This window comes from Pecten maximus, chromosome 19 (genome assembly GCF_902652985.1).
Source record: "Pecten maximus chromosome 19, xPecMax1.1, whole genome shotgun sequence".
In the NCBI taxonomy this organism is placed as follows: domain Eukaryota; kingdom Metazoa; phylum Mollusca; class Bivalvia; order Pectinida; family Pectinidae; genus Pecten; species Pecten maximus.
This window is the reverse complement of record NC_047033.1, coordinates 4,338,538-4,482,716: the sequence shown is the minus strand read 5'-3', so window position 1 is coordinate 4,482,716 and position 144,179 is coordinate 4,338,538. Positions and strand designations below refer to the sequence as shown.

Genomic DNA, 144,179 nt, shown 5'->3' with positions numbered 1-144,179 from the left:
CAACTAACAGAGTTGAGAGTGATCTTTAAATGTGAACTTTGTTTTGGGGTCATCTCAAAATTTTCTTTGCTTTTCACAAGTAATTTCCGCAAAAATACTCAAATCTATTTGTGTTTGTGTGTGTGTGTGTGTGGGGGGGGGGGGGGGGGGGGGGGGGGGGGGGGGGGTATAATTTCTTGTAATCACTACAATGCATTCCAAGTTTGAAACAATGTCGGTCGAAAAATGTAAAAGAGTGTTCCGGACAAAATATCAAACACTGAAATAACCACGGGCAATAACTTTTGCAAAGATAGTTGAATAAAAAATCTGTTTAAGGGAAAGAAGACAGCTTCATATCGTGAGTAAACTATATACCAAGTTTCAAAGAAAATGTAGGATAATATATCTCCGGACGAAAGCACAACGCCATACCATAATATTCCTGTCAAATTTGACGAGCGTAAACAAATATCGTAAAGTTTTCTCAGTGGGATGGAATGCATTACCGCTTTTATTCTTTTAAAACTGGCTTATTTTCAATGAGATTTTTGTTGACAACATATCACTGAATCACTCTTTGACATCAATCTAAGTCTTGAATGAATTTTGTGTATGGTGGTGTATTCCCATAATGGAAATTTATCATACGCGACTTCCTTCCGGCTGCTCACGCACTTCAAGTATCATAAAAATGTATTTACACTTTCAGAGTTCCAAAACTCATGAATATATACACGATGCTGATGTTTGATGCCGTGACTATTCCTTAATCAAGGTTTATGTCATTAACGATACAATGATATATATTTTCAATGTTCTGAGTTGCAGATCACCATCCTAATCAGTATATTACATGTATTCTATTTCACCAAATTTTTAATATCGATTTCGTGAATATAGACTTATACCTATAACAATATAGTGTATTTAATCGTACCAATTAGTCCTATGATGGAATGCAACGGCTTATCTTAAAGATATTTTCTCGGATAGAAATTCCATAATTCTTTTTATAGCAGACATGTGTGGTCATAGTTATCCGTACAACACAGGTTTTGAGATGACCCCCCAAATATAGCGAACACATACACAGCTCATTCTCGTTTCCTGTACTTAATGGAAAAGTCTAAAGTTATCGTTTAAAAATCACTGGGCTAGCTCACAATAACTACTTCCTGTTACATTTGTACTTAGGAATTATGAAAGGAAAACTTAAAACGTCTTCCATTTCAAAAAAGGAAGAAAAGCGAATAAAAACAATAGCTAATGCTTATTGTCAACACTTTATTTTCGTATGAAAGGGGTTTGCAAAAAATATTTTTTAATTTCCGTGTTGTTTGAGATAAAATACCGCCGACGAATTCCCCTCCCTACGAAAAAAATAATTGTTTGCCATTTCTTTGGCTGTTCCATTGTCCATCTGCCCCCTGTAGTTATAACCTATTAATCCTGATATTAGGTCAGTGACATACCTTTGGTCGGATTGTGCCTTTATGTGTATGTGTTAATTATCCTATATTTTGTAATTGGTTGATAAAATCTGGGTTCATTTGAGTAAGCGGTCGGATTCTGATTAATTAATTGAAATTTCCCTCTCTTTGTAACTACGGACTTACAGTTCATATGTATACAGATATAACTCCGTTCTTATTTACAGTTTCAGTCATTTTTGCTATAATCAAGGGGCCGTGACAAAAGAAACTTTGTGCACTGAAGTCAAAATTTATGTGTGAGGTGATACATGGGGAAAATTTTGATAAGTTTGGTACTGTAATGTGATGACCTTGTGATGACCTTGTCGAAGATTATTATTTTATTAGTCGCTTCTATCAAAGACATCGGCTAGTCCTCATCATTTTCGTTGATGAAAGACCAGTAATGCCTGTTTTTTGTATTATCATTGTTTATTATTATTCTATTATTTGACATAACTTAATATTTGACTTTTTTAAATTAGTCATATGATATGGTTACTTCAATCAATGATGTATTCATTCCTTATTTCAGCTTAGTCATATATTATTCAGTAGATAAATATTATCACGTTATGGCTCTGTACTATCTTACGAGAGCTGATAGATATGTTGTGAGCCTCATAATCCCCTTCAGTATTTCTACACTTATGCCAGCGGTGTTTAAGGGCCCCAATGCCACATTTCTAGAACTACTTTTCTTGGCTGTTCAGAAAGTCATCCACTGCATGTATGACGTCATCATCGGACTGAAAGTGGGTGCCCGAAACAGCTGTTTTCAGTTTTGGAAATACATGTAGATGAAAGTCTGATGGAGCGAGATCAGATGAATGAGGCAGATGCTTAATCAATTTAAAGCCACAATCGTGAATGGCAGCCGTAACAATGACAGACTTGTGAACACGAGCAATGTCCTAATGGTATAATGCACATTTAGTTAGCTTTCCGCGGTGCTTAAGCTTTAATTTCCCCCCGTAACTGCCTCAGAAGTGGAAGTATGGTATTTGCCGTTGATAAGAATGTTGGCAGGATCTTCCTCAAAAAGGTTCAGATTAGCACGCGATAATGTGCGCCTGGTATGCTTCTGATCAACTCTCAGAAGTCTTGGTACCCATCATTGCAGGATCCTCGGTCTGAATGGAATGAACTCTTTTCTGTAAAATGTCAACTCTACGGGCTATATATCTTTCTGTGACTCGCCTATCTGTCATAACAATATCATGAACTTTATTAACCATTTCTGGGGTTGCAGGTATTGACAGGCTTTCTAGGACGGGGATCATCCTCTAGGCTCTATCGGCCGCGCTTAAATTCAACAACTCAACTTCTCACTGTAGCATATGAAGGAGCATCTATGCCTAGTGTTGCTAGCATATCATTATGGATATCCTAAGGTGTTAAACCTTTTTATGCAAATATTGGATCACTACTATTTCGCCGATTTTGTCCATTTTGCAAACGCCTCTTGTCTTGTTCACTTTGTGCTATCTCGTCGATATAAACAAACCAAATGAGACCAGTCCATGGGTACACGGCCCTATATAGTCAGAGAATAGTAGGACTTAAAAAGAACATCCTTGAGTACCTCTTTCAATACGAGGCTCACAACATATCAATCATTCCTCATATCACTATTATTTCATCAATTTAAATGTCTGCATGAATCGCAAAATCAGACTAATTTATAATATCAATCTCTTATTAACCTTCGATTATTCCTCAATGCATGCATGGATATAAGTACTTTGAGTACTTTGATTACACTAATAAAGAAGTGTGAGCAAAAAGCCATATCGGTTACCATGGCAACGACATAGCAACACTGAGGGCGAAAATATCTCTCAAAATGCAGATCAGGCTATCCTACGATCGTTAGTGAAATAATCAAATATGCTAAATAGCCGACAGCGTATAAAATGCTTGTCACCAATGACGTTATAGAAATACAACAATGTACAAGTGTATATCTAATTAACACCAACAAATCAGACAGTAGTTCTATATATCATACCGACATATTCGATATGTAATGATACATTTGTATATATCCACTTTAAGTTTAATAGATAAAAAAAAGACGCTTAAACTTCTGGATGTTGATACAAACGAGTGCGACAATAGATTTAAATGACGTGTTTGGCCCTATCAACTGGCGGTAAAAATATATACATGTCTATCAGACAGGAAACCATACAACTCAAGATATTTACATACACTTTATATTCACAGATACAAGCAGGGTAACCTCAAACACGGTGTCTACTACCGTAAAGTACATAATGTTTCCATGACATAATTAGCATCACAAGACGTGTCTGTGACCTTTTTGAATGCTTTAGTGTCTGTCGGTTATCTGTCAGGCGTTCTCCTCGTGAAGCAATTTGCTGCTTAAAATTGATCAATGTACAGACTTGAAATTGTGTATACTCCTAGGTATATTTAACGTTGGAACCAAAAATAAATGATTACACAAATATCTTCTTTTTCGATCATTAAAAGACGGCTTCAATATTTAGCTCCCGGATAACATGTTATAGTGAGGAAATGTGTTCTGGGAACAGTTGTTCAAAATATGATATGGCTAATTGCAGTTCAACATCGATCTTAAATTCTTGATCAATTATTACTGGTAAAAATAGCCTGAATTTTTTTTTTACAAAACTCTAAAAAACTCTTGATCCTCTTTTTACCTGCGTATATAAAGGAATATATACATGGCGTTTTGAAATAAAGGAAAAAGTAGATTCTCATGTGTCTTACATTGTACCCTTCACCTTTTGAATTATTATATTTGTATTGTACTTTTTATTTATCTATTCTTTTATCAAAGAATTATTCGAAATACTCAATGACATTTTGATATGAATAAAGTAATTGATGCTTTTAAAAAAATGCCAAGACAAATGAACTTTATAATCAAATATGATAATAATTAAGTAATTGCATAATTATTCGTATGCACAATTATGTAATAAAAAGGAGATATCTTATAATATCACTCGTTCTCATCTTACGCATTAGCCTACGTCATAGTTCATCTCGAGTTTTTATATGTATTAAATATAGATAGTCGTTTGTAGTCAGATAATAAGACTGGCATGTTTGTTATTTGTAACTGTTTGCTAACATGTATACATGTCAGTCAACAATGCTTCTACATAAACCGCGATGTTTACACGTACTTTGCATTTAGGGATCGGGATAATAATTTTAAGCAAGATTACCTCATGTTTTCTCTAGAGGTTTTAATATAAAGATAATGCCTTTGATTTGGAGAGACATGTAAATTTGTTCATTCGAGTCATGCCATTTCTCCCAGGGCGTAGTCGGATAATATATCATGTCACATTTGCTCATGGCAAGGACAGAAAATTATTTATTATGCCGTTAAAAATGATACAATATCTTAATCAATACTCCTCCGGTTCAAATAGTTTGAATACAGCATGTCTTAGTTGACATCGTTGCTCCCTTTGTATTGAAAGCATCTTTATATGAAAGACTGTTAGTTATCTATTTCTTCACACTGTTGGCCGCTTATTGCATGTGGTTGGTCAGGTTGCACTCGGAACTTGTACAAATGACTTATCACTCCTACCATAACAGCGAAACGATGTTTTGTCATCCCGGCATGTTATCAATTTAATTAAATACAATACAATGCTGTATAAATGAGATACAAGATAATAACTTGTGTGCTAATGTATATTTTTTCATTCATCAAACGGCGATAAATCGTATGTTTACGAAATACAGTCGAAATACCTTTCCCGAAAACGAATGGTGTATTAGAAAATAAAACACTTAAATATATCTTCTGTAATCTGAAGTGATTGTTGGTTACCTGTACCAGTATTTTGATATCCTAACTAAAGAAGTTAGACTATCCATGAAATATTTATGATTAAATGATACTCTTAAATTGTCTTACTTCCGTAAGGATCCTTGGTTTCATGTAGATAAATGTAAATTGGGATTGCTTTATCAATATTCATTAATTCCATATTAAGACATTAAGACAGGACATTAGGACATTAAGTCCATATAAACATAAATTACCACTGATGGTTTAAGTATGTTTGGAGAACCTCTTGCTTTTGATTTTTGCTCCATTGATTGAAGGCGATTGTCTGATTCTCCTCTACTTTTGTAATGTCTCCATGGCAATCTGTACTTTCTCTTCGTACTTTGCTGATGTTTTATCGATTTTAAGTTGGAACTACGATTTCATATTTTGTCGATAATCTCTGTTTGATTTCTTTGTTTCTTGTTTTGTAGGCGGAGGTTATTTTTGAAAGGCCCGATACTTCTGATAACTTTTCCATGCAATAGATAATCTTGAAAAGCGTGTATATATTTCTCTTGTCTTGCATTTTCATATATATAGAGAGATAGATTTCTCGCAAAGAGTATGTATTATGTCTTAGCGATAGTCATCTGTTTCATGCATTTAAAATACCGATTCACTTCATTCAGATCCTATGGTAATTTTTGAAGAAGCATTTTTCCAGAAGGCGTTGACAAATTATAAAACCGTGTGCTTAATCTTCAGATTAACATTTCGTCAATAAATACGTTTAAACAGGAGAACGTATGTCATAGCATTACTAAATATCCATATGGTTAATAGGAGGAGTTGGGTGGTCAATGGTTTCTGATATTTACAACTGAAATTTTGACAGCATTCTTATGAAATCATTAGACCTATCACGTATTATTGATCAAATTTATTTAGATATTAAAAATAGTTTTATCATTTAGGCACGGGTTACTCCTTGCACAGGGTCTAACTAGTCCAATATATTACACCTCTACCTGAAGCTTTTTCTAAAGGTGACCGTTGTCTAGGTAGCGGTGTCTACAAGCTTCAGCTTATAGCACATAGAATTTGTAACATTTCAACTTAATAAAACGGTAAATAAATAACATATAAAAGTTTTACAAAATGTTTACCAACAATTCAGATAAGTTATGGTATATACCTGTTTATTAACTAATGCACTGTATATATTACCCGTTATAATTATTCCATAGTCAAAGTAAATCGTTGATTAATTTATGTAAGGAATTATTTATTATCATAATAAGCTAACAGTTCTGATACAGACTTTCATGATGTGTCAAATGTATCCCTGCATTCCTCTATCACGTCCCAACCTGCCGTAGTCAAAGAATATGTGGAATTTGAAAATGTCCCACCCACTCTTTACAAAAAAAATGTCGATGTGTATGTATTTAAGTGTTTGTCGTGTCCCAGAGCAGTCAACTCGATCTTACCAGCAGCTGTCATAACTTCTCCGTACAGATCGCAGCAAGGTATGTAGAATTTCGTATCATGTTAGTTTTTTCAATCACTTAAGTTACATATCCATGTATTATCAAATATTCTTGGTTTTTGGAACTTTTTCTCAATTTCTCAATCATGACTTTAGATCAGTTAATGGATGCATAGTTTAATTGATAGGGTAATACTTACTAAATACATATGATTTATGATGTTTCTTCACAAAATCATCATCTGTTTTCATTAATATAACGATATAATGTATCATGAGAAAAAAGTATGACACTTTCTTCAACCTTTAATTATACGTGAGATGTGCGCTTCTTGTATGGTAATAGTACGATAATAATAAGTTTGCGAAAACAATAATTAATGTTCCCTTAATAACGAAAGTGCAAATAAATGTGAGGTATTTTATTAATTATTAACCGTGAAAGTGGTTTTCCTAAAAACTGGACATGCATGTATATCTGAATATCGTAGATCATATGACTTTACTTTTCGTTAGAAACAATAATTATCTTAGTAGCGATTATCCATTAAATTGTGCTATGTTCTGCAGTGAATTTTTTTAATAAGTACCAAGCAAGAGGTCATAGGTATCGTAACTCTCTAGACAGCTTTTTCCCCAAATCACCTTTCAGGTGTTCATACTCTATTGTGACCTCGTAGCTGCTGTAGTTTAACACGACATTTTGACGCGTCATGCATAATTTCGTGTTAAAATATCACGATTGATGAGTTAATCTGGTATTTTCTTTATTTTGTCATAGCATATCAATAATGTGAATGACTGCAAAATCCTTGATTGATGATATGACAAGGTCTTTCCGCTTATGATTTTTGTTTACATTCTACGCCAACCCTTGTAAAAACGGTATAAAGGAAAAAAATAAAACGAACAAATATAGTTGAAAGTCTATTTATATAAAATATCAATGTATGACGGCACGCACGCGCCCATTTATAGAATATTAACAGCCGTTTCTTTATTAAATAATCAATAGTAAATTATAATATAACACATATGTGACCTCGTAGTATTGCAGACGATAGTTTGCTGTGGCGAAGGGAAACATAGCTGTATATATAAATTACTGAGGGCATTTAAAGGACTTAGGTCCTTCAAAGTCGACAAGTCCCTATGAGTCTGCATTTACTCGAAAACAGAAAAAAAACTAAAACTATCCGTAATGTTCTGGTTTGTATCAACATGAATCCTACTTCTTGAGTTCTTTCCTGGAAATGGTACCGTTTTTGAGAATCTGACTCCACAAAATTTTAATAATTCCTCTTCCGGCAAAAAACAGTCATAGACTGCTGTGGCTGCCCTGGAAGGATGCGAAGCACATTTTAGTGATAAATATCTTGCTGATCTGATGTTCTAGTTTGTCTCCGTTCAAAATAGCTACACAATGATATAACATGTGATTAATCTGTTATCAATTTTGAGAAATGATTTCAATGAAACACTGTTTTTGTCTATGTAATCACCCTATTCCACGATACAAACTGATCGAGATCAACAAAATGTGTTTGTATGTGCCCTCGGTGATGCAAAAGTCACTTCCTCTTAAAAAATAGAAGCCCCCCCCCCCCCCCCCCCCCCCCCCCCCCCCCCCCCCCCCCCCATACTATTCAAGACCGAGGTCTCTCTATGCAAATCAACATTATTTGTCCAATTTTCGCCCTCGTTTTGTGAAATAAGAAAAACGGTTTCGTTTTATACCCATCTACTTGACGTTTGACGTTTTGTTGAATTCCGATTCTACTTGACGTTTGACGTTCTGTTGAATTCCGATTCTACTTGACGTTTGACGTTCTGTTGAATTCCGATTCTACTTGACGTTTGACGTTCTGTTGAATTCCGATTCTACTTGACGTTTGACGTTCTGTTGAATTCCGATTCTACTTGACGTTTGACGTTTTGTTGAATTCCGATATTGAAATATAGTGGCATTGCTCCCTTTCTATATCTAAACTTTTTTTTACTTCATTTATGTTTCCTCTATCTCGTACATAGGTATTAAGGACAAGCTGTATGCTGCAGTTTAGTTCCCTTTTTCAATGTAAAACTCAGTTTTATTGAAAGATGCTGCTATTATCTATTATCATATGTGTCTTTTGTAATAATCTAAAATAACTTTTCCAGTTTTATATTTACAGAACACAAGTCAAGATCAAAATGAGTCCCTTCATCAATGTCCTGAGTGTGGTATTGGCTGCCTGTCTCGTGAATGGCGCACCTACAGGTAATCCGCCATTTCCTGTTTCTATTATTCCAAATGTACTTACTAAAATGTCTATTAGTTCGCATATTACGGTACAGTTTTTCTTCAGACAGGCAAGTATGTAATAGAACAATGTGAATTGAATTTCTATATGACAACCAGTATTGTCAGCGGCTAGGTTGATTTCGCTCTACCAACTTTGTTCTGTCTGACAGAGCGTAGTTACCTAACCCTAACGCCACTCTGCCTTCAATTTACGGCCGTCACCAAGATTCCATTTATTATGGTGACATATTTTGTGTTATATTCTAAATATTAAAGCTTAATATGAATATGAATAATTCGATAACATCTGATGGTTTAACGATAACGAATCACAAGACCAGTAGCTTAATAGTTATGCGTAGATTGACGTTCGTATTGTTTGTTAAAATACCTCAGCTACAATGCTTTCCTATTAATTATGTATAAATATTTTATAATTTTGCATCTAAAGTTATGTTTACGTATTCCATGAAATCCAAATTAATTAACGCCGCAGTATAATGAGAATAAATAGTTTAATGTATTGCTTTCGTCTTTCACGCACAACAACAATCTTGTTTATTGGCCATTCATATGCAATACAAAAGTGTTGTCATGATGAAATGACACAGTCTACCAATTACATTCGATACTCGAAAAGTTAAAAAGAAATAATTATGGTTTCATTTTCTTTGTGATCTACTTTAAAGCTGTCTATGTGTATGGAAAGGTGCTAATGCTTTTGTTCGTCTTGTACATTTCCCTTCAAAACAGTTCATGATGATGTAACTTTTATTTTCTGAAGTCTCAGATTTGTTCTGCTTTGTAAGGACTATTCTACCACAATACGGTGTGTTATTCAACTCTCAGACCATCAGTTAATCATTACAGCTGTTGATTAACAATCTGTTTATACCACACGTGGTATAAACTCTGTACGCATTTTATTATCCTGAATGCCCTTCGTTAAAGTACATTTCATTTATGACCCGCTGACAAGAGAGTCACATTCTCTCTATATACGACCAAAAATGTCACCTCGGTTTAAACGTTCATTTCGTAAGTCATTAAAGGCTTATGTATCTTTTACGTAAAATGTGTCTGATACTGATAAGCGAAATCGATACGTTAAAGTACATAGATTTTAATGCAACGCGTGATGTTAGCGACCAACATAACTGATAAACAAGTTTATCTAAGCATTCACAATACTAACAAAAGATGTATCTAAAGATTACTGCAAGTTGTGGAAACCCCGATAATGAAATCCCAGTTAAGCTTTCTGCCCAACGACAGTGACAAAGGATGTTGATTTCATACAATTATATCAGCCATCAACAAGCATCACATATCAGACATGCAAAGCGAAATAAATGTGTTCTGAAGTGACATTATCGACACCATGTTCGCGTTGGTCTGCGATGTACTCTTGTGCATTGTGTAGATATTTATTAAACTATTGTATATACAGGATGCGTGGTCATAGTTTAACACGTGACATTGTAATACCCAAGGTTACGTGATAAACAATCCCCACTTACTAATACCCTGCATGTAGGGTGTAAGTTTATCTACAACATTGTACGATTCGTAAGAGGCGACTTTATAGTGCAATGTGAATTGTATTGATTATATAACAGGGAAAGTATACTTACCGAGTACCAAGCTTGACTTCAACAAAATCATAAAATGACAATTGAAATGTTCACGTTAATTACTCGAAGCTTGAATGCTGCTTTTTTAGCTTATTGAAGCCTATTAATTTGCAACACAAGGCGCGCTATTATGAATAATACTTTATTATTTTATTATTCTATCTTTTTTTTTATATAACCTATAACCATCAATATGCTTTGTTTGTTTTATCGCTTTTTATACGCTTAGCCTGTTTGATTTCCCGCTTCCGAAATACTTTTCAACATGCAAAACCTACTTGTTGTTTTGGCTGCCAATGCTTATGAGCGAAAACGTACACACGTCATCAGAGCTTCATTATCACAGGGTACGTATTTGCTTGCAAAATAACATCTAAGGAGACTAGGTTAATAAAATATATTTTTGATTTAAATGTCATATTTGCTTGAACTGAAATAAAGCATTTGACATGCTTTTTAACTTTAGAAATATCCTGCTCATCTCTACATGAATAACCTTTTTAGAATAAACATAAGAAATATCACTTATTAAAAAACACAAACACAAAGCTTCTTTTCTGTGACATTTTTTGTTAATTTTAATCGGGGAATATTTACATACACTTATTGCCTTTGTTTTCCAGACGGTAGTGAAATATCACTCATTTTGAAGATTAAACAATATTCAGATACATGGTTTTTTATCACATAAATTTAAAGTGATATCTTATTGGGACAATAGTTGTTAGTTAACCTGATTTCCCTCCGTCTGTTCTTATTATTTATTTATTTTTCTTCCGCAATGGTCATTTAATTTTTTAAAGTTTGTTTGACGACATATGATTAATTACTTAAACTTCGCTTATCGACTATTTTGATGTCAAGTGTACAAAATTCGGATATTTTATAAGGACATGTATATCACCTCATCATTGTTGTATTCAGAGATAAGTGTATATAAACCTTCAGATGAATAGGATCTTACAAACAGGATATTTTGAAGGACTGCTTATACTTTCTTTGGACAATTTTACTTAGATATCCGATACTATCATGAACAAACTTAAAATGCGATACCCTGTACTAAGTATATGATATTATGTAACATTTTAAAGTGTATGTATGTATTGGTAAATGTTATCAACACAGCGGGTTTATTTTCGCTATATTCATGAAAGGATAGAAAAGAAAGTGGATACGTTATTTATTAATGATACAAATTATTACATTTTCATAATTTAGATAAAAAGTCATTTTTAGTTGCAAAGTTTTGGTTAAATTGCGGCAAAAGTTAGCCCCTATTAAAATATATAACCATTTAATTCAATGTCAATATGGTGTATAATCGTGTATGATTCTGCCACATAAACATTACTTCGAATTCGACTTTTTAAATCAATTAATACAAGTAAGACAAGTTAAAAACATTATATTTCCAGGTAACGACATCGTTGCATTCTCTGCGGGCCTGACCCACACCATGTCCGTTTCGTCCGGCGAAACAATTGCATTTGACAAGGTGTTTACGAACATCGGCGGTGGTTACGATATCTCTACGGGGAACTTCAAAGCTCCTAAAAGCGGAATCTATGCCTTCACCATCCACGGATATGATGCTAACGTTGATAAAGCAATGTGGATCGAACTGAAGAAGAACAGCCAGCTCCTAGTTTCTATCTCAGGATACGATAGTCACTCTTCTGCCGGCAACTCTGTCATCACCTACCTGAGCGCTGGAGAGAACGTGTACGTGCAGGCGAGACCTAATCAGTCCTTTTCCTTATTTGGCAAGCCTGATCAGGTCTACGCAACCTTCTCTGGGTACATGATCGGAGAAATGGATCGTTCTCAGAGTGATTCTTACAACATCTTCCAACAGTTCCCTAACTTCCCTGCGTCTGGATAATAAGGGTACACTTTTAACACCAACACGTTTGGTTTTGGACATTTATATGGTCCTAATCCATAGCTATTTACTAAATTGATACTATGTAATATTCTGGACATAGAAAAAAGATTTACAGATTGTGGATAATATCACAAGATGAATAAAGAATATTTAATCTAAAGTATTATTTTTGATTGTTTATTTGTTTGTTTTTTTGTTCGTTTGTTGTTGTTTTTTTTTTTTTTTTTTTTTACATATTACGAAATATGAAAGTTCATTTATCGTTTTAAATTGTTAACTAAATATTGGATCAGATGCGGGTTTTTTTAGACTGGTATTCCCCAACGGCAGGGAAACTGTAGAAGGGACCGATGGATGTAGAATTAAGTAGTATGAAATTAATCTTATTTCGTTTAATTTAATTTCAATTTTCGGGTTAATCTTACAGGCCTGGTTTTATCAATGTTACTGAACTTAAGGAACGTCCTAAACTTTATTTACTTCATAGCAAAGATTTATTGAATATAAGGAGGGGGGATTGGTTAAACAACTTCCGTTAGAATCATGTAATGATTTCCTATGGCGATTTGAAAATGTTTAAGGAATGAATTCAAACTAAGGGATGTCCTTATTTTGGGGAAAAAATGATGAAGCTAGACCAGTTTATATCATAAACGCCATTCAGGAGATATATTAACAAGAACTGGCATACTACCATGCATTAGGTATTTTAGCTTTTAAATATTATATCATATTTTGTGATAAATGAATTATTTCTCGGTCAAATGAATTTCAAATGAAATACCTAACGAAATATTTAGCCTTCATAATATCCTCATTTAGCGATAAGAGAGGAGGGATGATATCAATTTGTATAAAGACATTGCATGCGTGTCAAGGTATTTCATCACATCTGAAGGTTGATGGTGTAATCAAGGGAGATAACGTGCGTTCTAAGTATATATGTTGTAGCAACAGAAGGAGCCTTGAAACCCAGACATTCCCTTACCTAATCCTTCTAGAACAGTTTATATGTGTGGTAGGCAAAGATAAAATGATACAGCTATCTACGTTGTTCAATTTCGATATTGTAATCTGAATTATATTTTCATTTATTAAAAAGTATACTACTGCTTAAGATAAATACTTAATCATAAAAATATAATTCACTATAGTTTCCTTCTTTAAATAAATCATTTTCTTCAAAAATATATGTTCCGCTTAGTTTAGTTTTGTTTTTGTATTTCCGCTGAAATATCTACCGGTTTGATGACATATATATACAACAGTAAACAGAAGATATTGATAGAATCTTCAATTGGTTCTAGTGTGGCAATTCAGCAATTGGGTGAATATATTCCTGTCCATGGAACAGGCCCATGTGAGATTCTGTTAAACCAAAGCATCTACAGACAGTAGAAAAATATACGACAATACATATATACCAGCATACAAAAAATACAATGCTGAAAAATACAAAATATGACACAACATCAACACAAAAGTATCGAGGTTTATAATAGTGTGTACCCAATACTATCAGTATTTTCTAAGGCTGGAGAGTGTTCGTTAGGAACGGCGAAGGTATCAACTAAATTCAAGGATACCAGTGATAAGCCATTTCGAGATAGTAACTTTCCTCTTTCCGAAATACACGGTGTTCACATTTCCCAATTGATGTGGTATTCAAGTGAATGTCCCAGAATTTTATTGATGTCGAATGTTGAAAGAAAAAAAAAACACTTTAATCACCAGGTTGGTGAAGGAATGGAGCTCATCTTCCGGAACATCACATGTTATTTTTTCGTGTAGGTATTCCCATGTTTCTTTTAATACACATTTTTGTCGTGTATGTTATGATGTTACACTAACTTTATCTTGCAGGAAAAACATGTTACTCATTTCCCCTTGTATTTGAATTTTATCATCTGGTTTCAAGTTAATTCTTCCTTATTTCATGTTCCGTGTTAGACTATTTATGTGTTTTACTTAACGTTAGCCACATGACGCATTAAAAATGATCCTAGTTTCTTCTATCTATAATTATAACTGATTTATGTAGACTGTGATATGAGTAAATAGATGATGTTACTATTCGTTGAAAATAACATAGTTATGTTTAATGACCACATAAGTCATACATATATGTTATTACTATGTTAATACTTTATCAGTTTGAAATCCTGTTGGACAATTATTGGAAAAATAACCGGTTTATATATAAAGAACAAAAATCTCCAAATGCTACATGTACATTGCACCGGACTGATATTATTTGATTATTATTTCTTTGTAATTTACTGGATATGGATATAGAGGCTTTCAGCCTGCGTTCATAATGTTTCCTAATAGATAGTTAGCATTAACAATAATCGTAAATTACCGTTGACAATAGTGACAATTACTGTAAAAAGGTGTTCCGTAATATAACTAGGCATTTACGACTTCAGTTTTACAGTTTATTTACTATCAACAATAAATACATTTAGTGTATAAAAACATTATAGTTACATAGTTTAATTACTGTAAACAGTAGTTATAATTGTCGTTACAATATTTATAATTATTGTAAACAAAAAATAGAATTATTGCAAACAAAATAATTTTAAGTACTGTAAACAATAATATAATTACAGTTTACAATATTTTAACAATTGTAAACAATAATTATAATTACTGTTTAGAATTGTAATTCTGATTGTAGATACTAGTTATGATTGCTGAGTAATTACTAACTTTTCAAGATCACTTCATACAATGTTTATAACCACTGTAAACAATATTGATGATTAATATAAACAATAGTTATAATTACAGTAAAAATAGCTATAATTACTTAAACAATAATTAAATTACTGTTAACAACAGTTATAATAACAGTAAAAGATAGTTATTATTACTTAAACAATAGTTATACTTATTGTCAACAATAGTTATACGTATTGTCAACAATAGTTATAATTATATAATAAATAGTTATAATTATGTAAGTCATAGCTATAATGACTGTAACAAAAGTTATGATTACCTAAACAATATCTATAATTATGATAACAATTGCTATAATTACTGTAAATAATATATTGTACTTGTTATTGCTTCAATAATATTTATAATTATATAAATAATAGTTATAATTATTGTAACAAAATGTTATTATTTATGTAAACAATAACTTAATTATTGCTCACAATATTTAGGATAGATGTTCACAATATTCTAATTACGATTAACAATAGGTCAGTTTTTACTCCATTTGTAATTTGACAGACACAGAGAAATTAGTATTGATTTATACAACACTTAGAGTATATATGATATATTGTGTTTTATATTCAGATAATAAACACTTACACACAAATGACACGAAAACAAATTTTGAAATTTTCATGCCCGAACTAACAGTTAAAGGCACCAAATCACACCGATAGAAAAAGATATCTCATTTCTGTTTCACAGGTTCGCCACGGCAATATCCTCAAATAGGGAAGGTTTCTTTGTCGTAGTTTAAAATATTCCCGATAATCAGACGTGTTAACAGACTTTTTTTTAACATTATCATATATCAACACCTATAGATAGATAAGCAAATGCCTGCTTACAACTAGTAGACTACAATGGCAAGGTCATATCATGCATACGATACACTATGTTTTATAATGATATATTTATATATATATAACTAGAAAACACATGACAAAGGGAGATAATTTCAACAAAAACATATTTAATTTATACAGTTCTATTAACGTGGCTTGACCTTGATATGACCTTGATTTTCATCGTGGCTGTCTTCGATGAAGCAGATGATTCTCCGTTACAACTTGCTTATTTCCAAGATGTTAACATATCGTGTTTATATTTTCGCCTAGTTTTGAAGTTAAATAACAATTTCGTTAACAAGTATGTTCTGTTTATGCTTGTAACTGCAGACAACATTTTCACCGAAATAACTATATATTGTTCATATACATTTATGATTTAATTGGCTTTCTGATATCCTTTAATCACTGTTCATTCATAAATAATTCGGCATCCGTTTTCTACAAAAGCAAATGTTATGGCACTGTACTACTTATATTTTCTAGGCCCTTCACCTACTGTATCACAGATATACAACGATCACCATGGCGACAAACATGTAGTTGCCTTCGCTGTGGGGCTTACCCACACCACGACAGGGAACTCTGGGGAAACCGTCAGATATGACAAAATTTTCACTAATCTTGGTGGTGGATACGACCAGAACACAGGAGTATTTACCGCTCCCAAGTCAGGGATCTACAAATTCGAATTCCATGCTTATGATGCGAACACCGATAATGCAATGTGGCTGGAACTGGTGAAAAATACCGAACTATTGGTGTCTCTGGCAGGCTTCAATAGTCATTCCTCGGCAGGGAACTCCGTCATTGTCTTCGCCGGGAAAGGGGAAAGAGTTTTCGTCCAGGTCAGACAAGCGCAGAGTTTCACCCTATTTGGTCAGAAGAATCAGGTTTACGGTACGTTCGTTGGCCATTTGATCGGTGAAATGGACATGGCGCAAAGTGATTCGTCACCATCTAGTGGTAATAACCACTTCTTTTTTGGTCCGCATTAATTATAATCATATCAATTAAACATAATTTAAACAGAAACGATCCAATTTAATTTGTGTGATATATCATCCAGAAGACAATACAATACATTCTTTGAGTTATTACAAATAATCATTAATTAGACTAAATAGTATAGTTTACGCTATTTTCATATTTTGCAAAAAAAAAAAAAAATTGTTTAAATATATTGTAGCTAACTGTCAATCGCATATAACAATTTAGGATCAATAGCACGTGTTATATTATCTTATTCCTCCTCGTAATATTAACTCTGTTATCATATTGATGTTAATTACTGAACTAATAAAAGACTGTACGTATCTGCAAATATTTGTTTTTTTGTTGCTTCGATGGAATAATGGTTGAGTCAATTTGATATACAACAAATCAGAAAGTCTGACAGATTTTAGGATGTTTTTATTGAGTAAATTTCATCAAAACATTAAAGGTAAAGAGTGCAAACGTAGGAAAGCCGGAAAGAGAAAGTAATGAAATGATATTAATGTCGCACGCACAGATTCTTAGATTTTATTTTCTCAATTCTCCGACAACCCATCACCAACCCCAACCCCTGAAACCCTGCGAACACCATCACAAACATGTTTCAACATAAAACATGGAGATCGAAAGCTCAACTCCATAATCGTTCAACGATAGAATAATTACTTTTCTGTTACCCTTGACAGAGACATCTACAATATTAAGGGTGTGAGCTTTTCTTATCTCTCCCTAGTGTTGAGACAATCTGCACGTGCTCTTTGCACGTTATCGACCATTACATGCCGTCGCAGCAACAATACATTGACGTCAACGTTGGCTTGCCCGCCAATAGACTGCCGCCTTCCAAATCACGCACTCACTCAACACACGCATGCAATCCGTACATAGGAGATGCCATCTAAAATTACCATAGCTGTTGATATGTCGTTCAACAACACATACCAAACATCTCAGCACACAAGATAAACAAAATACATACTAGATAACTTTATACTAAAATCATCGTTTTAATTATTATAATTAAGCACAATATTTCAAGGTATGAATGAAGCAGTGGATAGCCTGCCAACCTTTTAACAGCTGAGGTTGCGCATGGGGTCAGCTGACTTCTTGAATAATCAATGTTTTTGATGAAATGTAATATGGTGTACTATACATGTATTTTGCAAAAGCACAATTACAAGCTTTGTTTACACATTCAAGCGGTTTTTTTGGGGGTTTTTTTGCAAATGAGAATTCTAAAGATTTTGAAGTTAATAAAATCGTCCGTTACTTTTTAATGTAAATAAGTCACGTCATATGCATTCGTCAACACTATAGCCTACAGGTTCAATGTTTTCTTTCCTTCTTGACGCATTTCAACCACAAAAATAAAGTAAAACAAACAATATTAATTCACTCTCAACAAGATAATGCAACAGGAGATCAGGAGAGTCGTATTTAACTACAGTTCTGGAGGAAACTACAAGCTGACTTTTTCATTAACTGTAGATGATCGAACTTTACTGCAGATTATTAATCAGGAGAGATGTATTTAACTACCGATCCAGAGGTTACTACTAGCTGACCTCTCTGAGTAACAGTAGATGCTCGAACTTTACAGTAAATGTCTGGGTCCAAACGTCGTGAAGTCTCCTGTGTTACGCAACCCCGGTGTTCCTGCAGTCGTGTGATGATTAACCTACCACGCCCGCCGTGTACAACGTAAAAGGTTTCACCATGACCATGTGTAATGCTGTGCACTTGGCATAGCTGTCGTTCTCCTAATATGGTCAACTTCTTTAGCATGAGCCCTCCTTGGTTCAAAACAAACATACACCTCAAACCGAAATCCGAGACTAAGATATATCCATTTATGTTAATGGCAAGCCTCATGGGATAACCAAGAAAATCGCCTTTGTTCAAAACTTTTCCTTCTTCGTTCTTTCTTTTTCCTGCAAATTTCATCAGAGAGTTATTTGAAGAGCCAGTCATCAAGTGTCCAAGCTCTTCTGACGTCAAACAGGCAACCACAGATCCATCTATCGGGGAAATTGCAAGTCCTCGTGGATGCAGCTTGTTGAAATGACACATTGTCCCCAACTACAGTAAACAAGTATAATTATATTATTGTTTATCCCTAGTTTTGCATTTACTGTATACACTGAAATAAAGAAATAAGGCGTATACTTGGATTAGCATAACCATTAATATTAACTTAGTGTGATGAACATCATGTAGGCATACATATTTTAGTGGTTATTTCATTTTAACGCTTTTCGCCGTAACCATAACTCATCATTTCGCTAATATCTTACAGTTATGTTACACGCTAAAATTTTGAGTACACTACAATGAAAGAGTTTACAAAAGAGCTTTCTATACAAATTGATCCTTCGAGGCAGGTTTAAACGCTGCAAGGGAAACAATGTAATCACAAAAATGCTTAAAAATTGCAGCTTCTCTTAATCTTAATTTATAGTACGAATTTGATATCATAAAAGTGTAGAATTTTAACCGATATTAACATACAATTAAGCAAATGTGTATCCTGTATTATTGCAGTTTGTTTTATTATAATGTTTCTTTTAATAAGCCACGAACACACTTCATATAAATTTCCTATCAAATAGTTGAATTAGTAAAGTAATATTTACTTTAGATGATATAGATAATATTATTTTAAAATATTTCATAATTTAGTCTATTTATGGATGAGTAACTAAAGCTTTGTTTAAGACTTGTTCTAGTCTGACTATCATTGAGTTATGATTTAGTAGAGTCATTCCTCACGTTAATTATAATATCAATATTTAATTTTGGTAATTAGATATTTGCAAAAAAAATATTCAAATTCTGCCCTACATTAAACTATAATATATAAGAGGAACAGTTTAGCTTTAATTATAATTGTAATGTTATTTGAGTATGGTTCTTAATTAAACGTTTTGAGTTAACATAGCGTGAAGATGACAGGGCTGACAAACTGAACCGAGAACTGTGGATTTTTACAATACGTCCTCGTGTATGGCTGAAATGAATTCACGGAAATAGAATTACTCATAAGATTTACATTGAATGATTGTTTTAAGAGCCATGGTATAGATGTGTATCACATCACAAGGTTTAATGTATAAATAGAAAACATAATGGTAACATATTCATTTGGGCGCACTCAACATTAAGCTCCAGTGCAGTGCAGTGCAGTGCAGTGCAGTTGTATTTGCTTCACCTCGGAAAATAGTTCATGCCTCGGGGGACAATAAAAGTGGTATTTCCCTCAGACCCATACAATAAATGTATACTATTAAACGGCTAAAATGACTATTTCGAAATTGTAATACCATTTCAAGCGTCTTAGTCACTAAGATGTCAATACTGCCAGGCTACTTCTAGGCCTATAGGGATGTTGAAATTTCAGTGATTCTAAGTGTGTTTTAGTGATTATGTAATAAAACAAGTATATCATGGGCGTCTATGCAAAAGTCCAGAATATTTGACCCTCGGTACTGGTAATCGACCGATGTTCTATTGCACTCAGGCTTCTGCCTCGAGCAATAGAACAGCGGTCGATTACAAGTACCCCGTGTCAAATATTCTGGACTTTTGCCCAGAAACCCATGATATATTTGTATGATATATAATATACCTATCTATGGCAAAGTTACTTCTTTTATAACGAAAAAATAATTCAATGAATGTTTTTAAACAAGAGGATATAGTTTTTCTTATTTGCCTGAAAAATCATGCCGTGATATTTTATATTCTGCTCATAGCTTTTCACTAACCAAACGCTCAACCACGGATGTGACTTAACCTAACCCAGATTTGATAAAAAATTGTATGGCGTGTGTCGTCGTGACCTAGATTTGTATGACGTGTGTCGTCGTGACCTAGATTTGTATGGCTTGTGTCGTCGTGACCTGGATTTGTATGGCTTGTGTCGTCGTGACCTAGATTTGTATGGCGTTTGTCGTCGTGATCTAGATTTGTATGGCGTGTGTCGTCGTGACCTAGATTTGTATGGCGGGTGTCGTCGTGACCTAGAGTTGTATGGCGTCTGTCGTCGTGACCTAGATTTGTATGTCGGGTGTCGTCGTGACCTAGAGTTGTATGGCTTGTGTCGTCGTGACCTAAATTTGTATGGCGTTTGTCGCCGTGACCTAGATTTGTATGGCGTGTGTCGTCGTGACCTAGATTTGTATAGCGGGTGTCGCCGTGACCTAGATTTGTATGGCGTGTGTCGTCGAAGAAGCAGAAGTCGCTTACTATACCGGTACACCTGGTCTAATTCTACTTCAGTTTCAGTGCAAATCTATATTTTTTTTATTTTTTTTTGCCCTTGGTTAAGCAATTGCTATTAAGCAATTGCTATTCTTTTGCCATCATCTTATCGTTTATCGTTTGAATTAGTAATAAAGTATATATGTGATTAATCAGCAATGCAAAGATTATTTCGAGAATTTTCAAAGCCGGTTCATTTTTTCGAGCATTTTTCCTTTCTTGCTTCAGTAGGTATTTCTCATAATATGATTCCAATGCGATATTTTACTCAAGAAACACTGAAATTGTATTTGCAGCATTATTATATTAAAATGAGTAGAAATTGAGAAAGAATTGTTGATTACCAATTGTTTTTGGGAAATCGTTAATATATTAGTGCTAGAAAAATAGCCCTATCTGAGAAAGACAGCAATTTAGCTGCAAAATTTATATCATGATAGAATTTGTGAAAGAAAATTTTGAATTGAATCTTTAAATAAACATTAGATTATTTTGTTTACCACGTTGATATAATCGTACACACTCTGGAATATATATCTTGAGCTGTAAAGCCAACACATACCTCTAGGTTAGTGGTGAGCATGAGAATTTTCCTATGTCGAGGACAGGAGATATATAGGACACCGGCTGGCGACACAGCGAGATCATCCACAATACCACCGGCGTCAAACTTATGCAGGAATCGTAGTCGGTGGTCGTATAGTGACACCCAAGTACAGTGGAGAAAGGAAACCCACATCTGCCCTTCTGATGACGTCACCAAATTCCCTATTCGGTCACAGGAACCCCCGCACGGACAAAACAGATTTAAATAACCGCCCGGCTTTGCTGTAGATAGCTGTGAGTTTTTTCGGTTGCGCTTGAAGAACTTGGTTAAAAAATTCCCTTCGTTGAATTTACCGTTATCTTTGCTTTTATGTTTTTTCATTTGCCTTCCATCGTTGCAATCGTACGCTACCCCTGCATCTAGCTTGCTGTCTCCAAAAACGTTTGGACCGCAGATATCACTGTCACTTAGAGAGCGCTGGGAGGTAAGAAATGGGTGTGCTTTTTTTGTTCGGTCAGGGTCTCTCTTTGCGTCACTTCCTGATTCATATTTCCATGAACTTTGTTGGACTGCCTTGTTTTTGTTAATATGAGTACGGCATTTGCTTACAATAGGTGACATAGTAATGTATTCGCCTTCATCATCTGAGGACGTATACCTGTGACGTATTTCTCCTGATTGACAATTTGCTGGGTAGTCATATACCACACAGTCCTGCTTTTCTTGTGATCCATGTTGAGTCGTATTTAGATAAAGTCCAGTTGATTTATCTACAGAACACGGACTTGGCAGTGCTGGTAGCTGCCCTGTTTCAGATGTGCATTGAATAAAATGATCCTTGTTCATATCATGCACCTTTGGCCATGAATTGCTGTTGAATACAACCGTGTCATGATATATCTGGTTATCACAATCATAGGTATGTATCTCATCGTGACATTCCACAGAGTTGGGGTCAGTCGAAGACATAGTCTCATCCACCACAGAATTCTGTAGACAGCTTTCATGATCGTTTTGTTTAGTAACGATGTCAAATGTCCCTTTTCTTAGAAAAGGATTATTCTGTTGCTTGTCGCGACCAGCCTGACCAACAATGTCAGGTGTATCAGGATTGTCTTCTCCGGAGAAGATGTTCAACTCACATAATGATTTGGATATGGAGACTTCCTCATTAAGTCGGGGCCTTTTCTGATAATTTTCCCCGGAGCCGTTGTCGACCGATGATTCAAATCCAAATGCAATCTTCTCCTGTTGAAAAGGACTATATTTTTCTATCGTCCGCGTTTTAAGAGTTGAATGTATTTGTTCTTCTGGTTCAGATATGGAAATAAACGGATTTGTTGCTGTAGCGTCACTCAGATGTGCCTTTCCCGCGGAGTGAATTTTCCGCGGTTGAACAGTTGAATAAAATTGTTTTTCTTGTTGAGGTATCGGAATAAATGGATTTGTGGCCGTAGCATCACTCAGATGTTGGCTGCCCGCAGAGTGAACTGACAGCGGTTTCGGAGTTGAAAATATTTGTTTTGCTGGTTCAGTTATTGAAATAAATGGATTTGTGGCCGTATAGTGACTCGTATGTTGCCTGTCAACATCTTCGTTTGAAAATATGTCCAAATCCGGAGTTTGGGACGTTCTTCTACATTCGACAAAATCAAACGAATATTTCAATAAGTCATCTTTAAACAAATTGTCAAGACTTTGCTCATTTTCGGACTCGACATTCACATGTTCTATATCCCTATTCATAGGTACACCATCCGTATAGTTTCTAGAATCTTCCGGAGCGATTTCTGTCAATTCTTCAGTTTCTTCCTCATCCTCAAATGTGATTAGATCGATCAAATCTGTGTCTTGGGCTTCCAAACTATATAATGTGAAAGAAAATAATTAATTATCTAAAATCAAAGTACATGTAGCACATGCCATCTCTCATAAAGTGAAATGTATACTTTTAAATACATAAACCACTATACTGAGATTAACATCCTATATAGAGAGAATATGTGTTTAGTGTCTTGAAATATAAGCTGTATTTTGGCGAGGGTAAAGAAAGACAAAGTTACATGTCTTTGTTTTTCTGTCCCGAGTCAAAAATACCGCTTATATAGTTAAAGGCATTGACCATGTATTCTATCTTTTGTGTAACAGTCATCAAAAATAAGCATTTTCTTGTGAAATGGTATCAAAAATGTTCCATATATGTTCGCCTTTTAAACGTTGTTTCATTTGTAAGTAGGACACTCGAATTGACGCACTTGCAAGGATTCTAAATTACAGCTGTTTTCCGTCACTGCTGAGGTGCTGTGTGTAATCCGATACTGTGGATGCCAGATTTTTGACAATGGCATTTTTAAATTATGTGCTGCAAACCACTTCGTGTGGAATTTATTTTTGCGTTAACAAGCGAGGAGAGTCAATCGCGAATTCAAATCCTTAAAGATTATTTGTACGAAACTAACAAATCTGGATGACATCCATTTCCGTTAATTATGTCATTACATGTATATACCATATATATAATTACCAAAAAAATGCTAGAAACATATTACCTTTAAAATCATGAATATTTAGAAGTGCACTTTTTTGATAACAACTCCGTATTGCTGAATGTAGATGTAGATGAAAGTCGGAAGTGGAGCACGTGTATCAAAAAAACTGGAGTTGGAAAAATTCAACTCACTCACTCTCCAAACATAAAAAGCAGGTGAAATGTTCCCATTTGTAGGTTTTATTTGTCTACTTACTACATATATGAGCTAGCATGTACCATGGTATATATCACTTTACTGAATCGCGTGACTGTTCTGGTATAATCACAAAAAGAATTGATGACAGTAAAAACCAAAACAGTTACCAATATGAAGCTATCGGTGCCTGTATAGAAGTCTTGATTCCATGTCTCCAATAGCTCATCACTCGTGAATTTAAAGTCATTTCTAGATCAGAGTTCGCGAAATCATGTATTCGTGAATACGTCTAATAAGAGATAATTTCGCGAAATAAAGAATTCGCAAAATTTAATTGAATTACATTTTTATACTACACCGTCATCCTATATATGTATATTTCCCGTCACAACAATACATGCACGCTCATCGTATAAATCTGTCACTAATGTATAAATATAGAAGCGGTGTAATTTCTTGGGAATGCAATTGATTTATAGTTAACTTTTAAATTAAAAGATGAAAAGATGAGTTAAAGCCTTTTTTAATGATCATTATTACACGAAGACGTAGCATCTTTAAATGTATGCATTATATTTTCAGTACGCAGGCAACAGACCAATGTTTACACTTGTTAATATAATAAATGAAACAATGTGCAATTCCCCTAACTTACGAATGTATTACGGCAATAGTATATGTATGTTTTAATTATTGGATGAGTACTAACGTATGTGTTATAAATCTATATGATATCATTTAATCTGGGCGATATCACGTCAATAAAAAGTTGATTAACAATGTTTTTGAAATTCCTAACTGAGTAGTTCATCAATAATATGTTTTAACATCAGGTGATGAACAGTAATCTTTATGGAACATTCGTAGAAATATATCATTTTTTTTATTTTTTTATTCCTATCTAATAATAAGCATGTACGCTTATGAAATATTCATTAAATGAGGTAAAAGTAGAAGATGGTCCTAACATATTTACATATTCTTAGGGGCTAAGTATAGCCCCGAGAACTATAGCCATCGGTCGAAAATATTTCAACCTAACTGTGCATTCATGGCTGTATGTTGTGATGCCAGATAATAGGTATTGTAAAGTTGTTGTGTTGATAACAATAAGAATATTCGATATCAACTGGAATTCTTTTATTTAAAAATTTTAAGTTTTAATGTCTATTTTTAGTAACCACGGTGAAGCACATGTGTACAAGTGTATGTTGGGTTCAACGTTGCACACATGTATACATGGCCTTACTATATCTCCCTTATCAACCACAATAGGAGTGTACGCAGTGAGCCAGCTTAAGTAGGGGTCGTTTTGACTGTTGTTCCTCGCTATCTGATACGGTCTGTGACTAAAATATTTCTTTTCTATAAAAGTAGTAAATATGAACGTTTTTTGAATAATTTTAATTCCCTCAAATGTAAACATGCAGATACTCAAAATGTCCATTATAACGATAGTTTATAACGTACAAACATTGACAACATTAACATCATTCGGACGACGACAGCTATAGAAATAAAAATAATCAGAAATGGTACGATGTTAAAGGACTCTTGTATGTCATCGGAAAGTTCAAGGTAAGAATATAGCGTGCACATAATTCACAAGCAAATAATTATAGATTATAATACTATAATACTGTGATACATCATAATAACCGTTTTATTGCTCATTCTTCAGTTATAGATTTTTTATTGATGATAACATTTTATCGGTTATTCGGTTACAGATTGATTGATGATCGGTTGATTGTTGATTTTCGGTTGCTGACTGAGCGGAAAATTTGAGATTTTAACTGAAAAAGTCGTAAGAGCTACATTATTAAAAATCGTTTATAGTTGAGATGTTGATTCTGACAAACAAATTATAATTACCAAATGCAAGAAATCGACAACAATAAATAGAATCATAATACCATGCCCAGAGAACTACGTGGCCCTTGGCCTCTTGTTATCCTAAGGGTTATTAAGCTGTAATAGAGTTACCTGGCCCCGCTTGTATAAAGAAATCTCAACACTTAAGTATTTTCATACAAGCGGGGCCTGGGCGTATAACAGCTTCCTTCATGCTCTATATTACAATAGCCATTACTTACCCACACTTGTGTTGATCATTTAGATTGACTGGTCTCTTCATAGGAATTCTGATGTTTTTCCTTGGTAGAGGTGGCGGCGGAATGTGTGGGAATATCAAACAATGCATAGCATCATTGTCTTCCTGGATCGCTCGGCAAAACATATCATCATTATCTTCCTGGATCGCTCGGCAAAACATATCATCATTGTCTTCCTGGATCGCTCGGCAAAACATATCCACGCTGGTAGTGTTTTCTGTATTGACTTGCCTCGCCATAGCATTTATCAATTTCTTCCTTGGAGGAGGTGGTTGCGGAATATGTTAGAAGATAAGAATGCCCTCTATATCTTCCTTGAATGTTTGGTAAAACCTTTCTTAACTGACAATCTTTCAGTGCACAATCCTGAGGAAAAACGGTGTCGCTGTACTGTCCTCAGAAATAAGTGATATACGCTGGCGTAGTGTATCACGGAAAAAAGTCCGTTATGCACTAAAAATTAGTCATTATGTCGATATTAAATATAAATCCCACCAAAGTCAGTAATGTTAGATGTTAAGTTCATACAGATTTCTTTTCTCTGAATGCAGTCATGAAAGAATTTAAGAGCATAAAAGTATATCTCACTCAGTTTGTGATCTTGTGTTGTATGATGATTTTTTTTAAAAAGGAAATGAATTTAATAGTTTGTGCTTGATGTCATCAGGATTAAAGCTTGAAAATAATACCACTAACTACGCAACGTTACTTTCATTTTCCTCACCAAGTGATTCATTTCATAATTGTGCGTTTTTCCACTGGGTGATGAGCAAGAATCGTGATGTAAATTCTTAGAACGTTTTTTCCTATCCCTCATGCGAATATTAGGAGAGGCTAAAAACTTGTTACTTCTTCGCGTCCGTCAAACAGAAAGTAATTATATCTACATAAATGACATCATCAGTGACGACGTGATGAAGTGACGGGTTTTTAGTACCTCTCAATTCAAATTTGGTTTCAATTAATGATAACGATATGGTATTAAATGAAATGATGCGCGAAAACTATTTACACCGCCTGAAATATTAGAACTTAACTATGTACATCAAGACATCAAAGACCCTTACTTTACCCAGGTTCTCACTTTGAGGACATTACGGATGTTGCGAAACATGTGCTCTTATTCTCATATTCCATTCAAGCTTATTTTTGTTCATTTTTTTGCCCTTGTCTTATTGATTTTGAAAAAGAGTTATGGTTTTGTTGATATGGTTTTATTTTCTGTTGTTTTTGTTCATATTTAGTTTACATGCTAGTATTCTAAGTTTAAATCACCCAACTTGGATTATCAAAAATTGTTTCCTACCTCGTCGCCGTCTGGTTTATTTTAAGGGCCTTAACTTCCTATTTTTGCCTTGGTTTTCATGTGTGTACGCATTATTTGAGTGCGATAAATGCTGGCTGCTTCCTACTGATTCGATAAGCGAAAATGTTTCCTTTAGTTCCTCCGGTGGATGGTGAATTTAGTTAGTCGACTGAATATATGTTATACATAACTGAAACATAATACATGTCAAAAATTCGTAAACACTCCTCAAAAATATTTATAAAAATTTTGAGGTTATCTGCTATGTGTTTATAACCCTTAAGAAACTAGATATATGTTGATGATGCACTTTTTTATACGGATCAAACATACTGGTAAGTTTCAGTAGATATTTCCGTATCAAAAATACGTAGTTTTCGTAAAAGCAAGGATAGCCTTGTGATGATTCAAGTGGTGCGATTATTCGATTATTTTTTATTACCAAATGAAGTAGTCTTAGATTAAAAACAGGAAAACATATTTTGATTTAAAACTAGTTTCAAGATTCAACCATAATGGTAAATAATGAAGGCATGGTCGTCTATAGTGTAAAACTAGATATATCGGATGTCAAATATAAACCTTTTACTATAAAAACACATTACAAAATTGTTTCTTTGAGTGTCAAATATCATATTAACATTTCTGTAAAAGACATAATATCAGATACATAACCGGGAATAATCTATAGAAAACACGATAAGCCAGAGAGCAAGTGATTAGGAAAGTCCCTACCTAGCAAGCTATAAGGCTGTAGAACATATACATGAATCAAGATCAACTAATATTATAAAGTTATGACATGAAAACAATTATATGACTTAAAAGTTAATAGAGTTCATTCCAAGTAGGTCTATAGAGACCAACTAACCAATTATTTTACCATAGACTTTGGTGTACATTTTTTGGAGTATATCATTTTTGAATTCTATGTGGCAATTATGATTTATAATAAAAGTTTAGGGTCTCATAGAACACTTTATTAAAAAAGAAATGGGTTATTCAGCTCCAACTTTTCCCTGGGTAGCCATTTTGAAAATGGTAAGAACTTTATAATATACTTGCCAATCAGTGGCTGCCAAACATTTTATCCCTGAATCAAATTTCTTTACACAGGGGAATTTCAAAAGTCTCTTTCAATTCATTGGTTGGTCCCTATGGTGAGGCACAGTTGAGTTATCTAGTGGTTCGGGAGTCCTTACCAACCAGGTTTTTTTTACAGCATACCTGACATTTTCTAACACATGAACCTTTGTTAACAACAAAATGTCAAAAATCGTTATCTTGAATTTTGATAATAGGAAGACCTCGCTTAATTAGAAGAAAAATCATTTACAACAGCAGAACTTCTATATGAAAGATATTTAGCTACCTTGGACACTCGGAACATCTCCAGGTTTTTAATGACTCCACTTACTACGAGATAACAATGGTCGACTTCATTATGGTTTGACTGATAATCAATTAGTGACTGTCCTATGTTAGTGTGTTGTAACATTGGAATGCATACACATTGCTTGAAGACCAACATTTATGATTTAACGAACTACTGTCTCATTAGACCCGAGAAAAAAAATTGTTCATACACAATGAAAAATGTTATCATTCAGGACAAATAATTTAGGGAAAAGGACAATTTATACAGAAAAAGGACAAATAACTCAGGAAAGAGGAAATTTACTCAGGAAATAGGTCAAGGGTGTATACTATCTAAATGTTGTACATTGTTTCATTGTTTACATGAAAAGTAAGCAGATTATATTTGCTGAATGAGATATACTTCTTCGGATAAACTTCGTAGACCTCAATATCTACATTTTTTCTAAGATAATTCATATCTATGAATGAATAAATAATGTTGCTGGCGATATATACGGAGTGTTATTTATACAAATATGCGGAAGTATTTATCAGTCACACCAGAAATTTACAACATGACCATGTGTGATCTTCCTTGTTTCACTGTTAAGATATACTTACAAGGTAGAATGTATATATGTGATGGAAGGGTATGTGATGCAGAGTGTTGAAATTAATATTTACATTATTTAAAAATGATCATATGGTTATAACATAAAAAACCAACATACGATAAGCATGCCTGTGTTATCTGTTTCAGCTATGCTTAATTCATATTGATATTGATATTCAAAATCAAATTTAAAAATTTCAATAAAATAAATAAGATTTAAGCTGCGGTATTTCTGGCTAGGCGAAAGGGTGCCGTAGATAGCGAGTTCGAGGCCTGGTCATGGCATGAGTCAAAAATTGTCTTCCTTCGTCATTTGTGTTATTATGTTATATATCAAATGATTAGCGCGATGTATCATATACACTATGTGTTTATGATCTGAAGGTAAATATTTGAATTTCCTGTCGTCGTTGTACTGTGATGAATATTTATACTATGTGTACAATTCGCATCCATGTATGTACATATACATTGCGATCCTGGTATTCATATCATCTAATAGACGACTTGTCACCATGATCATGGCACGGTATCGAGCCTATCGAAACGTTACCGACAGCTACAATATTGGGTTTAACAACTAGAACAGCCTGTTGTCGAGTACCGTTTGGTAAACAAATAGTACATGAAAATGTTAAAAATATGATAAACATGTTAGTAATTTTATTCATTATTAATAACATCATGTTATTTAGTTTGTATTTAATTGAACAACGTTGATAGATTAAGAGGTCGGTATTTTTCGAATAGTCTCCCGGAACAAACTTTGATCATGGATGAAATCTTAATACACAGTCGAGCCGATATGACGACAGTTGGTGGTTACTAAAATGGCTCAATTTTTTGACAATAAAACGGGAACAAGGACCGACTGATCAGGGATACAGAGGTAGGCTTAATCGTTATTAACTGGTGCGGAACACTGGGGCAGAACGGTCAGTAATGCACTCCCAAGGGACGGTAAAATATTACTGAGATAAACATGCATGCTTCAGTGGCAACATGTTTGAGATATTTAGGTTATGAAAAGTGTACATTATGCATTTGGTTTCAAGTGTTTAGCGACCAAAATCTCTTTTAGACGCAAATTGGCCTACTAATGCGATCTGAACCACCCCCGAAATCACCATTGCCATTGATTTATGAAATACAATTTTTCTGTCAACAGCTTAGATATTTTACAATGATAATGACTTTAAGCTACCAAGATTTATCAATCCAGTCCTGTATCTCATGTCAATATTTACACGAGGGAAACGTATATGATAGCATTTCCAGATGCTAAAGCTATCTTACGGGCGTTTACCATTGACGATGTCACAACGTTTCGTTTTATCAATTTTACATCCTTCTTTGATGTCGACTTCTCCTCAAATATCCCTAGGTCGCCATCAACTAGTTCTGTGATCGAAAGCGTTCCACTTCCTCCTTGGACGACGAAGAATGAGTTACCAGGGTTACACGCAAGAGCATGAACCTGAGACAGACCTGCTCCCCCTAACAAGGAAAATGTCCGCAACATATGTCCGCCTTTATCCAAAACAAACAAACATTTCAAACCAAAATCTGACACTAATAAAACCCCATTCACATTAATGACTACTTTCATCGGATATCCGAAATAGCTATCCATGTTGACAATTGTCCGGGATTCGTTTGGCTCCTGCCCCGCGAAGCGCATCAGACAGCTGTCCTTTGAAGGAGCACCCATCTCGCGACCCTCAAGATGTGGCGCCATGCAGACAAAGACAGTGTCGTCATCTGGTGATACCGCGAGTCCTCTTGGATACAGTGAGTCAAAGACGCCGAGTACCGTCAACTGAAGAATAGGAAAAAGATGCAAAATAAGTTTTAATTCAAGATGAAATTATTTCAGTAAGTAAATTTTGGAACTTCTTTATGTTGGATTCCTTATATCTCCATTTTAGTTTGAGCATGTCAGACTAGACTAAACACACATCATTATTTATTCACTATCAAATGTAACACATGCTTAATCTAAATAAAATAAAATAAAAAGATATTGAAGGGTTAATCCGGCGACAACTATATTCAGGTTGTGATTTAGCATGTGTTGCGTTAAATACTGAATAAATAACAATATATATTTAAACATACTTAAACTAAATTTATAAATTTGGTTTTTCCTGTTCTTTGCTTGACGTAGATCATTAAAAAGGATGTAAGGTCATGTTACCCGTTGTCAGTATAATTTGATGAATTTGCGTGTCATACTATAAATAACTGGCAATATTTTCATCAACATTCCTTAAAATTAAGCGAATAAACCTTCATTAAATTCTGCAAGGAATACTGATAAAACTGGCCCCAGCTGTGACATTTCCTGGCGATGGTACTATAAAAGAGTTCGTCAGTTAGGCGATAAGGTCCTGTTGATAGTATAATATGACAGGATCGGATGTTACACGACTGTTTCCAGGTTTGGCTAGTATGATGACACCATTCTTCATTTACATCGTCTATAAATGACATTATTGTGTCAATATAACGTAAAACAACGTCAAGCCAGACGATATATTTGATTGTCCAGATATTATTGTCATGGTTGAAATATTGCTGTAATCTTTGCCCTTTCTATCATATATATGAAGAAACAGATACTCTAACAGGAAGAAGGTGTGTTCTTGTATATATATAGATACAAACATCCGACCTACTTTTGATTGTTGTACATTGTAGATACTATCATATGGTATAAACTGACAATAAAACATTGTTTAATATATAATGAATCCAAACATAATGTCTATCAATAGTTGTACCATGTAAACTAAAGTGTAGCTTCGATAAGTTGTAGGGTCTACAATACATCTGAAAAATGCATGTCCAAAGTTCAAAGAAAAACTGACAGAATTAATAAATGAATTAAACAAATACCTTGCATACTATATCTTAGATACTCAATTTCAACGTTTATTAGTTTTTCGACGAAATTGCAGATAATAATTACCTAGGATATCATTTTAGACGAATGTTTCTATTTCAAAGCAGAGATTATTATCCTAGTATTTTATTATTACATCGTAATGAAAATATTTTTGTAATTTATGATCAAATTGAAAGATAATAAGAGAAAATTAATGTTTTTCATTATTATGTAAATTCTGACGGTCGGAAGGATGGAAAAAACGACAGCATATTATGTTTTGCTTTTTTAATTACTTTCTTAAACTAACATTGCATGAAATCATGACTAGAACTAAAGATAATTAAGTTAATTAAGTAATGTTTTTGTTTTAATCTTAATTATCATAATATATGCATCATACCTGCAGCTTAGCTGTAAGAATTATACCGGTTACCAGTTTTCCTTGATTTGTAAAAGGCAACTAAAGGGATATTATTTTTTCTTTTCTTTCTATACAACTTTTTTTTTCATTGGTGTTTAGCACGTTCATTAGTCAAACGTCGATTATGACAAAATAGAGAGAGAGGTGAAACTTTCATAGGCAGTCTCGTAACTTCATTAATAGACAATTTTTCTTAAGTCGTGCACGATCGAGAATATTTTAAAAGGCCTATTCGATAAGCCGAACATTAGATGCCTTATTCCATAAGAAATGTTAAAGTCGAATATTAGACCAAAACAAACTTATTTATATTGCTACACTTCGCCCCTTTTACCTGTTTGGTTTTCCTTGCCTATAAATATCTGGGGTACTTCGATCGCCATCTCGCAAATAATTTTATGTTATTCACGATCTGATTGGTCGGTTGTTATTGACCTCCATGCGTGGAGCAATTGTGATCGCAAAAAACATAAAATTAATTTCTTTCTTACCTATCTCCATATTTCATTTCATAATCGACCTTTGACTAATGAGCGCTCTAAAAACCTATGTTACGAAATATTAGAGCATACGTCCTCACGTTTCCCTTCCCGATACATGCCAGTCTCCCTATCTCACTTGCTAATCCCCCATAATGCTTATTACACCGTATTTTGAGAATGGAAAGATTGGTTCGCCTATTTTTAGTATACTGTGACCGGATGTATTGTCCTGCTGGCAGTATTCGGCAGTATCCTAGAGTGAGCGAGCATCGCTAAATTCAGCATCACTTTCGCTTTCACAAGAAGCATGCAGTTAGCATAAACGGGATGTAGTCTTCAAACGTCTGTTGATATCTCCCGAATTCATTGACAGAGTTTGTTATAAAAAGAGTGTATATATCTTAGAAATAGCAACACAAACAAATAGGGATAAGTATCGATAAGTAACCGCTAGAATCTATAATATATTTAATGACATCGTAATTTGCAATCGATAATATCAGGACCAATTCCTACATGGTGGAAGATCTGCCATAATCTAAACAAATTACCACAATTGTCATAATTTCTTCTTTACAACAATAATGAACAAATTTTAGGACTGGCTCGCCTGAAGTCCGTTGTGGTACTGTATTTCGGTGTGATAACACTATAATTACGTGCGTCACTCGTTAACAAGCAAGTGAAACAAAACCAAATTATACATGTTCTTTTTCTCTTCCAGGGGGTCAAAATGGGTCGGGAACAAAAATACCGTCATGATTTTACGCATCACAATATACGGTCTGATGATCGAGTTGTGGTCGTTGACAAAGCACAAATATACTTTCCGTTGCGTCACTTGGATAATTTATTTAAGTTTATGTTAATAAAACAAATCAACTTGTTCTAAAGAAAGAAGCAAATGATTATTGTAAAAGTGTATCAAAGCATACCTTCTTGTTTTTTGACAGTTTAAGAATCCTTCTCTGTAGAGGACAGGCTATGAAGAGACATCCGGTCTTTGATACTGCAAGACTATCCACATAACCACTATGAGTATTGACCGTAAATTCGCTCACATGTCGCAGGTTATACAAGGTCACCCAAGAACATTTAGTGAAGGATACCCATATCTGACCATCATGTGTAGCAACTATCCTTCCAACACGCCTACACGACAAATGGCATGGGCATGACAGTTCCGCACGTGCATTTACATTGATTTCATGCTTTGTCGATGGTTCACTATTTTTCATATTAGTCCAAGGTGCTTTAGCCCTGAGTGTGATATGTTCAAGGCTAGGAAATTTTGTCATGCCAACCGCACCGTGCTTGACTTTATTACATCGGGTCTTGATTTGGATGTCGTCTGTGCTTAATAATTGTGCCATTTCAAATTTGTCATTTTGGTTTGAACGGTCTTCATCAGGAGACTGATTTAATTGGATATCTTCACAATTTACCGACTCAAAAACGTTGCTTTCACTGACAGATCGCTGAGAGGACAACTTCCTGTGACTAGTAGTTGCAAGATTCTGTGCGTTGTTTTTATTCCACAAAAGCTGTTCTAGTTTGTTCCTTTCTAGTTCAAATTCCCTGAGTTTCTCTAGATATATATCATATGCGCTTGGAGTATCCTGGTATCCTCCATAGCTTTCAAAAGATGCAGCGTTTCCAATTTCACAATTATTACTATTGTTGTCTTCAGATTCATTTACGTTATTCTGAAAGTTGCATGCTTTGTTCCCATGTGACGCTTCATTGTCTGTTTTGTTCCTGTGAGGCGCCTCATGGTTAACATGGAAAATACTGTCTTGTCGGAAGTAGTGATTTAGCCCTCTGGGGCCTTCCGGCTTTTCCATTTCAGGTAAATTAGACATTGACAACTGTAGAGAGTCTGTTGTAGGATGAGGTTGAAATTTGAAATTTGTCTCTTCCGTCATAATGGGTACCTTGTTACTCTGTGTTGTAATTTCCTCACGAAATTCTGGTGTAAAATTCTTTGGATCCGATCGAAACATATCATTTTCAAAATAATCGTCAAGAGTATTTGGTAAATCCGTGTCTATTTCGATATCAGAATCGTTTTCCGAACTGTCACTAATATTCATAAGTGAGCATTCTGCAATGTCGAAATCATATATAAGGCTGGTAAATGAGTCTGTCGTTGATGAATCAGTGACATCATCGTTGGAAGAGCTCATCAACAATTCTGCAATTCTGTATGAAATAAAACCGCAGAAAGAATGAGAAGAGCGCATTGCAAACGAATATCACATGTTTATATCAGAACAATGGGTTTGGTCGATTTATTTTGTTTAACGTCCTATTAACAGCCAGTGTCATTTAAGGACGTGCCAGGTTTGGAGGTGGATGAAAGCAGGTGTTTCAGGAGAAAAACCCACCGGCCTACGGTCAGTACCTGGCAACTGCCCAACGTAGGTTTCGAACTCGGAACCCAGAGGTGGAGGGCTAGTGATAAAGTGTCGGGACACCTTAACCACTCGGCCACCACGGTCCCTAGACACAATGGGACCTAAGCAATTGTTTTTCTGTTATAAAACATGTTTAGATCAAATTTCAGGTGACATTACTCATTACTTTCCTGATATCAGACTCGTTGAAATAAACCTAAGGAAGGCATATGTCATTACTTTCCTGATGGCAAACCTGTTTATAACAACAATTCGGGGGACCTAAGTAATCAAGTAATAAAGCAGGTTTACAACTACTCATTGGTATTCTAAGTTGTTTTATTGATAATTAACCATTGTAGACTTTAGCAGGTTAAGTTCAAAGTATGATATAAGTGACCACGGTCTACCAAAGTATTTAGGTCTCTACAGGGGAGTATGTTTATAACTTTACATACTGTAGGTACGCAATATGGTAACAAGATGCAGAGATTAAAAATAAGGAAAATACTTATCTAGTTAATCCATATTAATACATGTACATGTATTAGTAATAATTACTTAATCTCTGTTACCTTAAGGATACGCAGCTATTGTGATAACATTTTAAATTATTAAACATCTCAGTAACATCAGTATTATGTTTGATCCAGTAATTCAATAACCATCATCTGAAGATAATATACCACCGACAAAGAACACAGTTTGTCACAAGAAGAACACTCACAGTATGAAAATGCATCTCTGCGACACCGACTTTCTCTGAAGAAGTAATCGCTTACATATCAAATATAGTGACAGGATGCGGTAAAGCTCCATTGGGAGGCAATCAATTATTTATTAACCTTTATTTATTTATTGACCATCTTTTTATAAAAACAAAAACAAAAAAACGTACATACCTGCATTTGAATTGATCGGGTTCATATTGTTTTACCAAATGCTGTACTCGACTGGCTAAAGGTTTTCGCGGAGGGAGCGGCGGTGGAATATCTGAAAATTCAACAGGTAATTCATGTCCAGGATATTGCTTTCCCGCTTGTCTAGAGAAAGACATAGCTGGTGTAATGATTCCAGGTATCAAACACAGGATTCTACTGACATGGAAATTGACAGGAAGGTTATGATGTCAATTCCTCACTTTAAACGACAAATACAGTTTGTCACGATATGAAAATGATCATAACGTAGGATGTATACAGAAGTGGAGTGTTCTAGTTCCAATGTCCACAACATAAACTGTGTATCTATATCCCTACGAAGTAATTTAAACCTCTACAAGTATTCACAGCAGTAAATATACAGACACATCGTAAACTGAATTATCGGGAGTCTGCCGAATATCTCAAACATCCGGTCATGTGATATGCTATCTCACTTAAACAATTGCGTTGTATGATTTCCAAAAGAGGATTTATAATACACAGTGTGTATACTTTATATGCCTTAAATGCAACAGGACGTTTTTTACTGTCGCCGTATTTTTTCTGATACGAATACTACTGTAAATCTATGGGGGGTATTTTACTGAAGCGATATGAAGTCGATAGCATCCTGATCTCATTTAGATATATTTTATTTCCTTATTCGCTATGACGTCAGAGAACATCATTTGAAAATATTACAATTCTTTGTGCTATTTGAAGTCAGCCGTGTCTGATGTTTATTGATATAATAAGTGGTTATGTTGTCACTGCCTGTTCTTATTCCCCGGGTACTTTTTCAAAGATATCCATGCAAATATATATTAATGTTCATATTTGTCGGTTTACCGGATTTGAGTTGGAGTTTTAATTTCTTTATTTTGTCGATTTATCGGATTTGAGTTGGAGTTTTAATTTCTTTATTTTGTAGGTTTATCGGATTTGAGCTTGAGTTTTAATTTCTTTATTTTTCGGTTTTCTATCTTTCTGTTTTTCTAGTAATGGGATTATATATAATCATATAACTGAACCTATTGTTACCATACACTCTTACTAATTGTTAGGATTGCATTATGTGTTGTTCAGAAAGGCGGTATTTTGTTGGTATGTCGAAAGAAGAACAGATAAATGTATTTTCCTTTCTTCTTTTCGATGTCAATACATTCAACTACTTAACCCAGATTTGACCTAGATTTGTATGGCGTTTGATTGTTTTCAATAAAACTGAAGACGCTTACTATACTGGAGTACCTGGTCTTATTCCAATTGTCTCTTTTCATTGGTCTCCATCATAATCTATATTTTCGTTCATGTTTGGACCTCGCTTTATCGATAATTGTTCCTACGTTAATATGATGGCTTTCTTTGATGATTTCGTTCATATTTGAATTCGTAAATCCTTGATGTTCTTTTAGAATTGCGATTTTTGTTATATGGTGATATTCTTAGCTTTTATCAGGCAAAATCAAGAAACGCTATAAATGGTCTTAACTTCCTACTATAGTTTTAAGAATGATTATTGAATTTTAATATATAGTTTGACTGTGGAACAATTTTAATTGTGGCAGTTATTTTGTGAGTGTGTGTACTGTGTACGTTACATGTCTAATTGACACGGAAACAATATAAAACACAAAAGTGTAATTTCAATTCTATAAAATGAGGGGAAATACAGACTTAACAAGCGAGATTTTATCTTGAGCTCCTTCGAAAAAGTGTACGTTCTAGTAGAAAAGAGTAACCTTTGTTCTATGATAAATTCAAAAAGTCAGTTTTTCGTAAAATCCTTCAGCCACATTTATAGAAATGTAAACTACTTTTTGCTAAGTGTTTAAAACCTTAAAATCCCTGAGCATAATTTGAGTATGTACTTTATTTATAAGGATTAATCAGAATAGTAATTTTCAGTTAGTATTTCCGTAGTTTAAACCACATAATTTCCGTTAGGGCCAGCATAACCAAGTAATTACTCAAGAGCGTTGTACTTATATTACTGACTAAAGATTGTCACCGCAGAGGCGAATAACTATTTTTGTAATAAAATTGAACAGTACAATTCATGTCGTTTTGATACGTCTTTTAATGTGTAACGTCATTGATATATAACAATCGTATCCCTCTGTAATCAACAGTGTTACGTCTTTTATATGTCACAAACGTATCCCTCAGCTGTTCAACAGACTTACGTCTATTTTAAATTGCAATTTTATCAATCCGCTTCAATCAGTTCAAAATAAATCCAACAAAAAAATGTAAGGTTATATTTTCATTTTATATACAACACCATAACTCATGTTAATCCATCAAGTAATATCCACGCACTCCACACCAGTTTTTAATATATATCTCTATAACGTGTTGCTTCATATTCTCAGTTGTTCTCCGACACTATTTAAAATTATACACACTATATTAACCAGGTAATACTTATATACTATACTATTCTATCCTAGTTATACGATCTATCATCACTGCTCTCAATTCTTAACCCACCTTAAAGTCTCCTCACTCCTAACCACTACTCTAACGGTCCCAATTTCAGAACTCAGCTTTACTGTCTGATTGCCCGACTTCCGCAAGACAGTTCTCTCCAAACTCCCTTAACTATAAGTGTCCACTTTGGCACACTGAAACGAGGCTGTACGAGGATAACCTCAGACTGAATGTTATGCATAAGGCCTGCTAAAATTAACCCAAAGGTCAGCACATCCGGGCCTTGCCGATAACTTATGTCACAGACGAGACTTCCCCCACAAGAATTCACACGGTCATTTTAATATATAGCCCCCAGCCAAAACAATTGTCTATGACAACTTAGCCACTTAAATACAACTTCAATTATGCCCACGAGCCAAGGCTAATAATATGCAGACCAATTATATACACAATGAATAATTATGTAATCAATAACTGCGTGACAAGATGAATAGATAGATAGTTTTGCTAGATAGAATATATAATCAGTGCTGTCGCTAGATAGATACTCTTATTCATACAAATATACGGAAGTTTTTATCAGTCAGGCCAGTGGTTTACAATAACATGGTCATGTGCTATCTTCCTTGTTTCGCTGTTAACAAATATAATACCCATAAGGTATCATGTTGACAGATTATGTGATACAATGTACCGAGTTCTGAAATTAACATATCAATGTGTTGTTTTAATATTTTAATTCCATCAATAACCAGGACAAAATAGTACACGGTAAGCATGCCTATGTTCACATGATATTGATATCGGTTTAAGCTACTATTGTTTTGCATTGATATAAGTATTCAAACTCGGTCTTTAACAAAACTGAAATATGTAAGGGAAACAGGGGTGTGTGTTTGTAGTTACAGGACGACAAGGGTTTGTATTTGAAAAATCAACATCGGGGAACTATTGCAGGGAAATATATATGTATATTCAGTTTGTTTACATGGAAACAAAGAAATATCGAACGCAATCCACACTCCTTACGATTCATACACTTTATATACACATAATATCTACAGCAACTTCATACAATAGGGATGTAACAATTCACAAGTTAATGATGAAGCTCGTCAAACTCAACCTATCGCCGTATCTACTTGTATCATTCATTATCTTTTAATGTTTATATCGATTTCCACTCAAATAAGACTCAATGCCACACCTTTATCAAATCTAATTTTCCCCTGATTTGACATGATAAACTTAACATGTTGGTATGAAAATGTACAGTTGGTGTCATTTTTAACAAGGTAGCCAATGCGGCTTGTATTTTATTTCTTATCAGTAGCCATCCAGGCGTGAGGTGTCGGGTGTCAAATAATATACGTTTCTAGTGCTAACATTATAATCAACGTAATTACACATGACAAAAATATAACATCCATGTTATGAGGTCTTGATAAATTTATGATAATAATTAAACATTCAATTCATTGACTTCGGAATCATTCCCTTAACCGCGGTTTGCTGTAAACGTACGGAGAGCGATGCTGGATTACTAGTATGTTCTATTTCTAATGAAAGTAACTATTTGTTTACATGATTTTACCTATGGTAAGTAAGAAACTGACTATAATTGGTTTGTTTTTGTCTTACAAATGTATTTATGTTCTCCAAAACGTGGGGAAGCACGCCCTCGCTGCTATAAGTGTGAATATGTACGTTATTCATTGAAATTTATATATCATATACTTTTATAGGTATATGCAGATATTTACAGCTTTATTATTTTTTTATGGGTTAAAGTTCATCGCACAAATTTGAATTGCGATTGTAGTTTATAACGTAAACGTTATTCATTGAAATTTATATATCATATACTTTTATAGGTCTATGCAGATATTTACAGCTTTATTATTTTTTTATGGGTTAAAGTTCATCGCACAAATTTGAATTGCGATTGTAGTTTATAACGTCCTTGATACGACTCATTCCGTATGTTTGCCATTTCGCAATATCGATCGTCCGGTTTTACGAGTCCGCTTAGTTATGCGATTCAATCGCACATCGCACATTTGTGCAGTAAACATGCTATTGTGTGACATGTTTATATCTATTACGCTATTAGAAAATGACTAATCGGTAACGGACTATATTTTGCATAGGGTGGAAACAGAGCAGGTCAAACTCAACTTAAAGAATTTGTTTCAAGGCCGACACATTTCATTACCCCAATGGATATCGACAAAAGCAATATCCAATTCAAAGAATATTTGGACTCGGAAAAAGTGTTACAGGCACCGTAATGTCTACTTATGAAGTTAGTCATTTGTATAGGACAACAAACCTAATTTGCCTGCGTGATCACTAAACGGTCCTTCTAGTAGAAGACCGCGACATTGGTGAGCAGATGGGATAGAAGATTGATAACACACTCGCCTGTTACCTAGGCGATCAGGGTTCGATTTCCCAGTCGAACATGAAAAGCTATTGAGTTACTTGCCCGACCAAGTGGATTTTCTACGAGTAGCCCTTTTCCTCCCAAAGTAAGACCCTTGCGCGCGTCCATCCTAGCCAATAGGAGTTATTGATATAAGTTCATGACATTTGTTGCTAAAATTTTGAATTTAAAACTGAATATTTACACAAGTGTTCTTACGTATACCGGTAGTCAATGCAAGCCGGCGGCCATCAATTGTTGATACCACTACTAGCTAGAATATTCCATTGATATCAAACAGGGGGAATATATCCAACACAGGTAAAACCTGATATGCCCTATTGAAGTAGATAAATTTTATATATGATTTAAGGCACTGGTCAGCCCCGATAATGCAATCGTACATGCCTGTAGTCAACCCTTTGCTGGTACCATTCATGTGAGATCAGCCTGATGTCATTTCTAAGACCATCAAAGACAGCACAAGTTTGTCCCTGAACGGTCAGTCATACAATTTCACATGAAGTAAATTTCAAAGGTACTGAGATATACATAACGATGCCGGGAACAATATATTTCAGATAGTCAGGTTATTAAAAGTGTACCTTATGCATTTACGTTTCGCATGTTTTTGCTATTGACCACAATTCCTTTTAGACAAAAATTGGCATGCTTAAACTTATTCTATAGAATACAAATTGTATATGTGGAGTCTGCCAACAGATTTGTTTTACAATGATAACCACTTTGAGCTACCAAGATATATCAATCCAATCCTGTATCTCATGTCAATATCTACACAAGGGAAACGTATATGATGGCATTTCCAGAAGCTAAAGCTATCTTACGGGCTTTTACCATTGACGATGTCACAACGTTTCGTTTTATAGATTTTACATCCTTCTTTGATGTCGACTTCTCCTCAAATATCCCTAGGTTGCCATTCACTAGTTCTGTGATCGAAAGCGTTCCACTTCCTCCTTGGACGACGAAGAAAGAGTTACCAGGGTTACACGCAAGAGCATGCACATTAGACAGACCTGCTCCCCCTAACACGGAAAATGTCCGCAACATATGTCCGCCTTTATCCAAAACAAACAAACATTTCAAACCAAAATCTGACACTAATAAAACCCCATTCACATTAATGACTACTTTCATCGGATATCCGAAATAGCTATCCATGTTGACAATTGTCCCGAGCTCGTTTGACTTTTGTCCCGTGAAGCGCATCAGACAGCTGTCCTTTGAGGGAGCACACATATCGCGACCCTCCAAATGTGGAACCATACAGACAACGATAGTATAGTCCTCTGGTGATACAGCGAGACCTCTTGGATACAGTGTATTGAAGACGCCAAGTTCCGTCAACTGAAAAATTGAGAGAGAAAAAACATAGAATAAGTTTTAATTCAAGATTAAATTATTTCAGTAGGGTACTTTTGGAATTTCTGTACGTAAAATTCCTAATATCATTTAAGTTTAGGGATTTTAAACTAAACATAAATCGTTATACATGTAGTATTAAAAAATGTAAGGAAACCTCTCTCGAATTCCTTAATAATTAATAGGAATCGAACAACGTAGTTGCAGCACGAGTCGTACAACTGTAAAAGATAATCAGCAGTAAGTAAATGTAAATATCTAAATACTTAATTGGATATGCCATACAGGTAGGTTTTCCAAATTGCATGATTCGTTAGGGACGACTTATCTTTCATTTATAATTCCCTTGGCTGAAACTATAAAATCGATACTTTTTGTGCTTTGCTTGACAAAGAGCAATAGAATGGCTTTAATGCCTGGTTAACCTTCTGACAAGTAAAATGTTATGCATTTGGGTACCACTTTTTCAATATCAGGCCCAGATTTCAACAAATTTTCTAACTTAAGGTAGTTCCTTAACTTAAAATTGTCCATGGAAACGAATTGTAGAATTTAAGGAAAAGGGGCTTTCTTTAAATTCTTTAACGCTTTCAATTGGGCATTGTACGTTAGGATTATTACTCATAGGCATGGCATTTTAGTATGGTGGCACTATAGATGAGTTCGTCAGTGGTCCCATCCTTCGCTGACACCGTTTAGAAATGACACCATTGTATTTATAGAACATAAAGAAAACAAACCAAACAATGCATTGGATCGTCTAGAATGTTGTAAATATGGATACCATGTTGCTGCGACCCTTTGTCCTTTCTATCATATATACAGTGAAGCAGAAGACGTATTCTTGTGTATAAAAATACAAACATCCGAACTTTTAATTGTTGTAGATAATAACAGATGTTATAAAGTAATATAAAATGAAATCAAACGTAATGTCTGAGTTTTTTGTTTGTTTGTTTGTTTGTTTGCTTTTTTGTTGTTGTTTTTTGGGGGGGGTTTTTTTGTTTGTTTTTGTTTTTGTTTTTTGTTTTTTTGACAGCTGTACATTGTAAACTATGATTTAGCTAATGCAATTTTCACTAGTGAGGAAGTAGTTTTTCTATGCAATCTAGGACATAAGGAGACATTTCAACCAGGTGGTAGATATAAAGCAGCTAATCTATACAGTAAATATGTGTCGAAGCATACCTCCAAGTTGGTTGAGAGCATGAGAATCCTCCTCTGTGGGGGACAGGTTATGTAGAGACCTCCGGCCTTTGAGACTGCAAGACTATCTACATAGCCACCACGAGTATCCAACATAAACACTTTCACATGTCGATGGTTGTACAAGGCCACCCAAGAACATTTAGTGAAGGATACCCATATATAACCACCATGTGTAGCAACTATCCTCCCCACACGCCTACACGACCCATCGCATGGGCATGACAGTTTCACATGTGCATCTACTTTGATTTCAAGGTTTGTCGGTGGTTCATAAGAATTTCTACTTGCAGTTTTGATATTACTCCAAAGTTCTTTGGCCCCTAGTGTGATATCTTCAAGGCTAGGGAACTTTGTTTTGCTAATGGCGTTCTTGATTGTGTTACATCGTGTTTTTATTTCGATGTCTTCTGTGCTTGATGATTTTGCCATTTGATATTTGTCATTTGGGATTGAATGGCCCTTATCAGCATCTACCAGCTCAGAAATGTCGCTGTCACTGAGAGATCGTTGAGCGGACAACTTTCTCTTGCTAGTATTTGTAATTTTCCCTGCTGTATATTCGTCACACAAACTCCGTTCTAGTTGGTTTACTTCTTGTTCCAGTCTCCTGAGTTTCCTTACATAGACATCATTTGCGCTTGGTGTATCATAATGACCCAACGAGTATTTACAAGTGGTATCATCTGTAATTTTACAATGATCACTATTGTTGTCTTCACATTCATTTGCGTCAGTCTGAAAGTTAAATGATTTGTTCCTATGGAACATCTCATTGGCTTTTTCGTTCTGGTTGGGCACCACGTGGTTAGGATTGAAAATGCTGTCTTGTCGGAAGTAGTCCTTAAACCCTCTAGGTCCTTCCTGCATTTCCATCCTAGTTGGATTAGACATTGAGAATAGAGAGTCGGTTGTGAGATGTGGGCATTCTGTAGTGGTGTTATCGAAATCATATATAGAGCTGGTGATGATATGAAATAAAAATGAAATAAAACAGAGAATGAGAACAATGTACTGCAAACGAATAATACAACTTTAACAAAATATCAACAGAAAAAAAATACAGTAGAATATATAGTATATATAGTATTTTTCTTAATTGTCATACCTAGTTATTCCCCAATAATTATACAGGTGATGTGTACTGTTCCATTCCATAAACGTATACAGTGTATACATATTAAGGAATACATTGGAACTCAATGGGACCTAAATTATTTGGTTTCCTGATAACAAACAAAACAAATCCCAGGGGACTTTAGTAGTTATGTTTGGGTGTCAAACCCCTTTATAACAAACCCTGGGTGACCTAAATCATTATTTTTCTGATGTCAAACTTGTTGACAAGAAACCATAATGGACCTAATTAATTATTTTTCTTATGTGAAACCTGTAAATAAGAAACCCCAGGGGACTTAGGTCCTTATTTTTCTTAATTCAAACCGGGTATATGTTAAAAAAAATATTTTTCTGGTGCCAAACCTGTTGATAACAAACCCAAGGGGGCCTGAATAACCCTAAGGAAGGGGACCTAGGTGATTGTTTGACTATATCTACCACATTTATAACAAACCCAAGGGGGTCTAGATAAATCAAGGGGACCTAGGTATGTTTTCCTTGTGCCTTAGTAACCCTTTTTGGTGTCAAACCTATTTATAGCAAACCACTGGGGCATCGGTGAATTGATTATGTAATAAAACACTTTTACAACTAACTACGGTCGGCCAAAGTAGTTGTCCCTGGTAACCTACCAATGTGAAACTTAACAGGTAAAGAAAACAAAATTTTATAAATAACCATGATCTAGCGTATCATTCAGTTCTCTTCAGAAGAGCATGTTTATAAGTCTCATACTCAATCGAATAATCCAGTAACCATTATCTGCAGATGCTACACCGCCAACAGTGAAAACACTGCATGTCAAAATGCATAAATTACCGGCAGTATAAAAGTATATCTTATTGACGAATAAAAACTTGGATTATACAAAGTACAGTAGAATTTCATCGGGATGTAGTTAATTATACATTAACTTCGAAATAAAAGGATTAACTTTTTAGTTCAAACTTTGAAGGGTGGTAAAAGAGTATTGCATTCATTTCTGGTATTGTTTTAACTTATACAACATCAAATGCTTGTGTTAGGTTGTCGAAGATGTACATATAACGTCTTTAATTGTCATTTATCGATTTACTTCTCATCAGAAAAGTGATACACTTTTATATTCCCTTTCATCACACTAATTCTGACATCTTTTAATCTGTTAACTAATTATCTTTCTGGGAAAAAAAACAAGAAATATATATACCTGCAATTGAAATGGTCACTTTTATGTTGTTCTGCCAAATGAGGCACTCTGCCTTGGGAGTTCCGTGGAGGAAGCGGCTGTGAAATATCTGAAATGGTAACGTCAGGCGCCTCATTGCCTGTTTCTTTCACGTTGGGCGCCTCACAGTTGAGATGGAAAATACTTTCTTGTCGGAAGTAGTGATTTAGCCCTCTGGGTCCTTCCTGTTTTTCCATCAAAGTCGGATAAGGTATAGGTAATGAATCAGTTTTGAGATGAGGTTGAGAATTGTGAGTTGCCTCATCCGTCAACATAGTTAAATTGATACCTTCAGTTGTTGCTACTTCTTCAATGTCCTTTCTAAATTCCAGTGTATTATTCTTAAGTTCCGACCGAAACAGATCATCTTCGAAAAATTCGTAAAGAGTATTTGGTATATCCCTTTCATTTCCAATTTTAGAATCGTTTTCAGAACTGTCACTTATGTTGAAAAGCGATAATTTTGCAGTGTTGTCTAAATCATATATCGGGCTGGTAATCCAGTCTGACGTTAAAGCATCAGTGACATCATCTGCCATACTGTATTAAATAAACGTCCACAGAAAATAAGATAAACAGAAAAACAGATTTCTAAAATTGTCTTTACTTTGTAAAAAAGATTTTTTTTTTTTTTTTTTTTTTCCCCAAATAACGGTGCAGTTGATATATACAGTTTGGGGTTATAATTAATTCTCAAACATGTATGTATATATGAGGAAACTATATTGGAACCCCATGGGATGTTATTGAGTTTCCTATTTACATACATGTTTCTAACAAACGCCAGGAGACTGAAGTTATTATTTTCCTGATGTCAAACCCGTTTGTAACAAACCAAAAGAGGTAAAGAAAATATTTCCTGAAATCAAATCTATTTAAAACAAACCCAAAGGAACCTTAGTAATCATTATCCTGATACCAAACCCATTGATATTAAACCCCAGGTGCCTAGGTTAAGTAATTATTTCCTTGAAGTCAAACAGGTTGATAACAAACCACAGGGACGGGGATCTAGGAATTTTTTCCTGATGCCAAACCTGTTTTAAACAAAAATCTCAGGGGGCTTGGGTAAAGTAACTATTTTTCTGATGTCAAACACGTTTATAACAAACTCCAGGGGACCTAGTAAATTATTTTCCTGTCGTCAAACCCTGTTAATAATATAACCCCGGGGGCCTAGGTAAAGTTATTGTTATTTCCTTTGTGTCAAACTCGTTTATAACAGACTCCAGTGGACCTAGGACAAGTCCGTTTATAACAATCCCATTGGGCTTCAGTAAAGTGATTATTATTTTCCTGATGTCAAACCCATTGATAACAAACCCCATATAGGACCTATGTAAAAATAATTCATTTTCTGAACTTAAATATGTCTGTAACAACCCCAGGGGACCTAATTTATCAAGTTATAAAACACTTTACAACTAACCATGGGTGGCTTAAGTATTTTGGTCCGGTAACTAACTATTGTTAACATTAGCAGGTTAAGAAAAAATAACGTTACAGTCTGCCTTACTATTAAATTATTTACAGAAGAACAGGTCGATAACTTAACACACTAAAGCACTAATGGTAACAAGGTGCAGAGAAAAACACAGAAACCATGAAATAAGTAGTTACTTATCTACTTCAGCTACATCTGTACTGATAAATATATGTATATTTTATCTTCGTTGACATAAGGAAGTTGAAGCTATTGTGATAATATTTACATTGTCAAGTAACGCACTATTATTAGTATCATATTCAATTGAGTAATCCAACAACCTTTATCTTGAGATGCTACACCGCCGACAACATAAACACTCCTTTTCGAACATGCATAAATCATCAACAGTATGGAAATATGTATTATCGACACCGACGAATGGAAACATGCTTGCTGGAAATTTATATAGGAAATGTACAGACAGAGTGCAAAAGAATTTCATCTGGATGTAGTTAATTATATAATCACCTAAAAGTTTTAGCTCAAACTTTGGAGGTAGGAAATGGCGCATTCTATCAAGTTTCGGTTTAGTTCAAAAAATGTACAACAGCAACTTCTTATTTTTCAGTCGATCATGGTTACTCATTATCAGAGATTTACATGTTGCATCTTTGTCATTTTAATTTACTTCTTGTCAAAAAAATTTCCACTAATTGGTTTTCCCTTTCATCATACATACAGTTTCAGATAGTATTTAATCTGTTAAGTGTTGATCTTTAAAAAACAAGAAGTCTATATACCTGCAATTGAAGTGATCACTTTCATGTTGTTCTACCAAATGGGGTACTCGGCCTCGGGAGTTCCGTGGAACAAGCGGTGGTTTAGTATCTAAAATGTTAACAGGGGGTGATTCCTTGCCTGTTTCGTTCACGTTAGACGTCTCACAGTTGAGATGGAAAATGCTGTTTTGTCGGAAGTACGGATTTAGCCCTCTGGGTCCTTCCGGCTGTTCCATCCCAGTCAGATTAGAAATCGTTTATTGTTTATTGTAATGAGTCAGTTGCGAGGTCAGGTTGAGATTTTAATTCTGGATTCTGAGTTGTCTCTTCTGTAGGCTCCCACGAAGAAAGCGGCGATATATTATCTGAAAAATCAACATAATTAAATTATCTCCGGGATCTCGATGTAATGATAAGAGGTATCTGCTGAATGGAATAGTGACAGAAATCCATTATGGCTATTCCTCACTTGGAACACCACATACAATACGGCAAACCTACATGACACGATATCAGTGTAATTAAAACCTTGGATGGAGGCATACGAAAGTAGAGAATTCTAGTTCCGATATTCACAATGTAAACTGTGTATTTATATCCCTTTGAATTTAACACTCTACAAATGTTCACCTCAGTGCGTTGTAAACTGACATCCCGGGAGTATAACGCTGCCCAACTTCCGGTCATGTGATATACTGTGATATTGTTTCACTTGAAAAATTGACTTTGTACACGTATCGCTAGCGATGTAAATCTCTCCTAATATATACTTATGCTATATCCATAACTATAGACATCCCAGGAAATATCACGGAAGTAAATGATAAGTTGTCTAAGGTGATTTATATATATATATAGGGCATACCATATCTCTCTCTCTCTCTCTCTCTCTCTCTCTCTCTCTCTCTCTCTCTCTCCCTATGTATGTTTCCTTATGCGATATGAAGTCAGAAAACAGCATGATTTAATTTTGAACACATTTATCTCATTTGGAAATAGTCTATTTATTGAAGAGATATGAAGTCATACGTGTTCTATGCTTGTTGATATGCCAAGTGGTTCCGTTACCATCACTTAAGTTGTCATTTTGAGAATGTGGCTTAACACAGATTCGACCTAGAATTGTAAGGCGGGTGTCGTCAATGAAGCAGAAGACGCCTGCAGTCCTGGAGCACCTGGTCTTTATTCTTTTTTCAATGGTCTCCATGCAAATCTATTTTTGTGTTCGTATTCGTATTCATGTTCATGTTCGCTTCGGTTTACCGATTTTCAGTTTAAATTATGTTTTTTGTTATTATGTTGGCATTTTTGTTATTGGTACATGTATATACATATATTTATATTTTACTCATTAAATCGTTACAACACACTCTTTCTACTTGTTATTCTAAGAGATTGAACGATTACCAGATGATATTTATTGCTAATATGAATGCCATCTGGGTGACAGATCTATAGAATTACATCTCATAGGTTGTTTTACATATTTATCTGTCTTCCACAATGCATTAATATTAGTAGCAAATACATTCCTGTCTGACAACCATTTTAAGTGAATATTTACATTTCAGACATTGATTTAAAAAATATTCACATTCTTTGTCATCAAATGATGTAGGTTTTTCCTTATAAATGTGTGTATCTATATTTACTTCCTAAAAATCAAAACAATCTAAATGACTAGAACAGATTACAAATTTATCATATTAGGTTGCGAGCAAAGTGTTTACGTAATCTAGATAAGGAGGGCGTCACTGCACGTGATATGGTTACTTTCCGAGAACAATAAATGGGTGGTAATGGTATAGCCCGAGTTTCCTCTGATCCTGACACCATGTCAGGTGTAGCCCGAGCTTCCTCTGGCCCTGACACGATGTCTGGTGTAGCCCGAGTTTCCTCTGGCCCTGACACCATGTCTGGTGTAGCCCGAGTTTCCTCTGGCCCTGACACCATGTCTGGTGTAGCCCGAGTTTCCTCTTGCCCTGACACCATGTCTGGTGTAGCCCGAGTTTCCTCTGGCCCTGACACCATGTCAGGTGTAGCCCGAGTTTCCTCTGGCCCTGACACCATGTCTGGTGTAGCCCGAGTTTCCTCTGGCCCTGACACCATGTCTGGTGTAGCCCGAGTTTCCTCTTGCCCTGACACCATGTCTGGTGTAGCCCGAGTTTCCTCTGGCCCTGACACCATGTCGGTGTAGCCCGAGTTTCCTCTGGCCCTGACACCATGTCTGGTGTAGCCCGAGTTTCCTCTGGCCCTGACACCATGTCTGGTGTAGCCCGAGTTTCCTCTGACCCTGACACCATGTCTGGTGTAGCCCGAGTTTCCTCTGGCCCTGACACCATGTCTGGTGTAGCCCGAGTTTCCTCTGGCCCTGACACCATGTCTGGTGTAGCCCGAGTTTCCTCTGACCCTGACACCATGTCGGTGTAGCCCGAGTTTCCTCTGGCCCTGACACCATGTCTGGTGTAGCCCGAGTTCCTCTGGCCCTGACACAATATCTGGTGTAGCCCGAGTTTCCTCTGGCCCTGACACAATGTCTGGTGTAGCCCGGGTTTCCTCTGACCCTGACACCATGTCGGTGTAGCCCGAGTTTCCTCTGGCCCTGACACCATGCCTGGTGTAGCCCGAGTTTCCTCTGGCCCTGACACCATGCCTGGTGTAGCCCGAGTTTCCTCTGGCCCTGACACAATGTCTGGTGTAGCCCGGGTTTCCTCTGCCATCCTCTGGCCCTGGCACCATGCCTGGTGTAGCCCGAGTTTCCTCTGGCTCTGTCACCATGTCTGGTGTAGGGCCATAGCGCAGTACAAATGAAGACGTGGAATTCTCCGACACCGTTTGGTGTCGCTAAGAATCTGGTGCAAATACAATAAAATCGGGCGTGACATAACACCTACCTTACAAACATAGATAAATGAGATATTTACCTGAAAACACCCAAGTATTCCCAAATCGGTGTTCTATCCGTATAGACTCTCGTCAAAATTTCACACTTGACTCGACGTCGGTGTTTAATGTTTTAACCTTGTTTAGAAATGTGAAACTGTTGAAATGCTGCATAATTGTGACATGTTTCCTGTCTGACGTTTGAGACCAGGAAGGTAATTTTAACCCTGCAATGACAGAATGATATTAATTGTTATACTATAGCAACTGAAACATATGGTATTGAATCATAATACTAAAGTAATTCTTTGTCTTATACGTCCCTCTGAAAAAATAGGAGTAGAGGTGTATGTGTGTGTTTAAGGAGGCTGTGGTATTTTTGTGATTTGCCTACGTATAAATTTGGTGAAAGTGGTAGATGGTGTAATATACCACGTGAAAATAGAATTTGCACTTTATGTAATTTAAGAGAAATAGGCGACCAATTTCATTATTTATTTAACTGTGATCAACAACTTACACCCAATTGCAGACGGAAACATATGTCTAGATAATATTATGATAGACCAAATACATGTAAATTTCATACATTATTCAATTACGTAACTCAAAATGAACTTATTTCATTGATATTTATTATTGATATAAATGAAATAATTATTTCACAATAATGACAATACTGATGTCCATCCTGTTTTACCATGCATTACTGTTATCCATTTGTTAATATTCATAATCTCTGCACTGTACTGTTTACGAGAATAAACAATTGCCATTGTGGTATCGCGGAAGGGACTTGGACTTTATAGTGCTACCTCACTGAAGTCCATTGTACACAGCAGACACCACAAACAGGACGCCCCCACCCGGTTACAAAATGCTGTGCGTCAGAGAGGAACAGCAACTACTGTTGTAGAGGTTCTAGTATTCTCGGTCAGGGGACAGAGCCCAAAGGGGACTTACATAGGCGAACTCTCAGCTAAAGGCCATAAGTGAGGCAGTGTCAAGGGACACATTGGGAAGGGGAAAAAACAAAACAAAAAAGAGAACAGATAAGATAGAAAATTAAGTTGCCTCTTACAAATCATGCAATGGGGGCAGCAGATGCCATTCCTATGCCTTCTTATAAATCATGACATTGGATGAACCAGTGCCATATTTTCTAAATCCGCAGATTACATTCTTCACATACAATGGATGGAATTTTAATGGTGAGGTCCATGATAACAGTGTGGAAGCGAATGACAGTGAGAGTGTCTCTGGAAACTGCGATTTCTTTACTGACTTGTGGGTGTACAAATAAGACAAGAGGACCCGTAAGATCGGGTTTTATGTAAAAGATGCGTATTATATTGTTGCTGAGTCTGAACGACGATGACCAGGTGCCTCAAACGGTTAGAGCGTCTGTCCGGCTGTTACATTTGCCCTCTCATATTACTGTTTAGAGATCGCCTGATATCTTCAGACGGAGCTGCATGTGTTATTAATCAAGTAAAAGAAAGTGAAAGAAGAAATAAATAAAGAAAGAAGGACACAAAAGAATTATCCATCAGTATTGTGTTGTTATACCGAAAGAAGAACACCAAGAATTTGTTGTTGTTGTTGTTGTTGTTGTTGTTGTTGTTATTGTTGTTGTTGTTGTAATTATCATAGCTTTTTATAGTCAGTAGGCAATTAGAAATGTCTTTTAACTCAGCTTTGACCTAGATTTGCATGGCGTGTCGCCGTGACCTATATTTGTATGGCGTGTGAAGTCGATGAAGTAGATGACGCTCACTATACCGGACACCTGGTCCTATTCCCTCTGTACGTTATCATGAAAGTCTATATTTTGTTCCTATTTGGACCTCGTCTTATCTATTCTGAGTTTTGATTTTTGATTTTTTCTTAGAGTAGTAGTTATTTCAATGTAGTAGAACTTCTTTTTATTGTACATCTGTCCTTCTACTGGTTAATGTTTAGCTATATCCCAGATCCCGATCACAACCAAATGAGTCCGGATCTACTTTGTGTATGGCCCTTAACGTGAACTCAGATCCACGTGATGTTTGGGGAATAACCTACATAAATTAAACCTACTGGTTGATTGAAGGGGCGCAACGTCCTTGTTCCGGTTATAGCCGAGCTTGTGACACTTTACGACTACATTGTAAGTAAAGCCATTTAATACCAGGCAGTGAAATAAACAAAACATGTTTATATTGGATCTTAAATGAGGATTTATTTCATTGGAAATTTGATGAAACGAGTCTTGTTTTTATTTTATTTTTATTTTTCTGGAGTCTTTAATATAAAATGAAACAAGATTTAAGATAATTATTTATCGCATCACTCTGAAAACCTACATTTCTTCTGACAGGTTTGAAAATGGAATTTGTTTAAAATCAAACAGAGGCAGCCCTTTTGATGTCATGTCAATGCCTAAATTTTACCGTCAGTTTCGAATGGCTCAGCCAATGAAAATTTGCCAGTGATATTTTACACATATGAACAAAAATCATCCACGGCGAACTCACAGGAAAACAGGCAGAATATTTGATAAATGTAGGTTAGTGTAATGGTGGAATGTCTATTTTCTTGAGAACTTTGATCAATGTCCGATCCATCACGACCAGCAACATTCCTTTAGAATCCATCGCCGCGGCCGTCACGCTCTGTGATTCCATTTCTGGCACGGTTGATTTCGTCACGCTAGTAGAACAATCTACATACCGTCGTATTCGGAGGATATTTCTCTGTCCCGATTGCACGATAAGTAGATCGTTATTGACGTCAAATGCAAGGGCGTGGTTTATAAACAATCTCACATTCGATTGGTTAAACGAGCCTAGCAAAGTTCCGCTATTGGATAAAAGCAGCACCGTCCGGTTGCCATGGTCAGACACAGCCACATCGCCGTTTGAATTCACAGCGACTCGGAAAGGATATTTAAATAAGTTTTCGTGTGTGACCTTCGACCACTTGATACAATACACATCTTGGGAACAAATGCACTTTGAACACCTGCTTCCCGCATTAACGTGCATATGGTAACGTGTGAAGTGGTAGCACCCGGAATATGTATTTCTCGGGCATGCCCGGCAATGCCGTTGAATAGAATACCGCATTACGCATGCGCCATGACTACAGCAATCCTGTCCTATCTGGTTGGTGAGATCAGGAACCAAACAGGCAATCAGGCAGTTGTCGATAGGGCTAAACACTATCCCTCGGACAAAGGTCGGGGTCACCAATAGAGTGTGTAACTGTAAATATAGATATATATGTTAATAAGTTTAACAATTAGCTTTAGTGTACCTTAAAAAAATAACATAAAACTTTCAAATCAAGTGTGAGGCATCGTGTTTTTTATCTTAGAAAATCGTACTCTAACCGGGCCTCGTTCTACGGCACCGAATCGCCTCGCCAAAAATACCCGCATCCATTACCACTATGCCAAGTCCACATCCCTAAAAAGAGATGCGTCCATGTCGTAGTAGCAAACAGATGTATGCATATTTTCACTTCGATTTCAAAGTGACGAACTGATATATGTACAATTATATTTACACTGCTTTGCGTTGTCTTAAGCTCGTGATACAAAATAGTTCTGTTAAAAGCTTTTGACAAATGTTCAATTTTTGAAACAGTTTAAACCTTTTAAACGTTAATCAAAGATGCTGTGAGTAATTAAATTTCTGTATAAGTTTTTAATTCTAATTTGATTTTACATTTCGAATATATCCGCCTACCTGCATTGTCCTGGTGAGTACTTTGATACACCTTGCTCTAGGACACGAGATATATAGAGTCCCGTCTTTGGAGCTCGTGATGTCATCAATCTCCATCCTAACGTCAATCGAATCGATCGCGTTACCATGGTAATCATAAAGTTTGACGATGTTGCTGTTTTGAAATGTAATCCAAATACTGCCGTCTTCGTTTGGTAAAATATTCGATATCGGTTTTCGCGATGGAGAGAAACTCGTCGCAAGTGTATATGGAGGAGACTGTTTCTTTTTTCTTCCCTCGTTTTTCATGTTTTGTTCTCTCCCCGACCATCTTCGACTACGGACACAATCCTCACATGACGTAGCTCCCCGGGATTGTTGGTGAGCACGCGAATTTGAAAAGTGAACATATTTTAAGACATTTCTTGGAACTTTAACGAATTCCTCTTCGTCATCGTCGCTGCTATCATCTTTGTGATACATAAGTCTGCCGTTCATAATAAGGGATTCGTTTGTCGTTAATATTGAAGTCACTCTCTCCGACAAGCTGTGAACTTCAAAATCAAGATCTTTTAAAGGCGTAGCGTTTACGGTCGTTTTTTTACTTCCGGTTAGTGGTACTTCCGATGATATTAACACTTCCTGTAAATCACTGTCCGTATATTGTGGACAATCACTTTCGTCGGAGAGGGAGTCATAGTTCAGGTTGACAAGTACATCTTCGCCCTCTTTGGAAAAGTCAAAACTCTCCATTTCGTCATCTGTGGCCAATGTCGACATACCAGAATGATTCGATTCACTTTGTTGTTCGTCGTTCTCCTTCACATTGACAAAAAGGGGGTCAAACTCCTCCAAGTATTCGGATAATACAACTTCATTGGAAGAAAAGTCTGTTTGAACAGACTTAGAACATGTATTGGAGATACGTACAGGCTCTAGTAAATCATCACCGCCGTTCTCATCTTGATAAGAATTTTCCAAGAATGCATTTATGTTGTGTTCCGATACCTTATCTTGGCTGTCATATAAATCTGGCAAACGGAACATACTGTTTTGTCGAAAATAGCTGTCAAGACATTTGGTATGTTGTGTTTTACCCTGAGATTGTCCATTTGACTGGCAGTAGGTACGAAGGTTTCTCGTATATGAATCCATTACTTAATTTCCGTTTAGTGTGTGCGTGTTACATTATATATATATATTCATGTTGGGTTTTCAACGATTACTCATAAACACGAGACGAATTTATAGACTCAGCGTTATATCAGGAAGATTGAAATACAGTTGTTTCTCATTTGTTATCTCCAAGTATGGGGACTATCAATCTAATATTTCTATTAGTTCTTTTGCGGAAGGAAAACAAATAGCTATCACGTGCAAACACCCTTTTCGTGAACTCATTCTCGCGTGCTTCATTTACATATGATCGTGTCGATCTCGTTACAAGTGTATATACATGTAGTACGTGTTATATGATACATGGAAAATTACTACAATTATGACGCCTCGTACACGGACTTGTCACGAATTCCCAACCCACGGTCCATGTATGTGTGTGTGTGTATTATAGATGGCAGGATACTTATACATATGTGTGTGAGGGTGTGTATGTGTGTGTGTGTATTATAGATGGCAGGATACTTATACATATGTGTGTGTGTGTGTGTGTGTGTGTGTGTGTGTGTGTGTGTGTGTGTGTGTGTGTGTGTGTGTGTGTGTGTGTGTGTGTGTGTGTGCGTGTGTGTGTGTGTGTGTGTGTGTGTGTATTATAGATGGCAGGATACTTATACATATGTGTGTGAGGGTGTGTATGTGTGTGTGGGGGGGGGGGGGGGTGAGGGTGTGTGTGTGTGTGTGTGTGTGTGTGGGTGTGTGTGTGTGTGTGTGTGGACCATGTATCTATAATACATGTACATGTATATGGACCGTGAGTTGGGAATTTGTGCCAACTCCCTGAGGCCTCTTATATTTAAACAAGAAATATCTTTTAAAAAGATAAACGGCATAGTTTTAATGACGGTGGTTATAATTATGTTAACTGCTGGTGAAATAATTTAATGAATCAATGCGTTTCATGACAGATAACAAAATTATACAGTTTGAATCAGTTTTGGTAATAATAAGATTGCATTTGATTCAGGAATATAATTGTATTAATGTGTCATTTGAAAAGATACATCCACTTATTAGGCTTACTAAGATATTAAGCTTAACTTTGTTTCGTTTTTAACTGCATGTCTGCATTTTGCATTTACCGCTACATTGACCAATCACATACTTCATCTTGACCAGTTACGGCACCTGTCGCGTCATATCCGGGGCCAAAAGAATATTATACGGCTATGCCGAAAAAATACAACGTATACTGTAACGTTATTTATGCAACGGAGCTTGAAACTTTCTGGGTCATATCGGGTCGCGATAACTCTCTCAGTTAGAGTGCCGGTCATTTAACTTCAGGTGAATATCTTAGGTGAGTGGTTCGACGTTTCTTATACTCGGTTTGGGTTTCTCGGGAAGCAGAGAAACGGGCAGGTCTGTGCTGCCTTGGAAATGACATTGGGAAAGACAGCTTTACCCCAATTGCTATAGATGGCATGCGAAGGGCATCCCGTATGTTTTTCAGTGATGTAGTCACCAACTACTACAATAAGATACCAGTCTCAAATAACCCTGGCTGTATACGGGGCGATAAACCAAGCAAACAATTTCATGTAAGTGTATTAGGGCACTGCTGGTCAGAACTTTAATCGTTATTATCATCAATAAAGAGTAATGATGATCGATTTGATATAAGACTTGCTGTTGAATATATTGACACAATAAACATATTCATACTAACCTTCCTCCAAAAGTTTCTGCTTCCCTTTTCCTCTTAAGAATTTAAAGTGAATAAACAAAAGATTACACCCCGAAGATTTTCTAACTTCCGGTTTTGTGAGCGATATTTTAGGACGCTGTAATGCTCTCTTCGTTTATTTAATATTTATTTCATATTCATTTGTATATTGATTGGGAACATGTGCTAATTTTCTGTGAGCCGATTATAAATCTGAGAGGTCACCCATGTCTAATGAAAAGGAACTACACATACATAACAATAGGCCCATGAGCCTTAACGTTTACCTGGATTTTGATATATTTTGGTAGTTTTGATTCCTGTGACCATGAATATGAGGTCAATGTGTTCACTCCAGTATGCTACGTACAGGTAAAATATATCGTTTCTATGTGTGTTGATCCTCCAGAAGACGTTTAAAAGATTTTAGCATATTTGAGCCTTGTGGCCGTAAATGAAGGTCAAGGTCATGCTCATTAATCTGAACAAACATTGAAGCCCTTTACCCAAGCATGCGTTAGGCCTAATATCACATCTCTAGGCCTCTTGGTTAATGAGAAGAAGTTGTTCAAAGATTAAAGCATATTTGACCCCTGTGGTCTTGAAAAAAAATCAAGGTCATTCGTTTGAATAGATTTGAAAACCCTTCATCCCAGCATGCTGCATACCTAATATCAGGTATCTGGGCCTCTTGATTATTGAAAAAAAATTAACACATTTGACCCTTGTGACCTTGAATGAAGGTAAAGGTCATTCATTTAACAATCTTGATAACCTTTCACCTCAGCATGCAACAGGCCTAATATCAGGTCTCTGGGCCTCTTGGTTATTGAGAAGAAGTAATTTAAAGTTTTTAGCATGTTTAACCCATGTGACGCTGCATGAAGGTCAAGGTCATTTATTTGAACGATCTTGATAGCCCTTTATCCCAGCATGCTATATGCCCAATATCAGGTCTCGAGGCCTCTTGGTTAATGAGGAGAAATCATTTAAGATTTTAAGCATATTTGACCCGTGACCTTGAATGGAAATCAAGGTCATTCATCTGAACTATCTTGAAAGCCCTTCATCCAAGCATTCTGCAGACCTAATATCAGGTCTCTGGGCCTCTTGATTTATGATGGAAAGCCATTTAAAGATTTGAGCATGTTTGAACCCTGTGATGTTGCATGAAGGTCAAGGTCATTCATATGAAAAATCTTGATAGCCCTTCACCCAGCATGCTATATGCCTAATATCAGGTCTCTTGGCCTCTTGGTGAATGAGAAGTCATTTAAAAATTTAAGCATATTTGATGCCTGTGCGCTTGAATGAAGGTCAAAGTCATTCATTTGAACAATCTTGATATTCCTTCAACCCAGTATGATACATACCAAATATCAGGTCTCTAGCCCTTTATTGGTTATTGAGAAGAAGTCGAAAATGTAATTTGTTTACAAAAGGATGACGGACTTCGTCTCTGGTGACCTAAAAAGCCATGCATGAATAATCCAGTTACCGACAACTGAATGGTAAAATGTGTGGCATTCATATATCCGGTAATTAGAAAGTGAATCAGGGAGTAGAGGTACACTGCAACTGGATGGTAAAATGGGTGGCATTCATATATCCGGTAATTGGAAAGCGAATCAGGGAGTAGAGGTACACTGCAACTGGATGGTAAAATGGGTGGCATTAATATATAATTGGAAGGCGAATCAGGGAGTAGACATACACTGCGACTGGATGGTATAATATGTGGCTTTAATATAACTGGGAGGCATATCGGGGGTATACCTGTGACTGTGTGGCTTTAATATACCTGGGAGGCAAATCGGGGGTATACCTGTGACTGTGTGGCTTTAATATAACTGGGAGGCATATCGGGGGTATACCTGTGACTGTGTGGCTTTAATATAACTGGGAGGCATATCGGGGGTATACCTGGGACTGTGTGGCTTTAATATAACTGGGAGGCATATCGGGGGTATACCTGTGACTGTGTGGCTTTAATATAACTGGGAGGCATATCGGGGTATACCTGTGACTGTGTGGCTTTAATATAACTGGGAGGCATATCGGGGGTATAACTGTGACTGTGTGGCTTTATTATAACTGGGAGGCATATCGGGGGTATACCTGTGACTGTGTGGCTTTAATATAACTGGGAGGCATATCGGGGTATACCTGTGACTGTGTGGCTTTAATATAACTGGGAGGCATATCGGGGTATACCTGTGACTGTGTGGCTTTATTATAACTGGGAGGCATATCGGGGGTATACCTGTGACTGTGTGGCTTTATTATAACTGGGAGGCATATCGGGGGTATACCTGTGACTGTGTGGCTTTAATATAACTGGGAGGCATATCGGGGGTATACCTGTGACTGTGTGGCTTTAATATAACTGGGAGGCATTTCGGGGGTATACCTGTGACTGTGTGGTGAAATGTGTGGCTTTATTATAACTGGGAGGCATATCGGGGGGTATACCTGTGACTGTGTGGCTTTAATATAACTGGGAGGCATATCGGGGTATACCTGTGACTGTGTGGCTTTAATATAACTGGGAGGCATATCGGGGTATACCTGTGACTGTGTGGCTTTAATATAACTGGGAGGCATATCGGGGTATACCTGTGACTGTGTGGCTTTAATATAACTGGGAGGCATATCGGGGGTATACCTGTGACTGTGTGGCTTTAATATAACTGGGAGGCATATCGGGGGTATACCTGTGACTGTGTGGCTTTAATATAACTGGGAGGCATATCGGGGGTATACCTGTGACTGTGTGGCTTTATTATAACTGGGAGGCATATCGGGGTATACCTGTGACTGTGTGGCTTTAATATAACTGGGAGGCATTTCGGGGGTATACCTGTGACTGTGTGGTGAAATGTGTGGCTTTATTATAACTGGGAGGCATATCGGGGGGTATACCTGTGACTGTGTGGCTTTAATATAACTGGGAGGCATTTCGGGGGTATACCTGTGACTGTGTGGTGAAATGTGTGGCTTTATTATAACTGGGAGGCATATCGGGGGGTATACCTGTGACTGTGTGGCTTTAATATAACTGGGAGGCATATCGGGGTATACCTGTGACTGTGTGGCTTTAATATAACTGGGAGGCATATCGGGGGTATACCTGTGACTGTGTGGCTTTAATATAACTGGGAGGCATTTCGGGGGTATACCTGTGACTGTGTGGTGAAATGTGTGGCTTTATTATAACTGGGAGGCATATCGGGGGGTATACCTGTGACTGTGTGGCTTTAATATAACTGGGAGGCATATTGGGGTATACCTGTGACTGTGTGGCTTTAATATAACTGGGAGGCATATCGGGGGTATACCTGTGACTGTGTGGTGAAATGTGTGGCTTTATTATAACTGGGAGGCTATCAGGGAGTATCCATGTATCTGTAATGGTCTTATTAGACAGTTTGCATTATTAGACAGTTTGCATTATTAGACAGTTTGTTTTAATGCGATGAAAACTACATGACTGTGCCGGTAAATGGTAAAGAACATGTGTGCAATAGGTGACAACCTGTGCAATAAAACAGCTGTTTGCTATTCTCATTCTAATGAAGCAAAACAGAAAAAGATCCAAAATATCATTTGTTTAGAACAATTTCAATTCTCCTTTATTCAACAACAGTAAATGTATATATCTAACCTTTCTGTCAACTCTTCCTATTTCAGGGAGATTCCTGTTTTGGAGCGCAACTATTAAAATTGAAATTTTCTGGAGATGGGAAATATGCATAAATGAAATCTCCAAAAGAAATTCCAAGAAAAAATGGTAACTATGATATAAACAAATATTTCCAAAAATACACAGGGACTTGCCATGAATTCTAATCTTCGAAATCTGTATAGAAATATATAGGTAATATTATAGATATTATATATATTTTAAGTTAATGGTTAAAACTTTGTAGAAAACTTTATAATGTATACATATGTACAGACCATGTGGATGGCAATTTGTGCCAAGTCCCTGTGTTTAAATACATATACAACTTAGCACTACAATAGACTCGCATTCTTAAATCATGTTTTTTTTCACCATATCACAAGAGTTGCTTATCATTAATATAAATTATAGGAAGTTTTACTCATACATGTTTCTCTTTATATTGTCCAAGGACACTGGTGTTGTTCATAAAATTGATTTTAATTGACTTTAATAGACAAACCAAAATGATGAAAACAAATTTCACAGGGACTTGACAAGTTCCCAAACTCAGATTCCTAAATAATATATATACATTATGTTTGATCCAGAATTTAAAACACAAATATACTTTGGAATTTGTACCATCTCCATCCGAGATTTAAATGTTTCTCCTCTTTCTCAATCCATTAATGAGAAATAGACTCATATTAGACATTCAAACAAGGTCAAGGTCAAGGTCATTTTCTTTATGCTAAAACATCAGGTGAGAGACCTTATTACAAGTTCAAGACCTCAGTATAGAACCTATATTGAGGTCCCCATTCTTTGTGGATCTCTGTGGATAGATTTTGTCTTTACTAATACAAGCTTTAACATTGAACAAGTAGTATCTACCTAGTAAACACACTTAATCTTAAACATATAATCTTTATAATATTACATCCCTGCATGATACCATAAAAACACATGTACCGGTAATTTGTACACCTGTGTAATTTGTGCAGGTACTTTTTGGGGCTGAAAATGCTGAAAAAAAAACCTGTAATATTTTGCACTTCAAAAATTTTGACCAATACCGATGTCCAGAAGGTCCAAAATCCTTATATGAAAATTAAACTGTCAGAAAGATTTACCATATCTCAAATCATTGCTTAAAATTATTCTTATATACAATCTCGAAGTATAGAGCCAACGCCGTACTTCTGGTTAATGTTTGGTAGGTTCCGAAATCCCGGCTTGGATACCAATTAGTATGCAGGGCGATTGAGAATGTGGGTAAATATAAATCGTAAGAAATCAATCGCAACAAGCCATAGGAAGCTGCCCTGTGGTTTAAGCTGGCAAAACTTTAAATTAGAGCTGGTAAGTTACAAACATGTATCATCACACACATCTGTATAAATTAGAACTTTATCGTGATAGTCTCCAAACACTTCATGAACACAAAACATACACAAAGATTTCATACATTCTTACAAAAAATATCTGGCACTCATACATACATATTATCAAGCCATTTATAACTTATTGATAAGTTGATACAAAATATACGCAAAAACATCCCATAATGAATTGGAATGAACATTAACATCCCCTTACATTACTACGATTTCATATATAATTATTGGCAATACCAACACATTACAAGCTACTTCCTCATACTCGAGTTAAAATAGAATGACCTTAATGACTTAATCAGCTCCAGATTCATCATCGTTACTTTCTAAAGGAAAACGACTCGCTTTAAATTTTTCCATTGTAAATTGTGTGTTTTGTAGGTCGGCTCGATGAGCATTGTAGAATGAGAATACATTTCAGTAAGAAAATGGGCAATTTCTTAGAAAAGCAAGTTATCATTTCCAAAAGCAAGATTTATTTGCCTTAGGTCTTGGAACTTACCTGTTTGCTCAAAAGATACCCTTATTTTCTATACATCCTATATCGAATAAAAAATTCTATAATTGCACTTAAAATTACCCATTTCCATTTTACCTCAGTAGCTGTTGTTCAAACTCCAGTTTGGAAAAACTGTGAGAAATTTACTGAGACATATGTCTTTGCCAATTTTATACAAAAATACTTAGATCACAGATTCAATTTTGCATATAGGAATACAAACGCCATCTTATGTTGAGACACAAAGGAATGTATTGCGAATGTTTCCTGAAAAATCTGATTATAAAGAATCAGGTCTTGACAACCGACTCTTACTTTTGATTAGATCAATTATTTCTTATATAAATTGTTAATGTTGTCTCATCAAACATTGTTCAAACTTGATCTACTAGCATACATCATTAATCAGCGGATCTTTTTCACCTGAAAATGAAACAAAAGGTAGCTTAATCCCTGACACATATGACCTATATTTTATGTACAGCTTGATTTATATTTTCAATCTTAAAATTCACAAAAGTTACAACGATGTCAATTTAGGGTTTTTATTTCATCTTGAACTAACTGGAATTTTGGATTGATTTGATATAACTAAAGCTTGTGTCACAAACCTGATAGTCAAACAGGCTTGATCTTTGCAAGACAACTTCTTATTTTAGGTTTGTTTTGTTTTTAGGTGTTAATCATCCTCAAAACAGCTAGGGTCATATGAAATCGGGTGTCAAGGTTATGCACACAAACAACCAGGGTCATATGAGGATAGTGTTGAGGAGACACCAACAGCCGCCAGTGTCATATGAGATCAGGTTACAAGGAGACACCAACAGCCAGGGTCGAATGAGTTGGGTGTCAAGGAAACACCAACAGCCAGGGTCATAAGAGATCAGGTTACGAGGAGACACCAACAGACAGGGTCGAATGAGTTGGGTGTCAAGGAAACACCAACAGCCAGGGTCATAAGAGATCAGGTTATGAGGAGACACCAACAGATAGGATCATATGAGATGGGTCAGCGAGGAGACACCAACAGCCAGGGTCATATGAGATGGGGTGGCAAGGAGACACCAACAGTCAAGAGTCATATGAGATGGGGTGGTGAGGAGACACCAACAGCCAGGGTCATATGAGATGGGGTGGCGAGGAGACACCAACAGCCAGGGTCATATGAGATGGGGTGGCAAGGAGACACCAACAGTCAAGAGTCATATGAGATGGGGTGGCGAGGAGACACCAACAGCCAGGGTCATATGAGATTGGGTGGCAAGAGACACCAACAGTCAAGAGTCATATGAGATGGGGTGGCGAGGAGACACCAACAGCCAGGGTCATATGAGATGGGGTGGCAAGGAGACACCAACAGCCAGGGTCATATGAGATGGGGTGGCAAGGAGACACCAACAGCCAGGGTCATATGAGATGGGGTGGCGAGGAGACACCAACAGCCAGGGTCATATGAGATGGGGTGGCAAGGAGACACCAACAGTCAGAGTCATATGAGATGGGGTGGCAAGGAGACACCAACAGCCAGGGTCATATGAGATGGGGTGGCAAGGAGACACCAACAGTCAAGAGTCATATGAGATGGGGTGGTGAGGAGACACCAACAGCCAGGGTCATATGAGATGGGGTGGCGAGGAGACACCAACAGCCAGGGTCATATGAGATGGGGTGACAAGGAGACACCAACAGTCAGGGTCAGGCTTTATATAAGGTTACTCCAACCCCAACCCTACAGGAAGCAAACATATTCTTAATTTCCCAGCTTCTTTTACAATGGAGTGCACATTTTATCTTATACCAAAAGTTGTTTGATATTACAAAATTGTGTGTGATTATGAATCAAATATACTAAAATCCAGGAGTTGTCTCACAAAATTGAGAGTGTCTCAAGAGGAACTTCCATTGAATATAAATGTACTAACATATGTAGATACAAATGTCATTTTACCTTTGTTAAGAAAGCATCGCATGCCTCTGTTGTAAATTGGTCTAAAGTCTGAGCCCCTTGGTTCAAGTGTCCTCTCTTCATCGCCTTGGATTAAAAACAGAAATATTTTTCAAATTTTAAATGATATACTTTTTCTCCCAGCGGACGTGGTGAGGATTGGGTAGTCCTAGACTAAGTCTGCTGAACACCCTAACACAGGAAGAGCTACCATGAAACCATCTTGTTCTTTTAATCTATTATTTTATTATTTTTCTCAATTTTTTCTTATTATGTAATTAACAATACCAGTATGTAAATATTACTGATGTATTTTAAGCAAAATTTTAACCCATCTGACCATTGTGACTGTGATGTAGTTCAGTCTACAGTCATAAATATTTTCAAAACTATATTGATATCTACCTTGTCTTGAGCATAAACATTTAATATTTAAACAGTAAGAATATATCAAATTTAAAATAAGTTCATTTTACATTTGTTTTGAGCATAGATCTCAATGTTTATTATTAAAGATATTTTTAAACTTACAAACATTTTAATTTTTACCTTAAAAAAAAATCAATATTTACTATTTGAAATATTTTCAAATTTCAAAAATATGTAAATTGTTTACCTTGTCTAGGGCATAGTATAATCCATCAGGTCCGAGGTTATAGCCTGACTCCACTACCCTATAATTTATAAAAAAAAAGATTTTTTTTTAAATATAGCAAATATACCGAACCTCATAGAATTGATATTATATATTATAAATGAATAAGTTGATCAATTACCAACAAACATTTAAATTTAACTGAAATAAAACCTGTGTTGAAGAAATCAAGGCTTTGGTACTGTGTATTAAAAACTTTATTAACTTAGTGTATATATATATAGAGTGATTCTGATTTTCTTATTTCTCTAAACAAAAACATACATATAAGCTAACTATATAAGCTATACTAAAACAAGAAAGAGGTGCACTGTGTTCCAGTTATAGGACAATAAATAACACTGCTTATCTGTTAGTTGTAGTTGTAGAGAAAGAAATGATTCACTTTGAAAGTGGCTGTATGTACCATCAACAAAATAAAAGATCAGACTGCTGGTAATGAATTTATCAAAATTATTTATTAAACTGTGGGACAACAAGTAGTATACTGTAAACTGTGATTAGAGTTCAATCATGAATACAGTCTTGTGATAACATCAAATTGATTTAAAAAAACACTAATATTGTGTACTTCCAAACAGAGTATGCAGTTGTATAGTCCGACATACAAGTAATGCATTGCATATACAATGTACAGGATCTTGCACTAATAATTTTGTAATATATATAAACATGCATATAGAATTTATCAAAAGAGTTCAATAATTTGATATGTCAGGAGCATTCATGGAGTGGCAATTCAAATTATTTCAGAAGTTTGATAAATTCCATGACATAGTCAAAAGTGTAAAAATGTATTTATCACATAATTCTTAATTTTGAGGACTAAAGTGAGAACTAATAAAATCTAATTTCTTTATAAAACAGGTGAATTGCCTCTTGGACATTATGGTTTTTCTACAAAGACAATCGTCTTAGTACTGTTTGGTTTGTTTTTGTTTAACGTCCTATTAACAGCCAGGGTCATTTAAAGACGTGACAGGTTTTGGAGGTGGAGGAAAGCCGGAGTACCCGTAGAAAAACCACCGGCCTACGGTCAGTACCTGGCAACTGCCGCACGTAGGTTTCGAACTCGCAACCCAGTGGTGGAGGGTTAGTGTTCAAGTGTCGGGACACCTTAACCACTCGGCCACCGCGGCTCCCTTAGTACATTTAATGTACATTAATTATGATGTCACAATAGTGTTATTACACATGTGTCATATGATAATTATAGTATACAGTTCAGCTGTATTACATGGCAGTAAAGACTAGTTATGTGATAAAGAATGTATTCAATGTATATTTTGTTTCGATGAATCTGCTTCTAAGCAATGAGGAAATCAAAGGGAGATAAACTATGATAAAGTGAAAAAAAATCATTTATTCAGAGTCCTGGTCATTATTGGAAACAATTTGAGTTTGAGTATGAGTACAGTTTCATGAATACGGGCCCTGGTCATTATTGAATATAATTTCAGTGGGGCCCTGGTCATTATTGAATATAATTTCAGTGTTCAGTCTACACATCCAAAAAGTTAAATTTTATTTGAACTCAAAAAAATATTGTTTACATTAATTCATACAGCACTGACAAATTTGTCAATGGTCAGAGATGGTTTATGTAAGATAAATGTGGATTTAAGAAATAAATCATATAAAGTATTTTTAACTGGAATCATTTGTAAAATGAGATCACTAAAGCACATTTCTAATATCTGGTCTGTCAGATGATGCACAGAATAATTAAAGCAGTTAATCAATTTTAATCATGAGAATTAGGGACTTTTTTCACCGGTTCAGGACGGGGCCTTTTTATCTCATTTTGGTGAAGAAAATTGGTTAATTGGGAAGCACAATTCCAGGAATAAACCATAGATTTGCAGATCTCAGCTTAAATATGAATAAAAAAGCCTGGAGGATAAATATGAATTTATACTGAATTTTTTTTTCAGTTTCAAGTCAAAGACAAAAGCTACCCTCGGAGACCTTATCAGTATAGGGCACCGGTATCACATCTGCTTCTGGTCAATATTTATAGAAAAATATATCAACCCTCACTTTTACTCTAGTAACACTCGAACAGTCATAAGTGGGGGGTGAGATACGATTCATCTTGAATTTAATTCAATCCTACTAAAATATCAAATGCACACAAACTTTAGTAATGCACCTTGGTTTAAAATCCTTAAATATCATTGCATGATATTCTTTTGCCATGTGACATTGATTTACAGATGAGAAGTGACCAAAAGTGGTTGTGAAATTCAACGATGCATCGCCAATGAAACGGAGTAGGGGGCTTATATTTTTTTTTTCGTCAATATTAACCAGAAGCAGACACCTGTGCCTGTACAAGTATTTACCTCCTGGCATCAGCCTTATTGCTAGCCAAAGCTGTTCGTAATTGATCTAGAACGGTCTCACACAACACCTTGTCAGCTTTTCCACTCTTTTGGAGGTCAATAGACTTGAACAGCATTTCTGACAGCTTCACATAATCTGGAAAAACATTTCTCAATAAAGAACAATGACTAACAATATTAATAAATAAAAACATACAATATCTACATCTGTACAAAAAGCATTGTTTCCCTCATTTTGAAGCAGTCAATATGAAAATGAATACTGATTGGTTGATTATAAAAACAAAATTGACCTCATCTGTTTTTTATCAATAAAATGGTAAAAAATTGACTCCCTCTTCTTTTTAGGAAAAATTGGCCCCAGAACAAAGTACATAATTTTATTTAGCCTTAATTAAAAGATAATGGGATAACGAGATGACCTCAATATAATGTATTGTACATGTAGGTTAGACTTACCAAGTAAAACACAGCAAGTGAAGACACCAGAGCTAAATACATCAAACTTGATACATTCATGTTCTGCACACTCTAGTTTCTTTAATAGTTTGTTCTGAACAGTCTGAGGAATATCTCTGTAATACATTATAAAGCTTGTAAATACACATAAATATGTAACGACATGGCTGCTGTCGTGGTAATGTAGGTCAGAAGCCATCCCCATAGAATTTTGAAACATTGAAAATGAAAAAAAGGAGTCTGTTTCACTGGTAAGTTCTTTTAAATTATACAGGAGGGGGGGGGGGGGGGGGGGGGGGGGACAGAACAGAACTTTATACCGATTACTCTGCAGCCCCATAGAAAGAAAGTATTTGAGTTTGAAAAAGATTTTCAAGATGGCTGCCATTTCTATACTTCTTAAAAAAATGTACTAAGGCATATTAAACATGATTTCAAACAACAAAAATAAACAATTTACTGGGGTCAGAGGTCAATGCTCTGGACAATTATCTCCTGTTTATTTCTTGCTGTTTAAAATCATATTTTCTCTATTTCCCCTACATTTTTAGAAGTTATCTCCCCTTATACTGTGCATTACCTTATGTATTCTCCACTGTTTGCTTAGAAAAACTCAAAAGTTATGTGTATGATAAAGCCATGCAAAGGAAATAATTTCATGTCGAATGTGATTGGGATTTTTTTTTTCTTTTTTTTCCCCATTTAAATTTGTCTTTATGTAGTGAAAACAATCCAGAGTCTTTGGTTAAAATACTGGAGATTACATTGACAGATCAGTGAGGTATACGTAACTTTGTAAGATCGAACATTTTATGTTTCAATTTGCAAACCCATCATTTTTTCCTGAAAAAAAGGTGGAGGCCCACTTATAGGAACAGGTGCACTTATAAGGTCAAATACAGTATTTCATTTAGTTGTCAACGCCAAAAAATATTTTAAAGTGTGGAGTTGAAAAGAACTGTAGGTTCAAGCTCAGGGGTCTGGGCCTGGGGTTAGGAAAAAATCTTAGATAAGAAACATTCTTTAAATTCATACCTATGAAAATGTTTGAGTCAAGTTATTTCCTTTAAGGAGTACATGTATTGATGAAAATGGAGTTTTTCAAAAGGGGATTTTATTAGGCTTATCTTAGTTTCACAACAATTTTAAAATTCTGATACAATAATTTTTTGTAATTTCAAATTAGCTTTACAATCTTTTCACCAAACTCTATAACACTTTTCGGTCTTTTCCTACCTGCCTATTTTAAAGAATATACAATGTACATGTGCATGTACATACACAGAGAAAGAGAAATGAGATTTTCACTAATCAAGTGTTTAGTATAATTTAACTGAGCTCTGGACAACATATTGTAGCTGCCTAATTATGAATGGGAAAAAAGTAGTCAAAATTATGAATTACTGAAATAGCTGTTTTTGCCAAAACGTAATATAAGAATATAACTTAATGAGACAAATATTTCCAAAACACTTAAATCAGGATTCATACTAAAATATTGGTCAATCATTCATATTTTTAAACAAACAAATAGACTGATACTTATTTCATGTATGTATATGCATTTGTATTAGTTCAATGGAAGAAATCCAATCTAAGAGTTTCAAATTTGATTTTAAAACTGATGACAGATTGTTAAGTACATTTCCTTTGAATTCTGACTTACTTGCAAAGTGCTTTAATTAAGTCTGTGAAAACTGTCCCATTGACACCGTACACTTTCTTTGAGATTTTGTGTTTCTGTAAGAGGTTGTAGGCCATCCTAACATTGGTTTCAAACACCGGACGACTATGGTGGGTCATTGTTAAAATCTGTTTGGCCTTCACCACTAAATTTGTCTCATCTTCTAGAGAATCAAAACTGAAATTGAATAAAAAAATGTTTTAGACAAAGAAATATTATAATGAAATGAAATGCTATCGTTTGACAAACCAAAATGGTAAATTTAAATGCTTTTGTTTCAACATATATACATTTTATATTAATCAATTACCAAAGTAAAATTAGGATAAGTACACTTCATTATAGCATACATTTGCTTAGCTACGTATACTATATGCAAATTAATTACATGCAGGACCTGTTCTGTGGACAAAGATACCTCAACCCAAGTGTAAGAGTTTGACTGGCTTGTCAAGCTCTTACATAGGGGAAGAGATAAAGTGTATCCCGTCCACGGTACAGACCCATGTTTGTTTATTTTGATCACATACTTGAAATAGTTACATAATGTAAGTTGTGGTGAAACCTATTCATCACCAATGTCTGATGAAATGTCAGGGTTTTCCTCACTGGTTAGGGATGGGGCCTTTTTGTCTCATTTTGGGAAGAAAATTGTTGAAATGGGAAAGACTTTTGCAGGAATAAATTACAAATTCCCATTTGGGAATTTGGCTTAAATATAAAATAATGATAAGTGGGAAAGGCGCCTATTAATGGCACTGCAAAGCTCTCAGAAGGAGCCATGAATGTGCATAAAAATTGATGATGCTATCAATTTGAGACATATTTTTAGTTACACTACATAGCTACCCGATTGTGAGTAGCATCATAAATATAAAAAAAAATAATATATCTCATGTCAGCTGTTCCAGATTAATATATCCTACAGTATCTCTAGCAACCGCATGATCACCCTGTGAATTATGCGAGAACAGCAGTTCCTTATTTCAAACTGGTACAACTAACTAATCAGCTAAGAACGCAATAGGATCCTCAGGTCTGTTGCTTATGATTTTCTCCAATACATCTTTGATTAGTGTCCCTGTACTTGTTCTCTCTGAAATCACAAAACAACAGGATCCTTTTCATACAAAACCGATATTTACCAAACTTAGTATACAAACATTAATAACCTTTTGTTTTGTTAGTCAGTCAGTTGTATGTCACTCAGCGGATCACTCTTCAAAATTTAAATATTAATCAAAATAGTAAGGCCTAATGTGTCCATTTTGTTAAATTGTGCTGTTAAAATGGTTTCACAGTAAAAACATAGATACTCCATCAATGTTAGAGGTTCAATAAAGTGGGGAATGTTTGAAAGGTGTCGTGTATTACCTGTGTATGTTACTTTGGGTATATAATGTGAGATAATATATAGCCAACCATGCAGCAGCCTCGATGGGGGTCATTTCTTGTATCCCGAGCCCGAGCTTTGGATATTTTCGCTTTTCTCCTTAACGGATGAACTGATTTAACCCATTTTTTCTACATTAGTTTGTGGTGTTGTTTGTCACATAACCGTGCCAGCAAAATTTCACGAAAATAAATATTACTCTTGAAATCGCTGATTTTCATTTTTCAGGGGTCCATTTCTTGTATCCTGTACTTAAGCGCGACTATTCACATTTTCGAAAATTATTTAAAATACATGCTTTATTTTTGTGATATTCATACATGCATGTAACCAGTAAACATAACTTCTTTTAAAAATATCAACTTCAACATCAATCTCGGTTTATTTCATTGGCAATTTGGAATTTTTAGTAACCGAGCCTCAGATCACCAGACTAGCCAGCCCCTGCTAAGGGCAGACAACTCAACCGAGCCTGAGCTTTGTGTAAAGTTACCGACCTACAGAATGTATGTGTATTGTCAGTGAATAATACCTGACAGTGGATTAAATTAGAGTTTCTGGCACGGTTATGTGACAAACAATAACACAAACAAATGTAGGAAAAATGGATTTAATCAGTCTATTCGTTAAGGAGCAAAACGAAAATATCCAAAGCTCGGGCTCGGCATACAAGAAATGACCCCCACCATGCAGCAGCCTCTAGACTTAAGTTACAGGAGTAAAGTCAGGGCTTATTCTCACTGATTTGGGAAGGGCCTTTTTGTCTCATTTTGGGAAGAAAATTGGTAAATTGGGAAAGAGTAAACTGAACATTTTGGGAATGTGGCTTAAATATGAAATAATTTCAATTTGGCATTAACGGCCACAAAAAGCCCTGAAAGCATAGCATGAATTTAAACTTTTGACTTATTCCTTAAATTAAAAAAGTAAGAAACAAAATTCGTAAAAATATCAAAATTATAAAGACACGTATTGTCACCGACTTTACTGTATGTAACGGTTAATTTAATAAGAGTGCAGCTCATTGCGCCCAAAGTGCGCGAGAGCGAAGCTCTCTTTAAGACAACACGTGTATAAGCTATATATATATTTCCAATCAATAGTCTATACCCCTTCAACTGTGAAATCGTGTCCCGCGGGAAAAGTCGCGCGCCTCCAATAGAGGCAGCCATGTTTGAAATCTTGTTTCCTACAGGACCAGATCTGAATGATTTCTCTCTCGTTGAAACAAATAACTGAAAGTTAGTTCAAATTACTTAATTCTTGAAATATCCGCATAACCCATGTCAAAGGCCTGATTCATTTAAAAGTTACCATTTCTATTTTTCTTTTGACTGACGAGGTAGGCTTCGTCGGCAAATGCATTTTGCGAATTTGATTGGCTTGAGATATTTCGTTGGTTACCTACATGTAAATCTGAACCTTCCTAGTTTCTGTGCTGATCAAATTGGATGCAAGAGTAGAATAGAGGTTAGTTTGCTGCGTTATATAGAACAGTTTTTAATTGTATTATCATTAGACAACAGCATTGTAAGCACAACTAAAAACCCCATTCAGAATGGGAATTCAACGTCAAAGATTTCGCCACTGATTCCCGCGCTTTCTCAGCGCATATATTTTAAGAGTTTTTTGTCTGTGAAGTATGGGATAATTCAAGGGAAACGATTCAATATCTTCTGTATTTTCTAAGTTGGTATAAACTGTATTAACTGCAGTAGTTGTTGCATTTTTTATCATAAAATTTTATCAAAACTTGTATTTTATTAAAAGTTCATAATTAAAAAAATCTAACTGTGTCGACCTCTTTACACCCTGACCTTAGATTACTAGATATGGTGATTAATAAGGTATCGTGAAAAATATAGCACAAGTTATCATTGTACAGTGTGTATCAAAACATGTGAATGAGGAGATTTCATTATATGTGTATTAGTCTATCCAGAGACGTGTATATCATCATATACGTGACGTCTCTGGTCTATCTTTCCAAAATCGTGTATGTGATGTTCTATTACAAACTTCCACATTATAGTTCTCATTGTCTTAGCATATATTGAGGACGTTAAGTATACCAAAATTCCCAGGAGAAAACAAACTTTGTAATTTGTTTCTTTGTGTGGAAAATGAAGCCTGTTTTTCATAACTTGTCCAATACACACTCACTTCAAATTAAAAACCTCGATGTTTATAATATATCTCAAATTAACGATGAGTGATTACTGTCATAGCTGTGCTCTTCTAAGGCTTTGCCTTCATTCATATTATACTCGAGATCTATGCATTTTGTTTCCGTTCAGTTTCAGTCACACAAATTATTTTAATGTAATAATTTCTTTGAATCAGTTTGAAATTTACACATATCTATTTGGTTTGTTTTTATTCTGTTTTCATTCCTTTTGATCACATGCATTACATTTACGAACTTTACAACGCAGGCTGTGTCGGGCAAGCTATGCGAGTGAAGGTTAGCTAGCCTATAGCCTTGTTCAAGTCCAGGAAAGGACACTGCCTGTGTCGTATCCTTGAACACGATACCTTACTTTGCTGTGTGCTTCATTCCTACATTGCTTACCGAGGAATTGTCTATCTGTCTCTTGTACAACACGATCGTCTGCAGAGTTCGGTTTCTTCTTGTCCGCCATATTGTAAACAAAGTGGAAACTAATCGTCTTGGTCGCACAGACGCTTATATCAAACGAAGAAAGATAACTCTTGGAACACATACACAAGAGACACAACGGGCCTGTATCAACCAAACATTTTCCTGTGTCTATGGAACGCCGGATTAACATATATTCAATTAATTAAACCTATCTTCAATTATTTGAAAATAGGTTCAATTCAATTCAATTGAACCTATCTTTAACTAAATTGAACCTATCTCTAATTAAATTGAACCTATCTCTAATTGAATTGAACCTATCTCTACTTTAATTGAACCTATCTCTAATTGATTTAAACCTATCTTCAAATACAGCATATCCTTAATTAAATTAAACCTATCTTCAATTCTATTGGACCTATCTTTAAATCAATTGCATCTATCTTTAATTCAATTGAACCTTTCTTTAATGCATTGGTGTCAACAAGGGGAGCGGTCCCCTTTCCCTATTTGTTCGTATTTGAAGATAGGTTCAATTCAATTAAAGATAGAATTGTACCTATCTTTAATTGAATTGTAACTACAATGTATCTCTAATTGAATAGAACCTATCTCTAATTGAATAGAACCTATCTTCAATTATTTGAAGACAGGTTCAATTAGAGAGTCAAAGATTTGATCCACTATTCTGATCTTGGGCATCTTGGTTATTTAGAAGAAATCATTTGATATTTTAGAACATTTAAGCCGTCACTCTTCACTGACAACTGTACGTGGTAAAACCTGACCAAGGAAGCTACTCTGCACTGAAGGCTGTACGTGGTAACACCCGGCACAGGAAGCTACTCTGCACTGACGGCTATACGTGGTAACACCTGGCCCAGAAGGCTACTCTGCCCTGACGGCTGTACGTGGTAACACATGGCCCAGGAGGCTACTCTGCCCTGACGGCTGTACGTGGTAACACATGGCCCAGGAGGCTACTCTGCCCTGACGGCTGTACGTGGTAACACATGGCCCAGGAGGTTACTCTGCCCTGACGGCTGTACGTGGTAACACCCGGTCCAGGAGGCTTCTCTGCCCTGACGGCTGTACGTGGTAACACCTGGCCCAGGAGGCTACTCTGCACTGACGGCTGTACGTGGTAACACCCGGCCCAGGAGGCTACTCTGCCCTGACGGCTGTACGTGGTAACACCTGGCCCAGGAGGCTACTATGCACTGACGGCTGTACGTGGTAACACCCGGCCCAGGAGGCTACTCTGCCCTGACGGCTGTACGTGGTAACACCCGGCCCAGGAGGCTACTCTGCACTGACGGCTGTACGTGGTAACACCCGGCCCAGGAGGCTACTCTGCACTGACGGCTGTACGTGGTAACACATGGCCCAGGAGGCTACTCTGCACTGACGGCTGTACCTGGTAACACCTGGCCCAGGAGGCTACTCTGCACTGACGGCTGTACGTGGTAACACCCGGCCCAGGAGGCTACTCTGCACTGACGGCTGTACGTGGTAACACCCGGCCCAGGAGGCTACTCTGCACTGACGGCTGTACGTGGTAACACCTGGCCCAGGAGGCCACGCTCCACTGACGGCTGTGCGTGGTAACACCCGGTCCAGGAGGCTACTCTGCACTGACGGCTGAATGTGGTAACACCTGACCCAATAGGCATATCTGCACTGACGGCTGAACGTGGTAACACCCGGTCCAGTAGGCTACTCTGCACTGACGGCTGTACGTGGTAACACCCGGCCCAGGAGGCTACTCTGCACTGACGGCTGTACGTGGTAACACCTGACCCAATAGGCTAATCTGCACTGACGGCTGAACGTGGTAACACCCGGTCCAGGAGGCTACTCTGCACTGACGGCTGTACGTGGAAAAATCTGGCCCAGGAGGCTACTCTGCACTGACGGCTGAATGTGGTAACAGCTGGCCCAAGAGGCCACGCTGCACTGACGGCTGTACGTGGTAACACCCGGTCCAGGAGGCTACTCTGCACTGACGGCTGTACGTGGTAACACCTGACCCAGGAGGCTTCTCTGCACTGACGGCTGTACGTGGTAACACCCGGCCCAGGAGGCTACTCTGCACTGACGGCTGTACATGGTAACACCCGGCCCAGGAGGCTACTCTGCACTGACGGCTGTACGTGGTAACACCTGGACCAGGAGGCTAGTCTGCACTGACGGCTGTACCTGGTAACACCCGGTCCAGGAGGCTGTTATCACGTTCAGCCGTCAGTGCAGAGTAGCCTCCAGGACCAGGTGTTACCAGGTACAGCCGTCAGTGCAGAGTAGCCTCCTGGGCCATGTGTTACCACGTACAGCCGTCAGTGCAGAGAAGCCTCCTCGGCCGGGTGTTACCACGTACAGCCGTCAGTGCAGAGTAGCCTCCAGGGCCGGGTGTTACCACGTACAGCCGTCAATGCAGAGTAGCCTCCTGTGCCAGGTTTTACCACGTACAGCCGTCAGTGCAGAGTAGCCTCCTGGGCCAGGTGTTACCAGGTACAGCCGTCAGTGCAGAGTAGCCTCCAGGGCCGGGTGTTACCACGTACAGCCGTCAGTGCAGAGTAGCCTCCTGGGCCAGGTGTTCCCACGTACAGCCGTCAGTGCAGAGTAGCCTCCTGGGCCAGGTGTTACCAGGTACAGCCGTCAGTGCAGAGTAGCCTCCTGGGCCAGGTGTTACCACGTACAGCCGTCAGTGCAGAGTAGCCTCCTGGGCCGGGTGTTACCACGTACAGCCGTCAGTGCAGAGTAGCCTCCTGGGCCAGGTGTTACCACGTACAACTGTCAGTGCAGAGTAGCCTCATGGGCCAGGTGTTACCACGTACAGCCGTCAGTGCAGAGTAGCCTCCTGGGTCGGGTGTTACCAGGTACAGCCGTCAGTGCAGAGTAGCCTCCTGGGCCGCGTGTTACCACGTACAGCCGTCAGTGCAGAGTAGCCTCCTGGGCCAGGTGTTACCACGTACAGCCGTCAGTGCAGAGTAGCCTCCTGGGCCGCGTGTTACCAGGTACAGCCGTCAGTGCAGAGAAGCCTGCTGGGCCGGGTGTTACCTCGTACAGCCGTCAGTGCATAGTAGCCTCCTGGGCCATGTGTTACCACGTACAGCCGTCAGTGCAGAGTAGCCTCCTGGGCCGGGTTTTGTTATGTATGATATACTGGTAGGCACAATAAGGTGTTTTAATATCCGAGGAATAAACTTTGAAGAGACGAATGTAATTAGAGTTTGAAATGAGGAATACATCTACATGCTATAAAGTTGTGTGTAACATGTTATATTTTTGTATGATTGTGTACATATTTTTGTATGACTTTGAACACATTTTTGTATGATTGTGTACATATTTTTGTATGACTTTGTACACATTTTTGTATGATTGTGTACATATTTTTGTATGATTGTTTACACATTTTTGTATGATTGTGTACATATTTTTGTATGACTTTGTACGCATTTTTGTATGATTGTGTACATATTTTTGTATGACTGTACATATTTTTGTATGACTGTGTACATATTTTTGTATGACTTTGTACATATTTTTGTATGATTGTGTACATATTTTTGTATGACTTTGAACACATTTTTGTATGATTGTGTACATATTTTTGTATGACTGTACATATTTTGTTTGACTGTGTACATATTTTTGTATGTCTTTGTACATATTTTTGTATGATTGTGTACATATTTTTGTATGACTGTATACATATTTTTGTATGACTTTGTACATATTTTTGTATGATTGTGTACATATTTTTGTATGATTGTGTACATATTTTTGTATGACTGTGTACATATTTTTGTATGACTGTGTACATATTTTTGTATGACTGTGTACATATTTTTGTATGACTTTGTACATATTTTTGTATGATTGTGTACATATTTTTGTATGACTTTGTACATATTTTTGTATACTTGTGTATGTTTTTTGATGATTATGTTTATATTTGTGTATGACTGTGTTTGTATTTTTGTGTGATCGTGAATTTTTTTGTACTATTGTGTTTATTTTTTTGTGTGACTGTGTTTATATTTTTGTGTGATTGTCTTTATATTTTTGTATGATTGTATTAATATTTTTGAGTGATTGTCTTTATATTTTTGTATGATTGTCTTAATTTTTTTTGTATGATTGTGTTTATATTTTTGTATGATTTTGTATATATTTTAGTACGATTGTGTATATATTTTAGTACGATTGTGTATATATTTTTGTGTGATTGTTTATATTTTTGTGTGATTGTGTTTATATTTTAGTATGATTTTATATATATTTTAGTACGATTGTGTATATATTTTTGTGTGATTGTTTATATTTTTGTGTGATTGTTTATATTTTAATATGATTGTGTTTATATTTCTGTACCATTGTGTCAATCTGGATTTTCGTTTTTCCGTTGCGTATTAACGCTTTTGTAGATATTCGTCAATAAAAATCAACAAGCTTTGAAAATGCAACAATGTCTGAATTTATTGTAACTTCCTAACAATACAAAAATGACATTTTTATAACAAATTTAACATTATTAATACAATTTCCATATTCATATATTTTAATAACATCCTATTTTACTCAGACGATTCGAATATACGTACTGTGCTGGTCAACCTAGACGGTCATCTGAATTTGAATGCAATCGTCCGCTATAGATATTCCACGTGAAAATCAGCTGAAAATGTTTTTTTTTCTCCTTGACTATATCAACAATAACATATTAAGTATTTATTTCACGATTTAAATGTTTACGCTTAAAAAGAGAGAGCAACAGAAGAATATTTACAACGACACCTGTAACATGCAGAGCATGCCATACAAGAAATTTCATGATCAATGAATATGTCTTTAGAAGAACAATAATAAAATTAAATATACGAGAAAATCCATGAATTATTTTACAGTTATTATCTTCAGAAAGTGACATTTCTAGCAAGAAATTAAGCACATTAACCTATCAGTAATAACGGGCATTGTAAAGCTCTGGTTCGTGGTAAACCGTTACTGTTTGACTTGTCAAGCTCTGATTCGTGGTAAACCGTTACTGTTTGACATTGTCTAGTTCTGGTTTATGGTAAATTGTTACTGATTGAAATTGTCAATCACTGTTTCATTGTAAACCGTTACTGTTTGACATTTAATATTAGTACAAATTTCAAACTAGCGATGTAGATAAGACGTACAATATTTCAAAATTGTATATTAAACATATATTTCTATGGAATTCCGTTTGTATTTGTGTCATAGTTGATGGCATTGATTATATACAGTTCATCATATCCAATGCAAAGCTCTGTACTCCTAATTCTTAACGTGTGTTTATATTATTTGGTTATATGTCAATAATATAGTGACATCGATGATCTGCGATAGCTGATTTGTAAATGAACATACTAACTTAAAATTAAATATGTCATAAAACATAGTGATTAATTTATATCTCCAAACGAGATGTAATTCCGTGTTCATTTCACAGTAGCTTTTTTATCAGTAGTCGTATTTTTCACGACATCACACAATCACCCCGTTGTCTTAGCATTCATATCACAAGTTAAACGAGCATTACTACATCCGGGTCACTTGTTGTTACCGGTTCCACGTGGCCCTTGTTGGAATTTCGATGGGAGACAGTTATATAGCAGAATCTACAACAAGAAATCGAAAATAAATGTTCATGCCATTTTTTGTTCATGTAAATGTAAAATATGTATAATCATGAGCTATATAACAAAACTGATTAAAATCATATGTGCTTTCACACGAACACGAACTGACAATAGCTCCTTGAAATGTCAAAGGTGACAATAGATATTCTTATTATTATAAGACAATATTTCAATAGTTGTGTTATAATCTAAAGTCAACAGAACGTTGGATTATCACGGGACACAATAGATTGTGGAATTATTATGAGAAACAATACGTTGCTTGATTATCATAGGAAACAATAGATCTTCTAATTATCACGAGAGACAATCTTTCGATCGTTTGATTATCATGAAGAGACATTTGATTAAAATATCATGAGGAGATGATATATCGTTAGATTATCACAGAGTGCAATAGATCATGAGTTGGGATTATCATGAAAGACAATAAATTGTTGGATTATCACGAGAGACAATATATCGTGGGATTATCGTAGGAGACACAAACATAGATTATTGGATTATTATGGGGGCAATATATCGTGGGACAATAAAATACATTATCAGATTATATCGTGGGATTATTATGAGAGACAAAAGTTCGTTGAATTTTCACGGGAGACAATAGATCGTAGAATTTTCATAGGCGACAATAAATCGTGGGATTGTCATTGGAGACAATATATCGTTAATTATCATTAAAGACAATAGATTGTGGAATTTTTATGAAAGAATAGATTGCATTATTATAATATGGGATTATCATGGGAGACAGTTGATCCTTGTATCCTAGGCGGCCTGGGTTCGATTCCCTGATCGCACGTGAAAAGGTTAGGGGTCACCTGCCCGATCACGTAGGTTTTCTCCTGGTGCTATGGTTTCCTCACACATTACGACCCCTTCCATCCGGGTTAACAAAATAAGGTTTAACTAAGTTGATATTTCTTGTTCCACAGTTGTTGTAAAATAATATAATTTGAGACAAAAACTTACATCATCCATCTGTCCCTTGAAATTTGCACTAGCACCGCATGCTCCGCCAATCTTGAATCCTTGACGTTTTTGAATATTTCCTGGAATAATAGATTAAATATTACGTTATTTTGAAACAGGCAAAAATTGCATTACTCGATAACAGAATACTTCTACATTTTATATCGGGGAAAAGAGTAGACATTTTTAATTCACAATATTGGAAGATTTTGTTGTATTTGTCTAATTCTACCCTAGCAATTACTAGTAAATGTTTGAACACTATGTAAGATGTTGCTTCTTCTCTTAATCTGAGCGTCCCTCTGTACAACATCTTTGTATAAATGCACATAGATGAGAATATTTAGCAGATAACTCCACCCATATATCAAATGAGTGACATATTTGTCGTATTCAAAACTTGGTTTTGTTAAATATTGCTTGCAATGAACCCCTCTTCTCTTGTTTGCTTGAGAGTCTAGTGTGTGATTTTTACGAGCACTTTCTAGTTTTTATCTAATATTTTCCAGATTGTTGTGTATCTCCAATCATCGTTAGGCAACTGTAATACATATAACCGATTTACAAATGGAGATATTCCACAAAAACATAGCAATAAACATTCAATAGCGACAAATTGGCAAAAACTCAAACAGAAATTTATTTTTAGATGCTCTATATTCGCGCTGATCATATGACATATATACCTTTAAGAGGAACGCTCCTTTCCTGGGCACCACGCCAGTTCTGGATTTTACTCTTAAGTTTCTTTCCGTCGTAAGTCATGGTAACTTCGTTCCATCCGGGCACCTATGGAATGATTGTATATGTAATTTCATTGTTTTGTTAACACACTTACTAAACTGATAGAACAGACTACAACTGGACCGATTGCAATGCTCAATGTCGTTCATGTTTAACTGTTACTCCTAATAGTTGTACCATCATCGTCTTTCTAATTACAGTAGTACTTTATCCTACCGCAATCATTCGTATGGCCACATGTATAGCAACAACGATTTGTGTTGTGATCTCATTAGGATAATGAATTATATTACACTAATTTGTTTGATCTATTGTCTTCCATTTCACTGCAGTGTACTACTTTATCTACAGTATCAAATTTATTTTCACTAGTTCACCTACAAAGTTGATATCATTTTACTAGTTCAGCTACAACATTAAATTATCTTACTAATTTATCTACAATATTAAAATCATTTTACTACTTTACTTACAATATTGAAATAATTTTACAAATTCACCTACAATGCTGAAATCCTTTCACTAATTCACCTACAACATTGAAATCCTTTCACTAATTCACCTACAACCTTGAAATCATTTTACTAATTCACCTACAATATTAAAATCATTTTACTAATTCACCTACAATATTAAATCATTTTACTAATTCACCTACAACATTAAAATCCTTCGTTCATTTATTCACCAGACAATATTGGGGTCCTTTACTTATCCACTTACAATATTGAATTTCATCACTTTCATCTTCTGTTTACCCTCAGTCAGCATGCCAAGCTTGATACTTCTTTCGTTTGCCTCGATTTTGACAGAAGCTCCTTGACCAGACGATTGGCAGTTACTCAATAGGGTCTGGTACTGGAAGATGTCGCCACTAGGGGCTGCCCGTTTTCTCCTGAAAAGATCTGGGAAGTCTAACCCATCGAATTCGAATGGCATATGGAGACGATTCTGACCATATTGCCAGTTTCCGCCGGTTCGCATACCTTCCTGTGAGGAACTTTGTGACGAGGACTGCTTATTTGCTGTGCTTGCACTTCCGGTCGATGAACTTCCGCCACTCATTGAACTTCCTCCGCCTCCTGGGATAACATTGCAAATAAAGAAATAATAGTTAAAGGATTAGCTAAGAGTCATGAAATATGTTGAAGTTAAGGAACTATAGCATAACATATATAATGGACTCTAATATAAAAGAGTTTGTTGTTTAACTCATAATGTTATAATATTTTCAACTTCACACTTATGACGTAACATGAATACAATACGACGGCATCGTTTTCATCTTATTGTTGACCATGATGTCACCAATAGGAAAAAATATTTAAAATAGGATTGAATTATCATGTTGACCTAAATTGTGATGGCATGCAGCCATATAACTGCTTCAGTATGAATTCAGCCGTTCATATCTACGTCTAATTTGCTTTAAACTATACATATTTCAATAAGGACGTACATTTTATGCCGCTAAAGGTATTATTATTTTATCAATTCCAGATAAAGACGTAAAATAAAATGATAATTTTTTATTATATGCAGTTAAGGTAATTTTAGAATTCCATTTCACTCCGCATTTTATCCACAAAGAACCCCATGCCTAAATTTTACCTTTAGTTAAATTTGATTCATTAACATGAAACTATACTTTATAAAATACGAACAAAATTATAAAATCATAAGTTTTCAAGCAATGTCATCAAAATTCTTATCCAAATAAACAACTTGATGTTAAAAATTCAAATTCTAATAATGACGAATCAGACAACACGAAACACACTAAGCTCTTAAGCATAGCACTTTAGTACATGTTAGAGTATCTAATTGTCAAGTTAGTATATCGATCTAGTCTACTATATATACTGCATTCTATGACGTTTATGGTTTACATGAGCCGTCAACCTTCTATGATTAAATATGTAGTATATGACAAACCGCTCTGTATACCAATGATGGAGCTAATTTAAAAGATACATGGATTTATTCATCGAAAAAACAACGAATCGGAAGAATTTAATTTCTTATTAATGAAATCATATTTCTGAACCATTTAAGAAATGTACTTTATTCTGGATAAGAATTGGTTTATTCTTGATGAGAATTGCCACTTATTTACCAATTTGCATCTCCCCACTCTCTTGAGAAGAGGAGGAGGAGGAGGAACCACTTTGGGATCCGACTGCACCTCCCAAGTTGTTCAAGATTGTGTTGATGTCTCCTACATCCACTTCGCCACTGTTTCCGCCGGAACCACCGAATCCAAAGGAACCACCCGAGGCACCACCACCAAATCCAGTGCCACCCTGGTCAAAACCCCACAGTCCTGGTAATCCCAAAAACGTATTAGCAAGATATGCCTCACTCACTATTTTCAGGTTTAGATTAAACATAATTTTGATTTTGTTTATTCTGTTATTGATGTTTGAAACTTATCTGAGAAATAGCTTTATTGAAAACAAGATAATGACACTCTTAACTTGATAACGTGGATATTGTAATATCTGAAAGAAAAGCAGCGCAGTTTTGAAAATGTAAATATAGTTATATGAACAAAAGTATGCAGAAAGACATTTCCAATGCCAATATGAACATGCGTGAGGCAAGAACAACCAAATCCTATTAAAATTGAACATGTTTTTTTTCCTCTTTTTTTTTTTGAAAGAGTACATATGATTTTTCATTAGTATATAAAACTTAGCTCGACAATTTGAAATAAGCATTCTTACTTTCAAATAAAAAGAATCCTAATATTTTATAGCTTCAAGAAAAGGACTCATTGTTTCAACTTCCGATCGATCAAATTGTACAATTTATAAAGATTTGTTTGCAAAGTTCCTTTCACCAACAAAAAAAACATTTCTATACAAAAAGGAAAACAAGGGATATGTTAGTATTAATGGAATTAGGTTATATAATTTCGTTTGTTGCTCTGTTTTGTGCGGACGCATTTCATCAACAAGCATGATTTTACGATACTTCATAGGAAGAAGTGACATGGCCATTCAAAAAAATGTTTTAAATAGGTACACAAAATGTATCTTCTTAATGTATTGGCTAGTCAACTACTTTATGTGATACATTATTTTCGCATTTGAAGGCACAACAGTATTACAAAACAATAAGCATCAAACTGAGTGGTCCTATTATATTGCATGCACTGTATACATTTCAAGGTTAAACGCAAACGCACGCGCAATCGAATCGCAGCAAATCAAAGCGTCCAGCAAATAGCAATGTCTACTTTGCACTATACATACGGAGGACGAGAACACAACATGGCGGATGTCGGATACATACGGCAGATGAACGAGTAAGATGTCAGTGGCACAGCCACAGAAAGCAGACAAGGACCAAACGAATTATAGGTTACCTTTACGACCGATCACACCTGAGCCCAGCTTGGTCTGTTTCAAGAATTGACCCAAAGTTTCCCCTCTAGGAAGATCCTGTAATCGAGGAACTACTTTGTTTTGTACGATACCAGTCCCTCCGAAAGTTTTCTTATATTGATCATAAAGCGCAGATATATCTGTATTTGACATCCCGTTAACATTTAGAAAGGCTCCAACATCTCCTGGCTCCTGGCTACGAATGCTGCCCTGCCCTTGACTTGAGCTACCAACTTGTCCTTGACCTAGATCACTGCCAACACTTTGCCTATTTGCACCAATGCTATTTATACCCCCTTGGACAATCCTAACAGTTTGCCCATTTATGTCACCACCATTCGCCCTAGTATTCCATTGTCCACTCATGTGACTTTTCGACCAACCAACCCCTTGTCTTCCTATATCATCATTCGCCAAAATTTTACTTTGCCAATCTATACTAGCTCCATTAATCTTATGACCCCTTTGTCCATTCATTCTGATACTATTTTCCGAGTTGACAAGTTGTTCATTAACATTAAAATGAACATTTTGTCCAACTCGACGAGTTGTCGACTGACCATTCATCCTCTGCCCGATGTCTATTGTGCCACCCACTGAACCACCTTCAGAGTCATACAGAGTCGGAACCCTACCGTTCATATTCCCATCGTCGTTACTTCCGGTTCCAGAACTCATGCCAGAACCTCCTCGTCCCGCATTTTGGTTTCCTTGTTTCTTACCTCCATGAATAAGACCGTATAAATCCGTCCCATTTCCACTCCCACCATAACCCCCAATACTCCCCGAAACAACGCTACCACTTTTTCCGTTATCACCATTGACCCCAAAGGCAACTGACATGCTTCCGCCCCTACCGCTGCTGCTTAACGCGCTACCCTGATCGCTGTTGGCACTGGATGCAGACATACTGTTCGTACCTTGTTTTCCATTGATGCCTTTTACGGTATTTCCCTGCACACTCCAACTGTCATCCCTATTAACCTGGTTTGCATCCAATTTTAGCCGCCAGGTTTTACCCGACCCTCCCATATCATTGACCACATGTCCCATTTGTCCCCCAAACCTTGCGTCGATTCCACCAAAACCGCTTTGTCCATATTTTATCTGTCCAGCACCTTCTCCAAAGGTCAAACCTCTAGCATCGTCTTGTCCAAAGCCATTTTGTGTGGCAGCCCCTCCAGCTATGACTTGTCCGAAGCTGTTTTTTGCGCCAGTACCTCCAGCTAAGCCTCCATCCATGCCTTGCCCAAAGTTATTTTGAGTAGCAACTCCTCCAGACATTCCTTGTCCAAAGCCTTGTTGCCAAGCATTCCCTCCTGCTAAACCTCCATCCACGCCTTGACCAAAACTGTTTTGTGCGCCAGCCCCTCCAGCTAAGCCTCCAACCAGGTCTTGTCCAAAGCCCTTTTGCAAAGAAGCACCACCAGTCATGCCTTGTCCAACGCCATGTTGCCAAGCAGTCCCTCCTGCTAAACCCCCATCCACGCCTTGACCAAAGCTGTTTCGTGCGCCAGCCGCTCCAGCTAAGCCTCCAACCAGGTCTTGTCCAAAGCCCTTTTGCCAAGCAGCACCCCCAGTCATGCTTTGTCCAAAGCCATTTTGTGCACCTGCCTGTCTGGCTAAGCCTCCACTACCGCCTTTTCCAAAGTCGTCTTGACCAGCAACACCTCCAGCCATGCCTTGTCCAAAGCCATTTTGCCAAGCAGCCCCTACTGCTAAACCTCCATCCATTCCTTGTCCAAAGCCGCTTTGTGCGCCAGCCCCTCCAACTAAACTTCCAGAACCGCCTTGTTCGAAGCCATTTGGCCAAGCACTCCCTTTTGCCATACCTCCAGTTCCGCCATTACCATTGCGACCTGCCGAATTAGACCAAAACCCACCTCCCTCAACTTCTCCACCTAACGTTCCCCATTGTCCGTTAGAAACGCTATTCATGTCCCACTGACCCTTGGTCTGTCCTTTAGACCCAGCGCCGCCATATATACCACTTGTCCCTAATTCACCACCACCATTCGCGACACCGCCCGTACCTCCTTGGAAACCCCCGTGTCCGTCGATTCCCATTCCGCCTTGTCCTCCAGATAAAATGCCCCATTGTCCACCAGTCCCAACGCTCACTTGTCCCTGTCCACCTGCATCTGTTCCACCATTTCCGTTTCCGTGTGTGCCACCGAATCCACCTTGACCTTGTTGATTACCCCATACATCATAACCAGTCTGTGAAGTGTCCTGCCACTGTTCACCAAAGCCTCCGTGTCCGGCTGCACCACCAAAAACCCCGCCTGCGCGCCAGTTTGACTCACCATTAAAGCCACCTTGAGAGCCAAACTGTCCATGGCCTTGCCCGCCGAAAATTGAACCGTCTTGTCCTACATTTCCACCCCACGAACCTGCGCTACTGCCGGCGCCACCCCAAATGCCGCCATTAGTACCACCTTGTGAGCCACCAATTCCATTTCCGCCTGCGCTTCCGCCAAAGAACCAAGCGTCTTTGCCGGTTCCGCTGTTCCAATAGTCATTAGTTCCAAAGTTGCCACCACTTCCACCGGTTTGAGAACTACCATTAATACGCAACATCCAATCATCATTTCCCCCAGATCCGCCATTACCTTGTCCGCCCCAGAACCATCCTTGACCCTGACCGTTGCTTTGACCGCCCCAGAACCATCCTTGATCCTGGCCGTTGCCTTGACCTTGACCTCCAGTATTTGTTCCAGATCCTCCTGAAAATGAAAAGTCATTTCCAAATGAGCCGCTTCCTAACAGCCAGTGGAAGAAATTATCAAAGGTAAAGCTTCCTTGTCCTCCCTGACCTCCTCCTTGTCCCCATCCTTGTCCCCATCCTTGACCCCATCCTTGACCTCCCTGTCCTGTACCCATCCCTGATCCACCTTGGCCTCCATATGTGGTCATAAGCCAGTTGAGCCAAGCGTTCCATTGACTCTGAGCCATTCCACCGCCACCTCCGATTCCACCACCGGTTCCGCCCATTCCTACGCCAATCTGCCATCCTGTACCAATCCAGTTGATCTGAAAATTCCTCTTAGTTATGTAATCAAGCCATACATCTTTGATCGTGGTATTCCTCATTGCAAACATTATATCTAATATCCAGCGTTTATCCAAAGATCCTTTCCGTCGGTTGTTACTCAATGCCCATTTCAGTTTACCCTGCCATTCTGGACCCGTCATTCCATAATCCCTGACAAACCGATACCATAAGTCCGCTATTACATCAAGAGTTCGGTCATCCATGCCATTGTTCCACCCTTGGCCTCCCTGTCCTATTCCCATTCCTGGTCCATAAGTGGTCGTCAGCCAGTTGAGCCAAGCTTTCCATTGACTCGGACCCATTCCACCGCTCCCTCCGATTCCACCACCAGTTCCACCACTTTCCATCGTCAATCTGCCATTCAGTGCTAATCCAGTCGATGCTATAATTTCTTTTATTCAAGTAATCCAACCATATATTCTTGATAGTGTTATTCTTCGTCGCAAACAGGATATCAAATATCCATCGTTTATCCAAGGATCCTTTCTGCCGGTCATTACCCAATGCCCATTTCAGTTTACCTTCCCATTCCGGACCCGTCATTCCCTGATCTCTGACAAACTGATACCACAAGTCGGCTATTATATCGAAAGTCCTGTCATCCATGCCATTGTTCCATCCTCCACCAATATCCCAACTAGAGTCAGTAAGATTAAGAGACATTAAAAACTTCCTCCAGATCTTCATCGTAATGTCGACATGGGTGCCGCTGTGGTCCCTTACCCAGTCATTTACCTCTCTCGTCATCAGTAACTGCAAGAGTAAACGGCGGATTTCCATTCCCCCTTTCATATTGCCTATTTGCCTGAGTATTTGCCGAATGAAGACGGCACCATTCCCAGACATTAACTGTCTTAAGATCTGGATAGCATTTGTTGACTGCGGCATAAAGCCAAGATGATACAATAGAATCTGGAAATCAGGCGATTCTGCAATCTCTACCATAATGGTTTCCATTTCGTTTTCTGAAGTAGCAGCAAACATCCTTTTAAACATATTCATTAGGGTCACAACATTCCAACTTCCACCAACAGTATAGTTTCTGTTCCATCCCGTCTGACTGTCCCATTTCCATAAAAAGTCTCCCTTCCATCCGGCATCAACTGGATATCCACCCATATCAAACCTGTTCTCCCACCTGTCAAATTTGAACTTGAACTTGAGTGCAAATTTGTCAGAATAATCGATACTTCCAAGGTTCCAGATATTGAAATATGATGCCCCGTTGAAGTGGGCAGTGCCGTATTTTGTCTTCCGTACACCAACGTTGTTGATTTGGGTCCTCTTGCCGGACTTATCCTTCATGTTCACGTCAAAATTCAAATGCACGGATTCCATACATTTATCTACAACAGAGGCAAGAAAAGAACTTATCAATAAAGTATAGCAAACATATATAAATACAAAAAACGGAAAAAGGCCTCTATGCTCTTATTTGAATTGGTCTTGTTCTAGCATACCTTAATTTAGTACACATGAATGGTGTACACTTATTTCTACTGATAATTTTTTATTGAAAATGCATTCTTATTAGATTAAATCATTGCAAGAAATAGCAAAATCTATGGTGATTTTTTAATGAAATAGCATTTTTTCAATTAAATTATGTAGTTATGTAACTATAAAATGTATCTAATGTATTTTGTACTCCGATCGACTACGGTACTTTTTAAGCAAATAACATTGAGTGAGCGTCAATTTATGACAGCGTTGATACGTTATATGAAGTGTTTCTGAACTCGGGATCGGGCGCTTATGCTACGAAAATCCATCTATAATCTATCTTCTGTAAAGAAGAAATGTGTGCACACTAAATTGTTCATATTTAGTCGCTTACACCGCTGTAGCAGAAACTACTGTAGCTCAGTGATTTTTTTTTTTTTTTAATAAATATTCTCTCTTCATACTGTATAAGTACGTAATATTCACAGGTGATATAGTTTCGCTAGACTCCTGGTTATTTAACAAAGCGCGGAAAGAAATACCCATGGAGTCGTAGTACGTGTATTTACAAATATGTAAATGTGTTTACTACAGAAGTTGAACAAGGCGTGGTCGCAAGAAATAGAATAATCGCAAACTTTGTCCAACAGTGAAAACGTGAAATTATAGCCCCATGAAATTTAACAATACAGTACTATGTACGTGCAATTCAGGAAAATGTATGGATACGAAATAAGTAACATTTTGCATTTGAAGCAAAGGGCAGAATATATATAAATTATTCCGAAAAGAATGGCATTTGGTAATTTGGGAAATCTCTGATATTTATTAATGCAGTTTTAAAAAGAAGGAGTAACCTTAATACTAAGGTTTTCTATAAGACATCACAATTACCGGTAGGTGTAACTGGCATGTAGTTTGAGGAAGCGATCACACATGTACAATATCCTATGTCAAATATGGTTCCTGGAGCACACCTGCGAACTATTTTCCCTTTCCCAGGAACATTTTCGATGTAAAATCGACTATCCCAATGGACCTCCTTTTCACAGATCGCTGCGATAATGAAATACTTTCTTGAGAGGTTTGAGACAGAACTATCATGCCATTAGCGCTAGAAGATAGTATTATTCTAATAAAATATATATATATATATATATATACAAGACGAATAATAATCAACCGAAATTATTGCTGCAGTTTCTAATGAGTAAAAGAATCATTTTAGTTGGTGATTACCGGTATTCAATGAAAACGAATGATGTCCACCATTATCTTGTAGTTTGCTGCTGACAAGCAAGAAGCAATATCCTTTTTGATATTTACGCATCCAAAATAATTATCGTATTAAAAATAGTAAATATATCCCCTCACTTGCATACCTTTTTATTTAGATATATGTAACAACACTATTTCATCAATTCAATGATAGTTCCTTTAACTGAGTACAATCAAACGTATTTTTCATTTTATATATAAATTATTCCGAAAAGAATGGCATTTGGTAATTTGGGAAATCTCTGATATTTATCAATGCAGTTTTAAAAAGAAGGAGTAACCTTAATACTAAGTTTTTCTATAAGACATCACAATTACCGTTAGGTGTAACTGGCACGTAGTTTGAGGAAGCGATCACACATGTACAATATCCTTTGTCAAATATGGTTCCTGGAGCACACCTGCGAACCATTTTCCCTTTCCCGGGAACATTTTCCATGTAAAATCGACCATCCCAATGGACCTCCTTTTCACAGTTCGCTGCAAAAATGAAATGTTTTCTTGGTGATTACCGGTATTCAATGAAAACGAATGATGTCAAAGCATTATCTTGCAGTTTGCTGCTGACATATTTATGCATCCAAAATAATTATCATATTAAAAATAGTAAATATATCCCCTCAATTGCATACCTTTTTATTTAGATGTACATTGTTGTATGTAACAACACTATTTCATCAATTCAATGATATTTCCTTTAACTGAGTATAATCAACCGTATTTTTCACTTATCATCTGTTTTATTACTTACGTGAGATAATAAGACCACCATCAGGTGGGCAGGGTGTTTTACATGGCATGCCTCGCATGCAGCCCATTCCTTCTACGTAGTAGGTCCCCTCGGGGCAGCAAGAGGCAACACTGTATCCCTTTACACAAACCCAATGGGAGCGGCATCCGTGGTCTGGCATACCGTACGTGAAGCCGTCAGGTGCGTTGATACAGGGATCTGATATAGTACATACGTATCTTTAAGAGTTGAGGTTTGGCTAATTACCAATGTTATGGGATAGGGATTAACAGCTATTTTTGGATATACAATTAGTGGAAACGGAAATGTGGAGTTTCGCAGTTTCTCTGTGGTTATGAATATGCTCACTTGTTGAGTGACCAGTTGACGGTTACATCACTGTAGTAAAGTTTGAACAATAGTAATAGCTATGATTCAGATGGTCAGTTTTCAACGTAATATGTAGGACATATTTACACCTATTGTTTCCACTAATCTTATGATTAAAACTTCGCTGAGGATATATATCAAGATCCCCGCAAATGAATAAAATTAATGCATTTGAAATATCATACAGCCAAACACTGTCTAAGTAACGTGAAACAACAAAAAGGTATAATCTAAAATTATTAATTTTTTTATTTTTAAATATTCATTAGTTTGATGAAACAATGATGTCGAACTCCTACCTTGTGGGCACATAACATTCATGGAAGGTCGGCACGTGATAGCGTCCTCGTCCCAGAACTGACCGTATGGACAGTCCTTAATCACTCCTCTGATATTTCCCCCATCCCTCCAGCACTGGACATACTTGGTACAGTCACCAGGGTAGGGGTTGAACCCGGAGTTACTATTCATGAGGCACCCAGCACATAACTCTACAACGACATGAAAGCAAAATACACAATACTATAACACTGTGGTATCCTATCCAAACATGTCACGTGTCACCTCATCGACGTCACGTGTCAATAAGACCAATTATAGTATTTGCGTGTATCCATAAATACTGCTTGTCTGCACTACACTTCCAACTGCGTGTTATTGTTACCAGTCTGCAACTATCACATTGCCCTACTTTCCGCAACGTTCCGTTAATTGATTAGAACGTGTACGCAGGGTTTAAGTATGCTTCCGAAACTTTTTCTTATTTTCAATAATTATGGCAACAGGGTTGTATGTTATGAATTGCTCTCGGTGCTGTTTTAAAATCGATGATATCATGTTTATCTTAGGGAAAAATACGTTAATAAGTATTCATTACGTTAGGATTCATATGTATGGCCGTGTTTGTAATAATATTCATTATATCATTTATGTGTAATGAATCATTACGTTAGGATTCATATGTATGGCCGTGTTTGTAATAATATTCATTATATCATTTATGTGCTATTTAATGTGTTACCTTAAATGCGATTGCCACTCTGTCGATGAATGGCTGAGATTATCAAAACTTACTTGAAAAATCTGGAGCTGGGGTAGATACTGGAGGAGGTGGTGGCGTTGTCTTTGGCGTAGTCACAACTAGGAAACAACAATATGTCAACCTTGTTAGCTTCCAGAATATTATAATTGGGAGAACATACGTTGTAATTGTAATAGGGAGAGTTTACAACAAGAAATACACTGTAACATACTTCTGGGTTACTCCAATCTTACATACCTCTGGGTTACTCCAATCTTACATACTTCTGGGTTACTCCAATCTAACATACTTCTGGGTTACTCCAATCTTACATACTTCTGGGTTACTCCAATCTTACAGACTTCTGGGTTACTCCAATCTTACATACTTCTGGGTTACTCCAATCTTACATACTTCTGGGTTACTCCAATCTTACATACTTCTGGGTTACTCCAATCTTAAGTCTTTCATTCGCAAAATTGCCCACATTCTGTTTAGGGACTTGAACGGGATAGAGTATAAAGCTTGTTATCATCGAGTATGAACTAATATGTTTGTGTTGTTACTTACTTTTGCAGATCATATCTCTTATTCTAGGCATCATGCTATCCAGCCGATTGAAACTCATTGCTCTGAACAGCTTGCTGGAGTCTGTAGCGATGTTGGCCAATTCCCCTACGTTGACGTTTGATCCGATCCCCAAGGTGAGAAAGTCTACACCCTCTTTTTTGGCCAGTTGTGCCTGGAGTTTCGTATCAGCCGGGGTGGTAGACGTTTGATCAGTGATAAGAACGCCTAAAAACAATAAAAGTTACATAGCATTATGAATTTTATCCTTAAATTGAAATATGATATAATTATCTAGGAGAAACAATCATATTTTAAACATAGAGACCTGTCGTAGTGAATGACAATATATCACTGACGGAAAAGACCCGGCTTTCAACAGTATGAATATAATACGGTCAGATAGCTGAGGTTGCTCGTGTGTGACAAATGGTGGTCAACTCAGAAAATGAAGCGGTATAGGAAGAGCTATGGGGTATTCAAAGACCTTTTTGACCGAAACCATTTGTGTTTTGCCCATATCTGTAAAAGAATTTGTGTTGAATTGGTGTTTTTAGAAAACGTAATACTTAAACTAATGGTAGGTATGAATACAAGATTAATATACTTTACGCTTAGTATTACATCAATATATTTATACTTATAGTAAATCATATATGAATATACTTGTAGCATATATTATTTATTATACATGTACATATATATGAGATCTTAATTTTTTTGCTAACATAATAAATTTAATACGTACCTATCTTGGGGGCTCCACTTCTGGCATGCGTATTAAATGATTCCCGTAGTTTAGCTAAAGCTGAAATCATAATGATATTCCTATATTTGTTAATGATTCTTTAACTTAGACTGATTACGTTGGTTGTGAATACGATTAAAATTCATATAAGTTTATAAAGATAAGGCTCTTATCAAATCTGATGTCACTTGATCTACATTGTAAATATGGTAAATCGTTCTTGATACGAGTTTCTGATAATAACGGGGGGAAATCCCGAAATCGGCTCAACCATATTTAAAATCCTATATCCAATTCAGATAAAATGATACATTTCCAATGGTCTATAAGAATGCCTTTAAAAAAGGTTTTATTGTATGTACTTACCGGCGGCGGTATTAGCGCCCCCTCTCGGGTGAGTAAAACTGTTGATATGGTTCTGGACATCAAACACTTCTTTGTAGGGTTGAAGTGACATGTGATCCCCAACACCCTTGCTATATACTACAACTCCAATATGATGAGCCCCTCTTGTCACGTACAAATTACGCACCAATCCGCTGACAAATTTCTTATTCAAACCCCAGTTGTCTTCCTTGATGTCATCCGAACCATGGATCATGAAAACAATTTCCGCCGGTACCTCGCATCCATTATCTGTAAAACGTGTGATATGATGTTAGACATGATTGATGTTCTTTGTCACTATCTCGGTTCTTATTTCGAGGACGTGACATTACCCGGATTTCACCTGCATTGCGGGTGCCGCAACAGAAACAGAAGCCGTTTACCCTTGCACAATGTATTCTCTTTTCAATCCTATTGATTCAAATCCATATATTTTTTTATATTTTACCCTCGATTTACATGTTTCCGGAAATATCCAAAGAACAGGGAACGTCTTTTCGCGTGTAAAGGAAAACACTAGAAAGGAACTTTACACGTGTAAAGAATTACCTGTTACAGCGTAGCATACTTAAGCCAATATATGAATTGTGCGCATGTGTGTACTTAACCTTAGCAGTCCTCCTGTAGACAATTGTGGAGGTTGACTTTATAAGGTTAGTGTAAAAAGTATAGGTATGTTGTAAACTATAATGAAATAAGCCTTAACCGTAGATAACATACGACTTGCCAGGAAATTTTACACCTTATTTCAACAACCAATTCGTTAAACTTTTCGCCGTGGTTACCAAATTGTGAATAATATTTTACAAAGAGCTTAATACCATGGCAAAATTGAAAACGAGAATATAGACAGAATGGTATGTAATCAATTGTATATCTTTCCTTGTGTTTCCTACAGTATATAGAGCTGGTAAGTATTGTGGGCGTGGTTTCACGCAAATTACAGTAACTCCGATAATGTCACATGACACTTACATGGTGGGATGGTAACTGGCGGCGGTTGGGGCGTGGTCACAAGTTGGGTGGTGGATGTCGTAGTAATCACTGTAAAATATAACAAAAACATTTCTATTAAACCGGTAAAACTACGGAATTAGGATCTTTAAAGAAAATATAAGATATACTTTCAAACACCATCGACTGGGTGGTGGATGTCATATCAATGTAAAATCACATATTTGATTGAAATGTATGTTTCATATGATAAAAGCGGTATAAGCAGCCCTGCATCATTTGTACGTAAAATAAACGGTGGAACTGAGATGTTTGAACCATGGAGCTATAATGCATGCATCAATACACCTTTAACATGAGAAATAAAACACGGAACTACGGTGTTTGGATCCTTAAAGAATTGATTTTGCCTAAAATGCACAAGGGTAACATTTTGATAGTTCATGTGTAAAGAAAGGAATCATTATTTTGATAATTATGTTATTAATGTTACACATATTGGAATGTGATGCCATGTCTCATACACCAAACTGAGCAAACTGATTATTTGCTTAAAACTTGAAAACCTTTATTCATTTCTGTCTTTAAAATTTACATTATCCATTGCTAAATTCTACTTCACGGTGAGGTTTTGCACAATTCTTCATATTAAGTAAAATCCATCATGGAATTATCTTACCCTCAATCTTAATTTCTTAAAAAGTTACATATATTATGAGGTCATCATGAATACATAGCGGTGGCACAATGAGAATGTAATAATGTTGAAAAATAAAACATATTGGAATTCCCAATAGAATATCTGTAAAGTTGTGTAAACATAATCCTATGAGTACGAGTAGGCCGCAACATCACATTAACAGAAACGTCCTCTAACTTTTATTATATTTCACATGTTTTCATCTGTCAAAATAAAGGTAAATGTACAAAATTCTAAATCAACTCTTTTTACAATCCATTTCCGCCTTAAAGTTCCATATATGTATTCGATATCAAATATATACGGAATATTTTGTAAGCTGCAACTCAAACTATCGCGTATTAGTACTGTCAGACACAGTGCATCAAGTATGGGCAATGATCCAGGTACGCCCTGCGCTTAACAAATGAGCATGACACCAAGACGACGGGTGTGCTTAATCTCTGTCATACTGCGCTTGAGTTCATAGGAAATCCCAATGATTGAAGATTATTCTCTTCCATGATATGACAAAACTCTAAAAATAGAACGCCTTTTGGCGCACTCTGGGCTGTACACTTACTGGACATGCTGAGATGAAACATATTTTACACCATTTTCAGAAATGCTGCCATTGGCTGACTGCCTTTTTATTTTTTATATGTATTTACTTCGACTTATACATTTTCTATCCACACACTGCCATAGATTATATGTAGGCAAGGTTCGAAGCATTTTATTTGTTCTCGGGTTTTATTCTGTCTTTGAATACTTTGAACATCCTTTTCTGTTTTACTTGATTCCTTTGTGCCAGTTATTGGAGATCTCATACCGTTATAGTAATGACAGTCATATATTTGGTTTACTACCTACCAGAATTATTAATCTCTCCGCATATCATTTATCATTTATGTGTTTCGAGAATAAAGCCAAAATGTTGATCTGTAAGTTATATTTACACTGATTTGTCGGCATTAAACATTTCACGTTGAATTTACTGTTAAGACCGCCACTTTGTCTAGAAATGTGTATAGAATTATAAAAAGAAAAACAAAGGAGGAAATAATTAACTAGAAAATTGTAACAAAACAACATTACATGACCATCAACTGTCCATGGAGATAACAGTTCCTAGAAACAGACTGGGCTAGCCGATCCGGAAAACAAGAAAAATAAATTGCTTTTCTCATAAACTTTTGTTAACATTATCCAACAATTATTCGGAGGATTATTGAAATATCAGTTATTGTTTTTGCTTATATACAATTTGATGTATCTTCAATTTCATAATTTACGTTTTTTTCTTTTTTTTCAATCATTGATATGATTCATCGACAGTCCATGTTTAAGTCACTAGAAGACATTCTTCCTATATTTCCATACATTGGCTTCTATCATAAATGAACATTGCACCTCCCAGTCAAGATTGGCACACCCCTTGTACTCTTTAGTTTACAGAGTGGCCTCTTTGCTATCAACATATTCATACTACTAACGCCTCACGAGTTCTAGAAGGCTGAAAAGCTGTATCATGCAGTTTGATAGCCATTTTTCTTTGCTTAATATATCTAAAACTGAATACATATGTATGCTGCTATACCCAGGTGTGTCTTTCCGATTCGCAGTCATTAGCCCCTAGCTGGTTTCACAGCAGTATATGCGTGTCTAGATAAATGAAACACGCGATTCTTGTGTTTTATCATACTAAATGGGCGTTACGGTGTGAAATGTCGCCAAGGTGACATTATGAGTGTGTTAAACCCGGGAGTCATGGACATATGTATTCGTCTATTCAAGGAATCATACACCGTAATTAAGTACTATCCAATTTTGTCTTCTTCTTTGGATCAAAATCACAAAACAAAAGAATTTATCTATTTTTTTAAGCAATATCTGTTAAATAAATGCATTTCTTAAGCAATTAAATGGCCGTTTAAATATGGATTTATTATATATTTCAAAAGATAAATATAAAATTGAAAATTGCAACAGCCAGTTGTTTAATCCTTCTCATCAGGGAGGCTAGGTGCCACAATGGTCAAATAATCCACAGTGGAAATCTTCAACTTCGTAATTTGTTAAAGAACATGACATGTTTAGACCAAATGTAGAGTTTTAATCTATAGTCAAAAGTAGGACACCACACATTGCGTACAATATAACATTGAATGCTCGTTAAGTATATTCGTGGTCTGTTAGGAAACATGAAAATTAATAAAATGGACCTGAAATTTACTTAAATCTGCACCACGAAACTAAATACCTTCGAACCCGAAAAAACATTATCCACGAAAAGTCATGTAGTGGAATCTACAAATACACATTTCATAACATTTAAAATTAACGTCACTGACAGCTAAGATGTCTATTAAAACCTTATCTTCACAATACCCATTGTTTAAGCCAACACATATGTCGTGGTTTGCGAAGGCAGGGTAGAAAGTTGGGGGAAGACGATAATTTTTGAAGGTATAAGTCTTAATAATTAATTCTTAATTGCGTGGGATCGAAAGGAAATAATTTCATATTTTGTATACTGGTTAAGCCAGCAACAAACTTGAGAAAACATATTTTTAGTATACAGAGCCTTTGTATTTACTGTAAATCCTATATAGCTGGATATAATGATTTATTTATATTAGCTCCGTATTTTCCCATTGACACAATGCTAAGAGGCAGTTGCCACCATACGCCTATAACACCCATGCCTCTGGATATAACACCCATTTCATGTGACATTAGCAAAAGGCGGTAATGTTTTTGTTGGTTCAGTTTTCAAAATTTGACGGAAAATGGTTAGGCAATGTAAATACAAGTATTGAACAATGATTTTAATGTTGTTATAGTCGACATAACAGCAAAATTCATGGTGGTTAAATGCAGCATGGGAACCCGTGCTTAAATTGCAAACATCTGCTGTTTTTTATTACCATTGAAGAAAAACATCAAAATTGCTATACGGATTAGGAAATATTTCAACATTCTTAATGTTATGATTTTCTTTTTTGATTTTTTCTTTTTCAAAATTCTTTCTTCGTTTTTCTAATGCTTATTAGTAACGTTAAACCCGTAAAAAGAAAGAATTCAAATTCTTACCTTGACAAATCAAGTTTCTCAGTGTCACTATAATCTGCTGTAAGCCCTGGAAATCAGACACGGTGAAAAGTTTCCTATCGTTAGTCGCAATCTGGCTAAGTTCTTCTCGGAATAGCTGGGATCCAACACCGACAGCGATCACGGTAATTCCTTCCCTTTTCGCCAAACCTGCCTGACTTATCGTTTTCTTCGGAGACGAGGATTTTCCATCAGTAATAATGATCATCACTTTTGGAGCGTTCGCACGACCCTGAGTTGCTAGCATCTGGCGCATGCGCTGTATTCCCAATGCAGTGTTGGTACCGACCTTTGGCTGTTTAAGATTGTTTGATAGAATCATCAGCAGTTCTTTGGGTTTGAATGGAGTCAGTCCTACTGTCTCTCCGATAATGGTGCTGAATACCACAACTCCAACATGAATCGTCTCCCTGCCAACGTCGAGGTTGTTGATGAGGCTGGCAACGAAATGTTTCTGCTTAACCCAGTCGGCATCAGCAATGCTGTCCGAACCGTCCAGGAGAATACCGATATCGGCAGGAACCTTACAGAACAGGTCTGTGAAGCAAAAATACAAATGTGAACAAAACATTAAAGTAACAATTTTGTTTTGATGAAGATCGTAGGAAAAATTTAAGTCGATATCGAGATCTTATTAGGAATTTTTTGTATTTCCTTGTTCGATTTAAAGTCAGACGTGTTCGATGTTTGCTGCTATGCCTCGTAATTCCGTTGTCATCACAATAGTTGTCATTTTGGGAAAGTGACTTAAACTTGATTTTTACCTAGATTCGTATGGAGGGTATAGTCGATGAAGCAGAAGACGCTTACTCTGTAGGAACACATGGTCTTATTTTTTCCTATACTTTTGCTAGGGCCTCCATGCAAATCTAGATTTTGTTCATATTTTGGCGTCGTTTTATCGACTTTGTATTAGAATTACTATTGTGTTTTTATATCGATATTACCTGTATATTTTTGAAGAATCAATTCTTAGATGTCAAAATGTATCAGTTATATTCAATGACAAGGTATAGAAACAAAGAATATCAACATGTACAGTGTAATATGCTAACATTTCAGTTGCATAATTCACTATAAAATATTTACTTGTCAATATTGTTAATATCATACTTTTAACGATTTCTTATGTTTGTAGAAAGCATGACTGTACCGCTATACAAGATAAAAAAAATTGTCCCAAACTTGACGTAACCTACCATCAGGCGGAGGAATGTATGTCGGTTTCTGTGTTGTCGTTGTGGTGGAGGTAGTCGTGGTAATAGCTGCAAAATACACAGATTATATAATAGTTTCTAAGGTAGTCGGTTTTCTTTTAAATCAGATTTTAATTTTTCAATGTTAAATATGCTAAATGTGTTAAATATACACCCTCGTTATCGAAATACATCTTATTATCACCAACAACACTAATTAATTAAGTCTTATCACTTAAATACCAAAAGTTATAAATCAAATACAGCGGCGAACCACGATAAAAATCTTTATGGGTGAATTTACTTATTGATCTAAGTTAAATCTGAAATAAAATAAGATTAACAAACTGAAAATAAGAACCTCAAAATTTAGGAGGATATTAATGGTATGTAATCTGTGGTATTGCATAAAAAATATTCAACAGCCTTCTCTTTTTCGGATATTAAGAATAGGTCCTTCTACTTATCCTTCCAGAATCTTCATGGTTGTGGGTTATTTCTCCAATGATACTAACAAATTGATTAACTTCCAAACTTAAGTTTTGTTATTGACTTAAAATATATCAACAAGTCAAGTGTGTATTCTTTTATGGATGGCAAATGTAGATGATAGTCTGCGATACCGCAACAAGCCCAGTCCCATTCCATGTCATTCATCAAATTAGATAGGAATAGGCAATTATTTTATATTCATCAATTATCAATGAAAATTGGCCGCTTTAAATACACTTTACTCGAATTAACATTGTCTAAGTAAACATCAATTGCCAATATGATGATGTGAAAAGCGACTTTCTGGAATAAGAGCTATGCCATTGTCGGAGGAATATGTGTCAGAGGACTTAACCATTTCTCATTGACGTATAATACAAACCTTGACAAAGTAGATTTCTCATTGAGGTGATGATGAGCTCCAGCGATCTGAAGTCGGATACCTCAAACACTTTTCTACTACTACTTGCGATTTGACTGAGTTCGTCACTAAAGATTTGAGTACCAACACCCACAGCTACCATGGTGATCCCCTCGACCTTCGCCATATTGGCCTGGGCGACAGTCAGTTTAGGTGAACTAGATCTACCATCGGTAATGACGACAATCAGTTTTGGTGCCATTGCACGACCTTCTTTTCTGATCATATTACGTGCGCGTTCGATACCAAGTGCAGTGTTCGTTCCCACTTTCGGATGTCGTAAGTTCCTGGCGAGAATTTTAAGAAGTTCTTTATTTTTGGGGGGTTGAAGTCCAACTGTATCTCCTATTATTGTACTGTACACTACTAAACCCACATGTATAGCTTCTGTACTGATTTCAAAGTTGTCAATCAGATTTGCTACGAACAGTTTCTGACGTACGAAATCAGCGTCATCGATACTATCCGATCCATCCATCACAAAAACAATATCTCCGGGCACGTCACAAATCTTATCTGTAAAATAAAGTTATATGATTTATATGACAGGGATGTATAATTACTACAAATCAAACCACTTGTCATTGTGACATATGCACGAGTCTTTGACTTAAAATGTCCATATGTCTTCAAAGTTAGATTATTTCAGTAAAATATTAAATATGTCTTAATTGGTGGCGTTTTCTTTAATTTGTCATGGAACGTTGAAATGTCTTAATTGCTAGATTATGTCTTAATATGTGTCGCCTTTCTAATTATGAAATACGAACCTCGTCGGTGTAATTGTAACGGTTTGACTTTCCCTTCAACTCAGGTTCTTAATTATGCTTAATAGTACCTTGCTTTGAATTTATAAACCACACAAGAATTAAATACAGGTCCTACATTTATTCAATAATCCATCATTGGCAATATAAAACAACTAGTAACCATAACTATTTACAGCACCACATAATAAAACCAACTTCCACACTATCATACACGAAGCAGCTATTACCCCAAAACATAGACTGAAAGACCGAAGGAAAGTAACCAGCCAATGGCTTCTTTTAAGTGTAAGGAAAGTGTAGAAAGGTAAAAGGAATATAAATATAAACTAGCACCCTTTTCCATTAACAATGGTGTACATATATTAGCATACACTGGTATACAAGGGTCACAACTCTCAACCAAAGGTACATAACTCGCAAAATCCATTCCCGTTACATAATTACAAAATGTACTAAATTGGATATTGAGATATCTTAATTGCTGGCGAGAGAGCTTGCCATTATGACAAACGTACCTGTTGGTACAGGTATGACAACAGGAGGTTTCGTTGGTACAGGGATTGCTGTAGTTGTGGTTGTCGTTGTCGTGATCACTGGAAAATACGATTAAACCGTACAGATGGAAGCAAGGCACATACCTAAATATTTACAACAAACATATGGTCCTGTATATAACCTACATATATCATATCTATTTATAGTGATTTATAGTGATCAAAGTATACATATGACATAGGTTATCTATAGTATAAATAACACATATGACACTGGTTATTTATAATATTTTTTTTTTTTTTTTTTTTAAGACATTATCAATACATAAATATATAAAAGTCACACACACAAACGCACATCGATTCCAGTATGACTGGTTTGTTATCCATATATAGTCTTAATATCATCTTCAATGTCATCATTACTTATATTTTTCATCATCACTAATATGACACTGGTTATTTATAATATACATAACACTAATATGACACTGGTTATTTATAATATACATAACACACATATGACACTGGTTATTTATAATATACATAACACTCATATGCCCTGGTTATTTATATTATACATAACACACATATGCCCTGGTTATTTATAATATACATAACACTCATATGACACTGGTTATTTATAATATACATAACACACATATGACACTGGTTATTTATAATATACATAACACTAATATGACACTGGTTATTTATAATATACATAACACACATATGACAATGGTTATTTATAATATACATAACACTCATATGACACTGGTTATTTATAATATACATAACACACATATGACACTGGTTATTTATAATATACATAACACACATATGACCCTGGTTATTTATAATATAAATAACACACATATGACACTGGTTATTTATAATATACATAACACACATATGACACTGGTTATTTATAATATACATAACACACATATGACACTGGTTATTTATAATATACATAACACACATCATACCTGTTATTTTAATATAATACAAATATATATTATAATAACCTAAACACACATCACTGGTTATTTATAAATACTCATCACACATATACACTGTTATTATAATATAATCATACACACAGTACACTGGTTATTTATAATATCAATAACAACACATCAACTGTTATTTATATATAATAACACACATTGACACTGGTTATCTATAATAACATACAACAAACCAAATAACATACACACTATGACTCTGGTTATTTATAATATACATAACACTCATATGACACTGGTTATTAATAATATACATAACACACATATGACACTGGTTATTTATAATATACATAACACTCATATGACCCATGTTATTTATAATATAAATAACACACATATGACACTGGTTATTTATAATATAAATAACACACATATGACACTGGTTATTTATAATATACATAACACACATATGACTCTGGTTATTTATAATATACATAACACTCATATGACACTGGTTATTTATAATATAAATAACACACATATGACACTGGTTATTTATAATATACATAACACTAATATGACACTGGTTATTTATAATATACATAACACTAATATGACACTGGTTATCTACATTGTATATAAAATACATATGCCCTGGTTATTTATAATATACATAACACTCATATGCCCTGGTTATTTATAATATACATAACACACATATGCCCTGGTTATTTATAATATACATAACACACATATGACACTGGTTATTTATAATACATAACACTCATATGACAATGGTTATTTATAATATACATAACACACATATGACACTGGTTATTTATAATATACATAACACACATATGACACTGGTTATTTATAATATACATAACACTCATATGACACTGGTTATTTATAATATACATAACACTCATATGACACTGGTTATCTACATTGTATATAAAACACATTTGACACTTGTTATTTATAATATAAATAACACACATATTACAGTGGTTATTTATAATATACATAACATACCTTTGTCACTGGTTATCTACATTGTATATAATACACATATGACACTGGCTATTCATAGTATACGTCACACACATATAACAATGGTCAGTTATAGTATACATACAACAATGGTTGTTGTGCAAAGATTATTAGGAATTATTAGACATAATATTATCAAGAAAATGTATGTAAACCCCTAACTACACATATGTTCCTCAGAAGAAGGAGCGAACGAGAATGACGAACCTGTCATAAAAATTAAATACAGGTAAAAAAACTTCCCGAACCTCACATTTACAAAGAAAAATTATCAACTGGATGAAATTTTCCAAGCATTAGATTAGGTAACCTTTGTCCTGCAAGTGCTTATTCTGACATGCAAACAATGCAAATGAATTGAAGGAATTGTTTTAATTTGCAGTAAGACTTCCTTAAAATAGGCTCATAGAAAATCGTATAAGGCAACTCAGACATAAAGACATTAATATTCAGGAAAATTATTATTATGTATCAACGAAATACCAACCTTGACAAACCATTCGTTGAATCTCAAACACTAACGTCTGTAGAGTAGCAAATGAGGCTGCAGTGTAAACCTTTTCTGGTCGAGACGCGATCTGCCGCAATTCGTCCCTAAATGTTTGGCCAATGCCAACAGCTATCACCCGAGTACCCTCTATCTTTGCTATATTAGCTTGTGTCCGGGTTTCTCTAGGGTTATCTGAACTTCCGTCGGTGATGACGATGAGTATTTTAGGGACTCCTGGTCTCCCGCGCGTTTTAAACTCATTTCTCGCGTACTCTATACCCTTGGCAGTGTTTGTACTCGCTTTAGGTTGTCGTAAAATCCCAGACAGAGTCCTTAAAACATTTTTCGGTTTATAAGGTTGGAGACCAATATGGTCGCCAACGTCGGAACTGTAGACGACAAAGCCAACGTGAATTGCGTCCCTGCCGATGTCGAAGTTTGCCACCAGCTGACTCACGAAGTTCTTTATCTCTCTCCAGTTCTGGTCCTGTATACTGTCCGATCCATCTATCAGGATCATTATATCGGCGGGAACATAACAGTTCAGCACTGAAAAGATGAATGACATATTTCTTAGTTTTCTAGTAGCGGTGTAAGTGTTGACACCCAGTAATAGATATTGTAAAGATAGCAATGATTAAGGGAGTTGAGCTTCACTATATTCGTTGTTTATTAAAGATAACTCGTAATTAATTACCCAACAAATACTTAAAATAAAGTTTCCGTAAGCTATTCTTATAATCCTAGTTGACATACATAGCTATTTCCCTCTCCTAGTTGATGTACATGGCTATTTCCCTCTCCTAGTTGATATACATGGCTATTTCCCTCTCCTAGTTGATATACATGGCTATTTCCCTCTCCTAGTTGACATACATTGCTATTTCCCTCTCCTAGTTGATATACATGGCTATTTCAATCTCCTAGTTGACATACATTGCTATTTCCCTCCGCTCGTTGACATACAATGCTATTTCCCTCTCCTAGTTGCTATTTCCCTCCCCTCGTTGACATACATTGCTATTTCCCTCTCCTAGTTGATATACATGGCTATTTCAATCTCCTAGTTGATATACATTGCTATTTCCCTCCCCTCGTTGACATACATTGCTATTTCCCTCTCCTAGTTGATATACATTACTATTTGCTCTTTCAGTGGACATACATTGCTATTTCCCTCTCCTAGTTGATATACATTGCTATTTCCCTCTCCTAGTTGATATACATTGCTATTTCCCTCCCCTCGTTGATATACATTGCTATTTCCCTCTCCTAGTTGATATACATTGCTATTTCCCTCTCCTAGTTGACATACATTGCTATTTCCCTCCCCTCGTTGATATACATTGCTATTTCCCTCTCCTAGTTGACATACATTGCTATTTCCCTCCCCTCGTTGATATACATTGCTATTTCCCTCCCCTCGTTGACATACATTGCTATTTCCCTCTCCTCGTTGACATACATTGCTATTTCCCTCCCCTCGTTGACATACATTGCTATTTCCCTCCCTTCGTTGATATACATTGCTATTTCCCTTCCCTCGTTGACATACATTGCTATTTCCCTCCCCTCGTTGATATACATTGCTATTTCCCTCTCCTAGTTGACATACATTGCTATTTCCCTCTCCTAGTTGACATACATTGCTATTTCCCTCTCCTAGTTGATATACATGGCTATTTCAATCTCCTAGTTGACATACATTGCTATTTCCCTCTCCTAATTGACATACAATGCGATTTCCCTCTCCTAGTTGATATAAATTGCTATTTCCCTCCTCTCGTTGACATACATGGCTATTTCCCTCTCCTAGTTGATATACATTACTATTTTACTCTTTCAGTGGACATACATTGCTATTTCCCTCATCTATTTGCTAACATTACTATTTCCCTCTACTAGTTGATATACATTACCAATTTCCTCTCTCAGTGGACATACATTACTATTTCCCCTTCTACCAGACACAAATCGCTATTTGTGCGATATTTGGACATTACGATTAAATAGATCAATCTTACCTTGCTGGTAGGCATTGTGTACCATAAGTGCCAATAGCACTAACGAAATTGGTAGCTTCATTCTTGCTTTTACACCTGAAAAACAAAGAGAATGTTTGTTTCTAACAATATCAGTTATATGCAGCATTTGTTTTCTTATTTTTTCTTATTTCAGATTCACAAAAGAGGATGGTAAAATGTAAAATGTCATGTACATGGACAAGTAAGGAAATAAATATCAGATAAAAGAAATCCAAAACATCAATCTTTTCGCTGATTTCCTTTCATCATTTAATATTAACACGTGAAAGAATGGCCAGCAAGGATAAAAATGAAAACAAATATTGTTGGATGTACGCCGGATCACTCGAATGGTTTTTAACATCTATTTAATACATTTCTATCGAGTTTACTAACAAAAAGATACAAACAAGTGTGTTTTGCTGGAAACAATTTGGGATCGTTTTGACTATTAATTGAAATATGATATCATTTATGCTATAAAAATCACGGGAACGTCTTAGCAAGTACACCATACCAATGACTTCGGGCACAATAAGTGAACAAGACACTTGTCATACTCCTTTTGTTATTACGTCCTGTTAGCGCTAACCCCTGACCTCTCCAGGTCAGAAAGGTCACAGTAATATTGCTCATTGCCTGCTTGGATGTAATACGATATTAATTATGGTAGTTTATCACCGGCGAGAGACGGACATCAAGGACCACTATCCACAGCATTGTCAGCTTAATTTTCATTTGAGAAAATTCTCCAATTATTTTTTGTATAAATCTGACTATGTAAATACATTTCTGTAATTAACAGGTTATGAATCAATATACATTCATATTGAAATTTTAATATTGATATAAATAATTAATAAAAGATAGATTTAATAACCGACTACATAAGCTTGTCATGCTTTGGATATAGCACTTGTTAACAAATTCGTGAAACAAAGGGAATATTTTACTGTTTCCTGATAAACAACGTAAACAATGAAGAAAAATATTCTGTAAACATTTGAAGAATTTTGTTCTTTATTTATACGTATATATATTGTTTTATATATGTTTATTTATATTATTGTATATACTAGTATATATGTACACAGTTTAGCTGTTAAATTGGTCTGCATATTATTACAACTTCAAAGTAACGAAAAAAAAACATCAAAACATGTTTTATCATTTTTATTTAGTTTCGCATCAAAGAAATCTTACGTATCTTGAAGTTCTTTCTTGGAATGGAACCGTATACTTCGTTAAATAAATCAATATAAATGCATAAGTACATAAATACATTCTATCACTATAAATAAATAAAATTCATATTGAATATTAAATGATATCATCTGGCTTAGAAGCTCCCTGATATTGTATACATGGAACACTGGGAACTTGTCCCTTATGTCACAGTTAAACGTAACATGTCCTTGGTGAAAGTCTATGCCATTGTCTTTGTGCTAAGAAGGAAGGGGAGACAATTAAAGTGTCATTGGTATGTTGGACTGATATAATCAGATGTTTCCTAGCCAGCTCGCCATTACCGGTCAGTAGCCGGCTGTCCTTTTTGGCTGCCATCTGTCATCAACCATCAAAATCAATGAGTATGTATGGTCTCGGGAGGGTTGCAAAATTACGTATTCAACGAAAATTTGTACTCTTACTTACTTACAAGAATTACCCTTTTTTTAAACGGAAGCTCAAAAAAAACCAGGAAAAATGCTGCATCTTATAGAACAAATACCACATTCTCCTAAAGTCTTACATTCTCTAACCAGTTTGAGATTCATGACTAATTATTTCCAGTTTTGGATAACTAAGCATATGTTGCGGCCCATTTTGATATTTCTGTTATTTTTTTGTATTTCCAACTTTATGGCCCCTGACACCACCTTCGAGCTCAAGAGTGACCCATTATACCTTGTTTATTGATTACTCAGCGTATGTATTATATATTAAAGTGTGGTATCCCTTCCTGTTCGAACTACCTGTAAGATTACATGAACTGCCCCAGTCATTGTACAGCTTTGCTGGAGAAGACGCTAAGTCTTCCGGAACATCTGGTCATATTCTCCTACTACTTTTTATCCGTCCAAATTTTGCCCTCGTTTAATCGATTATGAGTTGAAAATGGTTTCGTTATTATGCCGTTGTGCTGTTTCTACTACATTATTGGAATAAATGGAAAACTATCATCATCTTTCTTTTTTCTTACTATTATTTGTAAATTTCTATCGGAAGCTACATTTTTGTACGTTCAACCGCCACAGAACTTGAAAGGTAAGGACTGGCCCAATCAACTTCTCTCTAATATAACCTGTGCTCACTATTTTTGAATATCCTAACATATATCATACTACATAACTGGGACCGGGTTCATCAATATTCCTTAGCTTAGGGAAGGTACTTAACTTAAAATTGTCCATGCGAAAGCTTTGCATAATTTAAGGGAAAATCCTTAACTAAGAAATCCAAAAATGCTTTTTTATGGAAGAGATTAAGATTTAAAATTTTCTTAATGAAACCAGGACCGAAAAGACATTTTTCACATAACGCTTGTTCCCGTAGATTGCTTCTGTTAAATGTGTACACGCTTAAACGCCTTCGTGATTGTGATATACATGTATATGACAATATACATTGTACACAATATAATATATAATACTTGACTGTACTTATGTTACAGGTGGACACTTTCCAGACTGGTCAGTAAGTTCTAGGCGGACACTACATGTGTACTGACCAGGGACATATTGACACAACGCCCCGTAAAACATTCTATTAACACTGTCAATACAACATGATATGTGTCATAATTACGTCTCGTCTGTTGTGATTGACAGGTCAAGCTGACCGCTCACTAAAAGTATGTCGACAATAGCAGACAGCAGAATATCAATTTGATAGCAAACGTCCTGTATAAGTTTATGTAATCACTACAATTTAAAAAAAAAATTAAATTATCAAAAAATATTTTTATTAGAAAATAATTTTAAAATAATTCACAAGTCGTATGTAGTATGTTAACGTTAAACTATCTTAATAACGTCTTAACCATCAAATCTGGACAAGAGTTCTAATTGTTTATCAAAGAGCTGGCAGTGAAACTGATAAAACCGTGAAGGCATTCTTCCAATAAATGTCTTAAAAACAAAGGCCATTCAAACAATGTTCAGTGTAAGACCATTTAGAACAGATTGATTATTATGCAATTTATATTGATAATATCTTCATAACCACGCCTTTGTATACAATTGAGTGATGTGTTTCTGTATTTCAGATACATTCTTTAACCATGACACCATTTTCCCATAATAGGAAAATATGGAATACATTTCAGCACGAAACTGTCCAGCTATTTGATGTTTTAAATAAATTTAAGTCTCATTAAACAAAACATATATCTACCCTGTATGATAGAGTTCTGTGTGCACATATATATATCGAATGGAAAATTATTTGACTTTCGTCGTGGATTTGTCAAATAGTGTTAAACTTTAAAGATTTAAGACTTTGACGAAATGTCCATACGATTTACACAGCTATCTCTTACCTCTGAGTTTATTATAAATGCTAACGATTTACCAAGTCGTCCTAAAGAAGACGCGAGCAAGTAAACTACAAATCGTACTGTAGGAAAATTCCGCCTTGTACCGAGAGATGCGTCTGTCAGACCTCCACGAAATAACGAAATCCAAGAGACAAGTGTCATGAAAAAAGCTAAAATGACCTGCAGCCGGTTTTTTTTTCTTTTTTTTTTAATAAATATCAAATGAAAAAAATATGACTATAGCATGATTTCAATAAATGTTATGGTACATTGGCTTTTTTCATATCGACACATGGTTTAATTTTCGTTTGCAACTACGGAACTAACTAATTACATGTATATAAAATGATGCGTCGGCATTACCACAAATGAACCGTGTCAGAATTGGTTCTAAATGCCAGAACAAACGCTTTTCGAATAAAATATAATATTTTTTTAATTAAAGAAGAAAACTAACAAAAACGAAAATTTACCTAATTTTACGTCCTAAAATAAAGTTTAATATTCATTATAAGCCTGACAATAAACCCTCGTTCTGATGGGAATATGTATAATAAATCATGTTTAAATACCACCTAGACATGTCGATTATGCAACATTTGGTTCTCACGAACGTGTAAATCATACTAAACGCATTAAATCGTCTCAATCAAAACGTTCGTGACATTAGTGATGTTTTAGATAGGCCCTCCCATGGGGGCCGCGGTGGCCGAGTGGTTAAGGTGTCCCGACACTTTATCACTAGCCCTCCACCTCTGGGTTGCGAGTTCGAAACCTACGTAGGGCAGTTGCCAGGTACTGACCGTAGGCCGGTGGTTTTTCTCCGGGTACTCCGGCTTTCCTCCACCTCCATAACCTGGTACGTCCTTAAATGACCCTGGCTGTTAATAGGACGTTAAACCAAAGCCCTCCCATTATAAAATACATGTCTGCCTTGCATGATATAGCTTTGTTATTTGACTTTCGCCGTGGATTTGTCAAATAGTGTTTAGCTTTAAAGATTCAAGACTATAACGATATGTCCGTATGATTTACACAGCTATATCTTATCTGACACTAAACGCTCGACATAATGGTTGTAAAAAATCTTGTAAAGTATATTCTTTGATTAAATCACCATATCTGCATTTACAATGTTCCAATATATGTAATATTATGAAACTTATACATGTGATTCGTATAAACTTATACATGTGATACGTATAAACTTATACATGTGATACGTATAAACTTATACATGTAACACGTATAAACTTATACATGTAACATGTATAAACATATACATGTGACATGTATAAACTTATACATGTGATACGTATAAACTTATACATGTGGTACGTATAAACTTATACATGTAACATGTATAAACGTATACATGTGACATGTATAAACTTATACATGTGATACGTATAAACTTATACATGTGATACGTATAAACTTATACATGTGATACGTATAAACTTATACATGTAACACGTATAAACTTATACATGTAACACGTATAAACTTATATATGTGATACGTATAAACTTATACATGTCATACGTATAAACTTATACATGTAACACGTATAAACTTATATATGTGATACATATAAACTTATACATGTGATACGTATAAACTTATACATGTGATACGTATAAACTTATATATGTGATACATATAAACTTATACATGTGATACGTATAAACTTATACATGTAACACGTATAAACTTATACATGTAACACGTATAAACTTATACATGTAACACGTATAAACTTATACATGTAACACGTAAAATAACTGTATGTTACCGCCAAGACATCCCGGTTATGTAACACGTGGCTCTCACGAGCGTGTAATACATGCTGAACGTCTTGAATCGTCTCAACCAAGACGTCGTACTTGTGTCATAATTCTAAGATTTATTGACAGTATATAGATATGGTTACCTACGAACTCTAAGCAGAACGTTCGTGACATTCGATATATAGCAAAACTTAAATTTGAATTTCTTAAGTCACTTTTATAAAAAGCTGACTGACCACTATTTATCGTATTAAACGATTACAATTATGAAAAATATGATGTTCAAAAGAAAAGTATGTCACGTAAAATCAAAAATTACTTTAAAGTTTCACACAGACATGTCCCGTAAAATCAAAAATTACTTGAAAGTTTCACACAGACATGTCACGTAAAATCAAAAATTACTTTAAGTTTCATACAGACATGTCCCGTAAAATCAAAAATTACTTTAAAGTTTCATACAGACATGTCCCGTAAAATCAAAAATTACTTTAAAGTTTCACTCAGACATGTCCCGTAAAATCAAAAATTTCTTTAAAGTTTCATACAGACATGTCCCGTAAAATCAAAAATTACTTTAAAGTTTCATACAGACATTTCACGTAAAATCAAAAATAACTTTAAAGTTTCACAAAGACATGGAAAGCTATGTATCGATATAAGTATATAATATAATTCTTACCTTAGACGAGAAAAGCTATTTTCCTAAACCATTACACTAGATGTAACAATACTGTACTGTACCACGCCGCTACCAGTGACGATTTTGAACAGTTTTATAGCGGTATGTTACTGAACCTGCCCCGAAACTTGCCCCCGTCCGAGAGGCTCTTTGATGCCGTATCAACAGTGTGCTTGATACATACATGTATGTCTGCGCGACGCATAACGACACGCCGCTGGGCACTGCAAAATGACGTCACACAGGTAAGGACTCCCAAAAAGGTACTAGGTGACATATATATATCTATCTGAGCATGAGAAAGTTTATTCGAAAACAAATTAGAAATGAATTTTTCGAAATGTTTATTAGTAGAAATGTTTACGTACGGTTTACATGTAATTAATCGTGACTTAACACGTGACCTTGCTGTACACCTGTGAGAGTTATCATGTGACTAAAACGTTTTCAGAGCGGATTAGGAAACGTAAGCACATCTAATGGGACGTGCCAAACAAGGGATGTTGACCCCTGTCAGAAATGGACCATTCATCTTCTGGTCATTAGAAATTGTATCTTACCCGCGGCTAGTGTAGGAGATCTGGTCAAGTTTGATGGACGAATACTCCTCCACGTGACAAATACCGTTCTTTAGGTCATCACTATTTCTGTCTTGTGATGTTGAAACAGTCAACACCTAGGGTGCTATATTATAGGTACAGTACACTTTCCTCGCTAAAACAGTTTATTTCAACATTCGACCTTTGCCCTCGAGCTGAAATACCTACTGTGTGTTCATTTTTTTTCTCAGAAATTCGCTGTTTGGCAACTTTTCAATAATATTCAACATTATACTTAACGTGGCATTCGCATTTTCCCGCCAAGTTATCTATGGGAAATTGAAGATGTATGAACCAGATGATTTATTTATTTATTTATTTATTTATTCATTCATTCATTCATTCATCATTCATTCATTCATTCATTCATTTTTTTTTTTTATTTATTATTTCCCCTTCAAATGTTGATGTAATAAAGAAACGATTTTCAATCTATTGAACGGTAATGTATTGCAGCTATGCTTTACTGTACAATTAATTACTGAAAGTGTCTCATATCAAACTCGTTTTTATAGCAGTCCTACAATAGTTATTTTAGTTCTTTAGAGTTGTCTGCCCTTATTTCCGGAACCGGAAGTTGCTTAGACCATGATCAAACAAACTATGTATCTTGTTTACATTTCTTAATGGCATTTCAGGGTTGCGGCTGCATTACTGCTATGTATGTTCCATAACACAAATTGTAAAATGTGATGGAAATGGATCTTAAATAACTCAAAATCCTCTTGTTGAAAATAGATCAACCTTTTCTCAAAATAGTTTCTTCCAACAGAACAATTTCCCATTGTTGCTTGATAACTTGATCTACAAAGGCCGACATTATCTTCTCTGTGAATAATTTCTCGATTTTTCGAGGAAAATTTTTTATATGTCGTCTTAAATCCTTCAATTGTAATTTATTTTTATACATCGATGATTTGGTTGCCTTAACACAACTTGCCCTTCCAAATTTGATTTCGATGATTTTTAAATGACTGCCTTTAGCCGTCTTTTATTGACAATATGACATCAATGACCGTGATAAATTGACGACTTGCTACTAGGTGATAATTGTAATGTATCCATTTACATTTTCCGGTTGTGAAATTTCCCTTTCTCGATAGTATCATCCCTCCTTTCATCATGCATGCTTGTGTGCCACAGTTAATTCAAATGATAGGCTCAGAAAAGCTGATAATCGCTATTTGGCTAGAGTTAGTCATATTTTCATGCAATTATATATTAAGTAAGAGAAACGAACCTGGGAGGTGAGTGAGTCCTTAATCTTTAATATAACCCTGGAGATCGGACAGTCGTCTTACTCCCAACAAATGGAAACACTCATGAAAGATGAATTCTTTGTTTATGAAGTTAAAGTATTCGTCGTGTTTCTGTCATATCCTCCTCATCGCTTAGCCATATGCTGACCACCCATGCACATGCAGTGAAAGTATGAGAAGACCGCATGTTATACACTTTGGACACTTTAGCTGTGTCATTGTCTCCCAATTCGCCAAATAAATTTATCTTATTCCTCTTAACAATTGATACAAGCGAACATCGCTCAAGAAATTGTGACGGTGTACTTCATGATTTAATGTTAATTTTCATGATATTGATAATTTGGTTAGATTTGATCTACATGTAATTTATCAGATAAGTATTAGATATTATTCTCTAACGCCAGACGAAACGCCAACCAACGAAACATCAGCAATGAAATTCAGAGTAAAGGTATTGTGAATGTATGTGACGAACTGACTTCTTTAAAAGCGGAGGTGTTGATGTCAGTTCGTCCCAAAGGTGATGTTCGACCGTGCGTGACTACAATCGGGGTAGTATACACTTGGTCAAGCTCGTATTAGGACGTATTTTCGCACCCATACTTGAGTGATCGTAAGCCGTTGTCGGCAATATAGATATTGAGTATATAACATTGTATATTCGGTCATCTTTCACTACAATATACATCTTCAAATAGAGATAAAATTATCATATAAGATTTTTTTTAAATGTAAGTTATACCACCAATATTATTTTATCTAACTTTCTACATCTTCGCTAACGCACGCCAATGGTTACTAGAACACCCACAACCAATATATTTAATACCATCACATGCCAAATATGTTTTTTCTCTTTGTTTCATGCGTTTTCGTCTTTTTTACCTTTTATTTCCCTGATTTTGTTCCACGGATTTGTAACAATTTTGCAAAGTCAAAGAAAATTTTCTCCTTTTTCAACTCATAGCATACCCATCGTTTTCAGTTTTCTATTTTCTGAGAAATAAATGTTTTCTTGGCGAGAAAAATGTTGGTGAGGTCATTTTGGGAGGGTCAAAGAAGGAAATGACGCAACAAAATGTTAACAATGAGGAAAATAATGATATTTGAAATGAAATATTTAAATATTGTGATGAATTAGCAGAATAATTTACACGAGGAAGAACGGTATTAGGCAAAACGATCGCTGTACCATACCTATGGTTTATAATAAATTTACAAGCCTAAAGCCAAAGGATTTTTTGGAAAATATAGATTATCCGTTTTTAAATGAATCACAACGTTTCGAATATCAACCCATATCATTTTAATATATAATTTTGAAGAATCATGAAAACTTACAATATTCTACAACTCACATTGATCGGCATTGTTAGAATTATAATTCTGTGAAATAATATGGCACTGTCCTTTTCTGCAATAACGGGATTGGAATTGTCAAAAAACTGTTAAATATGAGTATACAGTTCAAAATCGCAAAAACCTGGAAAATTAAAGTAAAAATATATTCATTGTTATCTATATAGTTATAATTATTGTAGTGAACTGCATGGAATTCGATCAACTTTGATGTGAAATTATATCTTTCTTTAGACATATGATACTATAGATTTTTATAATATAAAAAAGAATATCACTCCACAATTTATTTATTTATTTATTTTATTTTATTTTATTTTATTTTATTTTATTTTATTTTATTTTATTTATTTATTTATTTATTTATTTGATTCAATTCAACAGAATCAATGGTTCAATTATAGAATCGATAGCAGTGATAACAAAGGTACAATAAACTATGACAGATAAGGACATGTAATGTATAAGATTTATAATAGTATCGTATGACATGTATGACACAAACATGTAATTGTAATAATTATACAGTATGACAGTTAGTACACAAACATGGAATTATTTAAAGCATACTGCTTTTATGGAGACTTAAAATAAGACAGAGTACGCACAAATATAAAGTGAAGTCCACTGGCATGAACTAAAATTATTACCAGTACATGTTTTATGATGAAACCTTTGTACCACTTTACCAATTCTACTATAATTCGAAATATTTTAATTTTATTTCATTTTTAATGAATAACAAATGTTCTTACAGGTTCACAAAATGAGCCAATTAACAAATTGTCAAATTTTATCCTATTATCCTGTTTATCCAATCAAGGCACCGGAAGTTGTAAATCATGTTTGTGTTTACTTTAACATCTCACACACTTAACAGATAGTCTTGGAGTTGTTAACAAGGGACATACAAGCAGGTGCTGCTACAAATTTATATAATTGCTATTCCGAAGTAAATGTATATGTCAAAACCTAAAATTAATTAAGACACTTTTGTAATTATCTATGTTACATGTAAGTAAAAGTGATTTCCCGAAGGCATCTCTATGTAATGAAGACAAAATGTTATACTTACCATGAGATTCTTCGAGATTTCTGATTTTAGAGTCCAAAACATTAAATCAAACAAACTGCGAATGGTTCCCTGAAAGTCACTTCCGCACTTCACATGATCAAAGCCTCGTTTTCGTATTTGGTACCAGACGTTTTTCCACCTTGGAAGCTACAGAGGAGTTTTGCTGTTAAATTGTCTTGTTTAAACACTTATCTGTGGAAATAACTATTGTAATTAGCTTGATTAGATTATCCTTTCTTTAATTCCTGATTTCTTTTAAAATGTTTCCTGTCAGTTAATCTTTAACGACATTCGTTTTTCACGTCGTTAGTTAGCGTGTGAGGTGATGACAGTATCTGTTACTAGCCCGTGTTGTCAGTAGTCGTGTTTATATATACACGTTGTGACTCTATAGTTCGGTCATTTGCGTCAATGTGTTTACGTTTCGGCTGTGGTCATTCAGACGTACGCGTGCACGGACAAACTTGTGGTCAATTGTTTGTTGTAATATCCTCGAATGACCTGTGTATTGTCTTATTCAGATATTTAGATATACTGTCCGTTTTTCCCCTCAACCTTCCCTTATGTATGGAAGAGATTCTGATTTGTGTATCACGTCGCTTGCATGCTTGAAAACACCTATATCATTGAAGATATGAAAAAAAATATCTAAAGATAGAGAGTTTTATAAACGACTTCACGAGGCGCAATGATGATTAATAAAATCTAACATGGGCCTGTTCCGTGATATTTTTTATTGTTCAATATAACAACAGGAATAGGACACAAGTTATAATATGGTGGCATATTTCTGCCATCGAGTTGCCGACTTGCGACATAAAGATGTCGACATATTTCCGAGAAGATATCAACATCATAAAGAAATATGTCGACATAAACCGAAAAATATGTCGACTTATTCAATTGCCGAGATATTAACACCGTGATAATTATCTAGGAAGTCGGAAACTCGGCTTTATATCGTACGGTGGTATATTTCTGCCAGCCACTTCCTAGATAATTATCACGGCAATATTATCTCGGTGAGTAAACTATTAAGTCGACATATTTTTCGGTTTATGTCGGCATATTTTTTATGATGTCGACATCTACTCAGAAATATGTCGACATATTTAAGTCGTAAGTCGGCAATTCGATGGCAGAAATATGCCACCATATTATCACAGCTCAAAAACGCCTTCTTCCAATAATCTGTTCCGTGGACAGGGATATCTTAACCCGAGTGTAAGAGTTTGGCCAATCAGCACGAGGCTTGCCTAATGCTGGCCACCCAAACTCTTACACGAGGGCTAAGATATCCTTTTTCGTGGTACAGGCTCATGTTTCATTATTTTTCTCACATACGTTTTTTTAATAGCAAGTTGTAAGGTGTTGTCAATAGTTTTCTTCTCGCCATCTTGAAAATGTGTGTCGAAAATGATGACGTTATCAAATTCTGACGTGGTTACGCTACATAAAATGATGACGTTATCAAATTCCGACGTGGTTACGCTACATCAAATGATGACGTTACGCTATTGCTTGTGATAACTACGTATAACAAATATGAAAGAATAAATATTAATATCTAGTTAGGATTTGTTTTTATTGTTATCATTTTCTTTTTTTTTAAGAATAAAATGAATGAAAGAGTAAACGAGAAGAAACGAAAATGAAAAATACATGATGAGAGGCGATATTTTGTATGGCCTACTGTCATCTCACAAGCGTTGCAAGGGGAATGAATTTTTGTTTTTTGTTTATGTTCTCTCTTACTACATTTGTCACAATCAATTTACGTCAGTTAGATTTGTGAAGTCACGAAAAATCAACGAAAAGAGTAAAGTACATCTTTATACATGATAGCATACCTGTTTTCATTGCTATACAAGTTCGCCTGTCACTCACTAGATTATACGTGCAAAGACTTGGTCCAAAATGAAAATACCACAAATACTTGGGGCAGATTAATGGTAATTAATATCATAATACGTATGTTTACTATTAAGCAAAATTTCGTATTAAGATATAAATATTGACTTACCAGGCTAGTGCAGACGACCGACACACAGATGTAGATGATTTAGAAATGGAGATTATAACCTGTTTTAAATACAGTGTACAGTTATTTTTAGTTTAATTAGATACACCTTTAATTTTAACTACATAGATATATAGTTCAGATAAGGATATCTGAACTAACTGGGTAAAAGATATCAAATGGGTAAATAATGTAGCAATGAAATATGAAACAAAAAAATTAAGGTTTGCACTCAAATTTGCAATCTGATTAAAATCAGCTGTTACATGGCTACGTTTACTATGCACTACGCCTGATCCGTAAACGTAGCCATGTAACAGCTGATTTTAATCAGATTGTCAAATTTGAAATATGGAATATATTTGGAAATAGCATTTAAAATTTTATCACTCGTACATAAGGCTTACAATACACTGAAGATATATATATATTTTTTTTGAAATATTTAGGCATATAATGTAATAAATGTATAAAGTAATTCAATTGATTGGTTTGTTTTTGTTTAACGTCCTATTAACAGCCAGGGTCATTTAAGGACGTGCCAGGTTTGGAGGTGGAGGAAAGCCGGAGAACCCGGAGAAAAACCACCGGCCTACGGTCAGTACCTGGCAACTGCCCCACGTAGGTTTCGACCTCGCAACCCAGAGGTGGAAGGCTAGCGTTAATGTGTCGGACACCTTAACCACTTGGCCACCGCGGCCCCCCAATTCAATTGAAAAATATACAATTTAATAAATACAAGTTTAATTTAGCCATATAGATGGAAAGTAACTCTTACGAAACCTGACATTCTTTCCTTCTTTGAAGTGAATTTATGTGAATATCTCCGTACCTATATTGTCTTGAAATGTTTTATTTTAGTTACGAAACATATTTTATTGACAGTACGTGTTGATGTAGTAACAACTAACTGTGGTGTTTGATGTCGTAGTCGCGCTAGCCTACTTCACGATTGTGAAGGTGGATGTTGGAGCTTGTCAAGTACATGCCATTATCAGTAAGAGTTCGTTATCCTCGAAGTCAGTGTCTGTCTGTAATGATTTTTACACGACGTCATATATAACTGGATACAGGTTCTCTACACACTGCAGTGTCTAAAGTAAAATACTGTAAAGGTAATTATTTTAGCGTACACAAATTTTAGCGCACAACCAAATTTAAACATATTACCACAATGATGAATTAGCATACAAACAATACTTGTGATAGAAGCAATATAGGAAACTTCAGTCAATCATAATTTAACGAGAAGTTCCCGGCGCGAAAATCGCTATAATAAAATTACCGCTAAAATATATACTTTTGCAGTATAAATACAGTGGGTTCTTAATCAATTAGACTCATGCTTTAATTGTATAATCATAGTCTTTATTCTTAATTTTAGTTTAAACAGTATTTCCTTTAATTCATAGACATTGCATACAAAAATACAAAATATCAGCATATAAAAGTTTATATCAATCCATCTCCCTCAAATGGTCAGCATAATTTTACGTAGCATAGTGGTCAAGTCACAACACTGCTTAATCATTTTACAATTTATATAGGTAGTTATATAAATGAAAATGTATTAAACTATAAGATGTACATTCAAGGAATGAAATTGTATATACTCCTAGTCTTTACTGTATAAATACACTAGATATGTCGTTTTCCCTATAAATGTGTAATACATATAGGTTAGTAGCACAAGTCTAGTGTAAGGGTTGAGGGTCCCGAAACCGGCCCCAGCAGAGTAGCAATAGATCATTTTACTTAACATACCTTACAAGTTTATAGTGACTTGTATACCCTTATTTCCATAAGTGTATTAAATGGTTTAGTCACACTCACCTCTAATTTAGGATTAATCGTTGTAAAATATGAATTATTCCAAATCGTTTCATTCACTCTAAACTCTAATTTTACATTAATCGTTATTAATTTAAATATAAGAGAACATTTCAGTAACACTAACCTCTAATTTAGTATTAATCGTTGTGAAATATAAACTATTCCAGATAGTTTTAGTGACTCTAAACTCTAATTTTACATTAATCGCTGTCAATTTAAATAAAATAGAACGTTTTAGTCACACCTCAATCCAATCTAGGTCTAACCGTTTTAAATTGTAATTATTCCAAATCGTTTTAGACACCGTAAACTTTATTTAATCAGAACCGATTTCTCCTGAATTATCAGAAATTTATACATATGTTTGTATTGTGATAGATATTAGTGACCGTTTTAGTCACTTTAAGGATTGTACAAAGACATATCAGCACATAGATTAGAACAAAACAAGAAATATCTTTAAAAAAGATAAACGGCATAGTTTAAATGCTGGTGTTTATAATATAAAACTGCTGAAATAAATGAACGAACTAATGTGTTACTACAGCACAGATAACAAAATGACATCAGTTTGAATCATTTTGGTGAAAATACCATGCGCGTAGCCAAGTTATTTTGTATGTGTATGCAGAGAAATGAAATGAGGGGTGAATGAGTTCCGTATTATGATATACAGTTAAGTGTTTGGAAAATTTAAGTCCGTCATTTAACGATGTCCAAATAGTTACGTTGTCCCGTTTCCTTTAAACGACGAGCCTTGTACAGCATTTAGAATGATGATTTGTGTTGAATTGACCTTATTTTGCATGCTTGGAACACGTTTACATAATGTCCGAATATAGTCCATTGGGCAAAGCAATACCTTTCCTGTGGGAAGGGCTATAAAAGAAAGAATTCAAGACCAAAAACCTGAGATCAACCTTGTATTTAAGTCGCGTTACCGTAACACGACGTTTTGGGATGATCATTGCGACAATGGGTGATGTTTTCATGACGGTATGTGTAGGTAAAATACATTTATATATAAAAATACAGTTGTAGTTATAAAAGTTCCAGTAAAGTCGAATTGAATTTAATATAAATGAATCTTTCAACTGTACCAGTGGTCATAACATAGCACGACATGTGTTCTAGAGTTAAGTTAAAAGTTGGAATTATAACGATTATCATTATATATATACTCCAGGGGCGTAGTAAGTCGTCAAAAAGTGTGGGGGGGGGGGGGGGGGGGGGCAATATTTATTTTAACCTTAAATTTTACGCACTAAACAAATCGTATGCAATCTCCGCAAAATAAGCCAATAATTATCGTTTCAACATCCCATGATAATTTATGTAGTACAAAATAAGTTATTTACGCAAATACGCAAACCAGGATATATATTATTTGTAGTAAAAGATGAATCACCAGGCCTGGATTTCCGAAGGGGGGGGGGGGGGGGTCCAGTAATTTAGTGATAATGCGAGCGGCGTAGGCGCGAGCCGATTTTTTGGGTTTTTTTTTTTTTTTTGCGAGGGGTCTGGGGCCGCGGTAGTGGGTTCCAGGCGGAAAATGAATATAACACATTTGCAATCATTCCGGATCAGGCGCGGAGCCAGGATTTTTGAAAGAGGGGTCCAGTAATTAAGTGATAATGCGAGCGCCGTAGGCGCGAGCCGATTTATTTTGTCTTTTTACGAGGGGTCTAGGGGCAAGGATTTTCGAAAGAGGGGGGGGGGGGGGGGCAGTGATTTAGTAATAATGCGAGCGCCACGGGCGCGAGCCGAATTTTTTTCCATTTTTAAGGCTATAAAAAAATTTCCTCCTCCGAAAAAAGGGAAAATTTACCTAGAATAGGTACAGTACAGTATTCACTTTAAAAACTTATTAATTTTCCTTAATAATTGACAGGTTTTTAACTTTTCGAATCTGATAGAATGTGTATCTAAAGCGAACCTTATATGCTGCTTATTTGTCGACAACAGATGCCAGTGCCGTTTCATGTTATACGGTGTTTCCTCATTTGTACCTGTCGGTAATTGTATTACTCTATTCACGTTAAAACCGCGCATTCTTATCCATGTTGTGTTTCTGTCTTATTCTAATAATGGAATCAAACAACTTCACAAATTATCATCAACTTATCGAATCTCTGTGATGAAATTAAGCAAAATTTCGTATCAAGATATAAATATTGATTTACCAGGCTAGTGCAGACGACCGACACACAGATGTAGATGCATTTAGAAATGGAGATTATAACCTGTTTTAAATACAGTGTACAGTTATTTTTAGTTTAACTAGATACACCTTTAATTTTAACTACATAGATATATAGTTCAGATAAGGATATCTGAACTAAATGGGTAAAAAATATCAAATGGGTAAATAATGTAGCAATGAAATATGAAACAAAAAATTTAAGGTTTGCACTCAAATTTGCAATCTGATTAAAATCAGCTGTTACATGGCTACGTTTACTATGCACTACGCCTGATCCGTAAACGTAGCCATGTAACAGCTGATTTTAATCAGATTGTCAAATTTGAAATATGGAATATATTTGGAAATAGCATTTAAAATTTTATCACTCGTACATAAGGCTTACAATACACTGAAGATATATATATATATATTTTGAAATATTTAGGCATATAATGTAATAAATGTATAAAGTAATTCAATTGATTGGTTTGTTTTTGTTTAACGTCCTATTAACAGCCAGGGTCATTTAAGGACGTGCCAGGTTTGGAGGTGGAGGAAAGCCGGAGAACCCGGAGAAAAACCACCGGCATACGGTCAGTACCTGGCAACTGCCCCACGTAGGTTTCGACCTCGCAACCCAGAGGTGGAGGGCTAGTGATAAAGTGTCGGGACACCTTAACCACTCGACCACCGCGGCCCCCCAATTCAATTGAAAAATATACAATTTAATAAATACAAGTTTAATTTAGCCATATAGATGGAAAGTAACTCTTACGAAACCTGACATTCTTTCCTTCTTTGAAGTGAATTTATGTGAATATCTCCGTACCTATATTGTCTTGAAATGTTTTATTTTAGTTACGAAACATATTTTATTGACAGTACGTGTTGATGTAGTAACAACTAACTGTGGTGTTTGATGTCGTAGTCGCGCTAGCCTACTTTACGATTGTGAAGGTGGATGTTGGAGCTATGTGTTGTCCACTACCGCATTTATTACTACAGCGATATGTAGGTCGCCGGTAGACGGCTCTTGCAGTTTGAAAGTTTGTTAGTAAGTATTTGTGTTGACGGGAAGATGATGGAAAGTCTGAAATGTGGCAAGGATAAATACAACCTCAATGATGCACCTTGACACGGTCGACTACGACACCCAAAGAGTATCGGCCAATGCAAGTAAAGAAAGCTTGTTGCGAAGGGACGGGCATTGCTCACTCCAGCATTTGTCGAATGAGTAACAAAATACATGTTTTTACAGGCTGAAATCGATTCCTGTCGTATATATATATATATGCCCTAGTATGGCAATGTTTTCAATGTATATGCAGACAACGGAATATATCTGTGCACGACGATGGGTCAGTCGCCGCCGCAGACGACGAGGAAGTTTACGTATGTTCGCCATATTTAAGAACGAGATCACAGACTTAAGCATGCTTAGGACCGTTCTCAAATATCGGCCCGTTCTCAACTTAAAATCTGAGAATTGAGAATTAAGAAGTTTTGTGAAAGCCGAATTTTGAGCATATGCTTAAAGTTAAGCATGTACTCAGAGTTAAGCATTGAGAACGGACTTAAGAAGTTTCATGAAAGCGGGGCCAGGTCTGAGGATTTATATACTAGTATAAAAGTCGGAATGTTCCGGATGTACAAGATTAAGTTTTTATCGTTGCCTTCAAGAAAACATTTTCGGTTCGAAATTTACAGATATTTATCGAAATGAATATAAAAATTCGCTTTTTTTTCCCCCTTTTTTAGATTTTGGATGTCAAAAAGTAGGGGGTCAAAAATATATGTTTGCCCCCCCCCCCCCCCCCCCCCCCCTATAAAAAGGGGGGGGGGGCAATTGAGCAATTTAAATATGTAAATGAGATATTATCTCCAATTTTCACTATTCGCTCATTCACTACATGTACGTTCAACAATACAAATGTAGATGATATAGGCGCTTATTTTACTTTTCTTAATTGAGAAAGTATCAGATTATTTTTTCTACAAGTTTCATGCAATTTGTGCCGAAATACACACACACATATTTGAAAAAAAAATTCTCGTTGTGTATAATTGTTATAATTGAATGAGTTAAATTATAATTTTATGTTGTATTGTGTTTCGACATACTATCGTGATAACATATCTTCTATAAGATAATACATTTAGAGTGATAGGAGATCTAACAATGCTATATAGTTAACATTCAGCACGTATCTGAATATAGCTGTTAGATTGTCTGACATGTGTAGAAGAGCTTTCAGATACCCCTTTTCCTCGTGGAATCAATTGAAATTTACTTTTACCTGAAATGGCTTTACATGTACGTCTAACTGCAAAAAAGCAAATACGTGTACTTGAGACATATTTAAAAATATAATCTGTTTAGTACAAAAAAGATAATCTGAATTGTATAAAATAAATATGTATTGTAAAAGGGAATGGTAGGAGAGATAAACAGAAGAAAATTAGGAGAATTTAGAAAATAATTTGCTCTATTTTGAAGGTACAATACCAAATAGACTGATTGATCAAGACAAGAGAGGTGGAGGACGACAAACCGGAATCAAGTTAATAATCATTTAGTAGAGTAAAGTTACAAAAAATATTATTGAATTATTCTATTTTTTTCTTTTAGTTTAAGTTTCCTATGTTTAGGACTTAACGTTTTTGTATCAAAGCTCATTTTAAACTTATCGAAACACTTTTAAGTCTATATTAAGTTTTTAAGTCTATATTAGTACATAAATTTCTGGCATCTTTTTTATTTGACAACTTATTTTGAAATTATTTGGATTTATTTTCATTTTTCCCATATTTTGTGTAAACCGTTGGATATCAAAACTAAGTTTTGTGTGCTATTTAGAATTTGCTTCAACCTCTCATATATGCATATATCTTGCAAATTTTGTATATAAAATGCATACATTTGGCATTGATCTTTTATGTCCTGAATGCTAAAGGTAGATGAATAAATAAATAAATAAATAGATAATATAACTTAAAGGTTTAACAAAATAACATCGCGGGTTAATACGATGTGACGGCAGCGCGTGCTATGTCACGACATAACACGCGCTGCAGTTATATATATATATATATATATATTAAATCTTTTATTATTACGTGTTCAAATCGCTGGAAGTAATAAATATATATATTGCCCAACTCGAAATCAATTATTAATTACTTTGTTAGATGCTATGTATATCGTGCTTCTTATAACTTTAGTAGGGAGTCAAAATTAAATTATGAACCATTATTTGCGTACTTTTGTAGTTAATATTTAAATATCGCCTAACTTGATATTTCTGGTAAACTGCTTTGGTATATTATATACAGATATATTTTTTAATCTTTTGTTATTACGTGTACAATTCTTTGGAAGTAATATAAATATATATATCGCCTATCTCGAAATTAATTATTAATTACTTTGTTAGATGTTATATATAGAGAGGATATCTAACAGTGTCTTTTTTTATTTAAACATAGTTTTATTGTTAAATATAACAACAGGAATAGGACACAAGTTATCGCAACTTAAAAACGCCTTCTTCCAATAATCATTATGTACATAATATGAATTTACAATATAATACAGTATATAAAATTTGTATATGATGTAAGAAAAGACAGAGATGAGGGACAGAATGAAAAGTAAATATGTTAATGCCAGTTAATTTAGAGAGAGAGAGAGAGAGAGAGAGAGAGAGAGAGAGAGAGAGAGAGAGAGAGAGAGAGAGAGAGAGAGAGAGAGAGAGAGAGAGAGAGAGAGAGAGAGAGAGAGAGAGAGAGAGAGAGAGAGAGAGAGAGAGAGAGAGAGAGAGAGATGACCTAAAATCGATTACTGGATTTAATAAAATTTTGAACATATTGAAAAATATAGCCATTTTGTTCATCAGATAGTTTAGGAGAACCCCAAAGAATAACATTAAGAGTCACATTACAATAGCGGGAGAGATTATCAAATAAAGTTTCACGCTCTCTTCTGTACAATAAACAATCAAAAAAATAATAATACACGTTTTCACACTCATTACCACATGCACAGGTTGTATCATTAATTATATTTACTCTATACAAATCATAGTTTAAGCTACTACAAACATGTCTTAACCTTGTGTGTAAAACATTTAATTTTCTATTTCCAGTTAGATAATAAATAGGTAATATATCACGATTGTTTTCTATTTTGGATTTAAAACTACTAATGGATGGCTGTTCTCTGACATCAATAGGTAAATTATTCCATAACCTAACAGAAGATGGGATAAAGGATTCATAAGAAGTAGACAATCGAAAATTTGGAACGGTATAGTTTTCTTTATTTCTAACATTATACGAATTACGTTCACCTACTCTTGGAGGAAGAAGATTGCTGAAATAGGAAGGAGTTAAATCATTGTGGAGTTTATACATCATTGAAAGTTTACGTAACTTTATTCTTTCAGATAAAGGTTGGAGCTGGGATTCTTTATATAGAGATTGTTTGCTAGAGAAAGATGGCATGCCGGTAATGATTCTTGCTGCCTCAAGTTGAGCTTGTTCTAGTTTATTTACATCTGCCAGAGAACAACCATCCCATACCTCACAAGCATATTCCAATACAGGCAACACAAATACTCTATAAATTCGTAATAAAGTTTTTCTACTCAACAAAAATTTGAATTTCCTTAACACCGATACCTTTTTCATACATGTTTTTATTATTTCTGCTATGTGCAGGGACCACTTTACATCCGAACTGAAAGTCACACCTAAATGTCTATGGTTACCAACTAATTTCAAAGTTTCTTCTCCAAAAGTAAGGTTCAAGGGTGGAATATTTTTTGAATTTGTTATTAGCAATACATCAGTTTTTTGTGGGTTAAATTTAGTGAGCCAGTCTTGAGACCATTTATTGAGTTTTTGCAACTCATTATTAAGAGATCTTTGAATGTCTAAAAGAGATGATGAAGAATACATTAACGAAGTGTCATTAGCAAATAAACGAGATATACTATTCATATTATCAACAATATCATTTATATATATTAAAAACAAAAGGGGTCCCAAAACGCTTCCCTGTGGTACGCCAGCAGTCGTGTAACCTGTATTGGAGTACACATTTTTAACTATAACTTGTTGCTGACGATCAGAAATATAATTTATAAACCACTCTAGAAGATCACCCCTAATACCATATGCTTCTAATTTAATTAACAAACCCTTGTGCCATACACGGTCAAACGCTTTGGAGATGTCGCAAAAGATAAGACATGCATGTTTTTTTCCCTCTAGTGAACAACAAATATTGTTCCACACTCGTGTGGCTAATATTTTGATATTTTTCACTCGTGCTGCGCACTCGTGAAAAATATCAAAATATTAGCCCCACTCGTGAAATATATTTGGTATTACTGAAGACACTGTTAGATATTCTGTTTATTACATTTTTTATCAGCGAAAAACCTACCCCGTATGCTAACTAGGCCTACAGCGAAAGTTTGCATACAAAGAAAGTAGTTTCCCCTGTCCAGGTGCTGACATATATGTCGGGCTTTCTGATTGGTCAATTATTTTGGTATTTTCTAATCATTAATTTGATTGGTCAAATCAGCAAAAGTGTGATATTTTTCACTAGTGAAAAATATCACTTTTATAGAATGAATAATTTTTGATATTTCACTGGTAAAAATGTAATAAATAGAGGATATCTAACAGTGTCTTCAGTAATACCAAATATATTTCACGAGTGGGGCTAATATTTTGATATTTTTCACGAGTGCGCAGCACGAGTGAAAAATATCAAAATATTAGCCACACGAGTGAAATATATTTGGTATTACTGAAGACACTGTTAGATATTCTGTTTATTACATTTTTTATCAACGAAAACCCTACCCCGTATGCTAACTAGGCCTACAGCGATAATTTGTAAACAAAAAAAGTAGTTTCCCCTGTCCAGGTGCTGACATATATGTCGGGCTTTCTGATTGGTCAATTATTTTGGTATTTTCTAATCATTAATTTGATTGGTCAAATCAGCAAAAGTGATATTTTTCACTAGTGAAAAATATCACAATATCACTTTTATTGAATGAAAAAAAATTGATATTTCACTGGTAAAAATGTAATAAATCGTGTTTCTTATAACTTTCGTAGGTTATATACATATATATATCAGGTAAATGATGAATTACATGGGATGCCTAGAAATAACAAATAACAAATGACATTGTTATTATTCTCCATGGCGAATGGTGGAAACTATTTGGCCCAGTATACATTATGATAAGTGAATGTTTTGAGTTTACTTTATAAAAAGATATTCAGTTAAAGTTAAAATGTGTATAAATTTGCACTGAAAATTATCAATTATTTATTGATCAATTCAAAAATAAGTAGTCATTAGAAGAAAAAAATAGGGGGGGGGGGGGGGGGGGGGGGGGTCTCCACGAAAGCAGGGTCCACGATCCCGAGACCTGGGCAATGCGGTTCTAACAACACAAATGTATTATCGTAGCAGATGGCTTTCAAGTTAAAACATATGTGTTTTGTGCTGAAACATTAGAAAAAAAGATGATTGAATATTGTAAACATGAGCAGAGAAAATTAGTAAATGATGTTTGGTTTGTAATTTTGGAGTATTTTTAATTTCAATGCATCGGTAAGCCGTCGGATTCTGCCCGATCCTGTAAATCGTCCAGCGTGACCAAGTACAATTATGTGAAAATGTGTCAGTATTTGGTATCACTTTGTTGGAATTAGTTCCTTTTTTTTCTCTTTTTTTTTCAATTTGACTAGTTTGTAACAAAATATGTGAGCCGCCCGATCCTGTAAATCGTCCTTTGGTCCAGTGCGCGCAGTGCATTTATGTGAAAAAAACTCAATAATTCATATTATTTTGTTATAATTAGTCAATAATGTTCCAAATATGCTCGTTTAAAATCAAACTAAATACATCACTAATAATTAAAAGGTCCTATCCTGTACGTAATCCCTCCTATCCTGCAAATCGTCTTTTGGTTCGGTGCGCGCAGTACGTTTATGTGGAAAATACTCAATAATTGATATTATTTTGTTATAATTAAGCAATAATGTTTTAAATGTGCCAGTTTAAAACCAAACTTAATGCATCACGAATAATTTAAAGGTCCCATCTTGTGTGTGAGCAGCCCGATTCTACCCGATCCTGTAAATCGTCTTTTGGTCCAGTGCGCGCATTGCATTTATGTGAAAAATATCAATAATTCATATAATTTTGTTATAATAAGGCAATAATGTTCCAAATATGCTCGTTTGAAATCAAACTAAATATATCACTAATAATTTAAAGGTCCGATCGTGTCCGTAAGCCGCCCGATCCTGTAAATCGTCTTTTGGTCCAGTGCGCGCGGTGAGTTTATGTGGAAAATACTCAATAATTCGTATAATTTTGTTAAAATTAAGCCATAACGTTTAAGATATGTTCGTTTAAAATCAAAATAAATGCTTTGGCATAGCATAAACGGTCGGATTCTACTCCGATCCTGTAAATCGTCTAACCGCACACGAGCCAGCTGCAGCAGTAGATTATACCGGAAGTAGTATGCTACACATCGACTAGAAAGCCGGGTCCGAGATCCGGAATTCGGGGACACTGACTTCTACGTAAAACACGGACTTAGATATGTATATCTAAGCCCGTGTATTCGACATATATTATCCTAGAATATATATAGATATAATACAAGAGTAATATACCACTAGATCACCAACATATCGACAGCAAACACAGAGCCAGCTGCAAGTAGTAAATTATACCTGAAGTAGTACACTAAGCATCGAATAGAAAAACGGGTCCGAGATTAAATGTTAGCGTAAGCATTTTGCAATTCTGACAACCACCAGGGAGCTTTGTTACATTTTGCAATTCTGACAACCACCAGGGAGCTTTGTTACATTTTGCAATTCTGACAACCACCAGGGAGCTTTGTTACATCAGATGTACCATTTTGACTTGTTTCTGATGCTGATGGTTCCTGCGAGGCGAGCTGAAATTTCTTCCAAAGAAACAGGTCTTCGGATTTTTCTTTGTCCCACTTTAAAGAGGCTTACCCGCAGATGGACCGGTAAACGGCACATCTCCGATCACTAAATAAACTTTAGTACACGTTTCTATGTGACAAAATTAGAGGCTTTCCGACTTTATTTCTTGAAAACAATTACAGAATATGTATTTAAAAGACGTTTTAAAACTCAACCTGAGAGGGAAATGTATGGAATATAACGGCAAATCTTCTTTGTAAATCGCCGCTGCCTTTGAAGTTATCACTGTGCGGCACTGTGCACGTGCTTGTTTCTTTGATGTGTCAATCAAATTAGACTTATTGCGGGTTGCGATTAAATAAATAATATTTAAAAATGAGGTTTTAATATCACTTTTCAGCGTTTTATAAGGAAAATAAAATGAAAAACTCAACAATTCCAACAATCTGTCATGTGTAAAAAAAAAAACCTTTTTCTATTAGCCAATTTTTCTGATCTCTCTGCGGGCAAGCCTCTTTAACTTTGTTTCGTTTTTAACTGAATATCTGCATTTTGCATTTACCGCTACATTGACCAATCACATACTTCATCCTGACCAGTAACGCCACCTGTCGTGTCATTCCCGGGGACAAAAGAATATTATACGGCTATGCCGAAAAAAATTATTAATTTGTCCATATAGCTTTTCCGTCCTTCTAGCACTCGTCAGTAATGCGTCGTTCGGTTCGGTTTGGTTTATTTTGTTTAACGTCCTATTAACAGCCAGGGTCATTTAAGGACGTGCCAGGTTTTGGAGGTGGAGGAGCCGGAGTATAGGGAGAAAAACCACCGGCCTACGGTCAGTACCTGGCAACTTCCCCACGTAGGTTTTGAACTCTGCAACCCAGAGGAAGAGGGCTAGTGATAAAGTGTCAGGACACATGTACATTAACCACTTGGCCACCGCAGCCCCGTCAGTAATGCTAAGGGTCTCAAGTGTTGGTATACGGAAGGCGGCGGAAGAAACTCGCAATTGGCCAAAGGAATACCTTTTTTTTAAATATTTTTTAAACGAATCCCCATTTACTACCAGAAATTGGTTCAGAGAAATATGCATTTGTTGTGTCAATGATTAATATTACAAAACTTCTTAGTCCCTCTGAACACAAGTTTCTACCATAGATATATATAAGACATAATATGTATTTGTTGTGCATGGTTCATCACCTCCGCCCTTCCCTCTCCTTGGAATGTCCTAGATTGACTCGTTACTCACATGAAGCGCTGACTGGCCACTGGTCATATTATAGTTAAGGTGTTACAACACGAATAATATGTCACGCATCATTGGTGATGATAAAGTGGGACGATGATGACACAGGGAAGAATCATCTTGTGTTTTTATTTGTTTGTTGTTGTCTTTTTTCATTTCATATATAGATATAAACTTTATTTATATTTACTTATATTAATCACTCTTGTTGGTCCGGACGGAAGCGCGCGAGGGATCTTAACGTGGGAGGAAACTGGGCAACCCGGAAAATCCCCATGTGGTCGGACAGGTGACCGAATGACCGCGGTGGCCGAGTGGTTAAGGTGTCCTGACACTTTATCACTAGCCCTCCACCTCTGGGTTGCGAGTTCGAAACCAACGTTTTCTCCGGGTACTCCGGCTTTCCTCCACCTCCAAAACCCGGTACGTCCTTAAATGACCCTGGCTGTTAATGGGAAGTTATACAAACCAAATCATATCAGATCGGGGAGTCGAACCCCGGCCGCCTAGGTGAGAGGCACGTGTGTTGTACTACTGCGCCACCCGACCATCCATTTTATACATCAGTAAGTAGAGGATTGAAAAACGTGCTGTCAAACGGATGATAACAATACAAAGCTTGGAAGCACTCTGTGCCAACAATAGCTTGTTTGGCCATTTTTAGAAACTTACACAGTTTATCGTAAACATTCTAAGATTAAAGTGTTAATATGATGGTATCAGAAGACGTGATAAAACTTAAGATTAACTGATTCGAGAAACATTTTAACATACACAATTATCACCATTACAATGCTAGATGTAATATCATTATACCATGAGTTCACAAGAAGCCATTGTAATTAATTTTAAGTAATTAAGTTATATATTACCATATCAATTTGGAATGCACACTGGTAAGTGGTAACACACTTGCCTTTCATCTAGGTGATCGGGGTTCGATTCTCCGATCGGATGTAAAGAAGAACTGCCGATCACATGGGTTTTCCCCGGTACCCCGGTAACCTACCACAATGAGACCCCTAAAGACCAAACAAGAACGATTAGTATAAGTTAAATTTTGATTATGTTACTAACAAGTTTATAGATAATCTCCCCATTTTAACCACAGTTTACAGATAACTTCCTATATTTAACCACAGTTTATGGATAACCTCCCCTATTCAACCACAGTTTATGGATAACCTCCCCTATTCAACCACAGTTTATGGATAACCTCCTATATTTAACCACAGTTTACAGAAAACCTCCCCTATTTAACCAAAGTTTATGGATAACCTCCTCTATTTAACCACAGTTTACAGATAACCTCCTATATTTAACCACAGTTTACAGAAAACCTCCCCTATTTAACCAAAGTTTATGGATAACCTCCTATATTTAACCACAGTTTACAGATAACCTCCTATATTTAACCACAGTTTACAGATAGCCTCCCCTATTAAACCACAGTTTACAGATAACCTCACCTATTTAACTACGGTTTACAGATAACCTCCTATATTTAACCACAGTTTACAGATAACCTCCCCTATTTAACCACAGTTTACAGATAACCTCACCTATTTAACCACAGTTTATGGATAACCTCCTATATTTAACCACAGTTTACAGATAACCTCCCCTATTCAACCACAGTTTATGGATAACCTCCCCTATTTAACCACAGTTTACAGATAACTTCCTATATTTAACCACAGTTTACAGAAAACCTCCCCTATTTAACTACAGTTTACAGATAACTTTCTATATTTAACCACAGTTTACAGAAAACCTCCCCTATTTAACCAAAGTTTATGGATAACCTCCCCTATTTAACCACAGTTTACAGATAACCTCCCCTATTTAACCAAAGTTTATGGAAAACCTCCTATATTTAACCACAGTTTACAGATAACCCCCCTTATTTAACCACAGTTTACAGAAAACCTCCCCTATTTAACTACAGTTTACAGATAACCTCCCCTATTTAACCACAGTTTACAGATAACCTCCACTATTTAACCACGGTTTACAGATAACCCCCTTATTTAACCACAGTTTACAGAAAACCTCCTATATTTAACCACAGTTTACAGATAACCCCCCTTATTTAACCACAGTTTACAGAAAACCTCCTATATTAAACCACAGTTTACAGATAACCTCCCCTTTTTAACCACATTTTACAGATAACCTCCGCTATTTAACCACAGTTTACAGATAACCTCCCCTCTTTTTAACCACAGTTTACAGATAACCTCCGCTATTTAACCACAGTTTACAGATAACCTCCCCTATTTAACCACAGTTTACAGATAACCTCCCCTATTTAACCACAGTTTACAGATAACCTCCCCTATTTAACCACAGTTTACAGATAGCCTCACCTATTTAACCACAGTTTACAGATAACCTCCCCTATTTAACCACAGTTTACAGATAGCCTCACCTATTTAACCACAGTTTACAGATAACCTCCGCTATTTAACCACAGTTTACAGATAACCTCCCCTATTTAACTACGGTTTACAGATAACCTCCCCTATTTAACTACGGTTTACAGATAACCTCCCCTATTTAACCACATTTTACAGATAACCTCCCCTATTTAACTACGGTTTACAGATAACCTCCCCTATTTAACCACATTTTACAGATAACCTCCCCTATTTAACCACAGTTTACAGATAACCTCCGCTATTTAACCACAGTTTACAGATAACCTCCCCTATTTAACTACGGTTTACAGATAACCTCCGCTATTTAACCACAGTTTACAGATAACCTCCCCTATTTAACTACGGTTTACAGATAACCTCCCCTATTTAACTACGGTTTACAGATAACCTCCCCTATTTAACCACATTTTACAGATAGCCTCCCCTTTTTAACCACATTTCACAGATAACCTCCCCCTATTTAACCACAGTTTACAGATAACCTCCCTTATTTAACCACAGTTTACAGATAACCTCCCCTATTTAACCACAGTTTACAGATAACCTCCCCTATTTAACCACAGTTTACAGATAGCCTCCCCATTTTAACCACATTTTACAGATAACCTCCCTTATTTAACCACAGTTTACAGATAACCTCCCCTATTTAACCACAGTTTACAGATAACCTCCCCCTTTTTAACCACAGTTTACAGATAACCTCCCCTATTTAACCACAGTTTACAGATAGCCTCCCCTATTTAACCACAGTTTACAGATAGCCTCCCCTATTTAACCACAGTTTACAGATAGCCTCCCCTATTTAACCACAGTTTACAGATAACCTCCCCTTTTTAACCACAGTTTACAGATAACCTCCCTTATTTAACCACAGTTTACAGATAACCTCACCTATTTAACTACGGTTTACAGATAACCTCCCCTATTTAACTACGGTTTACAGATAACCTCCCCCTTTTTAACCACAGTTTACAGATAGCCTCCCCATTTTAACCACATTTTACAGATAACCTCCCTTATTTAACCACAGTTTACAGATAACCTCCCTTATTTAACCACAGTTTACAGATAACCTCCCCTATTTAACCACAGTTTACAGATAACCTCCCCCTTTTTAACCACAGTTTACAGATAACCTCCCCTGTTTAACCACAGTTTACAGATAACTTCCTATATTTAACCACAGTTTACAGATAACCTCCCCTATTTAACCACAGTTTACAGATAACCCCCCCCTATTTAACCACAGTTTACAGATAACCTCCCCCTTATTTAACCACAGTTTACAGATAACCTCCCCCTTTTTAACCACAGTTTACAGATAACCTCCCCCTTTTTAACCACAGTTTACAGATAACCTCCCCTATTTAACCACAGTTTACAGATAGCCTCCCCTATTTAACTACGGTTTACAGATATCCTCCCCCTTTTTAACCACAGTTTACAGATAACCTCCCCCTTTTTAACCACAGTTTACAGATAACCTCACCTATTTAACCACATTTTACAGATAACCTCCCCTATTTAACCACAGTTTACAGATAGCCTCCCCTATTTAACTACGGTTTACAGATAACCTCCCCCTTTTTAACCACAGTTTACAGATAACCTCCCCCTTTTTAACCACAGTTTACAGATAACCTCCCCTATTTAACCACAGTTTACAGATAACCTCCCCTATTTAACTACGGTTTACAGATAACTTCCCCCTTTTTAACCACAGTTTACAGATAACCTCCCCCTTTTTAACCACAGTTTACAGATAACCTCACCTATTTAACCACATTTTACAGATAACCTCCCCTATTTAACCACAGTTTACAGATAGCCTCCCCTATTTAACTACGGTTTACAGATAACCTCCCCCTTTTTAACCACAGTTTACAGATAACCTCCCCCTTTTTAACCACAGTTTACAGATAACCTCCCCCTTTTTAACCACAGTTTACAGATAACCTCCCCTATTTAACCACAGTTTACAGATAACCTCCCCTATTTAACCACAGTTTACAGATAACATCCCCTATTTAACCACAGTTTACAGATAACCTCCCCTTTTTAACCAAAGTTTACAGATAACCTCCCCTTTTTAACCACAGTTTACAGATAACCTCCCCTATTTAACCACAGTTTACAGATAACCTCCCCCTTTTTAACCACAGTTTACAGATAGCCTCCCCTATTTAACCACAGTTTACAGATAACCTCCTATATTTAACCACAGTTTACAGATAACCTCCTATATTTAACCACAGTTTACAGATAACCTCCCTTATTTAACCACAGTTTACAGATAGCCTCCCCTATTTAACTACGGTTTACAGATAACCTCCCCCTTTTTAACCACAGTTTACAGATAGCCTCCCCTATTTAACCACAGTTTACAGATAACCTCTCCTTTTTAACCACATTTTACAGATAACCTCCCCTATTAAACCACATTTGTAGTTATCGACATACAAAAATGTATATGTTTTGTCATGTCAAACGGTCATGTTATAGATATCTTCGGACACGTGTGTCCTCACACTCTTATATATATTATGACGTCATAAATATATGATGCGGTGATGATTATTTTGGCGCTAGCAATTAGCTAATTTTATCAGGTAATCTTAAGATTTTTTTTCTCATCTATACGAGCTATGAGAAAAATGGAATCTTACATTCGTACCCGTGCAATAAGGAATTTGTTTCATACGTTGAGCAATTTAACATAACATTCGATTAACGGCCTATGCCGTATTAGATTATAGAACTTGTTTAATGAATTCCATACTACATCACTAATTGCTGTCATGTTGAACAATTTATGGATCAGAGCTTCCAATGTCTCCTGTACTCGTCTGTTGACAGACGATACGGCAGACATGTCTCTTCAATAATGCCCTCGTGTTTGGTAGAAATGCTACACCAAACAGTCCTAGTAACAAATACACCGCTTTGTACTAGAAATCGTTAAATTTCAGGGAATTAATTCAACAATGGCGCCGTACGTCTTCCTTTGAAGTGTCGAGATGTTCGCAACTTTTTTTATTAAGATAAATTTCAAAGATTAATAATAATAAATTCCATCTTTAAGAACGCGTCAATGATGCTAAGGGTCTAACGGTTAAATACCTTGGAATCCGACTGAGGAAACTGAAATTACTTATATGTTAAAAGAAATTACAAAAATCTAAATCGGGAAGTACATTTGCACAATAATTTCAATAAATATCAGGATTGGCTTTCAGAAGAGCGGAAAGTAGATGTGTATTTTAAATTGTGTAACTATTCAAATTAATCATATGTAAAACGTGATATTAATGAAAACGTATCATGCAGGATACGGTATTACGAAAAAAAAAATTAAATAAACAACATTTCAATCTTTAATTTTTGATTTTGTAACACAGATGGATTTCCAAGTTATCTTATTATTTATTTATCTTTATTTATTTATCTTTATTTATTTATTTATTTATTCATTCATTTATTTACTTATTTATTTTTATTCATTTATTTATTAATTTCTATTTTATTTTTATTTATCTATTTATAATTTGCAATGTATAAAGGACGTGTTTCACGTGTTGTAAGTCTGACATTATTAATGATAATGATTATGTCCACTCCTAGTCACGCGGCGGAGATACTGCACTGTCATTTCAGGAGGGACAGTGGCTTCGGTAGTTTGAGTCAAAAGGTCACACCTGAAGTGTCATGATTAATATAACAATTTCACGGTTCAGAGTGAATTAGAAACATTCAAATATAAATGTTACAACAGAGTGACAATAAACAAAGCCAAACTCGTAACTTTATTACATATATACCGGATTAGGGCAAGCAAGCGACCAAAAGGACATTACAAACTCGACAAGCATCCTGGGTCAGCCGAACGGCCACATTGTTTTATATACAGTCATACAGTGTGTGTATGTTTAATCATACATGTATATTGTTTATGGTGGAAGGGACAGAATGTTGAATGGTCATGTTCGTGAAGATGAAAAATTAATTAATTAATTAATTTATCTATTTATTTATTTATTTATTTATTTACAAATGTATGTATTAATTTATTTAACGGGTTTTACGTCCGCTATTACGGCCTTGCAGCCTTTCAGCTGACGAGTTTGTGACAAAGAAACATATGTTTATTTGAATCATAGGGGCCAGACACAAATTTTCAACACATGGTCGATAAATATTATATCGATCGACGATTGGTTGGTTATGTGTGCCAATCCCCTGTGACCCTAAAAAGGAAATACAATAGAATTACAAATATATAAAATCACAACAATTTTATTTTAACGAACGCCATGTTGAACTAAATGTCACCTAGATTATCCCATTGGTTAATAATCTAGAGCAAAATGAAATCAATATGGGTCATAAAACCTTTAAACAAATTTAAATAGATATAAACTTGGGCAATCAACAGACTCTATATATAGTTTTTATCAAGTTTAGAGATATACAAAAGTGATTATGATTGTGTGAAAATAAATGTGTCTGTATCAACTTTCACATATTGTAATGCTGTGTGATCGCCTTAATTAATTGTCTATATAAAGCGCTATGTGGGTAAGGATTGTGAGTTGAAAGGCAATGAGTGATTAGGTCGTAAATCATTACGCCTGATAGCCCCGAGAAATATAGTCCAGTGTGGCGGCAAGTTGTCAGTTTCGTCAGAATATCTATTTCACGGTACACTTTTTGAGGGCGTGTCGTTTATAGGGTCGTGCTTGTCGCCGGAAGTGGTTAAGAGTCATATCAGGTGCGGTGCTTGGAGCTTACTTCCAAATAATTTTCGCGAATGGATATATAATGAATAATTATCACACACAAGAAAAACGGTTATTACATAAGGATGAAGAATTGTAAAATAGTATGCATCATAGTGGACGGCAAAAATAATATTGTGAAGTCGCCAAGAGTAAATATAGCTATTTATTATCACACGAAACCAACCACACAGAGAGAAGTGGGAGTTAGTACGATATTGTAACATGAGTATGTTAATATAATAAAGGAAATGGTCTTGTTTCTTTAGTGATTATCATTTACATTTCACTTCAATATTGAACCTATGTTTTAATGGTACTATATGCTGCTCAAAAGATGGTTAGATCTGTACCAATTTTTGTATCGACTTTACGTCATCTAGAAACCACACAGGTATCGGCTCAATACGGTATTAAAATGGCCGAGAACACGAGAGCCTAAGTAGAGCCTCAGTAAAGCCTTAGTAGACCTCAGTAGTGTGTCAGTAGTGCTTCAGTAGACCTCAGTAGTGTGTCAGTAGACCTCAGTAGACCTCAGTAGACCTCAGTAGTGCGTCAGTAGACCTCAGTAGTGTGTCAGTAGACCTCAGTAGTGTGTCAGTAGACCTCAGTAGTGCGTCAGTAGACCTCAGTAGGCCTCAGTAGACCTCAGTAGTGTGTCAGTAGACATCAGTAGTGCGTCAGTAGACCTCAGTAGTGCGTCAGTAGACCTCGGGAGTGCGTCAGTAGACCTCGGGAGTGCGTCAGTAGACCTCGGGAGTGCGTCAGTAGACCTCGGGAGTGCGTCAGTAGTGCGTCAGTAGACCTCAGTAGTGCGTCAGTAGACCTCAGTAGTGCGTCAGTAGTGCGTCAGTAGACCTCAGTAGTGCGTCAGTAGACCTCAGTAGACCTCAGTAGTGCGTCAGTAGACCTTAGTAGTGCGTCAGTAGACCTCGGAAGTGCGTCAGTAGACCTCGGGAGTGCGTCAGTAGGCCTCGGTAGTGCGTCAGTAGACCTCAGTAGTGCGTCAGTAGTGCGTCAGTAGACCTCAGTAGTGCGTCAGTAGACCTCAGTAGTGCGTCAGTAGTGCGTCAGTAAACCTCAGTAGTGCGTCAGTAGACCTCAGTAGTGCGTCAGAAGTGCGTCAGTAGACCTCAGTAGTGCGTCAGTAAACCTCAGTAGTGCGTCAGTAGTGCGTCAGAAGACCTCAGTAGTGCGTCAGTAGACCTCAGCAGACCTCAGTAGTGCGTCAGTAAACCTCAGTAGTGCGTCAGTAGACCTCGGAAGTGCGTCAGTAGACCTCGGGAGTGCGTCAGTAGGCCTCGGTAGTGCGTCAGTAGACCTCAGTAGCGCGTCAGTAGTGCGTCAGTAGACCTCAGTAGTGCGTCAGTAGACCTCAGTAATGCGTCAGTAGATCTCAGTAGTGCGTCAGTAGTGTGTCAGTAGTGCGTCAGTAGACCTCAGTAGTGTGTCAGTAGACCTCAGTAGTGCGTCAGTAGACCTCAGTAGTGCGTCAGTAGACCTCAGTAGACCTCAGTAGTTCGTCAGTAGACCTCATTAGTGCGTCAGTAGACCTTAGTAGTGCGTCAGTAGATCTCGGAAGTGCGTCAGTAGACCTCGGGAGTGCGTCAGTAGACCTCGGGAGTGCGTCAGTAGGCCTCGGTAGTGCGTCAGTAGACCTCAGTAGTGCGTCAGTAGACCTCAGTAGTGCGTCAGTAGACCTCAGTAGACCTCAGTAGTGCGTCAGTAGACCTCGGGAGTGCGTCAGTAGGCCTCGGAAGTGCGTCAGTAGACCTCAGTAGCGCGTCAGTAGTGCGTCAGTAGACCTCAGTAGTGCGTCAGTAGACCTCAGTAATGCGTCAGTAGATCTCAGTAGTGCGTCAGTAGTGTGTCAGTAGTGCGTCAGTAGACCTCAGTAGTGTGTCAGTAGACCTCAGTAGTGCGTCAGTAGACCTCAGTAGTGCGTCAGTAGACCTCAGTAGTGTGTCAGTAGTGCGTCAGTAGACCTCAGCAGTGCGTCAGTAGACCTCAGTAGTGCGTCAGTAGACCTCAGTAGTGCGTCAGTAGACCTCAGTAGTGCGTCAGTAGAGTCTAAGTAGTGCGTCAGTAGACCTCAGTAGTGCGTCGGTAGACCTCAGTAGTGCGTCGGTAGACCTCAGTAGACCTCAGTAGTGCGTCAGTAGACGTCAGTATAGTCTAAGTAGTGCGTCAGTAGACCTCAGTAGTGCGTCGGTAGACCTCAGTAGTGTGTCAGTAGACCTCAGTAGTGTGTCAGTAGACCTCAGTAGGCCTCAGTAGACCTCAGTAGTGTGTCAGTAGACATCAGTAGTGCGTCAGTAGACCTCAGTAGTGCGTCAGTAGACCTCGGGAGTGCGTCAGTAGACCTCGGGAGTGCGTCAGTAGACCTCGGTAGTGCGTCAGTAGTGCGTCAGTAGTGCGTCAGTAGACCTCAGTAGTGCGTCAGTAGACCTCAGTAGTGCGTCAGTAGTGCGTCAGTAGACCTCAGTAGTGCGTCAGTAGACCTCAGTAGGTCTCAGTAGTGCGTCAGTAGACCTCAGTAGTGCGTCAGTAGACCTCAGTAGTGCGTCAGTAGACCTCAGTAGTGCGTCAGTAGAGTCTAAGTAGTGCGTCAGTAGACCTCAGTAGTGCGTCGGTAGACCTCAGTAGTGCGTCGGTAGACCTCAGTAGACCTCAGTAGTGCGTCAGTAGACCTCAGTAGTGCGTCAGTATAGTCTAAGTAGTGCGTCAGTAAACCTCAGTAGTGCGTCGGTAGACCTCAGTAGTGTGTCAGTAGACCTCAGTAGTGCGTCAGTAGACCTCAGTAGTGTGTCAGTAGACCTCAGTAGTGCGTCAGTAGTGCGTCAGTAGACCTCAGTAGTGCGTCATAGACCTCAGTAGTACGTCAGTAGTGCGTCATAGACCTCAATAGTGCCTCAGTAGATCTCAGTAGTGCGTCAGTAGACCTCAGTAGTGCGTCAGTAGTGCGTCAGTAGTGTGTCAGTAGTGCGTCAGTAGTGTGTCAGTAGACCTCAGTATTGTGTCAGTAGACCTCAGTAGTGCGTCAGTAGTGCGTCAGTAGTGCGTCAGTAGACATCAGTAGTGCGTCAGTAGGCCTCAGTAGTGCGTCAGTAGACCTCAGTAGTGCGTCA

The 144,179-nt window shown here is 36.1% G+C and overlaps 7 protein-coding genes across 10 annotated transcripts; 1 reads left to right on the top strand and 6 right to left on the bottom strand.

Annotated features, from left to right (window-relative positions):
- The first annotated feature begins 6,666 nt into the window (after window positions 1–6,666).
- On the top strand, window positions 6,667–17,441 carry LOC117317860 (complement C1q-like protein 3). Of its 2 annotated transcripts, none has more exons than XM_033872817.1 (3): window positions 6,667–6,770; window positions 8,905–8,990; window positions 16,604–17,441. In XM_033872817.1, the coding sequence occupies exons 2-3, from the start codon at window positions 8,924–8,926 to the stop codon at window positions 17,113–17,115; spliced, it is 579 nt and encodes a 192-aa protein (XP_033728708.1). In that variant the 5' UTR covers window positions 6,667–6,770; window positions 8,905–8,923; the 3' UTR covers window positions 17,116–17,441. The 2 variants fall into 2 exon arrangements, with proteins under 2 accessions (XP_033728708.1, XP_033728709.1); XM_033872818.1 differs by lacking the exon at window positions 16,604–17,441 and adding an exon at window positions 12,067–12,696.
- A 69-nt stretch (window positions 17,442–17,510) lies between these two features.
- LOC117317859 lies at window positions 17,511–27,183 on the bottom strand. The gene is made up of 3 exons (XM_033872816.1): window positions 26,707–27,183; window positions 21,939–23,787; window positions 17,511–19,195 (listed from the first exon to the last, which is right to left on the bottom strand). Exons 1-3 carry the CDS (start codon window positions 26,961–26,963, stop codon window positions 18,629–18,631), a joined length of 2,673 nt encoding a protein of 890 aa, XP_033728707.1. The 5' UTR covers window positions 26,964–27,183; the 3' UTR covers window positions 17,511–18,628.
- A 3,453-nt stretch (window positions 27,184–30,636) lies between these two features.
- Window positions 30,637–37,546, bottom strand: LOC117317660. Of its 2 annotated transcripts, XM_033872529.1 has the most exons (4): window positions 37,094–37,542; window positions 35,705–35,997; window positions 34,731–35,656; window positions 30,637–31,821 (listed from the first exon to the last, which is right to left on the bottom strand). In XM_033872529.1, the coding sequence occupies exons 1-4, from the start codon at window positions 37,246–37,248 to the stop codon at window positions 31,246–31,248; spliced, it is 1,950 nt and encodes a 649-aa protein (XP_033728420.1). In that variant the 5' UTR covers window positions 37,249–37,542; the 3' UTR covers window positions 30,637–31,245. The 2 variants fall into 2 exon arrangements, with proteins under 2 accessions (XP_033728420.1, XP_033728419.1); XM_033872528.1 differs by having other exon boundaries at window positions 34,731–35,997; window positions 37,094–37,546.
- Window positions 37,547–39,176: 1,630 nt separating this feature from the next.
- On the bottom strand, window positions 39,177–49,753 carry LOC117317659. 2 transcript variants are annotated; one of them, XM_033872525.1, is made up of 5 exons: window positions 49,603–49,753; window positions 49,123–49,466; window positions 46,876–47,433; window positions 44,550–45,528; window positions 39,177–43,346 (listed from the first exon to the last, which is right to left on the bottom strand). In XM_033872525.1, exons 2-5 carry the CDS (start codon window positions 49,335–49,337, stop codon window positions 42,771–42,773), a joined length of 2,328 nt encoding a protein of 775 aa, XP_033728416.1. In that variant the 5' UTR covers window positions 49,338–49,466; window positions 49,603–49,753; the 3' UTR covers window positions 39,177–42,770. The 2 variants fall into 2 exon arrangements, with proteins under 2 accessions (XP_033728416.1, XP_033728417.1); XM_033872526.1 differs by having other exon boundaries at window positions 49,123–49,720.
- A 4,432-nt stretch (window positions 49,754–54,185) lies between these two features.
- On the bottom strand, window positions 54,186–57,000 carry LOC117317990. The gene is made up of 2 exons (XM_033872958.1): window positions 55,716–57,000; window positions 54,186–55,229 (listed from the first exon to the last, which is right to left on the bottom strand). Exons 1-2 carry the CDS (start codon window positions 56,847–56,849, stop codon window positions 54,534–54,536), a joined length of 1,830 nt encoding a protein of 609 aa, XP_033728849.1. The 5' UTR covers window positions 56,850–57,000; the 3' UTR covers window positions 54,186–54,533.
- A 5,135-nt stretch (window positions 57,001–62,135) lies between these two features.
- Window positions 62,136–75,223, bottom strand: LOC117317791 (tubulin polyglutamylase complex subunit 1-like). Its single transcript, XM_033872726.1, has 8 exons — window positions 75,150–75,223; window positions 72,190–72,280; window positions 71,167–71,361; window positions 69,501–69,616; window positions 69,042–69,177; window positions 66,658–66,715; window positions 66,045–66,128; window positions 62,136–64,519 (listed from the first exon to the last, which is right to left on the bottom strand). Exons 1-8 carry the CDS (start codon window positions 75,217–75,219, stop codon window positions 64,502–64,504), a joined length of 768 nt encoding a protein of 255 aa, XP_033728617.1. The 5' UTR covers window positions 75,220–75,223; the 3' UTR covers window positions 62,136–64,501.
- Window positions 75,224–79,635: 4,412 nt separating this feature from the next.
- LOC117318053 lies at window positions 79,636–114,404 on the bottom strand. Its single transcript, XM_033873055.1, has 22 exons — window positions 114,247–114,404; window positions 108,240–108,314; window positions 106,213–106,764; window positions 103,720–103,797; window positions 102,396–102,950; window positions 101,525–101,590; window positions 100,308–100,862; window positions 96,554–96,622; window positions 95,558–95,827; window positions 95,192–95,251; window positions 94,447–94,671; window positions 93,930–93,995; window positions 93,155–93,346; window positions 92,487–92,684; window positions 92,054–92,215; window positions 89,211–90,360; window positions 85,941–89,164; window positions 84,687–84,893; window positions 83,294–83,652; window positions 82,513–82,615; window positions 81,827–81,906; window positions 79,636–80,830 (listed from the first exon to the last, which is right to left on the bottom strand). The coding sequence occupies exons 2-22, from the start codon at window positions 108,298–108,300 to the stop codon at window positions 80,762–80,764; spliced, it is 8,301 nt and encodes a 2,766-aa protein (XP_033728946.1). The 5' UTR covers window positions 108,301–108,314; window positions 114,247–114,404; the 3' UTR covers window positions 79,636–80,761.
- Between the last annotated feature and the right edge of the window lie 29,775 nt (window positions 114,405–144,179).

Excerpts from the sequence above, each read along its gene's own strand:
- LOC117317659 (XM_033872525.1), bottom strand. The coding sequence starts at position 49,337 with ATGGAACAGCCGGAAGGACCCAGAGGGCTAAATCCGTACTTCCGACAA. Across the intron at positions 47,434-49,122 it reads AGTGATCACTTCAATTGCAG|TATGGCAGATGATGTCACTG; the intron begins GTATATAGACTT and ends TATTTAATACAG. Across the intron at positions 45,529-46,875 it reads AGTGACCATTTCAATTGCAG|CTCTATATATGATTTCGATA; the intron begins GTATATATATTT and ends TATCATCACCAG.
- LOC117317860 (XM_033872817.1), top strand. The coding sequence starts at position 8,924 with ATGAGTCCCTTCATCAATGTCCTGAGTGTGGTATTGGCTGCCTGTCTC. Across the intron at positions 8,991-16,603 it reads CGTGAATGGCGCACCTACAG|GCCCTTCACCTACTGTATCA; the intron begins GTAATCCGCCAT and ends TATATTTTCTAG.
- LOC117317660 (XM_033872528.1), bottom strand. The coding sequence starts at position 37,248 with ATGTCTTTCTCTAGACAAGCGGGAAAGCAATATCCTGGACATGAATTA. Across the intron at positions 35,998-37,093 it reads CCCGATCAATTCAAATGCAG|AATTGCAGAATTGTTGATGA; the intron begins GTATGTACGTTT and ends TATTTCATACAG. Across the intron at positions 31,822-34,730 it reads AACTGTCAAAAAACAAGAAG|TTGACGGTACTCGGCGTCTT; the intron begins GTATGCTTTGAT and ends CCTATTCTTCAG.
- LOC117317859 (XM_033872816.1), bottom strand. The coding sequence starts at position 26,963 with ATGGCGAGGCAAGTCAATACAGAAAACACTACCAGCGTGGATATGTTT. Across the intron at positions 23,788-26,706 it reads AATGATCAACACAAGTGTGG|TTTGGAAGCCCAAGACACAG; the intron begins GTAAGTAATGGC and ends CACATTATATAG. Across the intron at positions 19,196-21,938 it reads TGCTCACCACTAACCTAGAG|TTGGGGACAATGTGTCATTT; the intron begins GTATGTGTTGGC and ends TGTTTACTGTAG.
- LOC117317791 (XM_033872726.1), bottom strand. The coding sequence starts at position 75,219 with ATGGCGGACAAGAAGAAACCGAACTCTGCAGACGATCGTGTTGTACAA. Across the intron at positions 69,178-69,500 it reads CACTTGCTGTGTTTTACTTG|ATTATGTGAAGCTGTCAGAA; the intron begins GTAAGTCTAACC and ends ATGTTTTTCCAG. Across the intron at positions 66,716-69,041 it reads AATAAGGCTGATGCCAGGAG|GGTAGTGGAGTCAGGCTATA; the intron begins GTAAATACTTGT and ends TATAAATTATAG.
- LOC117317990 (XM_033872958.1), bottom strand. The coding sequence starts at position 56,849 with ATGGATTCATATACGAGAAACCTTCGTACCTACTGCCAGTCAAATGGA. Across the intron at positions 55,230-55,715 it reads TACTCACCAGGACAATGCAG|TTACACACTCTATTGGTGAC; the intron begins GTAGGCGGATAT and ends CTATATTTACAG.
- LOC117318053 (XM_033873055.1), bottom strand. The coding sequence starts at position 108,300 with ATGAAGCTACCAATTTCGTTAGTGCTATTGGCACTTATGGTACACAAT. Across the intron at positions 95,252-95,557 it reads GGGCGCTAATACCGCCGCCG|CTTTAGCTAAACTACGGGAA; the intron begins GTAAGTACATAC and ends TTATGATTTCAG. Across the intron at positions 81,907-82,512 it reads AAGGAGCGTTCCTCTTAAAG|GAAATATTCAAAAACGTCAA; the intron begins GTATATATGTCA and ends CTATTATTCCAG.